The sequence below is a fragment of the Protopterus annectens genome, chromosome 4.part0 (assembly GCF_019279795.1).
Source record: "Protopterus annectens isolate FY-2018-M chromosome 4.part0, PAN1.0, whole genome shotgun sequence".
Classification (NCBI taxonomy): domain Eukaryota; kingdom Metazoa; phylum Chordata; order Ceratodontiformes; family Protopteridae; genus Protopterus; species Protopterus annectens.
Genome location: NC_056733.1, coordinates 25320380 through 25464558, shown reverse-complemented (window position 1 = coordinate 25464558; position 144179 = coordinate 25320380).

Below are 144179 nucleotides of genomic sequence, written 5' to 3'. Positions count from 1 at the left end.
CTATACTCTTCCAGGTTTCTTCAGAGGGAGAAGAGGACCCAGTGGTATATCTCAGCCATAAGCTCCAACCCAGGGAGAAATTCTATGCAGCTGTAAAAAAGGAATGTCTAGCCATAGTATGGGCACTGCAGAAATGTCAGCCTTATCTGTATGCATTAATGTCACTGTAGTTACAGACCACAATCCCTTAACTTGGTTACATTGAGTCAGCCAGCAAAATGCCAAGCTGTTAAGGTGGAGGCTATGGTTGCAGGCATATGATATGACAGTGCAGTACAACAGTAGGTTAAGCAATGTCAATGCAGATGGTCTCTCAAGGCAGGTTATAGGGTAATGTAGTCCCAGATAGGCTCATCCCTTTTAAGCAATGTTTCACAAGGGGAACTAGAAAAACTAGCTTGAGTGTTCAAAGAGGGGTGGGGAGTGCCATGAAAGGAGGTACTTCCAGCACAGGTAGCTGGAATTTTGTAAATAATTGTATGTCATCTGTGAATATCAAACTGATTCGTACAAGATGCTGGTGTTATTAGAACTGTATGTCATTGTGGTTGCCACCTTTTCAAATGCCCAAAGTGGGACATTTTTGGTACAAACGACAGCTTTTGCAGGCCGAAACATACCCACAGCCAGTACAAAGGACAGAACTTCACTTTTTTGGCTAAATAAAAGCTTATCCTTGTAGCATTTTAGTTGCTTATTCTGTTTCTTATAACATTTAGGTGTTTCAGATACAGAATAACTGTTTTATACAACATAACATACAGGAAAAGATTTTGTCATAAAATCACAGGACATTTGCCATTTTTACAATTTTTTTGCAGAACACAACTGCCCAAAGAGGGACTGTCCCCGCAAAGTGGGACAGGTGGAAACCCTATATTTCATGTGTATATCAAACTGATTTGTATAGAAGTTTGTGTTGAAAAGGTATTTGTAAAGTGCTTGTGTCTAAAATGTATGCATAGTGTGCATTACTGGAGAGAACAGAAATGTACATGCACTATTGTAACTGTTTAAATGTATATGTTTTAACAGAAGAAACTGGAGGGTTAAGCTCAGTCCAGCAAACTTTAGAAAAATATCTGAAAATAAATCACTTTATAGGCTAGGCCATAAAGATGGTATCTCACATGTTTCAGTGCAACCAGAGACACAAAGTCTGTACTAAAAAGCTTTCTGCATTGTCTTTGGGGTAAATCAATCACTATTCTAGTAGCATAGAGGTATGCAATTGTTTCATGACTTCCAACACCTACCAAAGATCTGAGCAAAAGTCCTTGTGTTTGTATTTTTACAGGTGGGTGCTAAGTCCTGCCAGCTTCCAGCAATAGGGTTTTGCATTGGAACTAGAAGTCAGAGGACCAGAAATGATGTTATTCTGCAAGCTATCCCTGCAGTAACATTTTAGATATTATTTTGAAAAGTCTCTTAAAGAGATTGAGCATTCTGTATTCTGTCTTGGACCTGACAACAACAAGGACAATTCACCACATCATCTGCATTACTCTATTAAGTAAATTATTAGAGTATAGTAACTCTTTTAGATACAGTCAGGAATATAGTGAAGCTTAGTTTAGATATTGTTTTTCTTTATTTGTCTGAGCCTGTCCTGCAATGTTATTTTAAATATTTCCTTTGGTTTTGACTTTGATGTCACTGTGAAAATATACTTAGTATTTTCTTGTTTTTTTATTATTTATTATTAAATATATTTAAACCTTTTATTGTGGATGATCTTTGTAGAGATATTTAAGTTCTCAGACTACTTGCACATTTATTTGGTGACAATGTGTGGGCCACTCCTAATAGCCTTGCTCTTGGTTAAACTGCCATTTGTATTAATATTAATTTCACTTAGTATGGTGGGTACCCTTTGAATAACCTTATGTTAGCTTGCAGAAGTGTCTGGTGGCAGTCTTAACTACTTTATAGTCTGGGCAGAAGGAGGCATAGCTAGTAAACCTGCACCAGCCTTTCCCAGGTATGTGTGTATGTGTGTGTGTGTGTGTGTGTGTGTGTGTGTGTGTGTGTGTGTGTGTGTGTGTGTGTGTGTGTGTGTGTCTGTGTGTGTGTGTGTGTGTGTGTGTGTGTGTGTGTGTGTGTGTGTGTGTGTGTGTGTGTGTGTGTGTATGCATGCATATAAATCAAATCTCAAAGAATTTGTGTGTCAGCTATTTGGATAGGAACACGAAGTACTGGTTGGCAGAGAGGGTGCTGGAGGCCTTCGACTGACACTCAGCTGAGATCTCAACTCTATAGCTGTGCCAGTGGGGAATCTTATTGGGAATCTGATAAAGAGGGAGAAACTAGCCCTGAACCGACTGTGGTCTCTGTATGTTCTTAAGGGAAATTGCAGTTGATGCACAGAAATGCATCAGGAAATACTGTGTGTATATCTGTTGTCCACCCAGTCAATGTCCCCTACAGGTACCGGTGGTGAGGATTGATTACTTGTCCAGTTGTGGGTCATCACAATGCAGATGGCTATCTTTTCAAGAATTATAAATGCTCATCTTTCTCTTTAGACTTGTGGAATTGGACAGTGTCATGATAATATAGAACTGATCTGAAATTGCTAGATTGGTAGGTTAAGGAAAGTAGATCTGGGTAAAAAGGGCACTGTGGAGGTAAAAACATCTCAGACAATCTGCAGAAGCCCTGTGGGGAGAGGCACAGTCCCTACCTATCAATGCTTGCTTTTAGGCTGATACACATTACATTCCCCTGGAATAATGCCATTAACTGAAGCAGGTTTTGAAATCATATATTTCTTTGTTTGTATTGTGGCATCATTATCAGTAATGGCAATACACTGCCGAAGAATTGTTTCCTACCAATGCCAGAAACATACACAGAGAGCTCAATGATGTCCCTTTTCATATATGGCAAACAGGTGTGATGGAGGTCATTCACACCAACTTGAGCAGTTACCAGATTGTATGCTTTTTTAGGGTGAAAGGAGTTGAGTGTCTTAGTGACATCACTGATTTTGAAACTTGCAAGACAGCTGTCAACCTATGTTTGAGTGGTGCATCACTATGCCTCCCTGTGGAGTGATATATGACTAATGTGGATTAGCAATGTCTGGTAGCCTTAAAGGCATGGTTATGATGTCTTTATTGTGCTAATAGAGGGATTCTGTCATGTGAGCAGCAGGTGAGGAATTTGGTGCACTGCAGAGGTTTGGCTGTATTACTAGAGTACCTAGGAGACTTTTTGAGGTTTTTTCATGGATTCTTTTAGTATCTCAGCATATGTTAGTTTACAGCCAGTGCTGTGGTGCAGGGGTGTATGTGACTTGCCTCCATTATATGTAAGTGTTTGCATCTCTCACATATAGACTCAGTGTATGGTAACAAGGGAAGACTATTGGTGAGCATAAGGCAGATGGTTCTCTGCCTCAAGATATGTAGTGCTGGTATCCTGGTAATAGATCAGGAAGGGGAAGACGGTAATCACACAGTGTGCAGAAATCTGTTAGATAGACACAATCAGTTTAGAAAATGTAATAGGACTGCTGGCATTTATTACAGCCAATGATGGGGGTTATGTAACTGTTCATTTCCTTGTTTGTTTTAGATGGAAAAAATAATGATACTAAAGTTTTAGGATTCTTCCACTTTTAACTGCTGTCAATCTGTATACAACAGTGGCAGACAGAGCAGCTTAGAAAATAATAATGACAGATGTATGAAACTAATTATTGAAGTTCTAAGGAAATATTTTATTTAATCACCCATTTGGCTACTATTTGGAATACAGTTCCACTCAAATAAGCACAAACTGGTGCAATGCAACAGAATTTAGATGCATAGTAAGGCACAGACAACCAAAAAGAACTATAACAGTTAGCTAGCTATCAGTAAATACACAATCAAAACAATGCAGATTTCCCTTCTTTTATAAAAAAAAAGTGCAGAAACTGTTCTAAATGTTAAGAATATCCTAACAAGCAACAGTATTTACAAAATTATCTTAGTATTCTAAAACTAGTTACACAGCCAATACCCAGGTGATAAACGAATCAAAAGTAGTCCAAATCCAGAAAATATTCACTTAAGATATAGGAAAATATATTAACAGAATAGAAACTAACCATATTAATATTTCCCATTTACACAGATTATACATTTCACACGTTTTCTTTCTTTGCTACTATCATTAGTCCAACATTACATAACTTGCTGATTTCCTGCCTTCCCTTAGACCTCACTCCTCCTCCTGAATATTATTCTGCATGCATTGTTCCCACAATTTCCATTTATTAATATGTAATTTGCTCCTTCCTTTTTCAAATGACACAATCCCAGTTCTTTTATTTATATTATAATGTTCAGTACTTTAAATGCTGTTGGTTTAGACTTTGATTTCCATTTTCTAGTAATTGTTTTTTGTTTTTTGGCAGCCAACAGAATTAAATTTAAGAAGGCCTTACTATGTCTAGGCAATTCAAATCCTGTGTCCCAGCTCCAAAGAAATATATCCTTAGTTATAGCCATTTCCTCCCCCAATATTTCTGACAGAGTACTCTGTAGGAATTTTTTAAAATCTGTCAACTCATTATACTCCCTAAAACATGTTCTCAGTTACCGCTTTATTCCCCATCATGCCTCCACCATTTGTTACATACATGAGGAAAATTTATGTTAAGTCTGCTTGGGGTATAAAAATAGTTATACAGATCCTTCCAAGCAAATATCCTAAACCTGGACTTTGTTGCATACTTGGAAGCCATACATATGCTCTCGCATTGTTCTTTTGCAAAACGCTTTTCCAGTCTCTCTTCCCAATTTTTCTACCCTACTCTGATAGATTCCCATGGTCATCATGCAATATTTTGTATACCCAACTGTTTACCTCTTTTTAACAGTAACTTATGTTCTAGATTTAACTAAAAACCCCACCAGAACAGTTCTTTCACTTAAAATTCCCTTGTCCATTTCACTTCACCATACTCTGATATTAGTTCCTGTTAGGGAAGGCAGTCTCTATCCTGCAGTCTAAATGTCTTCATGCTGTCATCCCACTCACTGACCTTTCCCTCTCTAGTTGCTTGCTCCCAATAATTTGGTATCTTTACCAATTTTCTCTAGTAAATTCTATCCCCTCCTTTCTTATGTTCTGTATCCCTACTTACAGCCATCCCTACTGATAAAATCTCCTTTTTCCATTCTTACGTTGGCTTAGTTCTTAGAATACTTTCTGCTACTTTATAAATATAATATTCTGTGTGGTTGTTGTTATTCTCCTTAAGGATCTGCATCCAAAATCAGACTCTCTGTTTCCTGAAACGCCCCATCATCATCTATTTCCATTTTGAATCAAAACTTTCTGAATGTGTGATGAACATGAGCCTTAACTGTGTAGCTTTAAAATATCCCTTCAAAACAGGTAATCCTAAATGACTTTCTTGTATTGGAAGGATCACCTTATCCCACTTAATTCTTGCCATATTCACCTCCCAAATAAATTCCTCCAACTTTTTATTAATTACTGTCCACAGCTTCTTCTCCAGTTGATAAAAATATGCCTGATCCACATATAAAATTAAGGAGACTAAAAACATTTTCCCTGCTTCTGTCTTACTATCATATCCATAAAGAAAAGCTTCCAGTTTCTCATTTATTGTATATGTTTTTTTTCTCTTCCCACATATCCTTAGCTGTCATAACCAAAGCCTTTTTGATCAGCACTCCTAAATACTTCATCTTATCGAGCCTCCATAATTGAGTATTGGTGAACCAATTCATGTGTGAGTACATAATTTACAGCTATACCGTTTGTTTTATTTTCATCAATTTTATATCCCAAAAATCCAAAAAAGACTAGAGACAGTCTCAAAATGCTCCACAGCACTGAGATGTCCTTGTTTTAGATTTATCAGGTATAAAATAATATCATCAGCAAATAAAGCCAACTTTTCTTGATTACCATACTAATTATATCATTACATTTCTGAGTCCTTTATTTTCTTTACTAATGGCTCTCTACATAAAGCAAATAACAAAGGGGAAAGAGGACACCGCTGCCTGGTTCTTCTGTTTAACCATAACTTATCAGAGAGGAGCCATTCTATTTTAACTCCTGCCTCCTGCCATTCATATATCTTCCTAATTAACCTTATTATTTTATCAGTAATGCAAATGTTTCTGTTGCCCTACTCATAAAATCCCATTTTACTCTGTCAAATGCTTTCTCTGCATCAAGACTCACCAACAACAGGAGTATTTTCTTACATTCTGTTTCAAATCTCTGGATCAACATTCTGTCAATTCTTTCTTTTAATAACTAGGTGGGAACAAACCAGTTTCATTTTACTTCTCTTTTAACCATTTTATCATTGTCAAATGTTTGCCTCCCTTCCACAAAAATACATTAATCCACATCTATCAATGTTGGTAACACCTTTGACATTGTTTAGCTAGTATAGACATAAATATTTTATAATCATGTTTTAAAATTGAAATGGGTCTGTATGAAGCTGCATCTGATGGGTATTTCCTTAGGTATTATACACACCACAGCTTTCTTCCAAGATGTTGGTATATCCTCTCCTTTGATAATACTGTTAAACAAAATCTTCCAGGTCTTTATCATTTCCTAACTTCAGAACTTCCACAGGAATACCATTTGTTCCTGTCCTGAAGATTAATTATACATCATCATTTTAACTCATCTCCCCCTATCTTAACTGTTTTATCTCATACCCTCTTATCTTAACTGTTAGCTGTTAAGCCTCCGTTTCCTCTAACCTTGACACAATTAAGTGTCTCATAAATATTTCCATTTGTGCATTTTCTTGAATTCCACATTTTTCTGCTTGATACAAATTTTTATAAAATATCCAAAATAATCTTAAAACAGCTATGGGATCTCTGGTTATATTACTTATTAAAGGCTCCTTAATTTTGGCAGCTCCCCCTTTTACTGTCTGCTGCCTAAGTCACTGTGCTAAATTTTTTTGTGATCTGAAGTTATTGTTACAAAAGTAGCTGCTTAACAGCAATCTTTCTAAACTCATAAACCTTATCCAGATGCTACCTTATTTTCTCTTTAGCACTCTGCATTTCCACTTCTTGTTCTGTGAGATTTCCCTTGTTCGGCAATACTTTAACCTTTGTCAGGCCCTCTGAGCAATTCCTATTACGCCTTAAGGATATCTCTTTCTCTTTTATTTCCACCCTGTTTTAAAGCTCCATTTTCGTTTTTTGCATTCACTAGCTATAACTTCTGAAGATATTTGTGCCTGTATAAATGACTCTCAAGAAATTTCCATTATCCATACATTCTTTAAATTCTTCTCTTTTTAACAACTAGGTGGGAAAGCACCAGTTTCTCATTTTACTTCCTTAGCCCACATTTTTATCATTGTTTTCATTAGTGCATGATTTAGAATAGTTATTAGATGCAGTTCAAAGCTTTCAATTAAATGCATATGCTTCTGTGAAATATAAATTCTATCTAGTCTAGCCCAGTTACTGTACATTGGGGAATAATATGTAAATTCTGTCTCGGTCCCTACTTTTAAATTCAAATCTTTCATAACAAATATTTTCATACATTTTTTCAAAAATCTACCCTCTTTTGTTATATTTTCCCTTCTAGGTCCACCTGATATAGCCTCATGTTTGCAAATGAATTTCTAGTTCCCACCTATAAGTGATATTACCTGCTGAAAGCTGATTATTTTTCCCTAATTTTTTAAGCTCAATAATAGCAGATGTTCTTCATCTCACATTGCTGCAGTCCTTACATATGGGTAGTCCGCTGTCCTCGGTCGGCCCGAATACCAAAGTATTAGGCTGACGTCGGTCATGGGCGCTCAGAACTGACATCAGAGCATCAGGGTATAAGAGCGCATGACCGACGTCATATCCTCAGTCTTTTTTGCCGCATGGTCCGATGCAGAAGCAGCGTTGCAAGTGCCGTCCGGCGTTCTGAAATTTTCGTATTCTGAGTTTCAGACCGAATCCAAGTTGGGCTAAGTACCCCGTTGGGGAATATTTTTGTTTTTTCTTGCCTCAGTTAATTCCGGATGTCAGAAAAAGTGAATAATTGTATTTCTTGTGGGAAACCGATACCGCATAGGGATTATCACTCTCTTTGTATTCCTTGTTTGGGACCTGAGCACGGCGTGAGTGAATTGTCGCTTTTGTGCTAAGTTTAATAAGCGCACCATCAAGCGTAGGTTAGATTGCGCTAGACTTGTCTTGATGGCGGTGTAATTATAATATGCCGTCGGATCCTCCGGCGCCCGCTACTGTGAAGAAGCGCAAAGACAAATCTTTAAAACCCAGACAGGATGAGTCGTCCGTTCTGGGCGCCCGGCTCTTTAGGTACTCTGGGGAATCTGTGGATCCAGCCGAGGTTTCAGTTGAGTCTCAGGAGGAGACTTTGATTTTACAAGATGTGGTCTCTCAGGAGGCAGGTCAGGCTGAGGGGCCTCTCAGGTTACTGTTCTCCCTTCCTTACCTAAGAGTTAGGCCTTCTCCTTCTGTTTCTAAGGCTTCTTCCAAAGGCAGGGCTAGTTTACCTTTCCCTGGTGTTAGTCCTAGTTCTGCAGGTTCTGTGCCTAAAAAGCACATGCTTAAAATGGCAGAAGATTTAATTACTTTGATAAGAGGTTCTATGCTCCCTCCTGATAAGAGGCCCAGAGTGGAGCCAGAGGTGGAGAGTTTGGAACAGGCCTCAGATGATTCAGAGTCTTCGGCTGAAGACATTCAGGATTTTCCTACTTATTCTGATTCTGATGCAGAGGATTCCACTTCTTCTGCTTCTCCTCCAGAAGATTTTTCCTTCTCAGAAACACTTCATTCTATGAGGGAGCATTTTAAATGGGAAGGTCAGGATTTCTCTGATTCACGGAAGAGGCTTAGGGAGTTCTTGTTTTACCACAACATAGGCCCTTGGCTATACCTCCTGTTTTGGATGTTGTGCAAGATGTTTTCTCTGAGGCTTCCCTTAATCCAGATTCTTTGCCTCCTCGCCAGTTAAACCCGGACAGGTATTACAGAGTACCTGAGGCTCATAAATATCTGTATAAGAGTCCTAGGGCAGACCCAGAAACTATTAGCCAGGGACCTAAGGGTGTCAGGGCTTCCGTTGTAAAGAATCCAGTTCCTATGGATAAAGAGGCTAGAGCTTTGGATAGATGGGGTAAAAGGTGTATACCTCTTCTACTTTAGCAATGAGGGCTTTGAATTGCCAGTTTCATATGTTAAAGTATCAGAATTTCCTCCTTACTCAACTAAAATCTAAAGTGGATGCTTTGGCAGAGGGCATTGAGTGTAAGGAATTACAGGATTTGGTACATGTCTCTGAACAGGTGGGTAAGCATTCTTTGCAGTGTGGTTTTGATGCTTTACAGGCTTCTTCCAGGGTGGCTGCCACTGGTTCAGCTCTTCGCAGGCACAGCTTTACTGTATTAAATGTGTAGTTTATATCATGAAAAGTTGTATACAAATACTAATGAAAACAAAAAATGTTTTACTTACAGCTACCTTTTCCTCTTTTATTGTCCTCCTAAACAATAATGACATAAAGTGGTATATATGTTTTACAGTCCACCTACAAGCTTAACAAAGCAAAAGTCCAATCTTTTCAGACTTTTTTGATTGCAAAACCATATTTCATAAATTTGATTGATGCTTTATAGTTTCCCATTCATTCACTAAGTTCAGAGTTGCTGGCATTCTTCATGTTAATCTTCCAATAACAAATGCAACACTTACTGTCTCATTCTTCAGTAAGTCTAACTGCCATAACAAGACACTGGTGAATTTTTGGGTTCCACGTTCTGAGCATTTATTAACCATCCAATAACAAGCAGTTCAGATCCTGACATCTTTGTAATGAAAAAAAAATCTTTTGTTACCAAAGGGTGGAATAAACAAGGTAACACATCACAAAATAAAACATGGTCATTCACACAAATTCAAAATACAAAGAAATGTCATTCAGCTGACATGGCAATGCCTACCTTACCTAAAAAAATGCTAATAAATAAAATATATAAAATAAGCACAGGAAAAAGCCCCAAAATTACATTGAGAAGTCACTAAGCATTTCTACTTCAATAAGAAATGGAGCTTACTGAAGAATGGTAAAGGTATTGATTTCTTGGTATCCATTCCTAAATGCAGAAAACCAGTTCTGCAATTTCAGAAGTAAATGCTAGTTCAGGAAACATGCGATGTTTAAATACCTGTGGGGATATTGTTAACACATTTTGTTATGCATCTAGTCCATCGACAGAAGTTTTGAAACTACACGTTGTTGTTGTTGTGTTCTCGGCTTTTCCCTGTTAAATGCGCCACAGCCGAACTCCGGGTCCGCCAATGATTGGTAGCGCGTTGATTTTACGTGTCGAGTTACCAGCCCTGATGCACAACACATTCAACGGTACCATTCATGCATGTCTCATCCAGACGCCCAGCTGAGAATCGAACCGACAACGCCTACTGTGAGGCGATAATGCTACCGCGAGCAGTATTGGTTGAAATATGGTTCACCATGCATGTTAAGATTTTTCTCAGGCTGCAAAACATTCTAACTTGCATATAAAACATAAAAGCTGATACACTAATGAGATTAAACACGGCCTAAAGACTACACAAAACATAAAAAGAGCAAAATGGTAAAGAAATATGTCAGCCACGCTATTAGTCCTTTTAGTCTGATTTCCTGTGCAGGCATTTAAAGGCCCCATTTCACATACTATTAAATATCATTGCTCACTCATTCAAGAGCATGGTGATTTTGCAATTGTTGCGCCCAGTCATCTTGGAAGGTTTTGAACATCACTGTCTATATGTGATAATTGAAAGCCATCACATCATGAGAATATTAAAATGATTTGATTAGATGATAGAGAGTTTAGCAAATATTGAAAATTGCTAATGCATGGGTGAACATTTACAGATTAAATCAAGGGTAATTTCATAGTGGCCCAGTAAGTTTATATGAAATGTTCTGAATATTTATGTTATCATTGATTAAAAGTGTCATTGATTAAAAGCGTGATTGATTTTTTTTTTCTTTTTTTCTTTCTTTGTTAATCTGAGGGATTCTGCAAAAATCTCCTTTGAAAAGGGAATTAATATGTTATTGTGCCATATGCCATGGTTCATGAGGCCTTACAGGTATCTCATTATGTACTGGTTAATGGCAGTGTATAAGTTCTTTCAATTTGCTTTCAGCTATCCCTAGTTGTACTGTAAGCTATGACTTAAAACATGCCCAGTGTACATGCAGTAGTTGCCACTTGTAAGAGGAAGACTTAGCAATGCAAATGATGCACTACCCTAAAGCAGTGTTGAATATTGTTAAAAAATAAGAAAATGCCATGAAAACCTGAAAACAAAAGTTGAAATGCTACATTTACAAGTATAAGTCAGAATATAGCACGTTCTCTGAATTAGACTCATACAAAACTGTTGACTGTTTGCAGAGCAGTCAAGTACGATAACATTCCTTGAATGCTCATACCAGAAAATGCTCAAGGAAAGACTCCAGAAATCTAGGGAGATGAAACACTGACAGTAATTATCAGGGGTGATCTTTTTTCATTAAGTTCAGACAAGGCAGAAAATAGACTACAAATGTTTCTAGGTTGACTTGTCTTCATACACAAACATCACCATCATTTGTTGCAGACATGTTAAGCATTGGTCTCCACTGCTCTGCCTCAGTCCTGCGTTGTGCCAATTGCAGCATGGTGACTCCATGGCGATGATTTTTGCATCCAAAGTCCATGGTACAATTATTATCTCTGGTTACTCTGTTTTTGAAATTCATTTGTTCTTCTCATGTCTGTATGGAATTTCTCTGGCTTGTCCAGTGGTCCCATACACTTCCATTTTACATGCAGGCTGACTGACTACTAGAAACTGTCCACATATACAGCATTTGTCCTTTCCCTTGTCACCAAGGTTGTGGTTAAATATGGAGGATCAGTTCATGCAGCCATTTGATAAGCAAAATAAGTAAATAAGCTTGGTGCTTATCTATGTATGTTACTTGCAGCATTTATATTCTCCACTAATTGGATAATCTGGTAACAAGGATCAGGATACAAGCTAGAGCTAAAGATGTAAGCAGTGATTTGTGATGATAATAGCATTTCTCTAACATCCTCAGAACCAGTACTATATTAGCTACTACAAGCTTATTTTGTCTTAATTTTAAAGCCCTCATTTGTCTGCCACTGTGTCCCACTATCACCATATCCAGACTTATTTGCGAGGGTATGGGCGGCCTATTGCCATAATACTAAGGTGATGCATAATCATGTTTTTTTCCTAACTAAAAAACCCTGTCCATTTGGACACCTTGCTTCATCCACCTAGATACCTAGATCTCATCAGAATAACACTACAGCTCCAATTCATCTAGTGCTGACTTACTTACACATATGAAATACAATCAAGTATCTTTTCTTTAGAAAAATGGTACCAGTCTGTCCAGTGAAATGACAGCCACCACTGCAAAAAAAAAAAAAACCACTGGCTATTGTTGGCGTATCTTATTTAATATATGTCTTTTTAGGGTTAGTGTTGGAGACTGGTAAATTACCTCTGCATTGTTAAACTGGAGGACTGGTCTCCATTTTTTAAAAAGGAAAAAAAAAACACTGACCCCAGCCTGAGGATTTAACCTATACCCCTCCCCCCACATTCCTTGTCCCTGATCACAGAATAACAAGGAGTCTCTAGAGGATTAGCTACCTTGTTTCCTCCAAGAGCAGTCATTTCTCCTTTCAGTGAGGAAACCATTTTGAAAAAAAAAGAAGGGGGTGCAAGAAAGTGTGTCACAATTAAGTGTCGATTACACTTCTCAGCCTTTCTTGGAAAGCATAAACCAGGTGGCTGGAAAGGAAACACTCTGAAATAATCAAGATTCCAGTACTATAGAAATAGTGTAGATTCCATCCTGGCCACGCCATAGTGGTGATCATCTCTTGGGTTGTCAGACAATGTGAGTCCACCTACAAGCTTAACAAAGCAAAAGTCCAATCTTTTCAGACTTTTTTGATTGCAAAACCATATTTCATAAATTTGATTGATGCTTTATAGTTTCCCATTCATTCACTAAGTTCAGAGTTGCTGGCATTCTTCATGTTAATCTTCCAATAACAAATGCAACACTTACTGTCTCATTCTTCAGTAAGTCTAACTGCCATAACAAGACACTGGTGAATTTTTGGGTTCCACGTTCTGAGCATTTATTAACCATCCAGTAACAAGCAGTTCAGATCCTGACATCTTTGTAATGAAAAAAAAATCTTTTGTTACCAAAGTAAGTGAATAAACAAGGCAATGACATCACAAAATAAAACATAGTCATTCACACAAATTCAAAATACAAAGAAATGTCATTCAGCTGACATGGCAATGCCTACCTTACCAAAATGCTAATAAATAACACATATAAAATAAGCACAGGAAAAAGCCCCAAAAATTACATTGAGAAGTCACTTAAGCATTTCTACTAATAAGAATGGAGCTATACTTGAAGAATGGCAAAGGTATTGATTTCTTGCATATATGGTTCCTAAATGCAGAAAACTGACAAAGTTAGAAGTCTGCAATTTTCAGAAGTAAATGCTAGTTCAGAAATATTATGATGTTTAAATAATTTGTGGGGATATTGTTAGCACATTTTTGTTATGCATCTAGTCCATCGACAGAAGTTTTGAAACTGTATATGCTGTTGTTGTTGTGTCTTTCGGCTGTTCCCGGTTAGGGGTCGCCACAGCGGAACTCCGGTCCGCTAATGATTGGTAGTTGATTTTTACGTGTCGAGTTACCAGCCCTGATGCACAACCTTCAACGAAGGTACACCCATTCACGCATATCTCCACGCAGAAGACGCTCTAGCTGAGAATCGAACTGGACAACGTCTTACTGTGAGGTGATAACGCTACCGCAGCAGTATTGGTTGAAATATGGTCTTCACCATGCATGTTAAGATTTTCTCAGGGCTGCAAAACATTCTAACTTGCATATAAAACATAAAAGCTGATACACTAATGAGATGAAAAATAACACTCTGTCACAAAACTACAAGACAAAATATTAAAAAAGTGCAAATGGTAAAGAAATATGTCAGCTTTCACGTTATTAGTCCTTTTGTCACAGATTTCCTGTGCAGGCATTTAAAGGCCCCATTTCACATACTATTAAATATCATTGCTCACTTCATTCGTACATGGTGATTTTTGTAATTGCTGTGCCCAGTCATCTTTGAAGGTTTTGAACATCACTGTCTATATGTGATAATTGAAAGCCATCACATTTATGAGAATATTAAATGATTTGATTAGATGATGAGCTTTAGGGCAAATATTGAAAATTGCTAATGTATGGGTGAACATTTGCTAGATTAAATCAAGGGTAATTTCATAGTGGCCCAGTAAGTTTATATGAAATGCTCTGAATATTTATGTTATCATTGATTAAAAGTGTCATTGATTAAAAGTGTGATTGATTTTTTTTTCTTTTTTTCTTTCTTTGTTAATGTGAGGGATTCTGCAAAAATCTCCTTTGAAAAGGGAATTAATATGTTATTGTGCCATATGCCATGGTTCATGAGGCCTTACAGGTATCTCATTATGTACTGGTTAATGGCAGTGTATAAGTTCTTTCAATTTGCTTTCAGCTATCCCTAGTTGTACTGTAAGCTATGACTTAAAACATGCCCAGTGTACATGCAGTAGTTGCCACTTGTAAGAGGAAGACAGTAATGCAAATGATGCACTACCCTAAAGCAGTGTTGAATATTGTTAAAAAATAAGAAAATGCCATGAAAACCTGAAAACAAAAGTTGAAATGCTACATTTACAAGTATAAGTCAGAATATAGCACATTCTCTGAATTAGACTCATACAAAACTGTTAACTGTTTGCAGAGCAGTCAAGTACGATAACATTCCTTGAATGCTCATACCAGAAAATGCTCAAGGAAAGACTCCAGAAATCTAGGGAGATGAAACACTGACAGTAATTATCAGGGGTGATCTTTTTTCATTAAGTTCAGACAAGGCAGAAAATAGACTACAAATGTTTCTAGGTTGACTTGTCTTCATACACAAACATCACCATCATTTGTTGCAGACATGTTAAGCATTGGTCTCCACTGCTCTGCCTCAGTCCTGCGTTGTGCCAATTGCAGCATGGTGACTCCATGGCGATGATTTTTGCATCCAAAGTCCATGGTACAATTATTATCTCTGGTTACTCTGTTTTTGAAATTCATTTGTTCTTCTCATGTCTGTATGGAATTTCTCTGGCTTGTCCAGTGGTCCCATACACTTCCATTTTACATGCAGGCTGACTGGCTACTAGAAACTGTCCACATATACAGCATTTGTCCTTTCCCTTGTCACCAAGGTTGTGGTTAAATATGGAGGATCAGTTCATGCAGCCATTTGATAAGCAAAAAAAGTAAATAAGCTTGGTGCTTATCTATGTATGTTACTTGCAGCATTTATATTATCCACTAATTGGATAATCTGGTAACAAGGATCAGGATACAAGCTAGAGCTAAAGATGTAAGCAGTGATTTGTGATGATAATAGCATTTCTCTAACATCCTCAGAACCAGTACTATATTAGCTACTACAAGCTTATTTTGTCTTAATTTTAAAGCCCTCATTTGTCTGCCACTGTGTCCCACTATCACCATATCCAGACTTATTTGCGAGGGTATGGGCGGCCTATTGCCATAATACTAAGGTGATGCATAATCATGTTTTTTTCTAACTAAAAAAACCCTGTCCATTTGGACACCTTGCTTCATCCACCTAGATACCTAGATCTCATCAGAATAACACTACAGCTCCAATTCATCTAGTGCTGACTTACTTACACATATGAAATACAATCAAGTATCTTTTCTTTAGAAAAATGGTACCTGTCTGTCCATTGAAATGACAGCCACCACTGCAAAAAAAAAAAACAAAAAACAATGGCTATTGTTGGCGTATCTTATTTAATATATGTCTTTTTAGGGTTAGTGTTGGAGACTGGTAAATTACCTCTGCATTGTTAAACTGGAGGACTGGTCTCCATTTTTAAAAAAGAAAAAAAAAAACACTGACCCCAGCCTGAGGATTTAACCTATACCCCTCCCCCCACATTCCTTGTCCCTGATCACAGAATAACAAGGAGTCTCTAGAGGATTAGCTACCTTGTTTCCTCCAAGAGCAGTCATTTCTCCTTTCAGTGAGGAAACCATTTTGAAAAAAAAAGAAGGGGGTGCAAGAAAGTGTGTCACAATTAAGTGTCGATTACACTTCTCAGCCTTTCTTGGAAAGCATAAACCAGGTGGCTGGAAAGGAAACACTCTGAAATAATCAAGATTCCAGTACTATAGAAATAGTGTAGATTCCATCCTGGCCATGCCATAGTGGTGGATCATCTCCTTGTACATGGCCAGTTATTGTCAGACAATGTGACTCAATACTGTGTACCTGTGTTTTGCAGACTTTAATATACACATGACTGTGTACTCTGGAATTTCTTATGTGAGGTGCCATAAGAGAATTGTGTGTTTGGTTTGTGGTTGTATGCATTCTGATTCATCTCAGGGGCTATGGGTGAGTTCACATTCTACACAGTGAACTGAATATTAAAAATATAAAAAAAAATCAGAAAAAAATAATAAACCCCTGACTATCTTGCAAGAGGAAATAATTTATTTAAAAAATAATTAGGCTCTGTGTAATTGCCACCATATGTCATCTGACTAAAACAATTAATTCAATAAATCCATATTTAAATAATGACAAACTGATGAATAAAACAAGGCAAATCAAGGGAAACAGTCACATTACTTACAAATGTTGAATGCAAACTATTTGGTGTAATAAATATTAAAATAGCTAATGTGGTAGAAGTCTTTTTTGCAGTGCAGTTTGTTTTTAAATGGTAATTCAAACCGGAAGTAATGGCTCTTCAGCTTTACTTTCTAATTTTTTTTTCATAATCCTACAGCTTTTTATAGAACAGTTTTAGCATTTTAGCCTGTTTAAGGACTTAATATTGTTTTAGCTGCAATGTGAAGTTCTGTATTTCTTTCTTTTATTAACCTGAATATGATTACAGTTGGGTGTAGCACTTCCTGAGCTGTGCTTTGTATCCATTCACAATACTGTGGTAAAGTTGAAGTTTTGAGTATCCAGTTTTGGGATAAGATGGTTGCGTACTTGTTAGATGATGAGGTTACTGTTAGCCTCACTGCAGCTATGGTTTACAGCTGTACTGAAGTAGTTCACCTTTGTCTGGGGAATGAAATTCTGCAGCTGCAAATCAGATGTCATGGTTCCTCTTTTCAGTACTACTTATTTGAGTGTTTATTTATTTGAGTGTTTTGACTAAGATTCAGTTTGTATGTGAAAATTATTGTATGTATTTGGTATTTTTGGGTGGGAGTTACTTGCAGAAACAAACTAAAGAAAAATAGGTTAACTGACAAAAAGCCTCTTCCATAGACTTAAAACTTGCCTCATATGGCTTCAAATGTTAGGCATGTGCACACTGTTGCAGTTAAGAATATGTGGGAAGAGGCAAAACAAAAATAATACAAAAACTGAGAAGCTGTAAGGTTTAGATTATGGATACGGATAGTAAGATCTCATAGGTTCATAGGTTCATAGGTTCATAGGTTCATACTAGGCTATCTGCCCTAGGGCATTTATAAGCCTAGCCAGAGTGTGTGTGGCTTTCACCACCCCTTAGGATGAGAATACCATACCCATTAGTTTGCTGTGCCTCTGTCCAGCAGTGATACAGAGATGATTCCCGGGGTAAACCTACGATCTCCCATCCACTCATCAAGATTTCTCTTGAACAGAGTCAGTGAAGGGCTCTGCCTCACATGGACTGGGATTCTGTTCCATAGTGTAGGGAGTCTCTGGGTGATGAATCTGTCCATCCAGCATGTCCTATTTATATCCGTGTTGAGGTTTAAGTCTCTTGCTCTCGTGGCTCTGGTGGATTTGGATTTTTTGAGGTGGAGCATGTCCATTAATTCCAGGTTGGACGTGGCCTTGTATGTCAGGCACAGATCACCTCTGAGCAGACGGTATGCGACTGAATAGAGCTGGAGTTTCTTCAGTCGGGCATCGTATGACATATGTTTGAGCCTTTATCCTTTTGGTGAGGAACTTTTGGGGTCTTTCCAACTGCTGCAGGTGTCAGGCAAGGTACATTCCGAATGGGGCATTGTAATCAATCGTTGGTCTGATAAGTGAAGAGTACAGGGGTACAATGACCTCTCCTGATCTGGATGTGAATCCCTTCATGATCAGGTGGGAAATGTAGAAGGTCTTCCTAACCACTTTGGCAATGTGAGTGTCAAAAGAGAGGTTACTGTCAACTTGGGTCCCCAGGTCCCTGATAACTTCTTCCGTGTTTAATGGATTACCACCTATGTGGTAATTAGGGGTTACCTTGTTTTTCCCAAAGGGTATGACTATACATTTTTGGCATTTAGCTTAAGGCCATGGCTCTGGCACCAGTTATCCATTTCTATGAGACCTCTCTGGAGGATGTCTGTGTCTGATGGAGTGTCAATTATTGTGCCCAGTTTGCAGTCATCTGCAAATTTTGTCAGCCACAATCCCCCTATGTTTGCCTGCACTTCAGAAAAATAAATGCCGAACAAGAGGGGGCCCAGGACTGAGCCCTGTGGGACACCACTCGTGACTGGCTTAGAGTCTGACATGGCACCAGCAACTCTAACCCTGTGTGTTCTGTCCTTGAGCCAGTTTGCAACCCATCTTGTGACATATGGGTTTACATCTAAGCTGGTGAGTTTTCTATGATGCCCGAGTGGGGTATTGTGTTGAACGCTTTTGCTAGGTCAAGGTAGGCTGTGTGAACTGCCTTACCCTCATCAATGGCCTTAGTGACTGTTTCGAAAAAGTCGACCAAGTTCAAGAGGCAGGATCTGCCCTTGACAAAGCCAAATTGGGTAGGATCCAGTGTCTGTAGTCCCCAGTGTCTTTATTTATGAGTTCCATTATGATCCTCTCCATAGCTTTGCAGACAAGGCTCGTCAAGCTTATGGGGCGGTAATTTCCAGGGTCCGTAGAAGCACTGCCTTTGTGGAGTGGGACCACAGTTGCCGTACGCCATTCTTTGGGTATGTATCCTGTAGTAAGGCTAAGATTAAACAGCAGCCTTATGTGTGGGTTTAGTTCCTCATTGAGTTCGTGTAGCACACAGCCGGGGACACCGTCCAGTCCCATTGATGCTGTGTTTTTGCTTTAGAGAGAGCAGCTCTCACCTGGGCATCTGAGATGTTTGGGAGGCTAGACTCTGGTGGGATAGATATTTCTCCTTTTGGGGAGGGGGGGAGAAATTTGCACTGAACCTTTCAGTCTGCCAGTATGTTGGCAATGTCTGTGGGTTCAGTGATTTTTTATCATTTTGGACTAATTCTGAGCATATCTGGGAGTTTCCACCCAGGTTTCTAACATAGCTAAAGAAGGCTTTATGATTGTCTTTTGTGTCATTAGCGATTTTTCTCTCAAAGTTGGCCTTGGATGATTTTATGAGTGATCTTAGTTTTTTGCTAGTATTGATCAGAGATGCCTTCCCTTTTAGGGATTTTGCTCTGTCATGTAGTAGCTTTCTCCTCTTGTTGTAGAGTTTGTTTATGGCTGGGGTCCACCAGACCGGGCACCTGCCTTTGGTGGAAAGGGTCTTGATTTTATTAGGGATTGCTTTATCCATACATTCCTGGAGGTGCTCGTAGAAGGCATTTGTAAGGGTTTCAGCAGCGTGGGTTGTGGTTTACACTGGCTCGGGGGCCTTGAAGGATACCACTCCAGTCTTAAGAAGTGTGAAGTTTGCTTTTGAGAAGTTCTTCACTGTGGTCTTTTGCTGGGGGTGGGGCGGGATGTGGATCTCCAGTGAGATTAATTTATGGTCTGATCTCACCAATGAGGGATATACTTCCGGTGTGGAGCATTTTGTCCCCATGTTTGTGATGATCAGGTCTAGTATATTTTCTCCTCTTGTGGGAATGGTGACTAGTTGTTCCATAGCATTTGAGTTTATGAACTCAAGGAACCTTTGGGCTAGGGTGTTGGGGCTTGAGTAATGTTCCCAGTCTATGTTTGGGTAGTTGAAGTCACCCAATATGATGGTGTTTGGAGAGACATTCATACTCTCCAGTGTCTTCAGGAAGGCTGTGTGGGTTTCCTGAGTTTGAGAAGGTGGTCTGTAGCATGTTACAAACTGTAGGGCAGTTTTACCTATGGTTAATTGCACCTGGATGGTCGGCGATGCTTCGCGCGATGCCACTAACCTGGAGGTGTGGGTAGCCTTTATGAATATGGATACTCCCCTCCTTTTGTGGTTCAGTCCGGATTTTGGGGCGAACGCATGATATGAGGTATAACCTGATAGTGCTGGGGTGCTCTCAGGAGCCTTGAACCAGGTTTCACTCACAGCACAGACATCGATGTTCTCCATACTGAGGAGGGCTTTGAGGCGTGCATCTTGAGGTTTAGACTTCTGGCATTGAGCAGTATTACCCTTAGTTTTTCTCCATTTTTGTTTTCTAGGGCGGTAGGTTTATCATTTGAGCCTTGCCTAAAAAGGCACTATGGGGTGGCAAGAGCCTTTGCCAATATCCGGAAGCCCAGGGGTGACAGGTGCAAGCCGTCCCTTGCGAAGCAGCGTGGCTTGTCAAGCATGTCATCCCAGGCAGACAGACATTGGATCCCCTTAGAATGACACCAGTAATTAAGCCAATTATTAAAGCTGATCATTTTGTCTCTGTATTGTGGCATCATTCTTGGTGAGGGTAGGATACTGCTCAGGGTCAGGGTCATACCGGCCTGGGCTACATAATCTGAGAGCTCCTCTATGTCTCTTTTCATGTAGTTTATGAATATTTTTATGAACCAGAGGAAAAGTTATGGATGATAATTAATAAAAAGTTGAAGGGATTTATTTGGGAGTAGAAGAGGACAAGAGTTTAGTGGGATACGTTGATCATTCCCAGAGAACAAGGTGGTTTAGGATTACATGATTTTAAGTGATATTTTAGAGCTACTCACTTAAGGTGCATATGCATAACAGAAACAAAAGGTAATAGATGCTTTCCTCCAAAAATGAAGCCAATCTGGTGGTTCCCTGCCATAAACAAACTTTACAACAAAAGGAAGAAGCTGTTGCAGAAAAGAGGAAAATCACAAGATGCAAAAAACTCCCTTACCAGCCTCACTAAGAAGCCGAGATCTTTCATAAAATCCTCCAAAGCTAGTTACAAAAATAAAATTGCCAAAGATTCCAAAGGCAACCACAAGACATTCTATAACTATGTAAAGAATCTAAATGGCAGTGCTCAGATCTGCTCTGAGCTACAACAGAATGGCATTAAATATACTGATCCTAAGGATATTGCCAATATCCTGGCAGAACAATTCAGTGCCAACTTCTCCCCCCTCTCACCCCATAAATGGCCCATCTCAATATCGGAAGATTGCAAATTCCGGTAATAACGGCCACATAGGTAAAAAAGCACACTCTCCAAAGCTAAGAATACAGCATCCATGGGACCAGATAACATCCTGTACATGAACTACAAAATGAACTGGCACCTCACCTAAGTGTCATGTTTAATCATAGCCTCACCTCAGGCTTCATGCCCACTGAGTGGCGCACAGCTACAGTTATCCCACTGCACAAGTGGGGATCCACCTTGAATCCCGGGAACTACTGCCCCATCAGTCTGACAAGCCTGATCTGCAAGGCCATGGAATGTATTATCATGGAACTTATAAACAAAGACATTGGCAACCTTCAAACACTGGACCCCACCCAATTTAGGTTCATGAAGGGCTGATCTTGTCTCCTGAACCTGATTGACTTCTTCTAATCAGTCTCTAGAGCTGTGGACAAGGGTAAGGTGGCCCACACAGCATATCTGGACCTTGCAAAGGCCTTTGACACCATTCCCCACTCTGGAATCATAAATAGACTTACTAAGCTGGGCATTAATCCCTATGTCACATGATGGGTTGCCAACTGGCTTACTGACAGAACCCACACTGTAAAAGTAGCTGACTCCAAACCCAGCTCCAGACAAGTGACAAGTGGAATACCTCAGGGTTCAGTCCTGGGACCGCTCTTGTTTGGCATCTACTTTTCTGAAGTACAGGCCAACACTAAGGGACTCTGGCTGACTGCAAACTGGGAGCCATTATTGAATCCCCAAATGATGTGGATAATCTACAAAAGGGCCTTACAGAAACAAATCCTTGGTGCCAGAGCCATGGGCTCAAGCTCAATGCCAAGAAATGTATAGTTATCCCCTTTGGGGAAAACATGTACCCTTGAATTACCACATAGGTGACAGTACATTAAACACCGAAAGTGTTATAAGAGACTTAGGGACACAGGTGGACAGTGGTCTCACCTTCGATAACCACATCACCACAGCAGTCAGGAAATCCTTTTATGTGGCACACCTCATCACTAAGGGCTTTTCATCTAGAAAAAAGGAGGTCATTGTCCCACTGTACTCATCCCTCATTTGACCCATTATAGAATAGAATGCCCCGTTTGGTGTGTACCTCTCAAGACATCTGAAACAACTGGAAAGGCCACAGAAATACCTCACTAAAAGAATCACAGGCCTAAAACAGATACCCTACGCTGACCACCTTAAAAAAACTCCAGCTATACTCTGTCGCATATCGTCTACTCAGAGGCAATCTCTGCTTAACATACAAGGCCATGTCAAACCCAGAGCTGTTGGACATGCTATACTTAAATAAATCCCAATCCCTCAGAGCCACATGCTCCAGGAATCTAAACCTTGTCATCACAATAAACAAAACATGCTGGAGGGATAGGTTTCTGACCCAGAGACTCCCCAGACTCTGGAATAGACTGCCCATACATGTCAAGCAGAGCACCTCTTTGGCCCTCTTCAAAAGGAACCTTGACGATTGGATGGGAGAAAGGAAATTCACCCTGGGGATCACATCAGTTGCCCTGCTAGACAGGGGGTCCAGGGAAGTAAATAGTGTGGGAAGAAATAACCAGGGGAATTGTTATGGCTAGGTTTGTATAGGCCCTAGGGCCGATGGCCTATTACCAACCTATGAACCTATAAATCAAAGGGAGAGGAATGATGATAAAACATTGTAGAAGTTTGGATGTAGGTCCTGAATTAGCACAGTAACAAGTGTACACAATACTGTATGCATAAAGTAGCAGAAAGAATTTTAAGAACTAAGCCAACGTGGGAATGGAGAAAGGAGAAAGGAGATTTTTCTATTAGGTATGACTAAAAATATGGGTATATAAATTAACCAAGGGGACTGGAATTTACTGGAGAAAATTGGCAAAGGAGCCAATGTATGGGAAGCAAATAATGAAAAAAGGAAAGGTAATAGACTGGAATGAGACAAACAGAAGTTTGGACTGCAGATGAGAGGTTGTCTTCCATACCAGGGATTAGAATCGGAGTATAGGCAAATAGAAAAAGCTAGGGAAGTGCTAAGTGAAAGACCAACTCTAGTAAAGTTTGTAGCTGAGTCTAGAACTCTATATCAGACTACTTAGAATCATCATGAACATTACATAAAACTGTTCAGTTCCTGACTGATTTTAAACTTGATAATTAGCTGGACATATAAAACATTATGCAACAAAAATGCTCAGTCAGAGGAATACAAAAAAGAATGGAAGAAAGACTGGAAAGGCAGTTTACAAGGGAACAATATGAGGATACCTGTAGGTCTCCAAACTATGCAACATAGTCTAGAAGGTTCAGGATTTTTGCTTAGAAGTGTTTTATACCTCAGGCAGCCTTGAAAGTTTTTTTTTTCTCACAGAGATAGCAAATGCTAGAATGAGAAGAGGTAACAAAGAACATGCTTTTGGAAGTGTAACACACTGGCAGATTTAAAAAATGTCTTGCAGAGTACTTTTACAGAAATGTTGGGGAAGCAGATTGCTGTAAATAAGGAAATGATTCTTTTGAGAAGGGACATAGGATCTGAATTAGCTATATGTAGTAAGGCCTTATTAAGGTTAATGATATTCACTGCCAAAAACAAATTCTAAAATGGAATCAAAATCTAAAGCAATTGTAATCGAAGTGCTAAATATTATAATGTAGATAAAAGAACTGGATGTGGGATCATTAAAAAAAATGAAAAGAGGAAGCTACGTAGAAGTAAATTTATTTATTTATTTATTTGTTGATATTTGTTGACTGGAAAAGTCCACTGGGCAAAAGAAACCCATTTTCAGTGGATGCCCCAGGAGAAAAGCTCCAATTACAAAAATCAAGAAGTATATAAGTCAATATTATATATACAGCAGACATCCAACAGTTGTCATACACATTTTTGCATATAGGATGCATCAAATATAAAAAATAATTATACATGTTGCCATGAAATGGCTCATCTTGACTTGATAATGAGATTATAAGAAAATTAAGAAATTAAAATGAGATCTTGAAGCATACTTAAGGTGGTTCATAAGTTCACAGGTAGGTATGTCTATGCTTTAGTGTGCAGGGTTGGTTTTGTTGAAGTCATAAATAAATAACATTAAGAATTTATCTTATATGCCTTCAGTCAGGAACAACACTTCAGGATGTGCAAACAGAAATTTTATTCTTACAGCACTGGGAGACAATCTTCATAGCAGTTCGTAAATCAGTCTCACTTTACACAGGGAAACTGTATTTTTATACATTTTCCTTATCAAACCTTTCATGCAACTTTCTTACATTACAGTGACTCTGATTAATAGAAAACTTTGCAATTGTCCTCATCCCTCATGATTTTCGCCTTGGAATTCACGTGAACACCTTCCTATACATGACCCTCCTTCTTTCAAGGGGTCTTGTTTCTGACCTGGGATGTTTCAAACCTTCCCTAGCAACAACGCAGTCCTAGCCTGGAAGAGTCAGGCTAACAAATTCGTTTTACAATAGCTAACTTGCCTCAACTTCATACACTTACCTTTTCCTTGTTACATATTAAAAAAATGCACTTAAGACACAGCAAGAACTTTAGCTTATGAGGCTGTATTTTTCCCAGCCCTGCATACAAATTATATTTGCATTTTAACAATCATATTATAGCATCATTAATGAAACTGAAATAAATATACATTTTAATAAGCTGATCTTGTCCCATAACAGTTTCCTCCCTTTGACACAATCAGTGTCATACCATACATGTAATTATATTTTTACTTTTCTTAACTTGGTAAAGTATGCCTCTGCATTATAGTATTCATCATAATTTTCTGTTAAAATAAAACTGTCATTGATTGGTGCATGCTGTGGCATTCCATGTGCAGGTGAGGTTAAACATCTAATTATAGCCTTTAGAATAGAAAATACTAAAATGGTCACAAATATAATAAAACGTACAATGACAATACCCTGGAATATGCTAGTACCCAGGTTACCAAAAATATTGCCCAACCATCAAAAAGTGTCCAATTTTTGGATGTGCTGTCCAGCTCTTTGGCCCTTTGCTTCATGAAATTTGCCAGGTTTTCCTGTTCATCATGATAGTTACTAATATATGAACAGCAATGACTCCCTATGAAGGCACATGACCCCCCCACTTTTGCAGCAAGCATATCAAGTGCCATTTGATTCTGTAATAAGGCAGTTCACATTTCAGTCATTTCTCGATTTGCCATCCTAATGTGATGTGAAGTTTCATTGGCCATCTCCTGTAGAATGTGAGCAAGCATGGTGATTTCAAGCATTGTCTTTTGCACTCCATACCCAGGATTAAAAATTGAAAATACTTGCTCTGCCCAGCGGATTGCTTGCTTATTTCTCTGTCTACCTGCTGGTGGGTTATCAAAATGTTGAATAGCAGGAGTAATATAGCCTACAAAGCAACATCCAGACAAGTTTGTAAGCAACCAGGGGTAGGCACGATTACCACAGATATTTTAACAGTCACTTATCATGCCCATGCCTTTCTAAGTGCAAAAAGTCTAACACACTTTCAGGCCTGGTGTCATTACATTTGCTTTTTCCTACTGGTACAGTCCCATTTCTGGCATAACATATGCCTCCATGATATGTGGTTGCAAGTTGAAGAGACACAACCTTTGAAAAATCAGTTACTGTACATTATGTCAGGTTAAGCTCATGTTATTATGGTTCTTTTCAAATGACACCTGTGATGGAGGGATGGGAATCATAGGAATCTCTGGCTTAGAATGATGAGGTATATGCAAACATATCAAGCAGTTTGTTTTGTTTAAATTTTTGGCATATTGCCAAAGGACCAGCAAGAAGCTGACTTCTCTTGACCAGATTATAGAAAGAAACAGCAGCAGATACAAAGCAAAAGCACCTCTTGTCACTGGATTCATTGGGTCTATATTAGCACACCGAACATTCAAAATTTCAAGTGTTCTAATATTGAATCCTATGAATCGAAAATTTAAAACATCAAACATTCAGAACAGCAAATATTTTCCTAGGGAAAAAATTTGCTGTTCCAAAACACATACACACAACACAAGCACACCAAACAAACAGTAATCTACACATATACACCTAAACTCTTACACCTAACCCTACACTAAACTACACATACACCACTAACTATCCACTTACTTTAACCCAAAACCTAACCCTAAGGTCTGTCACTATCGCACAGTCACCTCACCCACGCCCTAACCCTAACTCACCTACCCCACCCTAACCCTCACGTCCAAACAATTGCACACTTACCTGAACGGCGCCCTAACCCTAACTCACCTAACCTGCCCTAACCCTCACGTCCACACAATCACACACTTACCTGAACCTGACCCGTAGCTTTCCACCACAGCATTGAAAATACCAAAGCAACATAAACGGACAACCGAATTCTTTCCCTAGGAAAAAATTTGATTTTCTGTTTCTTCGATATTTTCAGCGTTCTCTGAAAACGGGTCGATATTAGAACACTCGAAATTTTGAACGTTCAATGTTCTAATATAGACCCGATTCATCATATACTGCTACTGAAATTGACCTTCTAACTGGGCAGATGATTTATCTGTTGCACCTCGATCTCCCTCTGTTGGCTGCAATGATTCCTCTTTTGTCCCCACACAGCAGGTCTTCTTACAATGAGATGAATGGATCCAAGTTGGTAGTCCTACACAGTGAACTGCAGTCAAAGTTGTTAGCAGGACCTGAAAAGGACCCTTCCACCTCTGACTGAGACCATTTTTCCTCTGGAAAATGTTTACATAAACCAAATCACCCAGTTGTAGTTGACGACAGGGCTGGTCAGGAGGTTTTGGTAATGCTGCTCTTACTGTTTGATGATATAGCTGCAAAACACTAAGGAGTTTCCTGCAATAAGAAAAAAAGTAGCAAAATTTGAAAAAGTTAAATTGGCATTTCCCACTGGAGGGGTAGCTGGAAGGGCCATGGGTCTCCCCATTAATATTAAATATTGACTCAACTTTCTGGTGGCATTCAGTGAGGCCCTCATACTCATTAATGCTAAGGGAAGGGCTTTGGGCCACTTTAAGTGGGTTTCAACACAAATCTTTGACATTTTATTTTTAAGGGTCCTGTTTACTCTTTTCACTAATCCAGATGACTGTAGATGGTTGGAGCATTGAAGACTCAACTTAGTATTAAAAGTTTTGCATAATCCCTTAAGCAGCACATTATTAAAATCTGTTCCCTGGTCACTATTAACAGTACATGGTATACCGAATCTTGGTATATAGTTATACAGAAACCTTTTGATAACTGCGATTGCATCAGCTTTACGACAAGGGTAAGCTTCCACCCATGCTGAGAACATACATAGCACCGCCAAAATACATTGTAAATTATTAGTCTTAGGCATCTGGATGAAATCCAGCTGTACGTTAACAAAAGGTCCCCAGGGTGGAGGTAAACATGCAGTTTTGCTGTTGGCATGTTTACTTGCATTATATTCTAAACATATACTACAATTTTGTACATACTGAAGGATCAAAGAGGAGACATGAGGGGCATACCAACTTTAGATAATTTGATTAAATAAAGGTGATTTACCTGTATGGGCCAGTAAATGATATGCCCTTACCAGGTAAGGTAGCAAAGAGGCAGGCGCCACCAGTCAGCCATCCGAATGTTGCCATATGCCGTCAGAGGATTATTTTACATCCATCCTTGAGCCACCTCAGAACGTCTCCCTGTGATGCTTTAGCTTGAAAGGGTGACAACTTTTCAAAATCAAACACGACTGTTGTAGTTTGTTATCATTAGAATACAGAGATTTTTGCAACAATCTACTACTGCTTGTTTAGCAGCTTGGTCTGCTAAATTGTTACCTTTTGTAACCATGGTTAGTCCCTTTTGATGTGTACAACATCTGATTACAGACAGCCTCTTAGGTAGAAACAATACATCTAACAATGATTTTATGTACCCTGAATTTTTTTAATTTGACTCCCTGAAAAGGTCAAAAACCCTCTCTCTTTCCAAAGTTGCCCAAAATCATGTACCACCCGAAAGCATAATGGCTGTCTATAAAAATATTGGCCACCTTTTCTTTGGCTAACTCACAAGCTTTTTGCAAAGCCACTAGCTCAGCTATTTGAGCAGAGTGAACACCCTCTACTCTTTGTTGCAACAATATTGTCTCTTTGGTGCAGATGGCTGTTCCCAATATCAGCTTCCCTGTTTGATTTCTTCCACAGGAGCCATCTACAAATGAGTTCAATTCATCACTGGGTATAGGAGTGTCCTTTAAGTCTTCCCTAGGAGAAACCAAATAGTTAGTTACACAAACACACACACACACACACACACACACCCACACACACACATGCACACACGCACACACGCACTCACACACACACGCACACACACACACACACACACACACACACACACACACACACACACACACACACACACACACACACACACACACACACACACACAATCATGCTCTTCACCATCCTCAGCAGTAGGCAACAGAGATGCTGGATTTAGAACAGGGCAGTGGATCAGAGAAATAGATGGATCAGAAAGAAGTGTAACTTCATATCTAGTTAGACATGCAGTCTAGAGTAGTTGAGTTTTTATTTTAAGTAAAAGAGATGATACAGAATGAGGGACAGCTACTGTGAGATCATTCCCAATCACTATTAATTGTGCCAGATTAACTGGAATGGCAGCAGTGGCAACTGTCTTTAAACAGGGTGGAAACCTTTTGCAACAGAATCAAGTGCTGTGCTAATCAAGGTAATGGACGATAGCTGTGCCCATGTTTTTGTGCAAGCACTCCATGAGTACTCAATTTCTTTCATAACAGAGTAACATAAAAGCTTCATTATAGTCTGGTAACCCTAAAGCTGGGGCAGTAGCTAAAGCTTGCTTCAAGTTCTGAAATGAGATTTCCTCTTCACTATTCCAAAGGACAGGCTCTGGTGTACCCTGCTTTAAAAAATTTGTCAAAGGTTTGGCAATTTCTATGTAGTTAGGGATCCACTGTCTACAGTATCCTGTCATACCTAGGAAAGACCTAAGCTGTCTCTGAGCTGTTAGATGTGGAGCCTTAGATGTTGCATCAACACGAGATGGTAACACTTGCCTGCTACCTCGAGATATTAAATTACCAATATAATGCACCTGAGATGACACAATTGTAGTTTTTCTCTAGACACTTTGTGTCCCTTCTCTGCAAGGATAGTCAGAAGATGCAAGGTATCCTGCTGACATTGCTGAAAGGAATTTTATGCTATCAGTAAATCATCCATGCATTGTACTAACACACACCCACCCGGAAATGTCACATTCTCCAAATCTTTTTTCAGAATTTTAGAAAATAATAAAGGAGATTCAGTATATCCTTGTGGCAACCATGTCCAGGTATATTGCTGTCCCTGATAAGTGAAATCAAACAGAGACTGACTGTCAGGGTGAATAGGTGTAGAAAAGAATTCTGAACATAAATCTATCATAGAAAAGTAACTAGCTGTAGGTGGTATGCAGCTCAGTATTGTTGCTTGATTTGAAACAACAGGAAAAGTAGGCAGTACTGCATTATTTACATCCCTTAAGTCTTGTACAAATGTATAAGTAGCCTTCCCTGGCATTTTCACTGGAAAAATAGGAGTATTACAAGGGCTTTTAGCTGGTATTATTATCCCTTACTATATCAGAGACTGAATTACAGGTTTGAGTCCGTACTCTGCTTCCGGCTTTAGTGGATATTGTGGAACTCTAGGAAGAGGTTTTGATGGATTTAGTTTGATTTTTACTGGTTCTGCTGATTTCAGTATACCTACTTCATTTGCATGCTTAGTCCACAAGTTGGCGGGCACCTGCTGTAGTAACTCTCCATCTGCTTGCATGCTTTCAACAGGCTGTTCCTCATCTTCTGCTAAAGCTGCCAATACTTCTCCCTCTGATTCTGTTGGAACATTTAGATACACCCTTTCTGGGGTATAGTAAATAGTATAACCCAGTTTACATAATAAATCTCTTCCTAGCAGATTTACTGATGCAGTAGTACTCAAAATAAAAGAATGCTTTTCTTCGGTCGGGCCTAAAGTAATGGAGATGGGTTCTGAAACAGGACACATGCCCATAGTATTTGTTACTCCATGTGCCTTTACTTTATACTGTAAACTGGTATTTGATTATCTGAAGTAATTTTTAACATTGACCTAGTGGCTCCAGTGTCCACCAGAAATGTTTTTTTTTTTTATTTTCATCTTAACGTAGGGTCCATTTTGATCTATTGTCAGTAGAGGGTTAAGATTCACTTCTGTATTATTTCCTTGACCTAGTCAGTATGGAGCCCCCTGACTCTTTCCAATCTGAGGAGGTGGTGGAGGAAAAACTGCATTATTATAATTTGGTTGCTATTCAGTCTAGGTATCGTGGGCTCTTTGCATTTGCCTGTGTGGGCATTCCCCTCTCCAATGTCCTGCTTCTACACAATTGAAGCAAGATGTGTTAGATGAAGCTGGAGGAGCAGTGCCAGCTCAATGTTACCAACCAGCTGCGCCTTGTTCCCCTTGGCCAGCACTTTTACTAAATCCTCTAGCAATTCCTCTACCCCTTCCTCTGCTTCTGCCTCGACCCCTTGGGTTTTCTAGCTGTCTGATTTGCTAAGTAAACAGCTTATCCTCAGTATCCTTTCTCTGTTTTCCCCTGATACAGTACAGTACAGTGATTTGCAGCACTTAATAAAGACTCTAAGTCCTTTCCTTGCCAGTCTATGAGCACTTGCTTTATTTGATTTTGTACAGGGTCTAACAGACCCTGTACAAAGGCTGCTGCAGCAGCTGGCTTATCTTGCTCTTCTGGGTCTGGTATTCCTGAATGTCTGGCAAATACTGTCTTAAGGCGACTCAAGTAGTCTGCAGGGGCTTCCATTTATTTTGTTTACATGCCTGTATTTTAGACCAGTCAGTCCTAACTTGACATATATCCATAATTTTGTTTACAATGCTGTTCATTTATCTGTTAATGCATTCCCTGTGAGAGTGAAATCTGTTATCTCAGCCTTTTCCAGTAGCTGCTTTTTTATTTCATCTGAAGTAAATACCCTCAGCAGTTGATTTAAATCTGTCAAAGTAGGATTGTAACATTCTATTATAGTTTTTAATTCTCCTTTGAATTCTAATATCTCTTCTGTAATATTTGGAACATTTTTAGACATAGTATGCAAATCTAAATGGGCCCAAGGACAATGAAGAAGATCCCCATTGTTATCCCCCCAAATTTCCCTGAGAGATGCCAAAAGATCCCCTCCAGAAATTGTAATCTCCTGTTGTACCCTGTCATGTGAGTGTGTATGGTGAGATACAGGAGTGTCAAATACTAATGCCCCTGTTGAGGAAGTAGAAGCTATCTGACAAGGATAGGAAGAAGAACCCCCTTCAATTTCAGATGCCTGTTCAAAAGATGAAGATTGAACAGGGGAACCAGTCTGAGATGTACCAGTATCATGCGAGCTGGGTGTCCAATGGACAGTAGACTGAAAGGTAGGGGTCTGAGAAACAACAGATTCTTGTACAGGAGGTACCTGTACTGGTGCATATGGGGGTGGGGGTGCAGTAGCTACTGGAGGATTATCATCCTCTTCAGAAGTTTCTGCTTTTTGGCCATTCTTAGTTTGTTCTAAACCTGCTAAGACAGGATAAAGGTATCCCTTTTTACTGGTCTGTACTGCCTTTTTAACCTCTTTTACTTGTTGCAACAATTTCTTATTAACATCCTGCATCCCTCTTAATGCTGACTCCTTTTTCCATTTAAGTGTTTCACTGTACCAAGAATAAAATGCTGTCATTTGTTCCCCACTTACTTTTTTTTCTTTTCTTCCAAAATACCTTTCAATGTCATCAATTTAGTCTTGACATAAGTTCCATTTAATGGAAATACCCCACCTGAACATTTCATAGTAAGCTGAAACCAGTCATACAAATATTTACAACTTTCCTTCCCATAGTTAAAATACATAAAATATGCAGGTGTTCCATTTTCAGGGATTTGATCTTGCTTATCATTGCTCCCATTTTTTTATTTTATAAATAAGTAATAATAAAAATGTTAGGCTTACCTTACAACTCATAGATCCTGGCAATTCTGAAGACAAAAATAACTGTGGTAATTCACACATCATACAGGAAGGGAAGGGTAGGATGTCTGTTAGCATGCAGCAACAGTGGAGAGGTTTTAATCAGCCTTTTCCCACAGCACCCCGTTGCTTTCATCCCGACATGAGCTAAAAAGTTACAACTCCAGCAATGCAGTCAGGATAATGGGGTGGATAGGTAATGTGTCCAGAACTGACCACTCTTTTCGACCCTCTGAGGGTGCTTCCATGCAGTCACACTTTTAAGTCCCAGCATGCTTTGGGCTCATGAATTTATTTTAGCAATGCATACCTCTATATTCTATCATGCGGTCGGCTTATGAATTTGTTTTAACAGTATGTAGTCTACATCCCAGTCATGCTATAGTCTCATGAACTTGTTGTATAGCCTGCGTCCCAATCATGCTGTGGGCTCATGAATTTGTTTTAACAGTATATAGTCTACGTCTCAATCATGTGGTGAGCTCATGAACTTGTTTTAACAGTTTACAGTCAACATCCGAATCATGTGGTGGGCTCATGAACTTGTAACTTTATCTTTAACTTTTAACTTTTTCTTTTCTTTCTCGCATGCATTCATGCACTGACAGAATAAAATATCTCTCATACTTCTTAACTTTCAATCCTGAGGGTACCACCCTTGACACAAGATGCCTCCTTGTGTAAATGTGTCCTTTACTGAATGTGCACATGCATTTACTATTCTCATTTGCTTTGGGGTCCTCCCACTATTACTTCTATACCTTACAAACAATGCAGGCAAACAAAAGCACAGTCATACACTTATTCTACAAACACAGCCATGCACTTATTCTATAAACACAGTTATGCATTAATTCTACATTTTGCTAAAATCGTCTAAAATAGAGAAAGCAAAAAAAAAAAAAACAAACCAACTCTTTTCACTTACAAAACAATTTCTCTGCCAAGGCTAGTATGTTTGCACACCCTGAAAAGCTGCACATCTGAGTCTCTGACTATTCCATACAAAGCTGTGTGGAATTCACAGAAAATTTGTGATGGGCCCTATTCCAAAACTGCCCTGCAGCAATACCAAAGTTCAGATCTGAGTCTTGGCACCAATTTGTTAAAGTCATACATAAATAACATTAAGAATGTACCTTATATGCCTTCAGTCAGGAACAACAATTCAAGATGTGCAAATAGAAATTTTATTCTTACAGCACTGGGAGACAATCTTCATAGCAGTTGGTAAATCAGTCTCACTTTACATAGCAAAACTGTATTTTTATACATTTTCCTTATCAAACTTTTCATGCAGCTTTCTTACATTACAATGACTCTTACTAATAGAAAACTTTGCAAATGTCCTCATCCCTCTTGGTTTTCTCTTCAGACTTCACATGAACACCTTACTATACATGACCCACCTGCTTTCAAGGGGTCTTGTTTCTGACCTTGGATGTTTCAAACCTTCCCTAGCAACAATGTACTCCTAGCCTGGAGGAGTCAGGCTAACAAATTCCTTTTACAATAGCTAACATGCCTTGACTTCATACATTTACTTTTTCCTTGCTACATATTTAAAAACACAGCAATAACTTTAGCTTATGAAGTTGTATTTTTCCCAGCCCTGCATACAAATTATGTTTGCTTTTTAACAATCATATTATAGCATCATTAATGAAACTGAAATTAATATACATTTTATTAAGCTGATCTTGTCCCATAACAGTTTGTTGAGGAAATTATTTTTTAGACTGAGTTTAAAGTTATTTAAGGAATCCAATTGAGTGATGGGGGGGAGTAGAATGTTCCATAGTGTAGATATGGTATATGAGTATAGGCTTTGTCCAGCTCTTTTATTGGGTTTTGAAGGAAGTAGGAGATGTTTGTTAGTGGACCTAAGGTTTCTGCCGGGGCTGTAGAATTGTAGGATAGACTGGAGAGAAGGACAGTTATCTGTGTTGTATATTAGTTTATGAACTAGTGTTAGTTGGGTGTAATGAAGAAAATTAGGGAATTCTAGCCAGTTGAGTTCCTTATGGCTTGACATTGGTGAATCTGGTATGGTAGTCCAGTGGTGAATTTTGCTATTTTATAGTAGCATGATTGCAATTTGTTGCTTAGGGATGCATGCAGGTTTGTAAAAATGGGGGAACTTTAGAGAAGGGATGGGAATTGAAGGGAGGTTGCCAGCTTTATATTAGTGGGTTTATCCATGTATGATTTCTGTCTCTGGAGTTTACCTAATTCAAAGTGTGTTTTCTTTATTGTGTTTAGAATATGTTGCTCAAATGATAGCTTATCATCGATAGTAATACGTAGTAATTTTACTGACATTGCTACTTCAATTCTGGTCTTGTGGGAGTAAATTGAAAAGTCATGAGGAGGTGGTTTAAATGAAAACAATAGTAGTTTCGATTTTTTGCAATTTAGGAGTTGTACCTCATTTAGACAAGTTTCTAATTTTTTTGTGTTATATTTTGGAGGTTGGTGAAGTTTCTGGAGGAGGATGTAATGGTAGAATCATCAGAGTATTGAATGCTTGAACTTTAAAGAGAGACAAAGTGAAGATCGTTTATGAACACATTAAATAGAAAATGTCCTAGAATAGACTCCTGTGGAACACCTTTATTTTGTATTCAGATTGCTTATTTTATCATTTAACTGATTGTTGTCTGTTACTCAGATAATTAGAAAACCAGGTAATGGTATGTTGTGAACATCCTAGGGTTGCAAGTTGTTGAATTAGTTTGGTGTGAGATACTGTGTCGAATGCCTTGGACAGGTCTAATAAAAGCGGTGATGTTAATAGACCAGTCCAAGGCCTTGCTCACAGCATCAGTAAAGGACAGTAGGGCTATTATAATACTATGTGCTGGTCGGAAGCCATGCTGGGGTAGGGGCAAGGAGACGTTTATTACAGAGGTGCTTTAGTAGCTGACCTTGTATGCATTTTTCTAATATTTTAGACAATGGAGGTAGAATGGAAATTGGACAATAGCTGGTTAAGTCAGTTGTAGTTCTGCCTTTGTATAATGGGGTTATAATGGACCTTTTCCAAATCTGAGGGATTATGACCTCTGAGATAGATCTATTAATCAGTATACTCACATGGTATGCTATTGCTTTGGCATTGAGTTTCAGATATTCAGAGGGAAGGTTGTCACTAGATAAGGAGGAAGGTTTTAGTTTACTTAGTAATTTGAGTGCAAGAGAAGTGGGCAGAGGGTTAAATGGTATTTGTGGTAGCAATCCATGCAGAATAATGTTCAGGTGGAGGGATCAAGTTTAAAATCAGTCAGGAACTGAACAATTTTATTTAATGTTCATGATGATTCTAAGCAGTCTGATATGCAGTCTGAAAAAAGTGATATTATTCCTCCTCAAAATTTAGTTTTTGTGAACATATTAGATTAATGTTTGAACTGAGAGCAGTGGAACTGGTCAGAAAGCAGGATCTGTTTTATAAATATTTGGAGCAAAGATGAAGCTGTTGTCATGTTGATTAAGACTAACCAGAAAAAGATTTAACAGTGCTTAGTGCTATAATGTTTGAAGAATTTTAAAGGGTTTAAGAATCTTTTGAGATATTATACTGTGTCTTATAAATGTGAGGAATGGTTGATTCTCCACTACGCAAAGCTAAGTATAACTGACAGTACAGCAGCTAAGTATCTGATAATATTGTTGCTGGATATTTCCGTTTCTGCTAAAAAAATACATTAATTTGTGATATGGCCATTAAAGTGATACATGTTATGTTTATTGTCAACTGTAAGGTAGATAGTAATAAACAATCACTTTACTTAATGTAAGCGTCTGACAGATGATACATATTGCAACACTTTCATCAAAAGGGAGTGGGCAGGTCTGTTGAGGGACAACATCAGTCATGGATGTGGGTTTGAATGACCTGCCCCTGCTTCATTACACTTTTACCCATTGATTTGTTTTAGGCAAGCAATCGGGAGCATCAGGGCTTAAGTAAAACCTCTCTTTTAGTTCACTGGTTGAAAATGGAAGAGTACATAATGCAAAAAAATACTAGGCTTTACAAACTACCTTTTTCTCCTTGGATTCTAATATAGAGAGATCAAATTTGTTTAAAAGCTGTTCTCATCCCAAAAATACTGTAACCTATATGATAACTCTTCCAATCTGTCATGATGTTCTGTTTGCTCTGGAAGCAGCTTGTCTGTTCCTTTTCTCTTCCATGATATGAAAGACAGTGGTAAAATATGGGATGATTTGTACAATTAATTGAGTGTTTCCAAGCATTTTTTGTTTTCCTTCTGTGGCAATTACTTCTTGTTGTGATACAGAATACAAGGAATTTCTATTCATAATGGAAGTTGAATACACTGTATTTCTGATCTTGTTCTTGTCAGTCTGAAAATATAGACAGTATTGTTCTTTTGGGAGGAATTTATAAGAAGGAATGCCGTTCAGTCTTCAGAAAAAAAAATCAGTTTCTTGCTTGGTCTCCATGTGACAAATATATTTAATGTAAATTAAACTTTTTTTTCCTCCCAGGAAGAAGCACAGACTCAACCACAATCAGTATTTAATTTCTGACTTATATCCATGGCGGACATCCTGTTCTTTCATATGGGGCAGGGTATCTCAGTTGTGATACCCTTGAGCAAAATTTTGGTATAAGCGATTGAAAGAAATTTTAAAAGAAGACTAGAATGTACAATTTCTTTTCAATCCCACTCTTCAGGCATTTTCAAAAAACTTCAAAGTCCTTACTAACATGAACCAAGCCTTTCATCTAAAATCTTTTATCCAGGCATGCATTTGGTAGGGTTCTCCTTTGTCTGTGTCCGAAGGGTTTTACAGAATGTTGTTTTTTAAAAATTAGGTAAAGACAGTAGAACTGGAAGTCCCATTATGCATCTGTCCTTATTAAAAAAAAAAAAAAAAAAAGATTTCAAGGTGTAAAAATTCATAGAGGTGGCAATTTAGTTAGTCACGCTGCCTTCTGTTTTACAAAGTCTGGATGGCAGCTCTTTATCCAGAGGATACATATGGATATATTTTCATCTTTCTCTTTTACTAGAGATTAATTGACTTTAAGAAGAAAACGCAGAGAAAGCATCTGTTACAGTTTATAATCCTGACATTCAGCCTCACATCTGCCTTGAGGCTGCTGAGCTTTAGCTGTATGTATCTTTGTAAAAGGAGTGTGCATATTTACTGCTAAAGTATTCCTCACAATAATTACTAGGTAGTGACAAATCTGCCAATTCATTTCTGCATTCACTATGCTGAAATACAAAATGAAAGAAAACCAGACTTACTTCAAGCATAACTGAAAACCTTCACTCCATCAGAAATCTTTAAATCAAAACAAAGAATATGTGAGATGTTATCCTTGTTTCAATGGACTGTACCCGAGACCAATTTGTTAGCAAGGACCATTCTTCTACAACTGGAAAATATGTTACAGAGCATCGCTATAATATGTAATGTAAGTATTCACATGTTGAACATTCCTGCAATCTGTAGACTTTTTTTTTTTTTTGTGGCTTTTCAACTTTGAGTTTCAGAAGTTCCAGTATGGGAAAATTGCACAGGATGCTAGATAATTGTGCTTAGGCATTCACTTTCAGAAGCTGTCAGTCCTGTGACATTGCTGTTTAGCATCAGACAATCCTTTTACAACAGTCAGAGCTGATTAGTTAAAACACTGTGTTTTGCTGCTCCATCTTTTAGAACCTGACCTTTTGGTCAGAAGTAGAAAGATCTAGTCACCTGTCCATGGAATGCTTGGCTACGTACACTTTGAAACAGATGTCACAATGATTAGTTAAGACCTTAGAAAAATAATATGCTTTATGCCTGCACACAGTTCTTTTAGTTTGGAAACATGATAAAAGCAACAATTAAAAATGCTAGGAGGAGGCTTCACTTCATGTTGCTGTTTCTAACACAGTCAAAGTTTCTACCAGCTTAACAATTGCACATTTCTTGCAGGTAGCAAATCCCTACTCTTAGTCCCTTAGTGTTTGCTCACCTGTGGGGAAAAAACAGAAAAGTGAAAAAAAACTTTTCAGTCACTGCCACTGTGTTCTCACAAACTGAGTCAGCAATTGTTTCCTATGAAGAACATCCATTAATGTGACTCATACGGAAATGATCACTGAAGCTGAATTTTGGTCCAGGCAGCCATGGTTCTTATGTTCAAAGAGATGGCCTCTACTTCCCTCATCAAGCAGACCTCTGCATCTCAAATTAAAATCAGTACTACTCAAAGCTTGGATGTTGCATTATTGGTTCCTAGGAGGGGATGTTTTTCATTATGTTTTGAGGCCTTTCATTAAGCAAAAGGCCTTCCATTGGAAAGTTATGTTTGTTAAAATGCAGAACTGTCTCAGTTGTGCAAAAATCAAAGAAGCACCATATCAGATTACTTAGATCATTCCTTACTTTTCTGAGATTGTCTCTAAGGATCAGTCTTTCATCTGTTAAGCATTATTCTGCCTCTTGAATATGTCTTCTATGGGTGGGTTTACCTTGAAAATGTTCAAAGGCATCCCTTCGAATGGCCACAACACTGAACCTACATGTTGAAATTAAAAATATCTTCTACACCAATTGTCAACACTGGAAATGTCGACACATTGCACTTCAAAGTTTTTGACATTGCCACGTTGACTTGAAAATCCAGTGATGTTCAACTAATCTTTTGCAGGGGGGGAAGCCTGTCTGCACCTCCCATGTGGAGGTCTGCATTCTCCCCAACAGCCTTTGCATATTATATATACAAACTCCAAGATCACACTACAGTGAGGAAAAGGGTATTTTCCCGAGCCGCACTATAGTGTGATCTAAGATGTGCAAATGCACACTAGCATTTACTAAAGTGAATTTAACCAATGCTCTGTTCAGTGTTCTGGGAACCTGGACAGCCCATTGGAGTATCTAAGTTTCAAAGGGATGCCTTTCAACATTTTCAAGGTAAACCCTATGACAGCCATCTTGACTTTTATGCCATTAGCAATTTTACATATCAGTACTTTAATTTATTGCAGAAACCTTGGAAAATAGATTTTATAAGCTTCCATAAGCCAACTTACATAGTTTTTTCAGAGATACAAAACTAGCTTTTTCTTGAATATGACTCTGGCAAGAGGCGGGTGGTGGGGGGGGGGGGGTCCAAGGTTTAAGGCTGCCCTGTGCTGTGAGCCACGTGTGTGTGTGTGTGTGTGTGTGTGTGTGTGTGTGTGTGTGTGTGTGTGTGTGTGTGTGTGTGTGTGTGTATGTGTATGTGTGGGTGGGTGTTTTCTCATAAAGACAGATTGATGTTTCCACCAGCCCTTCCATGTAGGCCAGAGTTATGTCAGACAGTATACCAAATTAAACAAAGAAATACACAACATGCATATATGCAACCATACATTGGTACATACATATATATATATATATATATATATATATATATATATATATATATATATAGAGAGAGAGAGAGAGAGATAAAACAAACTTGCATCATTCATTTATTCCTCCGTTACTGCCATTCAGGTTCACAGAGCAGTAGGAACATTTTCCTGGCACTTAGCAAGTGTAATGCAGAGAGACATACTAGGTACATTAAAGTAGCAGCTTATGCACTGGCCTGTCCACTATTCACACTGATAAACAGCTCTATTCAGTAATCTTATGTCCAGTCATATTTTGTCCAACCTTTATACAAATCTATGGGCCAATATCCATATATCCCCTGCTATCTAAGGTCTTTGAAAAGCATGCCCACTCATGATTATTGGAATATCTTTCAAAGGAATAATCTATTTTCCCACACAGCAGTACAAACAGTAACAGCTTTAATGACATTAATTAACACTATATATGATAACAGCACTTTTCCTGGAGCCCCTGTAAAGCATTCAGCACTGTCTCACATCCTGAATTATTGCACAAACTGACAAAACTGGCCATTTCTATATCCACTAACTCGTAGTTTATCAGCTGGCTTAGCTAATATGTTCAATGTGAAAATGGCAACTCTTCTTTCCTACTTGAAATAGGTGTCTAAGGATTCATGTTATGACCCATGCTGTTTAACGTATTTAAAAATTATCTGGTCTCAAGTTCCAAACATGCAAACCTAATTCAATATGCAGACAATTTAACCCATATTTGCTCTGCCTCATAGTACCAGAACTTCATACAATTGCTATGAAGTCTTTTTTCTCACTGGAGACATGGTTACAGCAGTCTTAACTGCCACTTAATGCAAAAAAGACTCATCTACTTCTGTTGACTTCAAAATATATCTCAGGTGATAAAACTGCTTTCAGTATCACATCATCAGATAATACTGTCATTGGTTCATAGGTAAGTACTAAGCTAGCTGCCCTTGTTGGGCATTTTAGCCCTAGCCAGTTTCATTTTTGCTGCTTGAATTAATCTATCCTATTTCCTGTTAGATTGAACTTACCTATTCCATATATTACCCCTAGTGAGAATAACTCACTCAGGAATCATAGAAAAACTCACTAAGCTAGGCATCATCCCCTATATCACTAGGTGGGTTGCAAACTGGCTCACAGATAGAGTCCACAGTGTGAAAGTATCTGACTCCAAGTCAGACTGCCGACTAGTCACGAGTGGAGGTTCAAGGTCCTCTCCTGTTTGGTATCTACTTCTCTGAAGTCCAGGCCAACATGAAGGGACTCTGGTTGACAAAGTTTGTAGACAATTGCAAGTTGGGAGCTATTATTAACTCCCCAAGTGATGTTGACATCCTATAGACTGGCCTCACTGAGACCGACTGGTGTCAGAACCATGGCCTTAAGCTCAATGCCAAAAAATGTGTCATCATCCCCTTTGGGAAAAACCCAGTTCCCATGAATTACCACATTGATGGTAGTCCACTGAAACACAGAAGGCATTATAAGAGATCTGGGAACACAGGTTGACAGCAACCTCTCTTCTGATCACCACATTGCTACTGTGGTCAGAAAGTCCTTCTATGTGGCACATCTCATTACTAAGGGTTTTGCATCCAGGAAGAAAGAGGTCATTGTCTCCCTCTACCCTTCCCTCATTAGGCCAGTCATCAAGTACAATGCCCCATTTGGCATGAACCTCACTAGACACCTGTAACAGCTGGAGAGGCTGCAAAAGTACCTCACAAAGAAGATCCTAGGCCTTAAACACTTGTCTTATCTAAACTGGATAAGAACACACCCAGAGGTAATGAATCCAATAAAAGTTTTAATAAACTCCAAACAGCACAATAGGTAATGTAAATGTTGTTTTAAAAAAAAACTGTTCAACTTTAAGTACAAGGTTTAGGGTATTGTATTGTTATGTAACTTTAATGTTTTAATTGATGTTAATTGAACAATGTGTTTGATAGGCTGATGTAGTTTTGGAGGGAAAAGTTTTTAATTTAAACTCGGTGCTTGTTTTGTATGAGTTTGTCTGAGGAAGTCTGGTGAATCGACCAGACGAAAAGTGCTTTACATTACCTTTTCTGCTGTTTGGAGTTTATTAAAACTTAAAACTTTTATTGGATTCATTACCTCTGGGTGCATTCTTATCCAGTTTGTGTTGTCACTGTGTCTGCCTTTGTTCATTTCACTTGTCCTATATAGACAGACTCAAAAAACTCCAACTATTCTGTGTCTCATATTGCCTATTTAGAGGTGATCTCTGCTTGACTTACAAAGCCATGTCTGACCCAACTCTGTTAGAAATGCTACATCTAAAGAAATCCCAATCCCTCTGTTCCACATGGTCCAGAGACCTCAACCTCATTACCACAATTACCACAACATGCTGGAGGAACATTAGCCTAATGCACACCTATGCACCTATAAAGCTATACCATTGATAATTTGAGGGGACCCAAGCATAGGGTGAAGCATTTAGGAGCTGCCTTTGTCTATTAGTAGTACAGTCCTGGTGTAAATGTTCTGTTTCCCATCCATATATCAAAGTTGCACTCGGGCAGCACAGTGGTGTAGTAAAGTTGTTGCCTCATAGCAAGAGGTTCTCTGGTTTGATTCTCTGCTGGGGTGCTTTCCGTGCAGAGTCTACATGTCCTACCTGTGTTTGTATGGATTTCCTCTGGGTACTCCAGGTTTCCTCCCACATTCCAAAGACATGCATCTTGAGCGTTTCTCCCTAGACCAAGTATTTCTGATGTCATTTGACTTGCAGATGTGTAGTAAATCCATCAGTACTGGGTCAGAGAATGCCTTGGGTGCCAGGCACAGGTCACCTATTAGCAGTCTGTAGAATATAGTGACAGGGCTTTGAGAAGGTCAGTGTAGGACATATGGTTTAGACCTTGTATCCTTTTGGTAAGGTATCGCTGTAGGTTTTCCAGTTGTTTCATATGTTTGAACAGATACATGCCAACACTTGGCCTAAAGAGGGCTGAGAAAAGGTGGACAATGACATCCTTAAATGTAGACACAGTTTATAAACTGTACACTATAGAGGGGCTTTCTTATGAAAATGGACATATGTTGGTCAAAAGTTAGGTCACTGTCCACATAGGTTCCCAAATCCCAAACAACTGGGACAACTCTTAAGGATGTATTGTCAATGTGGTAGCTCTCTGGGATAGGTGACTTCCCAAAGGATATGATAATTCATTTTTTGGGCTTTTAGTATGATTCCATAATTTTGGCACCATGTATTTATTTGGGACAAACCTTCCTGATGGATGGCTAAGTCATTTGGGGATTTAATGACTGCTCCTAGCATACAATCATCTACAATCTTAGTCCCCTGGAGCCCTTGGCTATTGACGTTTAGTTCAGAGAAGTAGCTGCCAAACAGGGAGGTCCTAGCACAGACCCTGGGGGGGTACTCCTCTGATGAATGCTTTATTTGTGGAGAGAACTTCCCCCATTTTGATGTCCTGCATCCTATCTGTGAGCCTGTTGATAATTCAGTGGTTGGTGTAAGAGTTTATTCTTGGCTTATTTAGCTTTTCTGCGATACCTAAGTAGGGAATTGTATTTTGCCAGATTGAGGTATGCAGTGTTTATCATTTTCCCCTCATCCATTGCTTTAATGACCTTTTCAAAAAACTCCACCCAAGGCTGAATAAGTATGACCTGCCCTTGATGAATCTAAACAGAGACAGGTCCAGTGTTCGGTGGCTCCTTATGCCCTTATTGATTACTTCCATTCATAAGTTGTGCCATGGCTTTGCTTAAGAATCAGATCAGACTTAAGGGGCCGGAAATACCTGGGTCTGTGGAAAGTCCTTCCTTACTCAGGAGAATGGCTGTAGTTATTCTCCATTCTCTTGATACAAAACCTATAGGGAGGCTGAGGGTGAACAATGTCATTAGGGGATGGTTAATTCATGCTTCAAGCTATTTAAATGTATCTCTGGATATCAAGGCACATGAGTGCAGTATTTTTAGCTTTTGACAGAGGTTTAAGACTTGGTCTTGTGCAATAGCTGGCAGTATGCCAGTTTCAAGTATATTTTGATTGACATATAGAGGGGACAGAGAGGTAGTGTTAGGTAACTTATTATTAATTCACAATCAGCTCAGGGCATGGCTGCATTGCTCTTTTGAGATTTCAAATATAACTGAAAAAGGCCTTGTGCTTGTCTTTATCTTTGGCTTTGGTATCTATTTTAGCTTCAGACTTGACTTTGGTGGATTTAATTAAGCTTCTGAGTTGTTTTTTTTTTTTGAGTTTTGTAACAAGGGCTCTATCATTGTGGGAATTACTCTTCTTAATTTTGGTCAAAATTATCTTCCTCTTCTTGTAAAACTTGTTGATGTTATAGTTTTACCATGTGGGTTTGTTTCTGGGCTTTTTCCCTGTTCCTACACCTATCTATGCAGCTGTTTACATGCTGGTATAGTGTAGTGCTGTACATCTCTGCATATTCATTAGAGTTAACTGAGTTTGGTGGGGATTTAAAGCTTGCCAATATATCACTTAGGAAGAAGGTTGTCTCAGAGAAATTTCTAAAGTAATCTTGAGTGGAACAGATCACTGGTTTCAAGTTTATTTTAAAGAAGATAGCTTTATTGTCAAACCTAGCAAGTGATATATATATATATATATATATATATATATATATATATATATATATATATATATATATAAAGCTAACCAACAGCACGTAAAATACAGCCAGACTGGATAAAAACTCCAAGGGCCAATGATCAAAGGATGCACTTCATCTCCAGCAAATGCAAAAAAATCCTTTTCAGCACTATAAAGTGCCTAGCATTTGTTTCACATAAAGTCAATCCACAGGAAACCAACAGATAATAAAACACTTTGTCTCATTTATTTAGGCAGAGGCTCACACTAAAAATGACTAAAAATGACTATACAACAAACATAATGGATAAGCGCTTTCAGGTTGGTATATCAACCCTTCATCAGATCCATATAATAACAAGGCGCCAAAAACTTTTTAAAAGACTCTGTGCCAATGGCAAATCAGTTAGTGTGATCACACCCATCTACATCATGTCAAACCCGCCTTCTCAGCCTCCTTTTCCTTAATGCAGGCTGTATGGGAAAAGTAGTATTTAGCCCAGGTTTCAGATGTGCTTGTAGTTTGCCAATCCAATGCATTTCTTCCTGTTCAAGTCTGCTTTTAATGCCACCCCCTTTTGGACATATAAACAACTTTCAAGACCCTAAAAGCAAAACTGTGGTTGGGATTAGCTCCAATGTGTTTTGCTAATGGATTTTTAAGATCTTTAAGTCTAATGTCACTAATGTGCTTAGAGAGTCTCTCCTTCATTTGTCTGATTGTTTTCCCTATATAAAACTGTTCACATCTGGAGCATATTGCTAGGTAGACCACGTTACTCATCGTACAGTCTGCATAAAAATTAGACACATATTTCTTCCTAGTAGTAGGGTGCACAGAACAATTGTCCGTGCAGATGAGTTTGCACATAGTACATCTCCTACACAGAAAAGTACCTTTCCTTGTTGATTCAATACTTGGCATGAGATAGTTCTCTTTACATAAAATATTTTTCAAATTACTGGCATTTCTGTAGCTAAAACTTGGTTCTTCACCCACTATTTCTCTACATTCATCGTTGGATAACAGAATCTTCCAGTTCCTCTTTATTATTTTACTCACTTCATCTGTATCCATGGTATGTGTGAGAATGATTCTCGGTCTCTTTGAACCATTGCTGACTTGCCCATGTATTGCATTCTCCTGTTTACCTCGTAGGAATGGTCTAGCTTTACTCTCCCTTTCACTCATTACTTGTATTTTATTCATTGTTACTTCCTTTTCTTTATATCCTATCCTTTTTAGATGTTCAGACATCTCATCCATCCTGTTCTTAATCATAGCATCATTCGAGTGTATACGCGACATCCTTAAGAGCTGACTTCTCATAATACTCTTATAGGTGCGTCTTGGATGCATACTATTCGTTGGGAGTATATTATTTTTCCAGCATTTTTTCCTGAATAAACTGGTTTCTATGTCACCATCATCATTTTGCTGCATCCTTACATCCAAAAAATCCATTTGTCTCTCACTATAAGTCATTGTGAACTTAAGAAAGTTTGTACTACATTCCAAAAATGAGTGAAATGTTTTCAATTCCATAATGCTACCTTACCATAAGATGCATATATCATTGAAAAATCTCTGATACAGTCTAAGATGTTTTTTCCATGGATTATCTTGGTAGATCACTTGTTCCTCCCATCGTGCCAACGCTAAGTTTGCATAACTGTTGGCGCATGGGGTACCCATGGCCACTCCACAAACTTGAATATATAGGCCATCATTAAATAGAAAAACATTATTGCTGAGAATCATCTCCATTAATTCACATATTACAGTGACTTGTCTCTCGGTACAAGTACCTTTGTTTAGTAGAAATTCTTTCATATGTCTTATTCCAAGCTCATTGGGAATACTTGTAAATAGATTCTTGATATCCACGCAAACCATCCTTAAACTTTTCTTTTCTTCCAGTCTGCCTATAAAATCACACAGTTTCTCTAGAAAGGCCTGTGTGTCTTTAAGGACCGCTGGCGCATGCTCCAATTCTTTTTTGATATAGTTCTCTACATATATGGAGGCCGGTTCCGTTATCCACCCCACTCCTGCCACAATAGGTCTCATAGGTGGTTTTAAAGGGTCTTTATGTACCATGGGGAGGCATTTGAATACGGGAATAACCAGATGTTCAACTATTAAATAGTCAAGCACATCTCCAGTTATTAAATTTCTTTCTTTAAGATCTTCCAGGCACCTGTTCACTCTCCTTATTATCACATCAACTTCTTTGCTTTCCATCTTCCTGTAAGATTGGTCATCTCTTAATGTATTCATTACCTCTTCAACATATCTCTTTGTGTCCATCAACACAACCAATGAGTCATTTTCTTTGTTGTCTATCCGTCCTCCGTATACAACCTTCTTCTTTTTCTCCCTGTGCTCAAAGACCTTGCTTCTTTTCTGCTTCTTATTTCTCTTATTTTCAGTGGAAGTAATGTAAAACCCATACTTCTCGCGCCATCCTTTGGTATTATTAGCAGTAGATGTAGAACTCGGTCTATTTTCTGTATTCACTATGTCCCTTGTTGGTTCCATTCGTGAATGTGTACTATCCATTCTCTCCCCTTCATTATGTGTAGATACTTGCTTATTATGTATTCTATCATCATTCACAGGTTCATAGACCGTTCTGGTCCTGGTTCGTTGCATATATTTACTGCCCTGTTCTTCCTTGGCAGATGATTGCTGTTCCTTGTTAAATTCCCTAGACCAAGTGAAGACATCACCTTTTTTGAAATCCAAAACAATCTCGCTTAATTTTTCTAGCTTTCGTTTGTTCCAACTTACTGTCATACAATGTTATTTTATAATACAGTTCTTCAACTTTGGATGAGCAGTCTTCATTTTCAGAGTATTGTTCCAAGGATAATTGTAGTTCCTCAACTTGCTTAATTAAGTCAGTTTCTCTTGGTGAAAAATGTTCTATCAAAAGCTTCATGTAGTTACTGCTGTGCTCTAAATTCATACTTTGACACTTTTTCAAAAGTTTGGGTTGCGAATTACCATATGTTGGCATTAAAAGGACTCTTAGGCCCCTCGGTACTATATGAAAATGCAAACAGGCCTCCAAGTGCTGCCGCTGCCACTGCAGCCTTTTCAATTCATATAGATTGTCTTCTAACTTTGTCAGTTCCTTGTAAAACATTTTCATATCTATTGGTTGCACAATATCAGAATCTATTAATTCTTCTTGCAACTCATCATTAGTTAAGTCTAGTTTCAACAAAGGATTGTTGTTCACATTGAGGCACAGTCTATTCAACTTATTGTGTACTGTAGCTTGTCCCCAATTAACATGACCAATTGTCAAAACATCATTTATACTTCTCTGTTCTTCTGTAGCTTTTTCTTTTCTCCCTTCCGCCATGGCTCCTACTTCCTGGTAACAAATCTGTATAAAGCCAAACACAAAAATCCAGAATCCAAGTAGGAGCGTGCTGTAATATAATATCCAAAAGCTAACCAACAGCACGTAAAATACAGCCAGACTGGATAAAAACTCCAAGGACAAACGGCCTTCTCAGCCACCATTTCCTTAATGCAGGCTGTATGGGAAAAGTAGTATTTAGCCCAGGTTTCAGATGTGCTTGTAGTTTGCCAATCCAAAGCAGAGACAGGTCACTGTAATATGTGAATTAATGGAGATGATTCTCAGCAATAATATTTTTTTATTTAATGATGGCCTATATATTCAAGTTTGTGGAGTGGCCATGGGTACCCCATGCGCCAACAGTTATGCAAACTTAGCGTTGGCACGATGGGAGGAACAAGTGATCTACCAAGATAATCCATGGAAAAAACATCTTAGACTGTATCAGAGATTTTTCAATGATATATGCATCTTATGGTAAGGTAGCATTATGGAATTGAAAACATTTCACTCATTTTTGGAATGTAGTACAAACTTTCTTAAGTTCACAATGACTTATAGTGAGAGACAAATGGATTTTTTGGATGTAAGGATGGAGAAAAATGATGATGGTGACATAGAAACCAGTTTATTCAGGAAAGAATGCTGGAAAAATATACTGCCAAGGAATAGTATGCATCCAAGACGCACCTATAAGAGTATTATGAGAAGTCAGCTCTTAAGGATGTCGCGTATACACTCGAATGATGCTATGATTAAGAACAGGATGGATGAGATGTCTGAACATGTAAAAAGGAAAGGATATAAAGAAAAGGAAGTAACAATGAATAAAATACAAGTAATGAGTGAAAGGGAGAGTAAAGCTAGACCATTCCTACAAGGTAAACAGGAGAATGCAATACATGGGCAAGTCAGCAATGGTTCAAAGAGACCGAGAATCATTCTCACACATACCACAGATACAGATGAAGTGAGTAAAATAATAAAGAGGAACTGCAAGATTCTGTTATCCAACGATGAATGTAGAGAAATAGTGGGTGAAGAACCAAGTTTTAGCTACAGAAATGCCAGTAATTTGAAAAATATTTTATGTAAAGAGAACTATTTGGTGCCAAGTATTGAATCAACAAGGAAAGGTACTTTTCCATGTAGGAGATGTACTATGTGCAAATTCATCTGCACGGACAATTGTTTTGTGCACCCTACTACTAGGAAGAAATATGTGTCTAATTTTTATGCAGACTGTACGATGAGGAACGTGGTCTACCTAGCAATATTCTCCAGATGTGAACAGTTTTATGTAGGGAAAACAATCAGACAGATGAAGGAGAGACTCTCTAAGCACATTAGTGACATTAGACTTAAATATCTTAAAAATCCATTAGCAAAACACATTGGAGCTAATCCCAACCACAGTTTTGCTTTTAGAGTCTTGAAAGTTGTTTATATGTCGAAAAGGGGGGGGGGGGTGACATTAATAGCAGACTTGAAAAGGAAGAAATACATTGGATTGGCAAACTACAAGCACATCTGAAACCTGGGCTAAATACTGCTTTTCCCATATAGCCTGCATTAAGGAAAAGGAGGCTGAGAAGGCGGGTTCAACATGATGTAGATGGGCGTGATCACACTAACTGATGTGCCATTGACACAGAGTCTTTTGAAAAGTTTTTGGCGCCTTTTTATTATATGGATCTGATGAAGGGTTGATGTAATAACCTGAAAGCGCTTATCCGTTATGTTTGTTTGTTGTATAGTTGTTTTTAGTCGTTTTTAGTTTGAGCCTCTGCCTAAATAAATGAGACAAAGTGTTTTATTATCTGTTGGTTTCCTGTGGATTGACTTTATGTGAAACAAATGCTAGGCACTTTATAGTGCTGAAAAGAATTTTTTGCATTTGCTGGAGATGAAGTGCATCCTTTGATCGTTGGCCCTTGGAGTTTTTATCCAGTCTGGCTGTATTTTACGTGCTGTTGGTTAGCTTTTGGATATTATATTACAGCACGCTCCTACTTGGATTATGGATTTTTGTGTTTGGCTATACACACACACACACATATATATATATATATATATATATATATATATATATATATAAATCTGTATAGACAGAGATATAAAGATATAGATATATTTGCTACACTTGTAGCCACAGTTAAACACAGGTGTGATGTTGTATTTGCTGCTGATATTCTCTTGGAACCACACATATTATAACTTATAAAAATAAAAAAGTCTGTTGCACAAACAGTGTCTTCCCTTTAGTGAATTATCCTAAACAAGAGCGTTTTCATGCCACCTGCACACTCCTGGTTTGACCCAAACTAGTGCTATAATGTCAAATTACCCTATTTCTGCCCTTTTGAATTACATGTTATACAGAATTCTGGTGGACCTTTTGTGGTATGCTGAAAACATATGTATGCAAAATATGTACATTTGTGTCTGTATGTAACATGACTTTTTTAATTAATGAGCCATACATGGATAAAAAAATGATAAAATAAAAACACAAATATTTTCTTTTTTTTGGTAAATGTGAATAATTTAACATTAAATATAATAGTAGGATAGTGACAGTGCATCTGTTCAAAAAATAGCTATGATAAAGGACTGTTAAAGCAGAGAAGGCTGGTATCCTGAATCAGCTGCAGCAGGAGATGGCTAATGATGTTTCAATCATCATTTAAAATTATCATGACATTTTGTTGTTGTTGTTGTTGTGTCTTTCGGCTTTTCCCGGTTAGGGGTCGCCACAGCGGAACTCCGGTCCTCTAATGATTGGCAGTAGATTTTTACGTGCCGAGTTGCCAGCCCTGATGCACAACCTTCAATGAAGGTATGCCCATTCACACATGTCTCCACACAGAAGACGCAACACCACCACCGCAGTACTATCATGACATTTTGTAAAAAAAAAATAAAAAATACAAGAGCAAAAGATGCACCTGCAAACAAAATAAATGAGGTAGAAATTCTGAGTACGTGAGAATAAATTTATAGACTTTGAACTGAAGTTATCTAACGCTCAAGAAAGGACTCATCTTCATCTCAAAAAAAAGGGAAAAGATGAATTAAGCAAAAACATGAAATAAAAAGAAGCTGAAGAGGGTGACAAAGTTAAGTATATTTCTGATCTGAAGGGAAATTGTGAGATGGTCACAAAGGAAAGGTGCACTAGTATAATGCATTCAGAAGAAGTGAAATGAGGGGGAGAGTGAGTTATGTTCACCCAGTAAACACATTAGCTGATAACAGGTGAGAAAGGTGCTGATAGTTCTGCTTCTGTGCCAGTCATACCTCTCAACGTCTTAGCAGAAGAAATCTGGAAAAAGTCTACAATACTGGGAGGAGGGATAGAAGGCCCAAAATAGGGACAGCTTTTAAATATTGGTCATATAAACTTAAAAAAAAGTTGCTAAAATAAATGGTTTTGTCTTACCATGCATTTTCTGAAGGATATGAAGTCTGAAACTTAAATGTATGCTTATTAGTGAATTCAGTCTTAACTGACTTGCCAGAAAAACAGTTTTCATGAGGACTAGACCAAAAATGTGAGGCGAAAATGTGGGCATTCTGCGAAAATCTAGACATTTGAGAGGTATGGTATCAATTCAGAATGAAAAGGATATCATCACCATGGTGAGGACATGCCTGCGCATCTTTACTTTGATGGAGTCTTTGTAGACATCCAGAGATTTGCACTGTCACACACCCTAGTTACAAAACTGCCAATGCACAATTCATTACATTTTAAAACAAACGTAGCTTGGATGAAGAATTTGTTATGGCAGCAGAGATGTAATTTAATGTATGAAAAAGGACAACCAATTGAATATTCTGAGGAATAATTGTAACTCTTTGTTTTGGGGCAAAACTGGGGAGAGTTGCAGGAAATATTCCTGCCAAAGAACGAGACTGCTTCATAACTGAATGGACTAAAATGACGATTGGTGGTCAACTTGGACAGTTAGCTAAAATTGTCACACTATGTTATTTTATGCAAAGGAATATACATAATACTATTCACAAAGAATTTTAGTTACTGGCTGCTGAAATGCAATGTAATCTAACACTGTTAACAAATATTCCTGTCTTTGCTGCTGTTGTAAATTTAACCTGTGATGCCTCTAATTGCAAAAAAAGAAGCTGAATGGTACTATGCAGGCAGAAACGAAAAAAGCCAGCAAGCCTAAAATTGTCGAGATTTGCGGATTCAAAGAGATGCCTTTAGAATAACAGAAATTTTGTTCAGACAAGGCATTAAAATAAATTTTGGGACAACTTTGAGATTCCTGATTATTTCAAGGATTTGACAGACAAATCAATAAAAATAAATCACAGAAAGCCACTTTCAGAGAATGTTTTAAAGCATTACTTTTTATAGAGCTGCCCACCTACCCAGTTTGTATATATACCAATGCCACATCTGTACAACAGTTCAGAAAATGCAGCACTGCATGTTGACTGTGTTGAGGAAAATGTGTCGACTTGAAAAAGCTTAATGATGCAGTTGTGAGAGAAAGGTTCATTTTACTTACATTAGAAGATATACTACCCAGGCTTGATAAGTGTTTTACACACCAGGTAATTAAAGTGGATCCTGTGAAGTGCCATTATACAAAGAAGGTTAAAACCTGCCAACTTTAAATACCCATGAGATGGTTTTGTTTCAAAAGGTCACTAATTGGCATAACCTCAACGCTTGAAATCTTCGTGTAAAAGTGATTGATTTACTCAGGGGTGTGGTTGGTGGGGTTTTGATATGGATAAAATGCATAGCTCTCAACTTGGCAGAAAAAAATTTGGAAAACCCCAAAACAATGGGGGATAAAGCCCCAAAAATAGGGACACATTTTAAGTATTGCTTTTATAAACGTAGAAAGCTGTTAGAATAAAAGGTATTGTGTTACCATGCATTTTCTGAAGGATGTGAGGTCTAAAATTCAAATGCCTGTCATTAAATAATGAATTCAGTCCTCACTGTTTTGCCACAAAAATGCAGAAAACCACAAAATTTGTGAGGAACAGACCAAATGTAAGAGGCAAAAATCTGGACATTCTGTGAAAATATGGACAATTGAGAGGTATGATGACATGCTGGTCCAGACAAAGAAACAAAGAAATGTTATAAGGTTAGAGGCAGAGCTGCAGACTATCACAAGAATTCATATCTTAAGCTATACTGAGGCAAATGGTGCTTCAGTAAAACAGAGCTTCAGTGCTCTTGGTGAATGGTATTAAACAAAATGTAAACAGGGTCCAAGCAACAACCAAGTTGCAAGGTCCATCTGTGTGACCAAGATGAGACAAGTCCTAGGCAAGATCATATATTTGGGTAACTTTGTACTAGGCCTTTCCATAATACAACCTTCTTTAACAGACTTTGTTAAAAGGAAAATGCACCCTGGTTTTGTGGACTTTTTCAAGACCAAGTTTCAAAAATGTTAAAGAAATGCTTGCAGATGCTATAGTACTAGCATATTATGATTCTCACTAACCAGAAAATACTAAGTGCAGATGCTAGTAGCTTTGTCCTAGAGAAAATAGTAATTAAAATGCTAGTAGCTATGACTTTGTTTTACTTTGTAAATGTAAACGTGTTTGCTCACATTAGGAATGCTGTAACAATATGTCTCAGAGTTTTCATTTTGCTCAGGTTTCCAGGCATGGAAGAGTGATTCATATCCCTCAGAAATATCATTCATGTGACTATCACAATAACTAAATATTAACTGTGACAATCATGTGATAATAGAAAGTTGCCAGTCTGCCATCATCTGGGAATTAAGTACTGACCATAAATGATTATACAGAAGCATTATTAAAATATAATTTTGAAAACTAAATTTATAAACTTCATCTAAACAATGCAGCACTACATGTTAATGGTCATTTTGAGATGCAATGTCTTTTGTAATTGCACATAGAGTATTGAGCAATGCATGTTTATTAACAACCGTATTGCAACAGTATTAGAATTATTCCAATACACTCAACTCTCTACTGCCCATAAAATGATCCACACACCAAGAAGACCTCAGCACTTCAATTTCTTCTTCAACCTCAAATCAACACATGTGAACTTTGATCCTCAAATAAATCCCTGTTACCGGCCTTTAAATTCAACAATAATGCCGGTGACTTCTTGTACTCTAACTTCATCTCCAAAATATGGAATATCATACCACAACACGTTATAAATACTGCTGACCCAATACAGTTAAAACAACTAATTGGAATCTACCTGAATATCAACTAGCTCTATCCTTGTACTGGCCCAGGTTAAACCCTACTCCCCCATCCTCCACCATGACGACCTAGTCATCTGCTAATATACTTCCCTACCTATATTATTAGACTGTGTTACTCACTATCCTACCTAAATTATTGCACTGTGTTACTCACTACCCTACCTAGATTGTTATACTATGTTACTCACTATCCTACCTAGATTATTAGGGTCTGTGTTATGTGATCGAATGGTCAAATATTCAAACATGTAATAGTCAACCCGTAATAATCGAACTGCCACAATGTCGAACAGAAAATAAAAAAAGAAAAACCCGCCCAAACAAACCATTTAAATGCTCTACTCGGGGGGGAGCAAGCCCCCCTGCACACCCACGTGGGGGGGCTGCACCCCCCCACACCCCCGCTACTTAAATATACCAACTCTTACAGTGCAGACAATGGAAACCTTCCATTTCCGCACTTTACGGAGATCTCCATTGAAGCGTTCGACATTGTTTAGGGTTGACTATTATGTGTTCGAATATTTGACTATTTGAAAACATAATATAGACCTGATTATTATACTGTGTTAATCACTATCCTACCTAGATTATTGGACTGTGTTACTCACTACCCTACTTCTCTAATCACAATACTGACATTTTTCGTCTCTACTAGCTAATGTTCTATGCTGCACTCAGTGCATTGTTTCTAAATATTTATTTAACTGACTTTCTACTAACTTGTATATATTTATTTCAGTTTTAATGATGTAATCCAAGTTAATTTTGTGGTATGTGTAAATAGTTTGTCTTTTGTATTCATCTGTCTCTGGAGCTTTTCTCCCAAGGACTCTGCTGAAAAAGGACTCTTACCCAGTCGGACTATCCCAGTAAGCAAATGCTAAATAAATCAATAAATATTAACAACCATAAGAAAAGTGAATATTTTGAATGCATGGTGATTACTTACAGAAAAAAATGTGATTAAAAAGAAAAGCATCACTGTCAGTGATGTGAGTTAAGAAATGTTTTTTGACAATTTCTTACAGATTCTATGATCATTGAAAGTTAACTATATTGCTGCTATAAGTTAATTAGTGCATATATGATTTCTGTGCAGCAAATGCATGTTGTAAAAGTTTCCAGATTAGTATTAGCATTTTACTGATCAGATGGCTGCCAAAACCAATCTTGCTCTCATGGTGATATATTCATCTAGGCAAAATGCTATAAAAAGTGGACAGTAGAATCACAAAAAAGGTGTAGGTTCAAAGCCAGAGTAGTCCTAGTAAGCTTATTGGGAAAATGTGATGGAGGTGAAAACTGCATTGTGAGCATACTTCTCAACTATCCAGATTTTTGCCGAATGTCTACATTTTTGCCTTATGTATTTGCTCATTAAAAACATGTGTGGTTTTCTGTCAAAACATTCAGGACAAAAATCACTAAACAATGACATACATTTGAGATTTAGACATCAAATCCATCAGAAAATACATACGAACACATATCCTGCTATTGTATCAACTTTCTAAGTGTATAAGAGCAATATTTAAGATCTGTCACTATTTTGGGCCTTTATCCCCATTATGTTTTGCTTTATCCAGGTTTTGTGCAGCAAGAGGTTGAAAGGTATGATTAAGCAACACAACTGGTATAAATGAGAAACACATCACAGAAAAAAAATATGCTATATAAAAATTAGAAAAAGATGGTTATGCCTATTTACCTTATGCCCGTAGTACTGCATGTCAAGGAACAGCTGTCCTTTTCTTTATGCTTAGCAAAGCTGACTGTACTTTATTATGTTGCTGACCATACACCCACAAGATTACAGTGGCTATTTATAACGGAATTGCCAGTTTCTCATATAAAAATGTAATTTCATGCCTTTTAGAGACTTTCTGCCTTCCATTATTTGTGCAGCTCACCCGTGAAAGTTAAAAGTGTGAAACCCTAGAAAAGGGATGGACCAGAACAGCCTTGTCTTCTCTCAGTGTCTGCACATATGTAGATTAATATTACTGAAAGTCCTGCAAGGTTTTCAGACAGTTAAACTAGCCGTGCTATAGTCCTCTTTTTTTTTAACCTTATTTAGCTTTTGCCCTTCAGATAAGATATAGTATGCTGCTCCAAAATGACAAATCATATTATTCATCTGAATGACTATAATTGTATATGCTGTGGTTATCCACCCCTGTAAAATGAATTCTTTTTTATCAAGGAAATACCCTTTCAGCTTGTAAAATACATATAATATTTTAAGACAAGGTAATTTCTGATACTGCCTTCTAGGTTTCACAGCATAACTTAGTGATGCCCACAGACTTGTTCTATTAGGAATCCAGATAAAACACAGTAAAGTACTTTGCTACATCACAAAACTGGCAGTTGATGGCATTCACACACATACAGGTCTGCAAATCCTAAATAAAGGCTCAATATTTTAAAGACTGGATTTTCAGGCATATTTGTTCCTTTTCAGGGTGTCATTGATGAAAGTGAACATAATTAGCCAGTGGCGAATAACACCTTGGGTGTCCTCTGAAAATAGGCTGTTCACAATGAGACTAACCCATTGAACAAAAATAAATAAACAAACAATTAGGTTTCAATGTCTTGTCAACAACGTTCTGTACAGGGAATATTCAACAGATCAGTGCAGTTCATAAACTTGCTAAACAGCCTGGCTATTTTGATGCAACAACAATGTATTAAAGTTAGTCTGACAATTAATACAAAACCAATTCTCTAAGTTGAGTTTTGTCTGTTTTTTGAATGAAGGCTTTATTAAAAAAGAGGAAGAGAGAAAATATTACTCCTTGCAAAGTACAAGTGGAAAACAAAGTCTCCAGCGCTTATTACTACTTGAACAACGACAGCTGCTCCATAGGTTAATGTGGAATTGTGTAAATGTGCAGCTTTATAGGATTTGCTGTATCTAAATCTGGAGGGAGGTTAGTGAAAGTAGACATACCACTCAAAAAAGTGGTTGGTGTATGTGTGTGTGTGTGTGTCGGTGTGTGTGTGTGTGTGTGTGTGTGTGTGTGTGTGTGTGTGTGTGTGTGTGTGTGTGTGTGTGTGAGTGCGTGTGTGCATGTGTGCTTGTGTGCGTGTGTGTCTGTGTGTGTGTGTGTGAGTGTGTGTGTGTATCTGTGTGTGTGTGTGTGTGTGTGTGTGTGTGTGTGTGTGTGTGTGTGTGTGTGTGTGTGTGCATGTGTGTGTGTTATTTGTCTGCATATGTGCCCGGGGTGGAGGTCCGACTGAATTTGAGAGATGTTCATTTTGTCATCATTAGCAGCAACATTAAACATATATTAAACATTAAACATACATTAAACATTAAACATACATTAAACATTAAACATAAATACATATTCTGACGTGTTGATTTGTCACCATTATCAAGCTGTGAACACATTTTTTTTGTCTGTCTAATTACAGTTTCTGATACTCGTCTGAGTTATGCTGATTCTAACCACAGTTAATATTATTACCAGGTAATTATAAGTATGCATTAATCTGTGTCAGCAGCTGAATATTAATCTTTTCCTGGCTGGTTTAGAAATTTTAACAGTATTTTATTACGTTTCTGTGTTTCTTAAATTTGCACTCCTCATTATGTATGTTTTTATTCGTGTATAGAATTTTGGTTTTCTAGTAAATTTTCTATATGTAGCACATCAGTGTTGTTTATGTTTATTTACAGAATATCAACAAAGCTTCCCTTGCTTCTTTATCAATTCACATAGACCAAAATCCATTTGTAATATAGAAAACAAAACAGATGGAGGAGATTAGTTTAAGGTGGGTTAAAGCTAAACAAACAGAGATCTTTATTAAAGTTGTTACGGTTTTAATCTACCATTGTGGACTTTTTTAGACTATATTTTTTACACACACACATATTTATATAATACACATATGCACATACACACATATTCCTATAATTTGTGCTACAAGCAATCAGATATCACTGTCTCGAAGCTTGGGGATCCAGTGTCTTGTAGCTCATACATGCTACCACTCACATTCAATCTCTTCTGTGTTTGCGTGCATGTGTATACATGCACACACACACACACACACACACACACACACACACACACACATATATATATATATATATATATATATATATATATATATATATATATGTATATATATATATAAATAATATGAATCTACTACAGGTCCTCAAATAGAAAATCCTTTGAGTAAAACACTTGAAGACGTGTTCAAAATTACACTAAATGAACTCAAGATAAAAAAAATAATCAAACATCACACTGCAGTGGGGAAAGGGCAGACTCCAAGTTTCCACTGTACTGTGATCGTTCACACTTTTGCTGATTTTTTTCAGTGCTCAAGCAGCTGACATTTTAATCACTTTAATAGAACCCACATGGTTATACATTTAAAGCATTAGATTATTATTGAGGCCAGCATAGAATACAGCGGTGACTGCTTTGCCCAGATCCAGCTAAGCTGTGTGAATAGAATGACTGCTGTCTATAGCTCGTGTGATCTTCTTAAGGAAATTAACTAAACTAAGTAAGCAGGATCTCAATTTGACAAAGGCAAAGGTGCATCTAGCTAAATAACATTTTTGATATCATAGTTTATGAGGTCAGCTGTGATACATTCCATGGCTTTACAAATCAGGTTAGTCAAGCCTATGGGACTGTAGTTTCCTGGGTCCAGGGTAAAGCTTCCTTGTGTAGGGGCACCACTACTGCACCTCACCACACTTTAGGGGCAGATCTTGCATTTCAGGCTAAACAGTTTAAGGAGGAGTTCTATAAGACCATGCTTGGTGTCATATAACTATCATTCAGGTAAATTATCAGGCCTCATGGAAGTAGTCTTTTTGGTCATAAAGATGACCTTCAGAATGTCTTCCTTTGTGATATTATATGATATGCTGTAAGATATTTGGGAATGTGTAGAATTATGATTTGATTCAGTGATAAAGTTATCGCTCTGTTTTTCTACTAGTATATTTGCTACTGGGTCCAAATGAGACACTGTTGTGTGTTATTTCCTAGTTTTCTAATGCAACTTAAGAAATACATTATAGATTTGTACTAGGCTAACTGCTCTTGTGGGCCATTTTAAGCTTTGCCAATTACCCCATTTGAGAATCAAACCCTGCACCTTGAATCTGTAAGGTAAACACCTTAACTATTATGCCAATCTCCCTCCCTTAAATATACTTATGGCTTCAATAGCTGACTTAAGTTCAAGACTTGCCTGACTAGTCCTTATGCTAGCTTTTATTTCCTTACTGATATTCTTGATATAATCTTTAATATAAAGAATTGTCTGTCTGCTGTATGATTTAAGATGTTTTCTTCAATTTGCTACAGAGATTATTTGAGTTGGTGAACCACAAGTGCGATTTGCTCTTAAACATACCATTATATTTGATTCTAGTAGGGATGGCCAGGTCTGTGCAGTTATCTGTGTGGGAATAGATCTCCTTTGTATACTTAACAGTTATGTTGGTGGCAGGTTTGTGGATGCTGCAAGTGAATGTGGATAGCTTGTTACAGAGTATGAGCAGATTTATCCATTTAAAATCCTTAAATTCAGAATTATTTTCATGGGGTTTAAGTGATTTTGAAAAAAAAGGTTACACAGTAAACATGTGTTAGGGCCAAGTTAAGAATAGTATGTCATTTAGTTGGTGTGCTATTTCAGGAATTTTTTTTTAATCTAAGAATCTCTAGGCATAGCCTACTATGTATGAGGTATAAGTGGTCCATTTTATTAAGGGATTTGTTTAAATGTTCCAATTTGGTAATAGCTCCTCAAGTACATTAAGGAATCTTACATGATCATAAGGGAATATGGAGGAAGCAGCAAGCAGTATATAAGCTGATAGGTTGTCTTATTCAGGGTAAGACCGAGTTCAATGGCTTCAATACGTGGATCTCTGGGAACCTGACTCATGGTGACATGGTCCTTGACAAACATGGAAACATGATCTCCTTTTCATCAGGCCTAAATGCATGGTAGCTATAACACCCAGGTGTGGAGGGAGTTCTGTCTTAACATTGAAACCATCTCTCAGCAGCTGTACAGACACATATTTGTTCAAGATGCCTGATAGACTGATGGTCAGGCAATTTGTTGTTATGACTTTTGTCATTGAGAAAAGCCACCTTGGTATTTTCCATTTTAGGGCTAGAAATGGCTACTTTGATATCTGCTACATTGGGATGTCCATTAGCTAGACTTTACCTAACAGAAGCAACATGGAGGCAACAAGGGCTTTAGCCAGTATGTGGAAGACACAAGATGGGGGGGTACAAAACTTCTTGGGTCAACAAGTTGGACTGTCATTCATGTTATCCTCTGCTGACACATATTGATGTCAACAACTAAGCCATTTGATGAAGTCAGACATATTTTTCTTTGTTTATAGGTATCACACTAGCAGAAGGAGGGATTCCTTCAGTACCAGAATCTTGACTGCACTGGACACATACATGGTGAGTTTCAGCATGTCTCTCTGCCTATCTGTCAGGGTTGTGCATCTCAAGACATTCACACTCACATAGACTACCATGAGATTGTAATCCTAATTATCCTGTGAGAGAGACTTTGGAGTCCTCGTGAGATCACGGACCCTCGCAGCAGAAAGATAATTAACTGCAGGACTGTCTTTGTCTAGCCTCGTCACATGTATTCTATGCCTGACAAAAGAGTCACCAATTGATAAGACATTATTGTTTTCACTCATGTAATTTGAGATATCAGATGATTTGTGATATACCTCCTGCTGACCTTTTACTATGTGTGAGCATGTTGCTGATGTGTTGGTGAGTATCTGCTGAGACCTTGTTTTATTAATCCTAGGAGGCAACAGTAGTAAGTTTTTTAGAACCTTCGTTTAGGTCAGTTTCATGTGGTTATGATGAGATGCGGGCGGCAGTAAGAATTAAACTGACAGGACATCTTACTGACAGTGATGCCTTCAGACAGCATAGATATATGCACTCCAGACATTAGTGTCAAGCAGAATTTCAGTGTCTGTGGGAATACGTCAGTTCCTATACTGTCTGAGAGTGCCACGTTCCAGAAGGCAATTGGCAGAAGGGATACAAGCAGGTTTACTTTCAGGTTCATTCAGGTGGATCTTAGATTTATTAGATATTTTAGCAATATGTTTTACAGCTAATCATCCTTTATATTCTAACAAGTTATTCCTATAATAGTAAAATTTAAATTTGCAGTCATCACCCTCCCTTGTACCACTTCATATTATACATTTAATGTACAGACCACTTAGATCATAGGAACAGACAGTAAGTGGGCAGAAAGCACATTTATAGGTATTAGACTTTAACATGTGCATCTTTTATAGACCTTAATTCACGAAAAGCTTGTAAAAGATATTGAAAGTGACACACCAGTGTCCTACAACGTAATATATATCATCTTGACTTTTCTAATATTACATTTTACAAAGAATAAAAACACAGGATTACAGAATAAAACCTTTTAAAATCATCCTGAATCAATATTACAATGTGCAGCTGTAGCAGTAGGAATTTCGTTACTGTTACTCACAAACACGCATCAGTTTTGCTTTTTTAAAATTTTAAACACCCGTATAGTACAGAATTCAATGCAATTATGGCAAATGGTATAGAATATATTTTGGGGTTTGCCTACGATGGATGATGTTTGAACTCTCAAGCTTCTACTGCCCGAGCTTCAACACACCAATTATTGGAGTTCCTCCACAGGAAATCATTATCAGAGAATTGTACCAAAAATGTTTCCCTTTTCAGGTTAATTTTCCCCTTCTTCTACTTGGTGGTACTGTGGAGTTGGTATATAAATTTGAAGATTTGGAGAACTTGTCTCCCTCCAAAAAAAATGTTTTTTAGCAAGGTATTTTCAGTGAATGCAGTTCAAGGATTCCAATACTCAGTGGACAGCACAGTGGTACAGCAGTAGTGTTGTCATTTCACAGCAAGAGGTTCTCTGGCTTGATTTTTGGCTAGAGTATCTTCTGTGCGGAGTCTGCATATCTTCCCTCTGTTTGTTTGGGTTCCCTCTGGGTGCTCTGGTTTCCTCTCGTGTTACAAAGACATGCATCTGGAGTGTTTCTCCCTGGGCCTCTACTGAAAATTGGCTTTGTTCTGAGTTGGACTTTCCCAGTTAACAAATGTTAAATAATAAATAAATTTGCTTTTGTCCGCTCATAGTGGAAGCTATATTTTGCAGTGTTGTAGCTCAAAAAGGTTTTTATTTGATTATTCATATTCTGTATCACCTCAGGACTTGAAAACATCATTTGGTATTTACCTTTATTAATTATGCAGTGTCTAGTAAAGTTGTTTAATGTGAAGTGACCAGGATGTGATGACTGATTTATGTAATACTGTTTGTTTATTTATCAGATAAACAAAACCATCTCTAATGCTTCAGCTAAAATCTTCAGAGGAATAGTACAAAAATCACAAAGCTCAACCAAAACATTTAAATAGCCCATGATTAACTTTGGGTTAAGTAAGAGGATAGACTTAGTGTAGTGTGCAACTGTGTGTGTGTTTTGTGTAGTGGTAGTGTAAAGGAGAGGGTTTCCGTAAGATAAAGGGCAGGGTTAGGGTTACCACACTACTGCATCTTAATCCTCACCCTGCACCTTTCCTTAGAAAAACCCTTTCCGTAACACTACCAATATTTAGACTCATTTTGTCTGAAAGTGTTGGGGTTTGAGAGATCAGATTATGAAAAGAAACTGCTTGTTTCCTTTTGTAATATTTTTTTTCCAATTTTGTGATTTTATTAAGTCTATATTTTTTGAAATGCTAGCACTGATTACTTTAGTGCTGATGCTTGTGCATCTTGCTACATCACTACATATATGTGTGTGTGTGTGTGTGTGTGTGTGTGTGTGTGTGTGTGTGTGTGTGTGTGTGTGTGTGTGTGTGTGTGTGTGTGTGTGTCTGTCTTAGGAACTATAGCAAGGAACTAGTACAGTTTTTTGCTACATTTTCTGGAATAAATAGGACATGTTGGAGATATAGACATGTTTCTCAGATAATTCTCATTCTTTGGAATGGGCAATCCATCTGTGTGAAGCTGATTTACTCCCCTTCCCTTTTTAAGCACAAATTGGACCAATGGATGGGTAATCAGAAATTCACCCCTGGTCTGGCTCCTATGTCTGTGATGGACAGAGGCAGTCAATAAACCATCCCCTATATACATCAAATTTGTGGGTAACATTTGCTTTCCATGGCTAGGGTTAAAAGGGCCCTAGTAGTTGTAAGCCAAGTATACACCTATGCATGTATGGACCTAAATGTGTTTTAGGCAGTGAAAGAAGAACTGTAATGTACGAATGTAGTAGACCTTTTCCTGGAGGACTTGTTTTGGGTCCTCAACTCAGGGGCACTTTTTGGGGGTAGGTCACCATTTAAAAGTTTGCCTAAGGCATTAAATGGTCCAACTATAGCACTATTTTATGTCTTAAAATTTGATGAGGAGTCAGCACTTATTCCTAATGTCCCTAACAGGTTTCTGCAGTTAGATTCTAAATGTATTTATTGATGTATATAATGAGGACCGCAAGAGCATAAAATGGCATAGACCACACCAAGAGTACTGCAATTAATCTTTCCCCATTAACAAATATGATACTACTAATCATATCAACATTTTCAATAGTATATCTACAAGTCAAACACAAGCCACAGGCATAGTACCACTCTGGGTACCTATAGAAAGCATAAAACATTGCTTTGGCATTACAAAGTAATTATGAAAATATATATCCTTAATCCTGCTGATTTAACCAACCAGATAAACAAGATTTAAGAAAACCAGATATATAGTCAGGATTTTAAGATTTGAGGGACTCTGTACCAGTTTCTGGATTGTAGACCCTTGCCATCCAAATATAACTTCTTACCCCCACAGTGCAAATGTCTTAACAGCATATATTTTCAGTACTGAAATGATTCCTGAAATAGACAGACTATTTAATCAACTGTTATTTAACAAACTAAACATATAAATGAATAAAATATAACCATGCTAAACATGGGAAGGCTTTAAGTGATTTTTTTGTAAGTGTATGCCATGGCATACATGCTCTCCTGGGGGAAATCCCAATATATTCTAAAGCTCCCATGCACCTCAACTAGCTGTAAAACACATTGGTTCATCTGCCATAACTTACGCATCTTGTCCAGTTTTATCATGTGGCTGTTTACTATATCACAGGAAATTTCTCTCCATTTCATGAGTAAGCTGTTCATTAATCCACTTTTTACAGGTACATAGATCATTGGGTGATGTTTCCTACTGCATTTTCATCTTCCATATTTATCACTTTCAGTGGTAGTAAACCTCATTCTGCTTTGTAGCTTTCTTTTTGGTGCTGAGAGATATAGAGGAAAGCTGAACAGGCATATTTCACACTTTTAATTATTCAGGTTAATGTAGTGAGCGTTATATGAACTTGTGTATTTCTTGACACTCTGTATTTGTCTACTGTATCTGTGGTCTGATTTGCTATCAAAGATTATATTTCATCCCATATTGTTTTGTTATTGCTCTGTTTGCATTTTCCACTTTCATGGCAGTTAAACTGAAGTAATAAAGATATTCTTCTTTTTTATATTTCTTACTACAGATTGATGTCTGCTTATGGATCTAATTTCAGTCCCTTTTCTCTTTGTCCTTCTATAATATTGCTCATAAATTAAAACAAGACTCGTATTGCTATTTTGAATATTAACATCATTTTTTCTATTACCATTTAACTTTTCTGAATAGCTATCCTACAGCATAATGAATTGATTACTTCGTTCTAATGAATTGATTACTTCGTTCTAATGAATTGATTACTTCGTTCTAATGAATTAGCTGAAGAAGTTGTATTCTTTTTCACTGCTGATATTTTCTAGTGGACACATGATATTACCTTGGTACGCTCATCTGCTGAGATGCAGCTGATATGATTATGCAATAAATATAGCATAAAACATTAAACACCTTAGTAAGTGAGAGACAGCCCTATCAAGACAGGGATTTAGGAAGCAACCTTGATAATGTACAGTGGCGGTACAAAAAAAAAAAAAAAAAAACCCTTTGCTGAAGTTATCTTGCCCAAGAGGATAATTCTGAACACATGCACGCAATCTGCTAAAGTTCTTTGTTCTTCCTATAACCCATTTGAAAAGCTCACTAGAGAAAGTAGAGTTCTTGTGGATTAGTTAATAGCACTAAGTCTCTCTTCCTCAGCGGAAGGTTAAGAAGACAATTTACATTGTTGATCTCTGCACTTAAAAATGACCCCTGCTAGGTGCCAGCTTATTCTTAATTGGGATAACTTAATATGATTATGCAAAAAAGGTGGAGTGATAAGAGACAGTAACAAAATACTTCAAGGAATTTTATGAAGTGCTGAATAACAAATGCATGAAATGAAGGAAGTGCATTTTGCAGCTGCAAGTCATGACTTCTGATGAAAAGTTATTTTAGCAGTATTATTAATGGGAGCAGAACATTCTGTTAGAATGCACACGAGAAGAATTTCATAACCACAGTTAACACAAAGAGACAACTTGTTTATCTTATTTGCCTGTACATGGCACTGTTCTTTCTTTTCAGTCTGGCTTCACACCTGCGTTTCATGCAGCTTATAGAACTGCCGTCTCTCCTTTCCCTCTTCCCTCACCTTGCGCTTTCATTCCTTACTTACCTCACGTCCTTTTATCATGGATAGGCACGGTGATGAATGCAGATTTTAGCACTACTTATGTGTTGACATGGTGACCAGAAGATATAATTCTGATAACACAAACACATCCATGCAACAGTAAAGCATGTTCAGTAAACAGGGGATCCTGTTGGATCCCAAACCTTACATGCAGGTAAAGCTTTACAGCCAGGAGTAGTGCAGCATCTATCTACTTATAGATGAAATCTCTCCATAAGCTAAGAATCACAAGTACCTAGTGGCTTTGTGCTGGTCAAATGCTGGACTGGTTACTGGAGTCTTCATTCACAAACCTATTATTTAACTTATAATGGAGTTACATATTCTAGCAATGTAATAATAGATCAGACAGTTTGTTATAACTGTGTTCATTGTGCACTACTTGACTTTCAGGTCATCTCTGGTGACCTGTCAGATAAATAGAGTTTTCTATCCTGGACACCCATAGATGTGGAAATGTTTTGATTTGAATTATAATCTTTGTTTTATTTATATATTGATATTTATTTTATTTCAGATATACTTAATCTGTTTTCCTAATGTTTCTTTAATATTTGCTTACCCAAATTTAATATATTTTATGAAATTACTTATTACGTGTGCTAGTAGAATCTTAACATAAAAGCATTCTTGTGTGTGGCTCATAAGTTCATAGGTAAGTAGTACACAGTCATTCTACAGATCATTAAAAACCTTGTCAAAACTCCTATTTAAAAGTTATCTCCAGCCTCAAGCAGGAAAAAACAAGATAGACCAGGGGAGAGGTTGAGGTTCATCATCCAAATATCTAGGTTTAACTCAAAGGTGTAAAGGGTACTATTCTATTTGACGTGTAATTGAAGTTTGCTTTGGAGATGAGGAATACATAAGGACATGAATATATCATGCCAGTGTGCCTTATTTTCCTTTTAAAGAAGGTTTAGTTCCTTTAACTAGGTGTTTGAGGTACCACTTGTTCTGCAAAGGAGTAGGATCTCAAAGAGATGGATCTTTCATATGTCAAAAGGTTAGATACAGAACTCTATGGAGGAGTCTGTAAGATATTTTGCACAGAGACGTGGCTGCCAGTCTCTGCAGATAACTAAGATTTTTGAGGTCATTGATCTTTTTAGTAATGAATCTCTGAGCTGTCTCATGTTGGGTGATATGTTTAGATAAATACATGCCAAGTGGTGCATTATATTCAGTAATGGATCTGATGAGATGTGATTAAAGGAGAACTAAGACTTATTTTGATGTAGTGGAGATGCTTTTGATAATTAGATGAGCCATGCAGAAAGTTTCCATACTGCTACAATGACATCTGTCTGGCACTTGCAAAGCATTGCTTCTCAGCCTTTTGTCTAAGATTAAGTGTAGTATCTTGTGCAAGATTAAGGCTCCGAGCTGTTAATGACCTACTTCCTATGGTATATGGTTTGTTTCACTCAGGCTTCATTTGTCTATTATGTGACCTTGAGAAAGTCACCTAATCCGAAGATAATTTTGGGCAGTTGGGAATATGGGCTAAGCTCATTAATGGTCTCACAGGCTGCGGCCTTCTAACTACTTACATACACAATGTTCAGATGGTAAAGAATTATCAATAAGATTGTCTAGATCCATTATGACAGCATCTCATTGAAGAAGGTGTGTCACCTATATGTTTACCAAAATGAATTATGCTACATTTTTCAAGTTTTAATTTGAGACCACTGTCCTTGCACCTACTGTTAATATGGTCTAAGCAGTGTTGAAGCATTTGTTAGTCAGTGGAAAATTGAATAACAACACCTGATTTACAGTCATTTGCAATCCTAGATAACCATCAGGCATGGGTGTTGGATGAAGGTATAAGAACTAGAAGCTAAGTAGGGGAGAGCCCAAAACTGAACCCAGTGTCATGGTGCACCACTGATAACTTTGTTTGCTTTTAGAAGTAGCAACTGCCACTATAACCACATGGGTTCTGTCAGAAAACCAGTTAGCAACCCTCCTAACAACATAAGGATTTACATTCAGATTTACAAATTTGCCAATAACACCACCACATGGAATAATGCCAATTGCCTTGGCCAGGTGCAGATATTATATATATATATATATATATATATATATATATATATATATATATATAAAAGTTTCTGTTACTTTTTCAAATAAATTAATGTAGTTAAATAGTCTGAACATTCTTTTGACAAAGCCACATTGATAATGGACTAGGATTAAGTGATTTTTGATGTCCAGGTCAATGAGATCAAAGATAATTCACTCCATAATTTTACACATAAGGCTAGTAAAACTAATAGATCTAAAGTTAGGAGGGTCATCCTTGTGTAATGGCATTATAATGGCTGTTTTCCAGGCTACAGAAATGCAGTCAGTGAAGACGGTTAAATTAAAGAGATTAAGTTGGGATTTACATAGGCCATATTTGACACTGATAATTAGGCAATGTGGTACATTACTAGTGCCAATGGATAAGGTGTCCTTAGCTTTTCGGAGGGTTTAAGTGGCTATTTTAACTTCATACTCAGCTTTAAGCTTCTAATTGTTCCCTTAAATTCTTTATTCACTTGCATAAGAGTGCTGTTAAAGTTGGCAGAATGAGACCTCTTATAATCATTAAGTATTTTTTTCTCTTGTTAAATAATTCATTTATATGGCTATTCAGCTATGGCAAGTTTGTATCCCTCATATTTGGTACAGACTGGGACTCCCTTGCTAACAGTTATTTAAGACGCTATAGCAGTAATAAGCAAAGGCAGCAGATTTAGCAAGGGGATCCAATGGGGGAGGATTACAGCACAATGCAATTAGGCCAATGGAGGAGGATTACAACACAATGTAATTAGGCCAATGGGGGAGGATTACAGCATAATGTAATTACCCCAATGGAGGAGGATTACAGCACAATGTAATTAGGCCAATAGAGGAGGATTACAGCACAATGTAATTAGGCCAATGGAAGAGGATTACAGCACAATGTAATTAGGCCAATGGAGGAGGATTACAGTACAATGTAATTAGGCCAATGGAGGAGGATTACAGTACAATGTAATTAGGCCAATGGAGGAGGATTACAGCACAATGTAATTAGGCCAATGGGGGAGGATTACAGCACAATGTAATTAGGCCAATGGGGGAGGATTACAGCACAATGTAATTAGGCCAATGGAGGAGGATTACAGCACAATGTAATTAGGCCAATGGAGGAAGATTACAGCACAATGTAATTAGGTCAATGGAGGAGGATTACAGCACAATGTAATTAGGCCAATGGAGGAGGATTACAGCACAATGTAATTAGGCCAATGGAGGAGGATTACTGCACAATGTAATTAGGCCAATGGAGGAGGATTACAGCACAATGTAATTAGGCCAATGGAGGAGGATTACAGCACAATGTAATTAGGCCAAAGGAGGAGGATTACAGCACAATGTAATTAGGTCAATGGAGGAGGATTACAGCACAATGTAATTAGGTTATCAAGTTTACAGAGAAACTATCCAAGTTTCTAAAGACAAGATGTAGCTTAAATGTAAACCGATATGTCACAAGATGGGTTGCAAACTGGCTTAAGGACAGAACCCACAGGGATAGAGTTGCTGGCGCTATGTCAGACTCCAAGCCGGTCACAAGTGGTGTCCCACAGGGCTCGGTGCTTGGCCCCCTATTGTTCGGCATCTACTTCTCAGAAGTACAGGCCAACATGGGAGGACTTTGGCTGACAAAGTTTGCAGACGACTGCAAACTGGGCGCCATAGTGGAAAGTGCATCGGACACGGATATCCTTCAGAAGGGACTCACGGAAACAGATAGCTGGTGCCAGAGCCATGGCCTGAAGTTAAACGCCTAAAAATGTATAGTCATACCCTTGGGAAAAACAAGGTAACCCCAAGCTACCATATAGGTGGCAATCCACTAAGCACAGAAGAGGTTATCAGGGACCTGGGGACCCAGGTTGACAGTGGCCTTTCTTTTGACACTCACATTGCTAAAGTGGTTAGAAAGACCTTCTACATTGCCCACCTGATCATGAAGGGATTCACATCCAGATCTAGTGAGGTCATTGTTCCCCTGTACTCTTCACTTATCAGACCAATGATCAAGTACAATGCCCCATTCGGGATGTATCTCACCCGACATCTGCAGCAATTGGAGAGACCCCAAAAGTTCCTCAATAAAAGGATAAAGGGACTCCAAAATCTGTCATATGCTGCCAGATTGAAGAAACTCCAGCTCTACTCAGTCGCATACCGTCTACTCAGAGGTGACATGTGCCTGACATACAAGGCCATGTCCAACCCGGAATTAATGGACATGCTCCACCTTAAAAAATCCAAATCCAACAAAACCACTAGAGCAAGCGACTTAAACCTTAGCACGGATATAAATAGGACGTGCTGGAGGGATAGATTTATCACTCAGAGACTCCCTATGCTGTGGAATAAAATCCTGGTCCATGTGAGGCAGAGCACCTCGCTGGCTCTGTTCAAGAGAAATCTTGACCTGTGGATGGGAGATCGTAGGTTTACCCCGGAAATCATCTCTGTGTCACTGCTGGACAGAGGCACAACAAACTAATGGGTACAGTATTTTTTCATATAAGGGGTGGCGTAAGCCACAAAACTTTGGGCTAGGCTTATAAATGCCTTAGGGCAGATAGCCTAGTATAAACCTATGAACCTATGAACCTATAAGATCACTAATTTATTATCTGATTTAACAAGGTGTAATGTAAGAAGTGGCCATTTTTGTGAGGACTAGATCAAGGATTTGTGGGACCCTTTAATAGGATGATTAACTATTTGTAAAAGAGAGTTAGCATTAATAATGACAAGAAAGTGTTAGGCATACCAACAATTGACAGTGTAGGTCAGACAGATTATTATGGACAGTTGAATTCCTGCAGTGAAAAGGTATAGGTGTGTTATTAGCTGTTGTGCTCAGAAGGGGACATAGAGGGTGTTCTACAGCTACCTATGATGTAGTAATTAATATTTCTTATGGTGATTGTGTCATCTATGAGTTCAAGTGTGGAATCCTGAGGAATCTGTCATGAGGTGATGACACCCTTGACAAATACTGGTACTTTCCAATGGCCAGTAGGTCTATTGACATAATACCCAGGAGCAGAGGTAGTGATTTCATTCCTCTGAAATCATGTCTTAGTAAGAGTAATTACACATATATGAATGTGTCCAAACTGCAAGAAAGCTTTGAGTTTGGGCATTTTTTTTATGTTTAGACTCCTGGTATTGATTATAGCCATATTAATGTGTTCCAAATTAGAATTTACTAAGTAGGAATGTCCAGTAGAGGGACTCTACCTAAAAAAAAACACTATGTGACAACACATTATGACGTCCTTGTTAAGAGTGGTATAGACTATCCCTGAAAAAGTAGGAAGATGTATCAGCCAGATCAAATCAAGATTACATATACTGGATCCCCTAGAATGACATCAGCTACATAATCATCAAAGCCTGTTATCATTCCCTTGAATTTCACCAACATTCTGGGTGATGACCAAATGCTACTCATGGCCATTGTCTTTCCTGCCTCAGCCACATGCATAACAAGTTCAGTCATGTTTTTCTGCATGTCCTTCTACGTAGAGTGTCTAAGGTAATTTACCCCCACATGGACCACTAGCAGGTCAAAATTATTTGTCTGGATGGGAAGAATTGAAGAGTCCTTGTTGCATCCTGGCTCCAGAAAGACAGCTAACTGTCACCGTATGCTGATACAGCCTGGTGAGGGTGGTGTCTAAATGCCTGATGACAGAGTCACCTATTACTCAAACAGTATATGTTGCTTGTTTTATTATGTTAGCAGTTAACATTTCTCTGCAATAATCCTCACTAATACTTCATATGCAATCAGAGGGGCCATGTAGATGAGTAAATGTTCATTTAGACATTTCAAATCACTGAGGTTAAAACTTCCAAGAGGAGAGCTGCATTTCCTGTTCCCACAGATATTACATCTGATGACACTACTGACTGTGTAACAGAAATGTTGTATGGCAAACACAGACTAATACAGATAGCAACACTGGCTTTATAAGCCTGGAAACAGAGCTAGAGTTTAAACTTGCTCTGAATTAAAGCATCAGCTGTACTGTGACGGGAAGCATCCCAGATTGCCTAACAGAAACAAGCAACATTGCATCGATTCAGGTATTCTGGACTGATTTTTGCCTCTCATCCCTTAGGAAATGTAGGGAAGCCTGCCATCATATACAAAGGAGTCCTCTGGAATCCTTGTCATATTTCAGACTTCTAATGCATCCCCAGTGACTTTTGCAGCACAGAGAGAGAGTGAGTATAAGGTCATGTAGAAAAGACCATTGTGAATTCAAATTCTTAACAGTCTCTAATGGGCATAGTCAATGAAGTAGGACATTTTAACATATCATATAAAGTATGCAAAGGCAAGTCTAATCAAGGTGGAAGAGTTCTATGCTATTTATATCTTACAGATATGTATTGCCAGGAAAAAGGCCCAGTTTTTTGGGGTCATTGGAAAATACATCATGGCTGTCTTTCACAATGTGGACGTCCTACACCTAGGTAGGCTGGCAAGATTGGTTTCCCACCTATTTCTGTTTCACACATGGCACATGTAGTAACATTGATAAGCTACTCATGGCTAGAGAAATAACAGTCAGCAAGTTCCAAGAGGCTCCACCACCCCATTTGTTATCATTATTCCCTGCCCTGCTAGAGCCTACCACTACTATCCTACCACCACAGACACCAAAGACTGTTGCATGTGTAGCACTTAAATCAGCTTTCAAGTGTGAGACAATAGCAATGCAACATCATATACTATTTCATTATTTATTGGTGGAGGCATATTTTTACCCATACGTGCTGTTCTCAAACAACTTTTTTCGACAAATTGGTATAGGTGGGGGAATAGGTGCAAATCTGATTAATGGAATAGCTCTCAACCTCTTGGCACAAAAATCTGGACAAAGCCAAAAATATTGGGGGATAAAGCCCCCGAAACAGGGACAGATTTTAAATATTGCTCTTATGAACTTAGAAAGTTGCTAGAGTGTAAGGTGTTGTTTTACCATGCATTTTCTAAAGGATATTAAGTGTGACACTCAAATGCATGTCATTATATAGTGAAGTCATTCCTCACTGATTTGCCACAAATATCCAGAAAACCTCAAAATTTATGAGGAGCAGGCCAAAAGTATGTAGCAAAAATCTGGACATTCTGTGAAAATCTGGACAGTTGAGAGGTATGTAAGGGGAACACAGGGAAGATAAATCAAACTTAGGTATTTTAAACAAATTTGCTTTTATTTTAAGAAATGATGATCATTACATGTTGTTCTTATGTATTTTTTTATTTCAGGCACAATACATCTGCAGTAAGTGGTGCTTTATTTGCCATAAATTAAGTTTAATAACCCATGCGATATGTACAATAAGGCCATTTCCTCCTGTCACACTGCTTGTACCCTTTCTGAGGAGATTTTATGGCTAGAACGTCCTTTGCCATTATGCAATTATACAGTTTATGTGTTAGGCAACATTATTGTCTGTCCCTACTCCTTCCATATTGAAATAGTCTTCTTTCTTCAGAATGTAGCTGTGTAATCACCTTGTACAATTACAAATGCTCCAAAGATTCATATCTAAAAAAGATATCCAGTTTAAGCGTATTGTTTCGTCTGAAACATTAAAATCCTTATTCATTTACTCTGTCTTATTTATTATTGTTGAGAAGCAATTTATGCTGGTGGTAATGTACAAAGAAAGATCTTGCACTTTTTGACCTGCCTGAATTTCACAGAACTGTTTGACAAACACCCAGTCCAAAGACTAAAATCCCCACTGTATAATTAACAACACCTGCTTGTATGATAGATTTCTTACCAATTACATTCTCCACCTTTAGAATACTCTCCCCTCTGCACATCAGACAAATTGCACCCCCCCGACTACCTTCAGAGTCAACCTCAATGATCGGATGGATAACTGTAAATTTATGCCTGTTATCAATGTGAATGATTTTCTGTCCAAATAAAACTAGTATGCTATTATTACCACATGGGTGATGTGGCTAAGCTTCTGAGTGGTTTCCCAGCCATGAGCTTAGCATAAATCTATGACCGGGATTTACAAGATGCCTTTAGCCCAATACCAAGGGGATAATATGCTCCTACCTTTGGCCTTGTGACTAATAGTGCTATTTGCTCTGCACTGAAAGTGTCTATTGTGCATCTTGGCATCTATCATTGCTTAATTAAACCTTGCAGCTGAAGCTGATTGTTAGCATACAATGCTATCACAGTTCAAATATTCACAAACAAGGAGATTTAAAGATTTGGCACTGGGGCTGATTGTGCATATTAAAATGTTAAGCAGAGCATGCTTTCTTAACCAAAGAAAATAACTCATGGGTATACAAAAGTGTGGCTAAATGAAGACATAATAATGAAGATAACACATACCTCATAAAATGGCAGTACATACTAATGAAAGAGGGAGAGAGAGAGAGAGACATAATAGGTTAGATGGTTTGAAACCATGCCAGCATAAGAAATGGTTTACAGGAAATAGACATGTATCCTATTAATTTATATTTCTATAGGAAAGGGTGAAAAGGTTACACTACAAAGAATATAATACCTGTATGGGCAGATGTGAAGGCTTTTCATTTTTCCTTTACTTAATTAATTTATTTAAGTAAGGCCTAAAGCAATCAAATAACTTTTTACAAGGATGACCTAAGATCTATCATATGGTTAAACCACTTGATCACTGTTTCACAGAAAATAGGCGAAAGCTCTGAGAATCAAACCTGAGTTTCCAGTTTTTTATACCCATCTCATTAACTGAACCACAAAGCAGCACATTAGGCTTTTATAGTCCAAGACTTTTTCAAAGTTTTAAATTTAAATCACTGGTGTCATGGAGAATGAGGAGTTGTGGTATTGTATGAGGAAGTCGGGAGTGGCAGAGAAGTATGTAAGAGAGGTACAGATATGTACAAGGGTAGTGTGACAGCGGTGAGATCTGCAGAGGGAGTGATAGATGCGTTTAAGGTGGAGGTGGGATTACATCAAGGATCAGCTCTGAGCCCTTTCTTATTTGCAGTGGTGATGGACAGTTTGACAGACGAGATCAGACAGGAGTCCCCATGGGCTATGATGTTTGCAGATGACGTGATATGTAGTGAGAGTAGGGAACAGGTTGAGGAGACCCTGGAGAGATGGAGACATGCTCTAGAGAGGAGAGGAATGAAGGTCAGCAGAACTAAGACAGAATATATATGTGTGAATGAGAGGGTGGATAGAGGAATGGTGAGGATGCAGAGAGTAGAGTTGGCGAAGGTGGATGAGTTTAAATACTTGGGATCAACAATTCAGAGTAATGGTGAGTGTGGAAAAGAGGTTTAAAAAAGAGTACAGGCAGGGTGGAGTGGTTGGTGAAGAGTGTCAGGAGAGATTTGTGATAGACGAGTACCAGTAAGAGTGAAAGGGAAGTTCTACAAGAGGGTAGTGAGACCAGCTATGTTATATGGGTTGGAGACAGTGGCATTACAAAAAAGGCAGGAGTCAGAGCTGGAAGTGGCAGAGTTAAAGATGTTAAGATTTGCACTGGGTGTGACGAGGGTAGGCAGGATTAGGAATAAGTATATTAGGGGGTCAGCCCAGGTTGGACAGTTTGGAGACAAAGCCAAAGAGGTGAGATTGCATTGGTTTGGACATGTGCTGAGGAGGGATACTGGGTATATTGGGAAAAGGATGCTAAGGATGAAGCTGCTAGGTAAGAGGTAAAGAGGAAGGCCTAAGATAAGGTTTATGGATGTGGTGGGAGAGGGCATGCAGGTGGTTGGTGTGACAGAGCAAGATGTAGAGGACAGGAAGAAATGGAAACAGATGATCCATTGTGGCGACCCCTAATGGGAACAGCCGAAAGAAAAAAAAAAAAGAAGGTGTCATGGAGAAAGTGATTGCATAGAAGGACAAGAGTTTTATCTAATGTGCAGTAGCTTACCAATAGGCACTGAATGCCAAGATTGCATTAATCAGTATTTGCAAAATTAAATATGCTGGTAGAGAAATTAGAAAAAAAATGAACTTGTTTAAGAAAAGTCAGGAGTATTTAGAAAAGAAGGTTTTATTAATGTCTGAATTAGCATCAGACACCTAAACAATGATGCCACATCATCAGTCTAAAGTTGTGAGTATAACATGTTTTGGATTGTGACTGACAAACACTGAGGGCACCTGACCTGAATTGCAATAGATATTTATATTGACACTGTTTTAATCTACTCTTTTTTTACTATCTTTGAAATTCTGCATTATGTTCCATGGAAATGCCAATCAAAGTTATCACATCCAATGACTTAAAGAGAATGTAGTTTGCTTTAAAGCTTACATTTCTGTGGGACGTACTGAGTATCTGTGGTCTTGTTTAAAGCCACACTGAGTATCAGAGGTCAGATTGTGCATACAACAGATTGTCAGGTATCTGAACTCATGGTCCTGATTATCAGACTGCTTGCTTCACCAAATGGATGATATTTTCCAACAACTTGGGGACCACCTTCCTTAAAAGAGATACTTTTTTTTTTTTTTTGTTTTTAACTTTACTCACCATGTTGCAGGAAGAGTCCCAGAGTAAAATGCAAATTATAAAATGTTGCTGGTATCTGTTTCTACCAATGATTCTCACATTACAGTTGAGCCACAGGCCCTGAAATGCCTTACATACAGAGTCCACCTTAGGTAAACTGGCATCTAGGCAAAAAGGCTGTATGCCCCCCCCACACACACACACACACACTTTCCAACTCATCCTTTTATCCTTTTCTACTCTTACTATCCAGATTATTTTTCTCTGTTTTTTCTTACTCCTGCCATTATTCATTCATTCTTTCAACATATTTTATCTCAACACAATTGCAGTCTGATAACTGTGTAGATAACAACTTGTTTTGGTTTCTTTCTAGCTGGGGTAATTGGCTAGGCATAAAATGGCCCACAAGGGCAGTTACCTTAGTACTAATCTATGAACCTAATCTGTAAACCTAGATTCTCAGGATGTGTTTAAGCTTTTTAAGCAATCTTTTTTCATCCAGTGAATGCCTGAACAAAAACTATACTCAAAGTTAGTTTTTTTTTAGAAAGAAATTTAGTTTTATTCTTCAACTTTATTTTTTCTGCTTCCTTTCAAGATATTCAAATTAGCCAAGTCTGCACTGTAATAACTGCAGTGGAAATAACTGTATTAAGCAGTGAATGGAGGCCAGTAGGCCTCCAGATAAGCCATGAAGTTTCTAGATGCTCTGACAATAATTTTAGAGTTTTTTAAACAACCCTTTCATCCACTGGTGCCCTGAATGAAAACCACGTTTACACAAAGAAATTTTATCTCATTCTTCAACTTTGCTTTTCCCTGTATCCTTTTAACTAACCCTATATGGCCAAGACTACTTTGTACTAACCATGTAAAGCTGGGGGTCCTGGGGCTACTAGACACTCAGAAGACATGGGGGGTTACAGATTTTCTGAAGTACATTTTAGAGCTTTTTCCCAACCTTTCGATCCAGTGATTACATGAGCAAAAATCATGTGTACGTAAAAGAAATTTTAAGATTGTTTACATTAGGACACATTTTTCTAGTCTGCATCAATGAGGGTGACTTGACTGACATTCCAAAAGGCTATCAGTTTTGTGTGTTTGCTGGTGGGAAGATTTGTCAACCTATTTCTTTTTATACTATGGTGTCTTGATGTAAACAGTCACTGAGATGACTACCTACAGCAACAAAGTACATAATTTAAAGTGACTTGTGGTCCTGCTGTGGGCAGTACGGGGGCAGAAGCCCCCACAATGTATGTTACTCTTTCTGTATTTTTAATGTATCTACTAAAGCATAATAATAATGACAATTTTCTGAATAAACTGCCATTTAAGGCAATCATTTTGAATTTTTGCAGCCTTGTCTCAGCCCACATCACACGGGTGGTGGCGTTTAACACTGTGCATCCTGATGTGTCCTAAAATCAACAGTAATTCAATGCTTTTTTATTTCAAGGAAAAAATAAATTGTATCCAATGTTTAATGCTCAAAGCTGACCAAACACCAATTCACAATAAACTGAGAAGATAAATTCTTGTGAAGATACATAAATCATATTTGGAAATAGTACCTGCATCTAACCCCCTACCTTAAAATAGGTAATCACTTTCTATGCATACCCCAGTGATGTTAAATTGGGATTAAAATTAAGGCACAAATGCCCACAGTCATATTGTCATATTTAATTCTGCCAATGTTTTATATATATATATATATATATATATATATATATATATATATATATATATATATATATATATATATATATATATATTATGGAATGGAGAAACACGAGATGTAGTAAATAAAGTAGTTTATTGCACAATTCATGAACTGAACACACTACACAAGGACTATACACATAAACGCAATTGTAAAATCAGCGTTTTCATCTCTCCCATAAAGACTTCATCAGATGACCACATTAATCATATTTACCATTTATATACCATCACTAATAAAAAAAGACCACTCAAATCAAATTAAAACATGATTGAATATAGCAATAACCCACGCCTGGGTGTGGGTAATGCTAAATTTACCCACGGTTGGCGTGGTTTGGTCCCGAGGGCGAAGCATTACCCAGAAGTGGGTTATTGCTATTATACCATGACATTATTTAAGAAAAGAAACTATTACTTTTCTTAAATAATGGCATAGTATAATGCCTCAAAGCAGAGAAAAAAACAAAAACAAACGCCACATAGTATAATGCCTGTTTACTGCCCTTCCGCAGATGTCTGGCATCCGCGGCAGTTCTGATGTACTGCGCGCCTGCGCAGTACATCAGAGTTGTGAGCAAAAACGGAGAAAGCAAGATCTCCATTGCTTTTTTTTAGTGTTTCGCTATGTTAAATGAGTTTAACATAGCGAGACAGTTTTAAAATAAGCAACGGAGATGTCCGTTGCTTATTTTAAAACTGTCTCGCTATGTTAAACTCATTTAACATAGCGAAACACTAAAAAAAAGCAACGGAGATCTTACTTTCTCCGTTGCTTTTTTTTAAAACACTGTCTCGCTATGTTAAATGGGTTTAACATAGCGAGACAGCTTTAAAATAAGCAACGGAGATCTCCTTGGCTTATTTTAAAGCTGTCTTGCTATGTTAAACCCATTTAACATAGTGAGACAGTGTTTTAAAAAACGAGTTATACTAATGGAAAAAAGTCCGGGCGACCGGACCTTTTTCCATTAGTATAACTCGATTTACAACGGGCACGCTGGCCAATCAGCGTGCACGTTTTGGGGTGGTCATGGTATAATACTTGTTATATCCAATCCCTCCCATTCATTTTCCCATTGAGCAGCATGTTAATAATTTAAAACTACATGAATCATATATTGCACTCTGTTCTGTTACAATAAATAATCTATTAAAACATCATTCTAAAACATAAATAAATATATTAAATTACATTCTCAAAACCACATCCAAGATAAAAATCCAATCATGAATATTTATTAAAACTCTAAAAATTATGTTTTTTATTTAGTCAATGCCTTAGTTAAGGCCACTAGAGGGTGTAACATTATGTTTAAGGCATTAACTAAGTAAAAAACAATTTTTTAGAGTTTTAGTAAATATTCATGATTGGATTTTTATCTTGGATGTGGTTTTGAGAATGTAATTTAATATATTTATTTATGTTTTAATAGATTATTTATTGTAACAGAACAGAGTGCAATATGTGATTCATGTAGTTTTAAATTATTAACATGCTGCTCAATGGGAAAATGAATGGGAGGGATTGGATATAACAAGTATTCAATCATGTTTTAATTTGATTTGAGTGGTCTTTTTTTATTAGTGATGGTATATAAATGGTAAACATGATTAATGCGGTCATCTGATGGAATCTTTATGGGAGAGATGAAAACGTTGATGTTACAAGTGCGTTTATGTGTATAGTCCTTGTGTAGTGTGTTCAGTTCATGAATTGTTCAATAAACTGCTTAATTTACTACATCTCATGGTTCTCCATTCCTAAGGTACTTTACTAGTGGATTTTTGGTAAACATTGGTGCCTTTCTTCATTTTTTTGGCTATATACAGCATGCCTTCTCACCCATTTCCTCCCAAAAGACAGCTATAGGTTCATAGGTTCATAGGTTCATACTAGGCTATCTGCCCGAGGGCATTTACAAGCCTAGCCCATAGTTTTGTGGCTTACGCCACCCCTTTAGTATGGGGAACTATACCCATTATTTTGCTGTGCCTCTGTCGAGCAGTGACACTGAGGTAATCCCTGGGGTATATCTGCGATCTCCCATCCATTGGTCAAGATTTCTCTTGAACAAGGCCAGCGAGGTGCTCTGCCTCACATATACTGGGATTTTGTTCCACAGCATAGGGAGTCTTTGGGTGATGAATCTATCCCTCCAGCACGTCCTATTAATAGCCGTGTCGAGGTTTAAGTCTCCGCCCTTGTGGCGCTGCCAGATCTAGATTCTTTGAGGTGAAGCATATTCATCAAATCTGGGTTTGACATGGCCTTGTATGTTAGGCAAAGGTCACCTCTGAGCAAGCGGTAAGCGACTGAATAGAGCTGGAGTTCTTTCAGTCGGGCAGCATAGGACAGATGTTTGAGACCCTTTATCCTTTTGGTGAGGAACTTTTGTGGCCTCTCCAGCTGCTGCAAGTGTCGGGTCAGATACATTCCGAATGGGGCATTGTACTCAATCATTGGTCTGATGAGTGATGAGTATAGGGAGACTATGACCTCCCTTGATCTAGATGAGAATCCCTTCATGATAAGGTGGGCAATGTAGAAGGTCTTCCTAACTACTTTAGCTACATGGGTGTCGAATGACAGACTACTATCAACCTGGGTCCCCAGGTCCCTGATAACTTCTTCTGTGCTCAGTGGATTGCCACCTATTTGGTAGCTAGGGGTAACCTTGTTTTTCCCGAAGGGTATGACTATGCATTTTTTGGCATTTAACTTCAGGCCATGGCTCTGGCACCAGTTATCCATTTCTGTGAGACCCTTCTGAAGGATATCTGTGTCAGATGTGTTTTCTACTATGGCCCAGTTTGCTGTCATCTGCAAACTTTGTCAGCCATAACCCTCCTGTGTTTGCTTGTACTTGGAAAAGTAGATGCCAAACAAGAGTGGGCCCAGGACTGAGCCCTGTGGTACACCACTTGTGACAGGCTTTGAGTCTGACATGGCGCCAGCAACTCTGACCCTGTGGGTTCTGTCACTCAGCCAGTTTGCAACCCATCTTGTGATGTATGGGTTAACATTTAAGCTGATGAGTTTTTCAATGATACCCGAGTGGGGTATTGTATCAAAGGCCTTCGCCAGATCGAGGTAGGCTGTATGGACTGCCTTTCCCTCATCAATGGCTTTGGTGACTGTTTCGAAAAAGTCAACCAAGTTTAGAAGGCATGATCTGCCTTTGACAAAGCCAAACTGGGATGGATCCAAAGTCTGCAAATTCCCTATGTCTTTATTTATGAGGTCCATTATGATCCTCTCCATGGCTTTGCAGATAAGGCTTGTCAAGCTAATGGGCCGGTAATTTCCAGGGTCGGTGGAGGCACTGCCTTTGTGAAGTGGGACCACAGTTGCAGGTGCGCCACTCCCTGGGTATGTATCCAGAGGTAAGACTATGATTAAACAGCTGTCCTAGCTGTGCGTTTAATTCCTCGTTGAGTTCGTGGAGCACACAGCCTGGGACACCATCAGGTCCCATGGATGCTGTGTTTTTTGCTTTGGAGAGAGCAGTTCTCACTTGGGCGTTGGAGATGTTTGGGGGGCTGCAATCGCTCGGTATAGATATCTCTCCTTTTCGGGGGGGGGGGAGTTCGCACTGAACCTGTCAGCCAGTATGTTGGCAATGTCTGTAGGATCAGTAATCTTCACATCATTTTGAACTAGTTCTGAACATATCTGGGAGTTTCCTCCCAGGTTTCTAACATAGCTAAAGAAGGCCTTATGATTGTCTTTTGAGTCTTTAGCTATTTTTCTCTCAAAATTTGCTTTGGATGATTTTATGAGAGCTCTTAGTTTTTTACTTATAGTGATCAAGGGTGTCTTACCTTTTAAGGATTTTGCTCTATCTTGTAGTAGCTTCCTCCTTTTGTTGTAGAGTTTGTTTATGGCTTTCTTCTGTGTACCCTTCTGATGCCAGAATGAGACAAACCTGAAAAAACAAATAGAGCATAACATATTTGCTGTCAGACATATATACACTGCAGCTTATTAACATTCCTTCAAAAGAAAGCCACATGTATATGTGTCAGATGCTTGATTGTGAGGAAAGCAAGAAAAATATTACAGAAATGTTTTGAGCTTGTTACTTATAGAGACAGTACATTGCACCTATACAAGCTATAGTGACGTCTGTGTACCTCTTTGAAATTTGTGAGGAAAATTAAATAAATAATGACACCAACACAAAACCAGATATAGTGAACTCTGAGCTTTGGGAGGAATGTTAAATAAATAATAACATTGTCATGTGCCCCCCACCAAGTACAGTGACTTTATGTGAGCACCTATGAGTAGGGTTGGTTTTGGACTAGGTAGGGTTCAAGGCAGAGATGACTACTAAGCCCATGTCAAAATGCATTTATACAGCCTTTGTCTGTGTGTGTGTGGGGAGGGTGGGGGGGTCACTAGCTCCCAGGAGTTGTGAAGGTCTGGACAATCTGTGATGCAGGTATCCTATCTGTGAGAGAGAAGGAGAGAGAGATAGAGAGAGAGGGATGACTTAAGCTGAGAAACAGGGCCAGTTACTCTCATCCAGGCAATCCCCACGAAACTTTTATAACCACTTCTGTGTACAGTTCACATGTCTGTGATCAAGGAGTAGTGTAATGTTTTTCACCTTTGTTCCAAACAAACACTTGCAAAACATTAAAATATTGCATGTTGCTTTACATAGTCATGTTATCCCTGAGAAAGCAAAATAATGAAAAACAGCAGCAGGCATCTAGTCATTTTCCTCCACAGAAGACAGATACAGTAGTTATACCACCTCTGTCTGTGCATCTCAGGTGTCCAGTTACATAGCCCAACTTATTTCTCATAAATGCACACTAGTCTCAAAAGTCAATATCACTTGTTAAACTGACTAAATGACAACAGGGCCATTTAGTTTAATTCAGCTAACCCCATCCCCCACCAAGCAGTTAAAGTCACAGTGTCTGTTGTAATATTATTTCAGTTTCACAGTCCAGACAAACGAGTTACCATGCATTAAAGTATTCCGTTCTAAGTCATTCTACATAAATCCTTACCTCTCAACCACTAAGTATAAGAAGTTTGGACAAAGCTAAAAATAATGGTAGGGACAAATGACAAAAATAGGGACAGATTTTAAATATTGCACTTAAGAAAGACGCTAGAATAACAGGTTTGTGTTAGCATGCTTTTTCTTAAGGAAAATAAGGAAAATAATTGCTGCGGGGATTCCCTGTATTCATATAAACTAGCCAAAGGTTGAAATGACATACCTCAAAATATACTCCACACTAGCAATGCTACCAAATTCAAACAACTGCTGAGGGAACTTCTTAGTAACACTTGGCCTTGCTCATGCATTACTCCTGGTTAGCTGTGCTAAATACTCAGATTACTCTTTCCCCTGACTTATCTCACCCCCTCATTCAAAACGTAACTTACTCCTTCTTCTCTTCCTTCCATTGCCTACTTCTATTTTCTTCTCCTTAGGAAACAGCTTCTATATTCCTAGAACATTCTATCTTTTTGTCTTAAATGTTTATTATTGCACTACGCTATTTAAACTATTTTTATTTTTTTATCCTTGCTTTTTTTGCACATTATGTATCTCATATGTATCTCATATTAATTTCTTAATATGAATCCTATATGCATATTGTACTGTTACACATTATGTATCTTAAATGACTATTTTACTCTTACAACATTGAACTCTGTGGAACTTTTCTCCCTGGGCCTCTGCTGAAAATGGACAATTTTTAGGCCCAGTTGAGCTTTCCCGGTAAACAAATGGAAATAAATAAACAAAATAAATAAATATGAATACTGAAACTGAAATGTCTGCCATTATTTGCTAGCTTCAATCCTTTAGATTGTCAGAAAGCTAAAAACTTTATGAGGATCAGAACAAAAACATAAAAACAAAAATCTAAATGTTCTGCAAGTATTTGGACAGTTGAAAGTATACTGCCCAAAATATCTAGTTGATCACTGCCAGCATCCCTAAAAAATAACACTTGTCTTACTTCAGCAGTTTACACAAATCACAAAGCCAGACATATTTCCAAAATTACCTAGCTGATCATTGCTAGCCATAAAAATAGCAACGACTCTTATCACCACACCACTCCTATGGTCTCAGCTATTAACACAAAGCCAGAAATTTAGTACAAAAAGTATCTGGTTAATCACTGCTTAACATTATTTTAAAATAGTAGCACTAACTGACCATGTGCATTCCTTGAATTCTTGTCTGTATATTAGAGTGTCAATGATTTTGTTTTCAAATATACAAAAAACTTCCTTCAGATGCACCTTCATGCCTACATTTAAACATTGCGAGGTCTCAAATCCTGTGCTCTCACTGTGTTGGTTACATGAGTAAAGCCAGTTGTAGCACTGCCCCTGGATGACCAGATGTTCCGCGGGTGCATTTTCTTTTTCCTTTTCTTTTGCAGTGGCATTTTATTTATTTATTTTTAGAGCAAATAAATATTACATTAAAAAATAAGTAAGCAGGGAACGAGCACCTCTGCAAGAATAGCAAGCAGGGTGCCCTAGTCAGTCCCCTAGTTAGCCTAACAGGAAAAAATAAAAAATATAATAAAAATAAAAGAATGGGATCATTTGTACTGTTTGGATTAATGGGAGTCTTGTAGAGCTCAAAGTAGATACTGGCTCAAAGTGCAATGTTATGTCAGCAGAAACATTTGCTAGAGTAAAAGCTGCAGAACATCTTGATTTGACAAAGTGCGCAAAGCTTGTTACTTATGGTGGGGAAGAAATTCGAACTGAGGGCTCAGTAGTGCTTTCATGTTACTCTGCTGGAAACAGCTATGACTTGTAATTTTTCATAGTCAAGAGACATGTGCAGTCATTATTAACAGTAAACAGTAAAACAGTAAACTGTAAAATGCAAGCACAACAACAGCAGAGTCTGACATCGACAACCCAAGGCACAAGTACCCTCTTCCATGCACAATTACCTGATCCCTCCACACCGCTTCCAACTCCATTCCAACATTGCCAAAATCCAAAACTTCCAGTTGGATTCCCTCTGATCAACAGAACCTCAGACTGCAGACCCAGTCAGACCAATACATAAAAAGTCAGGTGTCCACTAACTGTATCCAGCACTGCCTCCTCCACCTGAAGGCCAAATGGCCATACCAGCTCAACATTCTCACCCCAGTCCTCACCATCCAGTACAACTGCTGCTACCTGAAGGCCATACCAGTCTACAGTCTCACCATACACGCTCTTCACCAGCATCATCTCCATCACCACTTACGACATCAAAAACCCAGTCTGGTCTCTCCGACCAACAAATATTTAATTTCCAATCCAAGAACACAGCATATAAAAATCAGGTCTCCACCAGCTGCATCCAGCACAGCTCACTACCCAAAGGCCTGAACAGCTGCAGACAGCACAATATCTCCCCCCAAAAAATGTAACAGATCCAACAATTGAACAAGAACCACAGCCGCACATCTGACTAAGTCAAAAAGAACTCCACAGACAGACGACAGCTCGACAACTCACATGAATTTAGCACAAAAACACACACAACACGTAGGGATCCAGAGAGGCCACTGCCATACAAGGTGTTGCCATCTTCTTCCTTTTTATTAGGCCTCAGAGGCAGTTTAAACATGGGACTGCTTTCATTTAATAAAGAGGTTCACCATATAAGCCCGCATGACAGTTCAGATTTCGCCCAAACTATTTTTTCTGAGTATGCTGATATTTTTGCAGACAAACTGGGCAAATTACCAGTTGTGTGCTCCATGAAGTTAGACCCAGAGGTCAGCCCAGTTATTAGACCAGCACGGAAAGTTCCAGTAGCTATGCAGAACAAAGTCAAAGCTGAGCTAGATAAAATGGTGCAGCTAGGAATAATTTATCCAGTAGAAGGACCTACTGAATGGGTATCCTCTATGGTGGTAGCTCATAAGAAAAGCTCAGATGATATTAGTGTGTCTATTTATCCAAGAGATCTGAACAAAGCATTAAAAAAACCTTATCATCCAATACGCACAGTCAAAGAAGTTGCTGTCCTCATGCCAAATGCCACTGTTTTTTCTGTCTTAGATGCAAAGAGTTAATTTTGGCAAATTTTTCTTGACCAAAAGTCTTCATTGTTAACCACATCCGCTGCACAGTTTGGAAGACACCGATTTCTAAGAATGCCATTTGGAATAAATTCTGCCAATGAAGTCTTTCAGCATGCAATGGAGCAAATTTTCTGGGCTATCCATGTGCTATTATAGTAGATAACATTCTAGTACGAGGCAATGGTGAAGTTGAACATGACAGAAACCTCAGGAAAGTTCTAGAAAGAGCACTTGAAGTGAATGTTAAGCCGAATGATCAGAAGTGAAAAATCTGGCTACGAGAAGTTCCTTATGTTGCTTACTTGTTTACCAGTTGAGGCTTATGACCAGATCCTTCCAAGCAAACAGCAGTTCCCGAGATGCCAGCTCCTGACAAAGTTCAGGCCTCAACATCTTCTTAATGTATATAAGAACAACAACATGTTTTTTTTTAAGGCCAGTTTTGTTTAGATAAGTTGTCATATTAACTAACTGCCAGCACACCAATGTATGTTAATTTATTTACGATTCCTTAAACAGCTATGCACGGTTCATGTGTATGCCAGCACCAACCTTAAATAACTAGACTTCTTGTTATCCTACTGATAGCAAAATACCCTTGATATATTTCTTGCCTGTTGTTGTGTCTTTCGGCTTATCCCGGTTAGGGTTCGCCACAGTGGAACTCCGCTCCGCTAATGTTTGGTAGTGGATTTTTACATGCCGAGTTACCAGCCCTGATGCACAACCTTCACCGAAGGTACACCCATTCAGGCATGCCTCCACACAGAAGACGCTCTAGCTGAGAATCGAATGGGACAACGTCTTGCTGTGAGGCGACAATGCTACCGCAGCACCACTGCCTGTAAATGAACCAAATCTTCAGACCTGTAGACAAATAGTGTTAATCTCTTCTTTTTCTAACATTTGATGACTGAATTTCTTTTTATTAAGTTTTCCTATATTTGATTTAGAAAAAAGTTTCAAAATATGCACATTTATCTCAAAATGGTTTGGTTGATTGTGTCAAAATGTGGATCTTCGCCTGTTTTTTCAGTTTCCATTTCATCAATCTATATTATTGTATGGTTCTATAACTTAATGTGAGAAGATGTCAGATATAAATGGTGGTAAGTTTGTGTATGTATGATTGCTCAGGTTTTAGCATGTCCAAAGGTATATGTGTTTGTATGTGTGTGTGTGTGTGTGTGTGTGTGTGTGTGTGTGTGTGTGTGTGTGTGTGTGTGTGTGCGTGTGTGTGTAAATGAGGGTACTTTGTGTATGTATGTATGTGACAGATGGAAAAATGTGTGTGTGCTGTAGTAAGCAAGTGTACTAGCAGGTAAGTGCTGCAGATAAAAGCTTTCATTTTGAGACTAGTGGGCAGTTTGGTTAATGAAGATTTTTTTTCTCAACTGTTGTGCATCCTCAAGGATAGTAGATATATATATATATATATATATATATATATATATATATTTAATCTATATATATATATATATATATATATATATATATATATATGTAATATTTATATATATATATATATATATATATATATATATATATATATATATATATATATATATATATATATAGGTAATATATATATCTATCTATATATATATATATATATATATATATATATATATATATATATATATATTATATATATATATATATATATATATATATATATATATATATATATATATAGAGAGAGAGAGAGAGATTGAGAGAAATAGAGAAAGAGCTAGTATATATATATATATATATATATATATATATATATATATATATATATATATATATATATATATATACATAGCATGGGAGTGAGGAGCATAGCCTCATACAGTGGGGGTGCAAGGGCCAAGAATATTTCATTTTTGATGTAATTGCATTAAAATGTGTAGTTGAAATTTGATAATTAAGTGTGGTACAATTAAGGAAGCAACAAATGATTGTTTATATAATCCTCGAGATATAGTTTATTACAATACTGCTTTTATGCAGATAGACAAAATAATGCATACTGATTTGGAAGTCGGGATCTAAAGATATAGGTGTGAAAACAGAAATGCTATGCATGTCTTTGAAGTTTGCCTTCCCACTATGTTACATGTATATTTCATTAAAGTGTTCCAGCTCTGTTGGGGACTACAGCTAATATTCCAGAATATTTAGTAATATTTATACAACGGATAGTCCATACCTGCAGTAAACTATCCAAACTGACATACACACAAAGAGTCAGAGAATAAATATGTTTATTGCAATCATCTATTACTAAACAGTTCTTCTGAATCAGTAACAATTGGCCCAACAGTTGGTTATGTAACATCAAAGCTCATTACATGAACACTTAACATCAATCAAATAAAAAGAACACACTTAAAAAAACTGAAATACATTTAAAATATCAATATCAGTGCAATAAAGAAGAAATAAAACACAAAAACAAAAATGTAATTAAAGCATAGGTGCTCTGTTTTTCAAAACACACTTATTTATGTTATTGATACATAGAAAACTTGTGACATCATTTCTAAGTTGCCAGCATAATTTAGTAATAATCTGGGGGTAGGAAATGCAAGATTTAACCACGGTTGGCATGAAGTGATGTTGAGGGCAAAGTTGAGTGATTATATAATGCCAACCATGGTTAAATCTTGAATCCACTCATAAATGAACTTTAGTGTTATTTTGCCAATTTCTGGTAGTCCAGGGCATCCAAGATATACACTGTGCATGCTGCAAGCCTGTATATGGTGCACAACGCATTGCTGTCTCTAGCATTTCTTGTTTTTGTTTTGTTTTGCTTTGTTTGAATTTTTTCCCCTCTGCAACATCAGTCAGTCATATCATCTGCCAGCTTCTGAAGGGACTTGTTTCTGCTGGGAATGATCAATTTACAATGGGCATGCTGAGTAGTCTAATCCAGTCAGAGAGCATGTTTGTAAATACTAAATAATACTCAATGTATAATTCTTTTATGTCAAACAGTCTATCAGTATCACCAATTGACTTCCACAGTATTGCGTGCTAAAAAATAAACTTTTTTTTAAATTTTTAACATATGGTATATTCATTGTAAGAGGTCATTAGTCTTATGTCAGGTTTTAATAGCATAAATATGTTCATAATCTCTTCACGCTAGATTCCATGATGTTTTTCCTGTATAAAAATATCACAACTGGTGCCAATTCTGATGTGTTTCTTAGATCCTCATAACTTCACTGGAAAATCTGATGTCAAAATGTGCCTTTTACTGTGGAAAATGGGTATTCCCAGTCTCATAGGTACCAACTATTTGTAATATATTGTGAGGCAGAGCCATAGCTGGCTTATTTGCACCTGGAGCTGAACGAGTCTCTCATCTGGCACTCTTCAACACTAGGTTGAGAAGCAAAAAAAAAAAAAAAGGTCCATTTTCTGATCTGGCATTCCTTGCTAGGCAGAACAGTACCAGCTCCTAATTCTCTCACTCACATTTACTTGAGAAGCCAGAAATTAAAAACAAAAACTGTCCCTGCTAATCATGTCCCTTGACACCTTGCACCTGGGGCAGCTACACCCCTTCATCCACCTGTACCTCTGCTTCTGCCTTCCTAGTTAGAGGTACCCCTAGGAAACTGTTGCATAACATCAAGCCTAACATTTACTGTGATGAGTACCGCATGGAGAACTGATGGTATCAGAGGGCCATACTTTTGCTCAAATTTGGGATCTGTGTTAATGCATCAAATAGCTAAAGTGTCAAAACCCATATGGCTTGAGATCATATAGTTGAAAATTCAGTCTATTGACAAATAACATCAACCCAAACAACACCTGCAAGCAACACAAATAATGCTTTTGCAGGGGACAAGCCCCTACTTACCTCCACTTGGGGGGGTTGTGCCCTCACCACCTGCTAATTATATATACCAACTCCGAGCCTGCACTACTGTGAGAAAAATGGTAAATTCCCTGACCTCTAGTGTTCTGCTATCTCCGTCAGAATAGTTCGATGGACTGACCTGTCTACCATATGGTCTCGACCATATGGGTTTCAACAATTTGGTCATTTGATACTTTGACATTGACCCCACATGTAATACTATTGTCTGTTACAGTGGCTACTTTCATCCTATAGGCTTATGCACAGTCTGTGATTGTCCATGTGTGTGCCTTAAGTGATACATACCATCTGGTACACAATTCATATTACAGTTAATGCTTTCTGTATTCTGTGTATATGTGTGAACTCTATCACCACTACCATGCAATTTATGTTGCAATTTAGGCCTTTATTCTATGTTTTTTAAGTACTCTGTCTCCCCATTCCCACCCCATTGCCAAATGTGTTGCCTCTTGTAGCTGTTCCACTAGCACATCTTCTTTGCCTGCTCTTCCACACTGGATCTGTACACTGAAGTCTTTGTTTTATGCTTGTAGTAGTTTTGCTAAGTATAGACACTGCCTTATCTTAAGCTTTCATCCTAAAAGAACAAGCTACAGCCTCTGTATTACTTATTTGCAGAGTTTCATCCTCCTTTTGAGAATTCCCATGATTCCTCAACTGCCTGTGATCAAACTCATTCTTTTTCCTTCTGTCCATTACAGCACATTGTCTTGATCAAATTACCCACAGAGCGATATTGGGTTAGTTGTGAAGCTCCAATATCCTGGGTGAAACACCTGTTTCAGGCCTTGTCATATCACTTCCAAGATGTAACCTGTTTCAATGATACAGTTGTACTAGTATATTATGGATAATTTCTCACCTGTATTTTCTATTCTATTCTATTCTATTCTTTTCTATTCATTAGCATTATAAAGATGTAGGCAGCGGTATGATAGTTTGGCTGGAAATCTGAGGCCAACAGTGTCAGAAAAAATTTCCACAATAAAGAACATGCGTTTTAAAATGGTATCATATGTTACTGTTTACGCAGTCATGTATTAGGATGTCCAAGGTTTTCAGGCAGCTTTGGGAGGGTGTTTGTAGATCTGCCTCTTGACCGAGACATAAATAGGGAGGATCCCCTTCAAAATTGCAAAGATGACAAATCTTTCCCCGTACAATTTCAAAATCTGACATTTTCAAGTTTATGTCCCTTACTCCATGATGTAGCAACCCCAGAATTGGTGCATCTAGAAGTAGGGTAAGGAGTCAGACTCCTAAAGTGAAACTTGAAAGATGTTGATTTTTGAAATGGCAAGAACTCAAAATTGAGAACCTCACAAATGACACACTGAAGAAGAAAACACAAACCAAAGTGGCAGCAATGGACCAATGGAACACCAATCTACAAGGAACACCAAATTGCTTCAGATGCGATTTATTCATAAACACACGTTAACACTGAGTTTAGCACTTTCTTTCCAAAAGGAACTTCCTCAGAACTCAAACAGTTACACTAATTAAAATACTTAAATACAATTAAAAAAAATCACGTTTTTGCCCTCCAATAAAATTAATTTATACTCTAAACGTCTCAATTTCAAGATGGGGAGGATGGATAAACTGCCATTGAGCCCTGGATGTTGAGTTGCATTCAATACAATCTGCCACTTGAGTTCAGCAACATTCAGGTGCTCATCCACCACTCTCCCTTGTAAATCCTTAGCCAATTTTTCAACAATCATAAACTTAAAAGAATGTGCCGGATTAACTTTTAAATGTCTATACAAAGTATTGCTCATTTTACCATTCCTAATGTCTAAACCATGCTCATATATGCATTCACGTAACCTTCTCATGGTTTTCCCTATATAATAACTTGAACATAAAGAACATTGTGCAATGTAAACATTATTAGTCTCACAACTGAACCTTCCTTTTACCCAGTACGTAACATTAGCAATTGTAAAGTGGTCACTAACCATAATAAATGGGCATTGTGTGCAACACCCACGTTTTCTTGTTCCATTTAATGGTGTCCTTATACAATTAGAAACACCCTCATTTTCCAAAAAATGTTTAAGAGACTTTCCTTTTCTGTACATAAAAGTGGGCTAGCCACCGGTCTTTGCTATTAACTTACTATACAGCTCATGGTCAGTTGCAAAAAGGAACCAATTTTTTTCAATAATATGCTTGATGGCTCCACTATCCAAATTATAGGTAGAAATATAACAAACTTTACCAACATCATTTTCTGTTTTGTTAATCACATAGTTGGCACTACCACAATTCAAAATAGGCAAATATTTACATGTTGTCTCTTCCTCATGACTTCCCCTTTTATTTCATTTAAAAATCCATCTGGATAGCCGCTATTTTTGAACATGGCTAGGATCTTCTCACATTCACCCATGAAATTCTCCAAATCAGATACCATACGTGCCACTCTCACAAGCTGGCCTTTAACCACTGCTTTCTTTTGGTGCAATGGATGCCAGCTGTTGAAGTGCAAGTAAGTGTTGGAGAAAGTGGGCTTTCTATAGATGTTGGATACAAAATGACTCCTAATTCTGTCCTTAGACAGCCCACTTTTGTGCACCCGCCACCCCCCCCTACTTTATTACTCTCACTCCGAGCTCGCACTACAGTGGGGAAAAGGGAATTTTCCCTTACCCACACTGTAGTCCGATCTACGAAACAGGCACACATACATGGAAGCGCTTGTTGATGTTAAGCGTTTTCGTGTATGTGTGTTTGATATTTTGTGATTCGGACATATGCTAGTCGAGCAAGTGTCTGGATCCTGTATATATATATATATATATATATATATTTTATATATATATATATATATATATATATATATATTATATATATATATATATATATCTATCTATCTATCTATATATATATATATATATATATATATATATATATGTGTGTATGTGTGCATGTATGTATGTATATATATATATATATATATATATATATATATATACACACACATACACACATGCGCATGTCTTTCTCTCTCTTCCTCTGTGTCTCTCTACAGATATATATGTATGTGTGTATATATAAATATATACATACATGGACATATATATATATATATATATATATATATATATATATATATATATATACATACATACAAATAAATATATATATATATATTATATAAACATATATGTATATATATATATATATATATATATATATATATATAGAGAGAGAGAGAGAGCTGCATATATATATATATATATGTGTGTGTATATATGTAGCGTTGTCACCTCACAGCAAGATGTTGTCCCATTCGATTCTCAGCTAGAGCGTCTTCTGTGCGGAGACATGCGTGAATGGGCGTACCTTCATTGAAGGTTGTGCGTCAGGGCTGGTAACTCGGCACGTAAAAATCCACTACCAGACATTAGCGGACACAACAACATATATACATACATATATGTATATATATATATATATATATATATATATATATATATATATATATATATATGTACACACACATGAACAAAAATATATACACATATGTCTATATATATCTGTCTAAATATGTTGAAATTATAACATAATTGTTTCAACAAGCTCCTTTGACCCTTGGTACCAGACGTCCTGGTCAATGATATTTTCAGAGCCTTGGATTCTATTATTGGACTTGTGATATAGATTATTTGCTCATCCCCTTCTGAAGAAAGGATTGCTGTGAATGAGTGAATATCATCTCATCGTTACCACTTCTAAAATAGTGATGATACCTTAACTTTGTTTACCACTGTGTGACTGATTACAGGGGTCTGGACCCAAGACACCTACATTTGTTTCCACTGTCCTTTCAGAAATGTTATTTTGTCATTTATACTCTTGAGAATAAGTATCATTTGCGACTGTAATGCATCTGTTATAAATCTTTCTGGTGATGGTTACAACATAAGCTAATAACATGCTTTAACAACTACATTGACTCATTAGATTTGAAATATTTTTGCTGTTTCATTTCTACGATACTTAGCTGGAAACATTCTCCTACTGTAAGTTTTTTCTTTCAAATACATCCGTGTACGTGTGATCTTTGATCTTCAGATACTATCCGTTTTACAATGATTCAGTCTTGGTATTCTACAAAATGTTGTAACAGATCTTTCTCAGTGTTGGTACTCATTATTTAGTATGTATTTCCTGCTATTTTTGAAGTTGCCACACTTATAATCAATTTATATCAACACTGAAATTCCACTGTTTTGCTGATGTATTCTGTGGCTGGTCAGGCATTATGTAATAAACATTTAAAAGCTTCCTTCCATGTTTTCACTTGAAAAAAGGACTGTGGGTTATGTCATTTTTTTATTAATCGAATGAAAGTTTTGTTAAAACAATCTCTTCTTTATTAAATATAATAACTCCTTGGTGACAACACAGGAGAAATATGAAATGGTGGCAAAGTACAGTGGTATAACACAAGCAGAGTGCTAAAAAGAGCACATTTCAATTACTTTTCATTGAAGCTCATCAGAGGAAAGGCAATCAAATGGCCAATGAAAAGACTGGTGGAACCCAAATATATGCAAGCTTTGTAATAAAAGAAACAAATCACTGCACGTAAAAATAAATCTAACTGCTAGTCTGTCAAAAAACATTCTTGCTATACTAAACAAGCAGCTCCATACCCTGATCAAGTCAGTAAACCAGATATGATGTAAAGTCACCACCTAGATGAACGATAACCACAATGCCTTCTTTAACTATGTTAAAAATGGCAGAAACAATGCCCAGCACAATACAGAGCTAATAAAAATATGTTATCAAATATCCTCTCCCAAAGGATATAGCCAGTCTACTAGCAGAAACATTTATTTAAAACTTCACCTTCCCTCCGATATTCTCAGATCACATAGTCAAACATACAGCCACCCTCATATCTCCCAAGAAAAAGTTCTCAAGATGCTATCTTGGGCCAGGTACACAGTACCTATAGGGCCAGATAACATACCAAGTTGCCTTCTGGTCAGCCTAAAATATGATTCTTTAGCTCTCCCTAGGGAGACTATTCAGTACCAGCCTCAAAACAGTCATTCTGTTGACAAAGTTGGGGCTTCAGTGGACCTGGGCAATTGTAGACTCATAAGCCTCACCAGTCTTTTCTGTAAGGCTATGGAAAGGCTCATTATGGAATTAGTATAACCTATAGACTTTAAGTGAAGTCCAGTTTAGTTCATCAAGGGCACATCATGCCAACTTAACTTGGTCAAGTTATTAAAAAAAAAATACTGAAGTGGTGGATGAGGGCAAAGCAATGCAGACCACATATCTAGACCTTGCAAAGATGTTTGAAATCATTCCCACACTCATATATCATAGATAAATTCTTCCAGTTTAATGTCAATCCATATATAACTCATTGGATAGCAAATTGGCTCTCAAGTAGAATATAGGAAGTTATGGTGGGTGGCTCTTCATTATATAAAAGACATGCCACTAGTGGTATACTCCATGTTTCAGTCCTTGGGCCACTACTGTTTAGCATTTACTTTTCAGAGGTCAAAATTAATGTTTAAGGTTTATGACTTACCAAGTTTGCAGATGCAAACATGGTGCCATCATAAACTTTCCAGAGGCCACCAAGATCATCTAAGGTATCCTCTCCTAAACAAATAGCCAAAACTGAATGCCTAGAAGTGTATAACTTTATCCTTCACCAAGCAATACTGCCCTTGCACCTATCACATTGATAACATGTCCCTGAAAGTGACCCCATAGTTAGGGATTTGGGAGCTTACATCAACAATGGACTGTGCTTTGATCATCATGTTTCTACTGTTGTAAGTCCTCCTTCATCACACAGCTTATATTTGAAGGTATTGCATCTAGTTCCAGGGATGTAAATGTTCCATTGTACTCAGCACTCTTTAGGCCATGGATTGAGTATAATGCCCATATCAGTAAGTATTTGTCCAAACACTTGTCACAGCTGGAATGACCACAGTGCTTTCTCACTAAAAACTCAAGGGCTTAAATCATAAAAGGTATTACAGACCATATCAAAGTGTCCTCTATCTTGTCAGTATCATACAGACTACTGAGAGGAAACCTCTGACTTGCTTATAGTACTTCAACAGATCCTGTTCTGTCAGACATATTACACATTCACAAAGCCAGTGATGTCATAAACAATCTCTTTACATAATAAACATATCATGTTGTATCACAGGGGATACTGCCGCTACAGAAATATCTTCCACTCCACATAAAACATGGATGGGTAACCGCAAATTCTACCCAGATTTAGCACCCTTGTCCCTCACACATATGGGAAACATGTAGATGTCCCAACATATCCTTGTTTGGCCCATTTCTGTGTTATTTATATGCAAAATATAAGGGCTAAAAACTACCATGGAAATGTAAGGATAAGCTTCTTAAGACCCTTACAGGACAACAGCCTAGTAAGTACCTTTGACCCTATGAACTGAACCACAGTTTAAGTAAATGTAATGCAACTCAATTACCACCTGTTCCCCTCTATATTATTTCTAGTTCAATACTGCATCTGTGAACATTTTAACCTGCAAATGCAGGTCTTGAAATTCCAGAAATGCATGGTAATTCAAGCAGAAATGAAAATCCCAAATAAATAAATAAAATAGATAGATAGATAGATAGATAGATAGATAGATAGATAGATAGACAGATAGATAGATAGATAGATAGATAGATAGATAGATAGATAGATAGTGATTCAAATGCAAAAACTGTGAATGTTGAAACTTATTGTTGAAGCATTATGACACCCAGGTATGGGAATGCTACACCTCCCACGTCTCTCCATTTTATGTAAACAAACCCTAAGTCTGTTATATTTTGGGGAATGTGAATCTTCTAAGTAGAACCAAGAGTCAGATATTTGGATGCATATGTAGATAGTAACCGTGCTTTAGACCAACATGTATCTAAGGTAGTAAGGAAATTATTCTGTTACTCAACATATAAGCAAGGGCATAGCATCTAGGTCCAAGGAAGTCACCGTTCCACTGCATTTAGCCCATACCATGCCCATCACTGAGTACAATGCTCCATTCAGTACATACCTGACCATGCATATGCAACAACGGAACATCCACAGAGCTTTCTTACAGAAAAATTACTGGGTATGAACAGCATCTCCTTTGCAAGCCACCTAAAATCCCTATTTCTGTACTTTGTTTTCTACAGACCTTTGAGAGATGATATATGCCTAGCATATCAAGCTTCCTTGGATCCCCCTCTGAAGGAGCTTTTGGGTATTCACAAACATGAGAATTGCTCAATCTAGGCATTTAAACTTTGCTTATGGCATAAATAAGACATGTTGGGAGGATAGGTATTTGTCTCCAAGAAGCCCCCTTCTCAGGAACAGGCTTACCATCCATGTGAAACACAGCTCTTCCTTAACCTTATTCAACAGAAACCTGGACCAGTGGATGGGAAATTGGAGGTGCACCCTGGGTCTAGCACCTATGTCTCTAATGGACAGAGGCAGTCTGGATGTCTTGCCCTAGCTTACACACATTCCTTAAAATAACCTTTAAGGGAAATAAACTTGTAGGATGTAATTGTGATACTTTATTAGACTTTTAAAGGCTCCTTTGGTCATTAGCTTAGGATACACTTATGACCCCGAGGAAGATTCATTAATAGTACCTGAGGAAGGTTTGCTGGTACACACATTTATGTGCAGTATCTTAGCTTTTAAAGGAATAACCTAAGCGAAACAATGGTTTTACTACTTCTTTTGTTTCCGCTGAAGTTTGGATTTCTAAGTAAAGTTGTTAAATCTTTTTAAGCTGTCTGGACTTTGTGTTCGGCATACCACAGCTTCAGTTCTGTAAGTGATGAGACAAGACAGTCTAAATGATCTAGCACTTGTCATCGTCTTGATGAAGAGGAAAGAAGAAAATGTGAAGTCAGGGTATTTAGTCCACATTTGATCATAAATTCCAGTTCTGAGGGAGTACTGTAAAAACGTGGAACAGTATTTTATTATTACAGACATTCAAAAGGAAGACCTAAACAGAAATGCACTTCTTTGTACTTGTGAGACTACAATTTAAAATTTAATGAAAATCCTTATGATGCCTACTAAATCTAGGGAAAATGAAGCTTAATGTTTTCAATGCATGTGCTGCAACTAAACACATTTAAAGGAAAAGTAATGAGTTCAAAAGAGCATTTATTTTATGTGCCATGCAACTAATTCCTGGTTCAAATGTAATGTAAGACAAGCCTGTGAATTTTATATTAGGCAAGGGTAATGTTAGAACCTTTATGATTGAAAAGAACTTCAAAAGTATAAGAAACACAGTTTCCATCCTGTTGGTCTTCTATTGAAAAAATTTACATAATCTTGATCTCAGACCTATAGTATATATTGTAAATAGTTAGGTTTTTTCTTCTAATTATATGAATTATCTAACGTGTACATTATATTAAAGTCAAATTTTATTAAATCTTGTTATTATGTATTTTTTCCTCTCAAAACAAAAATTCTTCAATAAAATATTTTCAGATAAAAAATATGCATGCCAACATATAAAATAATGGGAGATTCTATTGTGAAAGTGCTTATAAGGCACTAAAGGTGTCATGATCTTTGATAATGGTGAAAGGTTGTGCCCAGATTACTTATGAAACCGTGGATTAGCAGAAGAACTGATTTAGAATGCACAACAGTAAAGCACGTGCATTCTTACATGAAGCTTTAAAGATAGTGCTAATGAAACATGAATCTTTATTTAAAGGGTAAAAAATGTGTATGTTAACAGCAATTAAAGCTGATATTCATGGCCCAGTAGATGTCAAACCTAAGTTTCAGAGGGGAAAACCTTTATGGGAAAGATCACTTATTTCTGTAAATTTTAGAGAAGTGGACATAAATGCTCAAGTTAAGGCATTAGCTGTTATGGGTAACATCATTGTTTGCTGAGAAAATTTAACACTGGACTACCTAAGATGTAAACATGTCTCACAGCTGTATGAATATATTTGGAGACGATGGTCTAAAGTAAGTGAACCTAAGTTTATGCCACAGTGTTCCAGAAGATTAGCTTTAAAGTTTCAGAGAAGGTCATAGATTATAAGTGTCTAGAGTTTAATCCTGTTTGATAGTGAAAATGTTAAATCACACTCTTCTTGGAATATTATGATGGAAAGGCTAAAACAAATCACATGTAAGGTGGTTCCATCCATCTATCTATCCATCCATGATCCCTTTTTTCCCCACTTTTACACATAGGGTTGGGGTGTCACTTCAACAGTGATAGCTATATAGAGTCAGCGTCAATGCAGAAAAATTAAAAACTAAAAAAATACATAACAGTTTTCATATTCATCTTTATACCTCTGGCAATTAACTGAAAATCTGTTGTCTTGACTGAATGTGTATTGCACATATCTTTTTCATGGAAAAATATTTCTTACTTTGTTAGATGTTCCTACAGATTTAATGAATGTGTTTGCACTGAGCTCTGCTATTTTTCATACAGCTACTAAAATATGGGGCAATGTTTTAGTTTGCATCTTATTCCAGGAATACAAAGTTTAAAAGTTCTGCTTCTGAAAATGAAATCCATATGGAAAATTACTTATCTTCATCAGGGAGGGTGACTGTAAATATAAATGAGAGTATTTGCATTTACTGGCCTTATGTGCTCTTTCCTCCTGGCGAGAGTTTCCATCAGCATTGCTCATACCTTGTGAAGTCCAGCAATGATCTTATGTGAACATCTCATGGAACCTCTGTTGGTATGCAAGGCATATCTAGGTGAGGTGTATCTTATTTGATTGAATGCTTATTTGACTGAATCACAAATGGGCAAACGCATTTGACTGAATCACAACTGAAAGAAAACTATAGATGACTATAGATGGTATGTGACGTTGTTTCTGACCATAGGAGTTTCTAGGGTAGTGAGTGTAGAATAGTATGTGTGGAATGGCAATGGTCCCCAGCATGTCATACTCCCCAAACGGTAGGTTTGTGCTCTAGCACTAATTCACTGTGTGTGGTGTCTTTTTTTTCTTTTTTCCATCATTGTGTGACCATGGAGTTAGAATATATGAGGGTCTGGGGGGACAAATGCTCCCACTTGGAGGTTTTTTTTTTTTTTTATAGTATATTTGCTGGGTAGACTTTTCTGCCAATAAAATGAGTTTTCAATCAGTTGTGTTCAGTGATTTGTGATTTAGTCAAATGAATATTTGATGAAATGGCACAGATCCAACTAGTGTGGCTGAGAGTTTCTTCAGATGTCCTTCTATACCACTGTTGCAATATTCTTTACAGGAGGAATGTACTGCTCTTGGCAGCCCAATGCTCGGGCAGTATAAAAAAGCCTAAAAAAGATCTTGTTTGCACTGTATCTCATATTTATGCTCCCTCCACAGAACATAGGACATAAAAGGGACATGCACATGCAATGACCTAGAACTTATTTTGCCGCCAGATTGAATGCCATTTTTGCTAATTGGTTTGAACACCTTATTGCTGCACTGAATATTTAGCAACACAACATAAGTCCCTTGTTGGGGTTCTTTTTACTTTCCTTGTTCTTGTATTTTATTTTACTACCTGGAGTTCATGTCATCCAAGAAGGGAAAATATGAGTGTGGGAGGCATATTCCTCATAAGGATAGTCACAAATAGTGTCTTTTTTGTTTGGGCGTGTCCCACGACTATACCTATTGCAAAATCTGTAAGGCATTTTTGCCAAAGACACTCAGACGCTGTTTGTTTTCCTTGGCCATTTATTTTGAAAACCAGTGGCTTAAACAGTTAGCCCAGGGTACTATGGCAGAACTCTTTAAACCTGAGATACTTCCTCTAGGCAAAAGAAGGCCTAAAAGTCTTGTCCAAATTCCTTAGCTGTCCAGCCTCCACCAGACATCCCTCTAGAAGCAGGTAATAGCTCTGTAGGTCATTCGACATTTATGTTGGATTCCTCTGCTGTGACCCCACCAGAGGCCAGCACTGATCCTTCATTTCCCACGTCCCCTGAGGGTTTGCATGCATCTTCTCAGGACATTGAGGGAGAACCACCATTGATTATTTCAGTGGGTCCTATAGGGATTCCGTAGATATTGGTCAGGGAAGATGTTTTGGGTTCCCTTGTTAAATCTCGCCAAGGGTTAGAACCTCAGGCATTTCTTAGGGCTGATGTCCCTTCTAAGAAAACAAAAAAACTGAAGCATGATTCAGTCCATCCTTTGGATCCTCAAAGGAAATGGTAAGAGTTTAGTCAGGGCTTGTTTTCTGCCTAAATGGCTTAGGGAGCCAGGTTCCTTGGATGAAGATTCAGTGTTTGGTCAGTGGTCTTTGTCCTATTCTTCACAGATGCCTTCACTTTTAGCTTATTGTTCTGCTGAAGAGGGGTTTGTTAGCCCTGAGTCTCTTTTTGAGGAATTGTCCTTTGGGGCAGAATTGCTAGGATGATGGAATTCTTTAAGTGGTATTGTTCTCAAGTGTCGGATATTCAGAGAATACATTATGGGTTGCTTTAGGTGAATACTACTAAACCACTGGCAGTTCGTCCTGTGTTGGGTGCCTTGTTAGATACTTTCACTGCTGCTTCCAAGTCTCCTGATTCTCAGCCTCCTGCTCCCAAAAAACTGAAAGGTTCTATAAGGTTTCTGAGGGTTGTCTATTTTTATTTAAATGCCCTTCTGCTGATCTGCTGTGGTGTCAGTCTCTTCTGACAAAACTTCTAAACTTTTGCCCTCTTCCAAACTTCTGCCTTCTGATAAGGATAGTAGAGCAATAGAGAGGATTAGCAAGAAAGTTTCCACTGCTATTGTTTCTACTTTGGCCTTTAGGGATATTGATTACCAAACCCACGTGACAAGGTATGCTGTGGCCTTCATTGCTCAGGCTTGTCAGGTTATCTCTACCCTCCCTGATTTTGATGGCAAATCCTCTTCCTTATCTTTTTTAGGTTCTGCTTCTCAAGTGGCTTTCCACACTACTAAGTGCAGCTATGATGCTGCTGACACCACTTCCAGGGCTGTGGCCTCTAAGTGTAGAAAGGGTGGGAGATGGGCCCCCTCTGCTAAGGATCTCAGATGTCTGTGGCCCAGAAGCCACCTTTATCTGATAAGCCTGTTTCTGTTTGACAATTGCCCCACCCCCCTTCTTTCTGACTAGGCCCCTTTTGTTTTCCAGATTGGCATCTCATCATTTCACACTCTTGGGTTCTTTCTATCATCCTTCAGGGTTACTTCACTGTATGAAAATCTGCCCCCCCCCTCAAGGATTCGTCAACCTCCTCTAGAGCAAATTCCTCATTTCCTGGAGGGTCTAGAGTCCCTGCTGAAGCAAGTAACCATTCAATGTGTACCCCCTTCCCAAGTGGGAAGTGTTTTTTTATTCTAGGATGTTCCTGGTTCCTCAAAAGGAGGGTGCCTTGAGTTCTGTTTTGGATCTGTCCCAACTCAACACATTTCTCGAGATCCAGTCTTTTTGGGGGCTTACTCTTCAAACTCTGTTTCTATTTTTATTATACCGGGCTTTTCTAGTGTTCTTGGATCTGAAAGATGCTTACCTTCATATTCATATTCACCCTCTCTACAGGAAACTTTTACATTTCTCTATGCCTTCTTCTCATTTTCAGTCATCTGCTTTTCCCTTTGGCCTCTCTACTGCCCCAAGGATATTCACAAAATTCTTAGCTCCTGTGATTGCTTTCTGCAAGCTCCAGGGCATTCAGATTTTTCCTTATCTAGAAGACCAGTTGCTTCAGGCACCTTCTACCAGTTGATTGCTACATGATCTTCAGTTTACTGTCAACTTCCAAAAATCTGTCCTGACTCCCTTTCTGGTTGTATCTTACCAGGGAGGATAATACTATAGGAATGCTGCAGTGGTTACTCTTGTTGGTTAATACCAAGTCCAAGATATTATCACCCCTTGTGGGGGTATCGACTAGCTGTTCAAAGACATTTGCATTGACAGAATCAAGGAATCTCTTGGCATTTATGTTCTGGCATGAGTAGTTCTTCCAGTCAGTGTTTGGGAAGTTAAAGTCACCCAGAATCAGGGTAAAGAGTTGAATCTTGATAGATTCAAACAGGTCCAAATAGGCATATTTGGCAACTTGAGTCAGATTTGGGGGCTGGTAACTAGCTATGATTTGAATAGGAGTCTCATCAACTGTTAATTGCACCTGGAGTGTCTCTTGTGGGTCATACTCTTTGATCAGCCTGGAGGTGTGTATGTCTTTAATGTATATTGAAACTCCACCTCCTTTGGCTTTACTGCCCACAGTTTGGGGTCTGGATGTATGATAGGATAAGTAACCAAGTAACGCTGGGGTGCTCTCCGCAGCTTTGAAGCAGGTTTCTGTGACTGCACAAATGTCAGCATATTCTAGGCTTAGGAAGGCTTGTAAGGAGTGCAGTTTCATGTTTAGACTCCCAATGTATAGCAGTTGTTTGTCTTTTCAGCTTTTCCTGGTTAGGGGTCACCACAGTGGAACTCCGGTCTGCTAATGATTGGCAGTAGATTTTTATGGTGCTGAGTTGCCAGCCCGAAGCCCAACCTTCAGCGAAGGCACGCCCATTCACGCATATCTTTTGGAGGCCACTCGACCGCCGGAAGGACATGCAGACTCCACACAGAAGGCACTCCTGCCGAGAATCGAACAGGAGAACCTCTTGCTGTGAGGCAACAATGCTACCGCTGTACCACAGTGGCTTTTACTCCTAATGTTTAGCAGTATGACCTTTAATTTGTGTTTTGTTGACATTTTTATGCTGGTAGTTTTAACCTCATCACTTTTCCTAAAAAAGGCACTATAGGGGAGGCAAGAGCCTTTGCCAGAAGCTGGAAGCCCAAGTGAGACAGATGCAGGCCATCTCTGGAAAGGCATCGTGGACTACCGATCATATCTTCCAAGGCTGTCATGTACAGGATTCCCTGGAATGACACCAGAAACTAAGCCAATTGTTAAAGTCAATCATTTTCTGTTTTTACTGTAGCATCATTCTGGGTGATGCCAGAATGCTGTTTAAGGCTTGGGACATACTTGCTTGGGACACATAATCAGCGAGCTCAATCATGTCTGTCTTCATATAGTCCAGAGAGGTGTGTCCCAAGTCATTCACGCCAACATGGACTATGACAGAGTCATAACAGTACCTGTTGTTGAGAGATGTGAGTGCGCACATGACAGACAACTAACCGTGACTTTCTCTTTATCCAGCCTAGTGAGAGGCACATCTGTGTGTCTCACAATGGAGTCTCCTATGACTTATATGTTGGGTTTATGGTGAAGTTTTTCTCTCTGGAAACTCTGCTATAGTTGAAGAGTTAGTTATTTTATTTCACTTTGTCTTGAGGTCAAACAGTTTCTTAAAGGTGCCCTGCATATTAGACCTCCAAGAAAACCTATTCCTCCTTCTTGGGACCTCAACTTTGTTTTGAAAAAATTGACTCAGGCTGCTTTTGAGCCTGCAGATTCTGCTTCTTTGCAACATTGTACCTGGAAGACTGTTTTGTTGCTGGTTCTTGCTTCTGCTAAGAGGGTTTCTGAGCTCCAGGCCCTTGTGGATGTTCCTCCTTTTTTTTTTTTTTCACAGGGACAGGGTGTCCCTTCATACTAGTCCTGCTTTTATGCCCATGGTAGTAAATGTGTTCTCCTTGGATCAGTTGGTACAGCTCCCTTCCTTTTTCCCTTCTCCTCACTCTGCTAGTAAGACCGTCCTGCATACCTTGGATTTGCATAGACAGCTCAGGTACTATTTGGATAAAACTAGGACTATTAATAAGTCTGATCAGCTTTTTGTTTCCTTTCAGTCCAGGTTGGCTGTTGTTTCTAAAGAAACCGTCTCCTCCTGGATATCTAAGGCCATTCCTTTTGTTATTCTTTTCATGGCAAATGTCGGCCTACTTTTGTTAGAGCTCATTCTACTAGGGCTGTTGCCTCTTCTGGTGACTTCTTCAAGGTGTTGCACACCAATTCCATCCTTAAGGATGCTACTTGGTCTTCAGTGCATTATAAGTGGGATATAATTTCTAGGGCAAGAGCAGATTTTTCTGAAACCTTTTTATGTAGGGTTGTTGAGGGCTCTTCTCAACCTTCCACCTCCCATTCTGTTTATTGAGCTATTTTACTCTCCTTTCTATGAAGAATACTGTAACAGTGATATAGACGGATATAGTACAGTTGTGTAAACTCTTACCATAACAGTAGATGTTCTTCTCTTCACTGTTGCAGTATTCCCTCCCCCCCTCCAACCCCCTCTTGTTTATTCTACATTTTTTCCTTATGGATGTGTATGGACTCCTTTGTGCTAAAGTGATTGTTCTTTTCTGAAACAATTCAGTTTTAGGTAATTGCATCCATATGTCCTTTTTATGCCCTACGTTCTGTGCAGGGAGCGTAAGTGTGACATATGATGTATAAGATCCTTTTTAGGCTTTTTCATACTGGCCGAGCGTCAGGCTACCCAGGGTGGGACATCGCTTCTATGAAGAATACTGCAACAGTGAAGAGAGGGACATCTACCAAATACTAGCATTAATCTCCATAGTTTTACACAACTTATTACAGAGCCTACATGTGCATTAAACACATGATCTGAAGCTACTTTAGATTGGATCCTAGTATCTCATCCCTCTACTACACCAGTACTGGTACCACCTGCCTGCATATACCCACAGAACCCAACTTCATATCCCCAAATCTCACATATATAAATCTATCAGGAACCTCAACCACTTTAACTAATCCATATTAATCACTGCCCTTCAAGCTCAAAACTGGTCCCCTTTAAAATTAATGCACCTTGATGATGCTGTTCAATATTTTAATAACATCTTTCTTAGCACATTAAATAGTCTAGCACTTCTTTGTATAAAAGAAAACTAAACAATGATCCCTGCTTAACACAGCATACCAAACAAGCCCTCCTGTCTAGAGACAAAGCCTGGAAAATTTGGAAAAAATGTAGGACTATAGAAAATGAACAAAACTTTAAAAAACTTAGAAATGCTGTAAAAAAAAATCATAACTGATAAGAAAACCTACTTCTTCTCAAAACGTTCTTCCCAAAGTCTTCTTCTTCTTCTTTTGGCTTTTCCTGGTTAGGGGTTGCCACAGCAGATCACCATCCGCTCATGATTGGCAGTGGAGTTTTACTGTGTCGAGTTGCCAGCCCGGCGCCCAACCTTCCACAGAAGGCACACACGCACGCACTCACACCTAGGGCCAATTTAGTGTGTCCAGTCCACCTACAGCATGTCTTTGGAATGTGGGAGGAAACCGGAGCACCCGGAGGAAACCCACTTGACCACAGTGAGGACATGCAGACTCTGCACAGAAGGCACCCCAGCCAAAGATCAAACCGGAGAACCTCTTGCTGTGAGGCGGCAATGCTAAACTTTCCTTCCAATGTAATAATCCAAAAATGTTTTGGAAATGTGTTACCTCCCTTCTTAATTCAGTTAACATTCAAAACCCATCACCCTCTCCCGACAAAACCCCTCTCCTGATAGCAAAACATGTAAAACCATTTCATTGATACCATCCAAAAACTAATCAAGGACTCTTCCTCAAAATCCAACCCAATTTTCAGAAATTCCACACAAATTGACCCCATATCCACCTCTATAGACACCATAGTTCCTTTGAACAACATTCCTCCCATTCCACCATTTTCACTTCAGCCTGTACCTACATCCCTTGGTCACTGTCCGCTGATAACTTACCACTAGAATACTTACAACTTGCACCCAGAGCCATAGCTTTCCCTGTTAGCATTCTTATCAATCATTCTGTCACTAAATTATATGTGCCCCAATTTTGGAAAAAAATCCATTATAACCCAATTACACAAAGGTGGTAATACTCATGATCTCTTGAACTACAGGCCTGTCTCCATTCTATCCCCTCTATCAAAAATCCTCGAAAAATGCATTCAAATCCACCCATTAAAGCACCTCATTAACAATAACCTCATAGCTCCCACTCAACATGGTTTTCGCCCTGATCATAGTACTACCACAGCTTTACTATCTTTCACTGATACCGTTAATAAAGCTCTTGATGCTGGTCTATCTACTTCTGTACTCCTATTGGACCTATCAAAAGCATTCAACATTGTATCACACCCTAAGCTTTTACAACACTTAGAAAAACGTGGATGCACTCTAAGTGTAATAACCTGGTTTTCCTCTTACCTACATAATAGAGAACAATCAGTTATATGGCAAACCCAACAATCAGAATACCTGGCAAACAACAATGATGTTCCCCAAGGGTCCATTTTAGGACCACTACTCTTCAGTATTTTCATTAATGATCCAAATAAAGCCTCACAGCTAAGCATACTGATTCAATACGCAGATGATTCAACTATCATCTCCTCCTCCAAAAATTTCACTAACCTCCAGAGGATCACCCAACATGCCTTCTCTCCATTGAAACCTGGCTAAATGACACCTAATTAACGCTGAACCTCAAAAAAACTAAACTGCTAATATTCTCATCAAAACCTCTAACTGTAGAATTCAAAACTTTCTTCCATAATAAAACAGAAATTGAACACATACAATATGCAAAACTTTTAGGAATTACTATCAATGATAAACTCTCCTTTGAACAACACATTCTGAATAGAGTAAAAAAAACTCATTTCAAGCTGGGCATATTATACCGACATAAACTCTACCTAGATAAACAAGCTAAGATAAAAGTAGCTAAAACTTTGCTTATCCCATCCCTCTTATATGGAAGCCCCATTTTCACCAACCTTCATACATCCCTCAGTAGTAAGCTGCAATCGTGCTACTACAAAATAGCAAAATTTGCCTCTAACTTGCCCAACCGCTCACACCACTGCAATGCTATCTCAAACCTGTCCCAGCTAGAATTTCACCAATATCTCTACTTTACTTAATTAACACTTGCTCACAAGCTAATTTTCTAACCTGATAGCTGTCCTGCTCTTCAGTCCATATTACAAACATACACCCCAAATCAAGCCCTCCGCTCCTCAGAAAGAACTCTCGTATATGTATCTAAACCTAATAAGAGAACAGTTCAATCCCTATACTCATACAAAATTGCCAAACTATGGAATAGCCTCCCCTCATCTATTACTCAACTTGACACCCTAGTGGCCTTTAAAGTTGCTCTAAAAATCCACTTTTTAAAAACCCTACCTGTACCTGTGAAATTAATTCTTGCCTTCAGCCCTCTCTTATATCTTTACTGCTTCTCTGAATCTTTATTCTCCTACCTATGATATACATCACTGTTACTAATTGTTCTTTGATTACTCTCAGGTGTATTGCAGCATGTTTACTGTCCTAGTGTCTATTATGCTTTTGTGATTGAAAATATATTTTAGGTATTTTATATGCATCTCTTCAAATTTGTATTTGCTTTTTGTATTTGTTCCTGCATAATTTGTACAATATATTGTTTGTTAGTTTAATTGTGGAGCTTTTCTCTCCAGACCTCCACTGAAAATGGGTTTCTAACCCAGTGGACTTTCCCGGTCAACAAATGTCAATAAATAAATAAACAAATAATAGGTCCATATATTCAGGCTTGATTTACCCCTTCATTCAAATATGTTCACTCTCCTGCTTATGTGTTTTTTTTTTCAGTCTTCCAAGTAGAAAGGCTGCATTAGCTGACCAATATACTAGGTGCATCAATAACTTAAAGGAGGACACACATCTTACATCTCCCCTTTTCAGAGGCAAAAACAAATGGCATTCTGTAGTCAAATTTCCAGTACAATTCATTATAGTCTACAGATCTTTTTGTGATGTGCTCAAATGTTTCCATACTCTTTGCTATTGTCTGTTTTTGAATATATGTTTCTGAGAAGTATGCCACATTTCTACTTGAAGTGGGAAGAGTTATGTGTGCTTTGGTATTCAAATGATATGCTAATTATATGTCCAGATTTTTGGCTGGATGTGATTACTTTTCATGGGCTTTTGTACCTATTTTCGTTGTCTGGAGGTATGGTGCAAGGGGCTTGCATTCTGAAAGAAAAACTGCTTTATTTTTTGTGTTTTATCCAGTGATAGTTATGAATACTTATTTCATCAGGTTATAACTTTGTTGATCTGTTACTTGGCAAGTCTTAGTGGAAACTAGCAACACCTTTTATTAACATCCCCTGAGATCATGTCAGATCCAGGGGTCACAACATTTGGAGAATCTTGCACTTTAGCAGTATTTGACCATGTAGGCCTAACATGAGTTCATCTATTTCAATGTATTGCCTTAATGCAGCTGTCCTTTTTCTGTCAATCCTTTGCTGGTAAATATTTCAGTAAAGTACAACAAGTTACAAGGACACAACAATGATCTTCATTATTCACTTTGTTGTATTGATTTCACTCTCTAGATAGAACACAGAAATGTTAACTTTTGCTGTTACATATGAAGATTCAAGAAGGCAAAAAGGACTACTTTCTTTGTCATATTGAGTGATTATGAGGAAACTGATATGATGCAAACTCATTCTCCTTTACTCAAAATTCTTGGAAGAATTATACTTCCTCGTAGTATTAATATTCTCCTTAGTAAGACATTTCTTTTCTGGAGAGTTTAAACTGTATAGAAGTCTTTTCAACTGGCCTGTAGTTAGTCAGTCTATTTCAGGTAATATATATATATATATATATATATATATATATATATATATATATATATATATATATATATATATAAACTAGAAGACACCGTCAGATTAAGAGTGAAATATATTATCATCTTATTAGATTTTCCAATTTTCCAGGATGTTTTGAAAGTAAATAATTAGCTTCCATGTTGACAAAACTCTGGCACAAAAATCATTTAGACATATGATAATATTATTTAAGCAAATATAATTTATACACTGCATATAAGTCGGATTCTGATACTAATTGTCAAAATCTATTCAGAATGAAAACGGTGTCCCTCTTGCATCTTTACTGTCTGGAAAATGCCATCATCACTATTATTAACATCTGGTAAACAGCATCAAAAATTCCCATTATGAGGCCTTAAACTTTGTCTGTGGCCTAAACAGGACATGTTTTAGGGACAGATGTGTGCCTCAAAGATTATACTTTCACAGGAACTGGTTTGCCATCCATATAAAGCAAAGCTCAACCCTAACCATATTCAAATGGAACTTGGACCATTGGATGGGAAATCACAAATTTACCTCTGGTTTGACACCTATGTCCCTAATAGACAGAGGCTGTCTGTGAATGCTTCATATGTAAAAGCATATCATAACAGTAAACTTCCTTGGGGTATTGACATAGTTCAGCAATATTTTGGTAAATCTGGTGTAAGCTTGCTGAGGCTTAAAATGACAACTGGGCTGATAGCCATTTAACCACCTATAAACCTATGAAGAGTCTAGGTTACTAGAATAATATGGAAAAATATACCCAGCTGTTAGGGTAATTAATGTTTTAATCCATGCATAGCTCTCAACTCTCCAAATTTTTACAGAATGCCCAGATTTTTGCCTCATATTTTTGGTCTGTTCCTCATAAAATTTGTGGTTTTCTGGTAAATCACCAAGGACTGAATTTGTTAAATAATGGCATATATTTGAGTTTCAGACTTCATATTCTTCATAAAAATGCATGCTAACAAAAATCCTGTTATTCAAGCAAATTTCAAAGTTTATAGGAGCAATATTTATAGAATGTGTTCCTATTTGTGGACCTTTATCCTCCATTATTTTAGGCTTTGTCCAGTTCTTGAGCTAAGAGGTTGAGAGGTAACGAGTCCATGTGTTTTCAAGCTAAAATTTAGTTTTAGAATAAATACAGGGAAATGTGAAGGCTGTTTCAATCAATAGCATTGCCAGTAGAATAAAACAAAGTTAATTGCTACATTGGTAGAATCGGCATCCATATATTGAAATGTATGTAACTGTAGGCAGATTTAAAGTGACTTGCATTACTTAGAAACAAGCAGCATGTCAGATTTAGATTAACTGCTTTGGTGAACACAGGACTTTATTCAATCAGTCATGATATTCTCTTTCCACCATGGCAGAACAGGAAAATTGCTTAATAACCTATTATTTTAAGCCAGTAGAATCTCAAGTCATGTCTACCAGAACAGCAATAGGGAAAAATATTCTTCTATCCCAAATGTTGTATGAGTTTCCTCTTGTTGCATCTTTATCAAAAAGAAATTCCACACAAATCCAAACAGGCACCAGTAAAATATGTAGATTCTTTACACCATTGTGATAACCTAAATGCCACTGCAAAAGATTGGTAAGTCACCTTGGCTCCCAATGAAAACAGTGAGTTGACTTTTCTTTTTGGATCACAACTACTGGTAAATAATCACAATGTTTCTGCTGTTATAGCCATTCTAATTAGACAAACACCCTCCCACAGCTTCAGGAGCTAGAACCACACTGTCCCTGCATTACAATCCCTCAAAACAAAACTCTACTGCCCAGAACATTGATTCTCCTTACTCGGTCCTACATTATGGAATCTATCCATTTCCACTTCAAAGGCGTATCATCCTACTCAATATTCACAACCCAGTTATACGTTCATCTCCAAAAACTCAGTTAATGCCATTGCCTTTTGTTTAACCATGACACCCTTGTATCTTCTCTTTCCATTTTCCCACTGTCTTCACTAAACTCAAATTCCCACAGTTTACCTTATCTACCATTCATACTTTTAAACCTGTTAATGAATCTTAACATTTGTAATCCTCATACACTTTGAATGTCATATTACTCACACTGTTTTTGCCTTAATTTGAATATTGTATAGTGCCACGGTGTATTCTATTTCAGTTTTGTTGTGTTGTTATTAATTGTATGTAATTGCCATGAAATCTTTTTACAGTCTTGTTATTTTATATTTATTAATTGCTGAAATGTACATCCCTGTCCTCCTACCTTGGCTGAAACTGAAATTCGTAATTTGTAATCAATGCTCTACCTCGATTATTATATTTACAATAAAAAAAATAAATACTGCTGCTTTACTTAGAAAAGAAAGGAAAGGCAATGTCTTTGTTTAAAGAAATGCAGGTTCTTCCTGCTGTGAACTCCTTTCCAACCCTTCTTCATTTCCAGAACCATGAGATAATAGTTTTAAACTAACTTTTTTGTTGCCCCGACAGGAGTTAAATATAGACAAATTGATTTTACAGACATTACAAAATGAAAAGCCTTTTCATTTAGTGGATTAACTATTAATGTTCTTAATATAAAAGGCAATACAAAGGGAATCTGCTGGTCTGCTTGTCAAAGAGGTCAAGGTTTCTTACTCCAGACTGTTCCTAGATCCAAAAAACAGTCAGCACTAGCAGTTCTAGATTCATCAGACATCACTAGAAATTTTTTTGGACGGCAACTCTGAAAAAAAATTCTCCTATTCGCACAGTGTAATTTTTACTTGGCAAAATTGCTGTGGATATAAAAGATGCCTTCCTTCGAAATTACTTGTGTTATCATGTTATTTGTTTTTTGTAATTTTGTTTTTACTTTTTGTTTACACACACTATATATTATTGTTTCAGAAAATTTTGCAAACTCTTAGGAACATTACTTCCTGGGCCTGCACTAAAAATGGGTACGTGAGTCATTCCAGTTGGACTTTCACAATAAACGAATGCTTAGTAAATTAAAATAAATAAATAATTTTATTCTGCCCATCTCTCAGAAAGCACTTCTGATTACATGATAATGTAGCATCACTTTCTGTTTTCAGTGACCTGTGTTGGAGGCATACATGGTTAAAGCTCTGCCTTTGGCCCAGATTACTCAAGATTGAAAAGCATCTTGGGCTTTTGATAGTACAGGTAGGGAGAATAGGGGTGCCTGTACTAGAGCGGGTTGATAGGTGTGTGCTTACTTGGACTACCCTAATGGGTGATCCAAGGAGGAGGTCTGGCATATGTGTAGTGTGTTATCCACAGTGGGATAAGGTTGTGACTAAGTAGGTGGAACTATTGACAATATGCCAGCGTATTCCATTGCATGCCTTTCCCTGGGATGGGATGAGAACAGACAGTGGGCGGGTCTTTATGAGGAAATACTACTTCCTGCCAACATTATGTTGCTATTCCAGGAAGTCTTCTCCTCCTCACTATCCCTGAAAATAGGTTGGATTTAGTCTTGTGGAGGCTAAATCAGGTTTAGTAGTCCTGAGAGCAGGAGGTGGTCAGAAAGCCACAATAAATAAGTAAATAGTCAGTTTTCAAGTTTTCCATTTTGGCTCTTGACAGCCTGAAGAGGATTTTCTAAATATTTAGCTCCAGTGTTTGGTCAGCTCAGAAAGCAAACCATGACTATTTTCCCTTATTTGAATGATTGTCTACTTGCAGGGACAAGGGAATTGTGAAATATCACCTATATTATACAGTCTTTTTTGCTGATGTACTGCTTAAATCTCTCTCTGCAACTATCTTTAAATAAGAAGTCTTTCATGACTTTCAAGGTCGGTAACATTTTTAGGGTCAGCCATAATTTCACTACTCATAGACGGTTCAAGAAATTTAAACAGAGAAATGTGCAGTTCTGGCAAATTTCTCTCAGCAGAAAGTCATCACAGCAAGATACCTTCTGAAATCTCAGGGGCATGGATCTAATTGCATTCACCTAGGGCTTATGTTAGATTATATGTAAGAAAGAGAAAATGGTATCTCAAAAATCTCTGTAAACAGTCAGCAGATCCAATGCACATGATGATTTCTTTTTCATAATATCCAAGCAATACTTTTCTATGATACGCAGGTATGGGAATATTGACCACTAAAATAGCATTACCTCTTTCAACTAAAGCCGGCCGTCTAACCACAGATTTTTCAGATTATGTTTGAGTAGCCCATTACATCAGCCTGTCATTGCAGAACAACTAGTCTCCAGAGGAAAAGTCATTTCACATCACCCTGAAGGAGATGAAAGTTATTTATTAGGCTTGGACAGCTTTTGAAGACAAATTTTCAGTCAAGGCATTTTCATGTCAGTACAGGCTCATGTTACCATTGCTGTTATTAACATTTGTTGTTCATACCAAAGTTCTTAAAGCATTTTAAGATGTTTGGATGTATATTCAGTATACAACACATCTGGCTCTGGACACACAGCATCACAAACTGGACACTAGATGCAGTACTTTTGGCACTAGGAGGAAGGGGCAGGACCAAGCTTAGGACATCCAACATAGCAGACAATGCACCTGTACTGCCTGTTGTTTTGGTAGTAAGGAGAGGAATGGCACATGACATGATATCAAGTCACATGATAACAACTATAAAACATTAATCTAGTCTGCTTAACCTCAAGATACAAAACATTTATATATTTATTTAGTGATATTATTCATTTTGGATAGAGCAGCGCCCCTACATATTTTGATATGCAGGGCTGTGTCTCACATACATCCAAAAATATATGTCTACCAACCTCAGGGTAACTTAAAGTAAAGGGAAAACTTGCTTTTACTGCAAAACTAAATATGCTGCCTGTCTCCAAAGTGGTATAGCCCTGCAGTCTCTATATACATGATTAAGAAAAGTGTTGGGTTGTAGAACATTGCTTAAGTTGTGGTTAGTGTTTGAATTTAAATGTCTTTGTATTTCATACAGTAATGTTATCACATTGGTGGAAGGCTTATTGTACGTTTCTCTGATTAGCCTGATGGTTTAATTGTGTAAAAGACTTTCATCCTGCTGTTATTTCTCTGTTTGAGAACATTTCTCAGGGTTGTGAACTTACTTCAAAGGATTCCTGATACTGCAGGAATTCTGCATTTTGTTGTAAATCATTTGTTACTGCACTTGAGCAAAAAAAAAAAAAAGTTAGTTTTACAGTAAGAGAGCTTTTTTCTGTACCTTGGTAGAAGAAGAGAGCTGATTCAACCCATCCGAGTTGTGTACTGCTGGTGGAAGGATTATTGTGTGATTATCTGATTGGCCTGAGGGCTTAACTGTGTAAAAGTCTTTCATCCTGCTGGTATAAAAGCCTTGCATTTGTGTCATGCGTAAACACAGTTACCCATGCATTGTATAGTAAGCAACCCTTTCCAGTTTAAAATCACCGATAGGAAACACTCTCCAAAGTCTCCCACTGTTCATAGCTGCTTGTAGAACTGTCAGTTTGTACAGAAGGCAGCACCACTGCAGGTCATGTAATTGTATACTGCTAAATACTCTTACTTAGACCTTTAAGTGACTCTCCCTACTCCTTCCCATGTACTAAAGATTTGGTATAATAGATAGGCACTTCCCTGTCATCTCTTTTTCTGGCCTGGTGGATATGGGCATCCTGAGACAGTGTAGCAACTGCCTAAAGTTCACGAACAACCATTTAATTTTAGAGCCAACAAACATAGTGTGTGAGAGATGTAGCTACACAATGTCATTGGAGGCAAAGCTCTCACATAAATACATGAAAAATGCAAACCAGGTTGTCAATGTTACACCCAAAACATTCACTACAATAACATACTAAGGAACAAACTCATAGACCCACATATGCAGAGGTACTCACTTGTAATCCACACAAACCTCCAAGAGCTCCGAAAAGCATCTCTCAGTGGCCCCGAGCACACTCAAAAAAGGCAATACCTCACACAACACATAACTCTGAAAATCATAGTAGCCACATTTCCAAGCCTATAAGGCAACACACCACACAGCCAAACATTCTAGTTATTGGGGATTCCATTGTAAAACATAATTATGTCCCCCATACCAGGATACATAAGTCTGTCTAGAGCCAGGATCCTGGCAGATAATGCATGCACTTAAGACTTTAAACCACAAGAATCAGTATGACACAGTAAAAATTCAAAGATTCAAAAAGATTCAGAAAAGCTTTATTGTCATTTAGGAAGCACAAGTGTTACCTAAATGAAATTTTGAGTGCCAGCTCTTTTACAGTGGAAAACAATCAAAAAAAGACAGACATGATAGGTATTAAAGAATAAACAATAACTATTATACAAAACCATCTAAGTAGTTGACGCACATGCTTGTACACCATTTATTACACTGGACAGCATTGACTACTAGATAACACATGAAAGCAAAAGTACACTATACACAGAGGTGAGATTGGGTGATATTGTACATACTGTAAGGAAGTGACTGGAATTTCACTTGAATGAGAATATATTAGTTTTATTATTCAATAATAAAATAGAATTACTTTATAGAAAAAAAAAAGAAAAATAATGAGTGTGTAACAATCTATTATAGTTTTGGTACATCAAGATTTATGTCTGCATTAATGAGTCTTATTGCAGTTGGATAAAAACTGTTGATGAATCCGGAGGTCCTGCAGGGGATACTCCGTAACCTTCTACCAGAAAGAAGTTTAGTGAACCAACCATACACTGGATGAAAAGTGTCACTCAGTATTTTGTGGGATCTCTTTTTACATCTCAGTTCAAAGAGCTCCTGTAAGGTAGGAAGACTAGTGCCCACGATCTTTTCTGCTGCTCTTATTATTCTTTGCAGCTTCTTCCTTTTGGCCATTGTGCTGTTGCCAACCATACAGTGCAGTTGCTGGTGATAATGCTCTTGATGGCTCCTCTATAGAAGGTAATTAGAGGATTCATAGAGAGCTTTGCTTTTCTCAGCCTTCTTAGGAAATGTAGCCATTGGTGGGCTTTTTTAATTAGCTGGCCTGTGTTTGTACTCCTGGAGAGATCCTCCGATATATGCACCCCTAGGAACTTTGTAGTCTGGACTCTCTCCACTTCTTCACCATTGATCTTGAGGGGCAGCTGCATGGCAGAGCTATTTCTGAAGTCAATAACAATTTCTTTTGTTTTACTGATGTTCAGGTCCAAATTGTTGTTATTGCACCATTCAATCAGGGACCTGACCTCCTTCCTGTACCCACTTCGTCATCACCACTTATGAGTCCTACCACTGTGGTGTCATCTGCAAATTTGATGATGTGGTTGTTGCAAGCTTTCACAGAGCAGTCATGGATAAGGACTGTGAACAGTAGAGGACTCAGCACAAAGCCCTGGAGTACTCTGGTGTTGACTGTAATAGTTCCTGAAGTGTTGTTACTAGCACAGGTCCTTCATTGTCTTCAAGTCAGGAGATCGAGGATCCAGTTGCACAGCCCTTTATTTATGCCGAGGTTGATTAGCTTTTCTGTAAGTTGCATTGAAATCACCATACTGAATGCAGAGTTGAACTCTATGAACAACAGCCAGGCATAGTTGTTCTTCTCTTCAAGATGCTCCATTGTAAGGTGAAGTGCCACTGAAATGACATCAGCGGTTAATCTGTTTGCCCAGTAGGCAAACTGCAACAGGTCAAAGGACTGGGGTAGTACTGTATTCAAATGTCTGTTAACTAGTTTTTTGAAGCATTCCATTATTTGGTGCAAGGGCCACTGGCCTGTAATCATTTAGATAGGTGGGGTTGTCTTTTTTGGGCTGAGGGATTACGCTGGTAACTTTGAAGCATGCTGATACTTTTTCCTGGACAAGTGAGGTATTGAAGATGTCCATCAGGACTATGCTGAGTTGATCTGCACAACCCTTCAATACTTTCCCCAGAATGTTATCAGGGCCAGCAGCCTTCCTGGGGTTCACTTTTCTCAGCTGGTTCCTTACATCCACAGCACTGAAATTAAGTACTGCCTTCTTTTGGTCATTGAAAAGCTTTACAGCCTCCAGGTTGTTTTTCTCTTCCTACCTGCCATAAAATGTGTTTAGATTGTCAAGAAATTCAGTGCAATCATCGCACTGAGCTGACTTGGGCTTGTAGTCAGTTAGCTGTTGAATACCATGCCACAGGCTTCTTTATTCTTGAAGCATCCTTGTATCCTCTTTCCATACTCCATCTTTGGCCACCTTGAAACCCTGTTTTAGATTAGCCCTTGCCACACTTAGACCGTTCTTATCCTTTGCCCTGAAAGCAGTGTTTCTTGCCCTCAGCAACACGTACACCTTGCTGTTTAGCCATGGTTTTTGGTTGGCTCTTACTTTAATATTTTTGATGTTTGTTACATCTCCCATGCATTTGGATGTATAAGCCATAGTTGTCTCATTATATTCAACTATGTTCACCAGATTGTTCACCATGGCTGCCTCCCTGAAGACATCCCAGTTTGTGGTTCCAAAGCAATCCCTGAGACTTTCCATGGCTCCTTCATGTCAGACCCTAATTTGTTTCATAGTGGGCTTATCTCTGATCAAGAGAGGTTTGTAAGCTGGTATTAGTTTTATGGAGATGTGATCAGAGCCACCCAGGTTTGGTTGCTGAACAGCTCTGTATGCCCCTTTTATGTTAGTGTAAGCCTTGTCCAGACTAATTGCTCCCCCTTGTGGGAAGATCCACAATTTGGTAGTAAGTGGGTAGCACCTCCCTGAGATCTGCTTTGTTGAAGTCACCAGCTATCACAAATGCACAGTCAGATTTCTTGCATTGCAGCTCATATATAGTATTATGCAGTATATTCAGTGCTTCAGTGATGTTAACACACGGTGGTATATATACAGCTGCTACATTGACACCATTTGGTTATCTGGGCACATAAAAGGGTCTGCATTTCAGTATCAGAAATTCCACATTTACAGAGCAATGTTCATTCACAATGTTACAGTTTTTGCACCAGCTATCATTCACATAAATGCACACTCTGCCTCCCTTAGCTTTTCCACACAGAGCTAGGTTCCTGTCGGCTCTGAACAAAGTGAAACCATCAAGGTTCAAAGTGCTGTCACTAATCCTGTTATTTAGCCAAGTCTCTGTAAAGATTAACAGAGAGGAATTTCTCACCTTGTTTGTGGTGTAGAGCTCAAGCCTAAGAAAGTCCATCTTGTTGTCTAAAGAACATACATTTGCAAACATAACTGAGGGAAGTGCAGGCCTGTTAGGGTTTGTTTTCAATCTGGCAGCAATCCCAGCTCTGCAGCCTCTTTCCCTGGTTCTGTTACATCTCTTCCTTTTGGGTCTCATCCTGATTGTTCCAGAACCATCCATTCCCTGATTTAGGTACCTTGAAGCTTGTTTGGTTAGGATGTGGAGTTCCAGTAGTTCTGTGAGTGTTATAGATCAAAGATAAAACAAAGGGAGGAAGAGATGTCTCAGTGTTCATAATGGACTAATATACTGCTAGTTCGGTCCAACAAAATTACTCGCTTGAGGCTGTCCATGCCCAACTAACCATAGGTGAAACCTTCCATCATTTCCTTGCTAGCTACTGAACCCTTAAATGAGTCTGTAAAATCACGCCTCTTACCTAAACCTACTTGAATCTCTTAACATTCCACCTAGCACCTTACTTATGGGTGACTTCAACTACCCTTCCATAAACTGGGAGACTTATATAACCCATAATTCACTTGCTCAGAGGATTTTGGACTTTGCCAATGCAAACACTTTTGAGCAACTAGTTAGCTCCCCAACTAGAGTTATAAATATCCTAGAACTAGTACTCACCACATGGGGGGGATGCTGCTATCTCCCTTGGATTAACTCCTCCCTGGTAAATTCTGACCACAAAACAATCTCCTTTAGTATTAAAACTAACCTAGAACCCCCATCAAACTCTAAATCTGTTAAGAACTTTGCTAAGACCAATTAACTTCAAACTAAGTGACAGCTTATAAATCTTCCAAGCCCCTCTTATCTTGGACACTGAGACCTACTCTGAGCTGTAACAAAAGCACTGTACAACCACATTCATAACTGCATCGAGGAGGCAGTACCTATCTGAGTCAAACCTATGATTACTAGCAAAAATAAACCACTCTGATGGACCCCTAGCATAAACAGGCTACTCAACAAAAGGAAAAATATCCTCTTCAAAGCCAAGAAGGAACAGACAAAGCAGTGCAAAATGACACTAACCTGTCTAAACAAACAAATTAGAGAACTAGTCAAATCTACCAAGGCAAACTATGAGGCAAAGATAGCCTCTGAGGTGAAAGATAAACATAAGGCTTTTTTTTAATTATGTTTGCAACCTCAGGAGAAAGACTCAGCAATCTGACGGGTTTATCAAGATTTGCAACACTTACACTGAGCCTGAAACTATAGCAAACCTGCTGGCTGACAAGTTCAGTTCAAACTTCTTCCCCCATTACCTGTTACCACACCCAATGAAATACCCACAACCATCCCCCTACCAGTCATTACAAGGGAACAGGTCCTTACTGCACCTGCTAAAGCCAAAAGCACAGCCTCCATGGTTCCTGACAACATCCAGGATGCTTCTTAGATAGCTTAAAACAGAATCTATCAGGGCCACTAGAAACTCTCTATAACCACAGCTTCTGGACTGGCTTTGCTCCAGAGGAATGAAGGACTGCAACAGTCATCCCTCTGCCCAAGGAGGACAATCAACTGACCCAGGAACTACAGACCTATAAGCTTGACCAGTCTTATCTGCAAGGCCATGGAAAAAATGATCATGGACCTGATCAGCAATGACATAGGAACTCTTCAAAGACTGGACCAGGCCCAATTTGGCTTAGTCAGAGGGAGGTCATGCCTGCTTAATCTGGGGGACTTCTTCAAGAAAGTCACCAGAGCCATGGATTAGGGTAAAATGATACACTCCACTTATCCAAATCTAATCAAAGCTTTTGACAGAATCCCAACATGCAGGGTCATAGATAAACTTATTGAGTTAGGCATAAACCCCATATTGTCAGATGGACTGGCTTACTGACAGGACATATGTTAGGTAAATCCCTCTCCGATAAGAAACCTGTTACTAGTGATGTCCCACAAGACTCAGTGTTGGGACACCTCCTGTTTGGCTTATACTTCTCTGAAGTGAAGGCCAATGTTGGGGGCCTCTGGCTCACTAAGTTTGCTGATGACTGTAACGTGGGAGCAATCACTGAATCCCCAAACAATGCTGACATCTTAGAAACAGGCCTAAAAATTACAAATGACTGGTATTGAGACCATGGACTGAGACTACATGCTTCTTCTTCTGGCTTTTCCCAGTTAGGGTTCACCACAACAGATCACCTGTCTGCTCATGATTGGCAATGGAGTTTTACAGTGGTGAGTTGCCAGCCCAGCAGTCAACCTTCCACGGAAGGCACGCACGCACTCATGCCTTGGGCCAATTTAGAGTATCCAGTCCACCTACAGCATGTTTTTGGGATGTGGGAGGAAACCGGAGCACCCGGAGGAAACCCATGTGACCACAGGGAGGACATGCAGACTCCCCACAGAAGGCACCTCAGCTGAGAATTGAACCGGAGAACCTCTTACTGAGAGGCAACATTGCTAACTGCTGCACCACCGTGGCCACACAGACTGAGACTACATGCTAAAAATCCTTAATTATAACCTTCAGTAAATCAGATATTCCTGCAAATTATAATAGAAAAGTAGACCCACTGGTGAAGGATCTAGAACACTGATAGATAGTAATCTAAATTTTGACCACCAAGTAGATACGATATTGAGGAAATCCTTCTGTGTGGCTCAACTTATAAGTAAAGGCATGGCATCAAGATCAAAGGAAGGTATAGTGCAATTGTACTCAACTGTATCAGGCCCATAGTTGAGTACAGTACTCCTTTCTACATGTACCTGGTGAGGTACTTATACCAGTTGGAGTGGCCCAGACATTTCTCACTAAAAAACTTAAGGTGTAAGACATATGTCTCATGCAGACTGACTAAAGACCCTCTCCCTTTTCTCCATCTCGTATCATTTATTGAGAGGTGATTTATGCCTTACCTATAAGACATTCTCTGATCCAGCCCTGATGAAAATGTTACATATTTGCAAGAAAAATTATACAAGCGTTACACATTCCATGGATCTGAACCTTATTTGTGACTCTAACAGAATGTGCCTTAGAGACAGACTCATATCCCAAAAGCTACCTCGTCTGTGGAATAAACTTCCCATCTTTGTAAAACAAAGCCCATCCCTCACTCTCTTCAAAAATTTAAAAATAATTTGGATAAATGGATGGGGAACTGTAAATTTACTCCCAGTGTACTGCCCATGACCCTTATGGACAGAGGTAGACTGTAAAATGGTTCAGTGCTCCAAAACCCAAAGTCCCACTACCCAGGCACTACCCCTTCACATATCTGTGGAATATAATACTGTCATATTCTGGATATTATTGGCTAGGCTTCTAAAGGCTCTTGTGCTATTAGCCTAGTAATCACCTATGAAACAATGGACCTATGAATTTACAGCTGATCACAGTAGGAGCTGCACATCTCACCAAATACTTTCCAATAAATATTTCTGTAAAGAGTAGCAATAAATTACAAGCAATCTTTCATGACCCCCTTTCAATGTTTGTAATATTTTTAGGGGCAATCATAACTGACTGCTCACAAAAGGTTTCCCTCTTCAGCAGAGTTTGTAATTGTTCAGTGTGATGACAAAAAGAGAAGGTATATAACCTTATGAAACTTGTCATCCTTGTGTTAAAGACTGCCTTAAAAACATATTTATCCAAGGCTGTATTAACTTCCTAACTACAATGAGACAAGGGATAGAATACACGTGACATAACAACAGTACTGAGATCTTAAAAGATGCCAGTCTGCCTTTAAAAGAATGCCATAAAGGTCGGAATTTCAGAATTAGTATGAAAAATTATGTAGTCATAGAGAAAATCAGAAAGTGTGACATATCCGATAGACTTTATATGTCACTGACCTCAATAAACAGTCATTCATTGTTGCCACAGAATGAAATGGTGTACTGAGTACATTTCACTGAAGGGAAAGCAGAATGCTTGGTACATATATAACATAATTATAACATTCCCAATCATGTGTCGGTTCATATTACATTATGGTAGAGCAACCATGTGCGAAACTGTACAGGTAGGATATTTAGGCACAGTTATACCATAACATCAGAGAGGTTTTATTATGCAGTATGTCTGCTGCCATAAACCTTCCTTATACTGGTTGAGGTCGTCATACTTACGACGTTAATCTCTCTCTCTTTTCCCACATTTGAAATTGGCATTCATCACATGGCTGTTCCTTTTAAATGCTTATGCATCATTTCACAGTTTATACTGCCTTCTCTGTAGACAAAATAGGAGCTGTGTTCAGCTGCTCCTGGCACAGTTCTTCTGAGTCAGCATTCCTTTAAGGAACAGAAAGTGTCTGTTCTAGAATGCTGTTTAAATAGCCTGAGTGTTCCTTCAAAGCAGCTGTGCATCAGAAGGTGCAAACTCATTACCATGAATTAAATCAACATGGCGTTTAACTCTGTCAGATGTTGCAAAGACATTTTAAATTAAACAGCATATTTTTCACAAGGAGTAGTACAACTGCACTTCTTTATAACAGATACAAGCACAGTATCAACAGAAATCTGAAAGATAAATGGAGAACTTCAGCTGTACAAGTCTTAAATGATGACGAAAATAACATATTGAAATTAACAGTGGAATCAGACCAAGAGTGTTAAACATTCATATACATCTGATAGGAAGGAAGCGATGAAGCTCCATTAATCGCAAATGCATGTATAACTCAGTGCTGCATAAGCTGTCTTTAATATCCGATTATCCTTCTGGCATCTTTCCCCTCACTTGATTCCTTGTAGTGCATGTGTCCATATATTCAACACTCTTTCAGTGAAATAGTGCATCTCATTTTTTTCTGATTATTTCCTTCTCCCGCTTGCAATTCTTGTCTCCCATTTCCGTTCTCTAACTTTCACTTCCTTTTTCCTCAGCCTTAGCCCTTTATCTAGTTTCTAGCGTCTGCAGTTTGAAAATATATGTTCTGTATCTATAATTTCCTTTGTTATCCATCATTTCCTGAGCCCTTGCCATGTTTGTCACCCTGCTCTTTCCATGTTTAACAAGGTGAGGTACAGCCTGAGATTGGTAACATATGCTTCAGGTCAGTATGTTTACTATGAGGGATGTCTCTTCCCTTTTAACTTTCCCAGGTGTGTTGCCCCTTGTTAAGCAGCCACATAATATCATATCATAGCTATAGCAGCTAGTAGTGCACAGTGACTACAATAGGTTATTCCACCATTGCTGGTTATTCTAAAGTCATGTTCTCCTCTGTACAGTATTTGTCAGTCAAACAACTGTTTCTCTTAGAGCTTGAATTTCTTCATTTTGCATTCCAGCTGCTGATTGCATGAGTATTTATGAAGCTTGTAATGTTTGTGTGCCCCATATACCTGCTACTTAATGCTTACAACATTGCTTTTGTTGTAGCATCTGCCGCTGGGAGACTTCCTGCACCACATGGTTGCTGTACTGTCTGTTATGGACACATCAGGCAGGGCCCATCCAAGCACAGATGCTTGTATCACTTCACCCATGGCCAGATTTGTAATCTACAGCTTCCTGTTAAAAACTGCCATTGCCATCTTTGTCGCACATGGTTTTCAATCTACTTTAGTATCTTGACTCCCCCACCCAACCAGCTCATGTTCATGTCACCTGTTAATATGTCACCAAATTAAACATCTTAGTAAACTCAATATGAACTACACTTATGGAACACTCCAGTATTCCTGATATGTTTCAGCCATGGTACATATCACAGTATTCTGGCAAAATCTGCCGTCAGTGAAGGCATGTCAACTAAAACTTTGTACACCAGTCTATTCCACGATGACTGCCAATGACCTCTCCATCATGCTGTCTGTATTAGGCTGACAGCTAAGCAGTTCCTTTATTTAGCTGGCTGAAATTTAGTTTCACTGTTTGAGACCTGTTTATCACCCAAGGGCCTGTCTGACTAGCATTTAAAATAGATACTAGGATGCGGTTTATCTAATTGAACATAAACAGATCCAATCACATTTTATAGTGTATATGAGCCATATATTAGATAGTGTCTCAGTTTCCAAGGGGAGTAGATGTGAGATCTCTAGAAAAGTCAACACGGTAGACATAGAGGCTACAGAAACAAATACAGGAAAACAGAAGTCATGGTTTCTTTATATGTGGAGCTGTAGAGGTTATATTAAGAAGAAGGGAATTCATTGCTTTTGGATGAGAAAAATGTCATTTAAGAATAGCAGACTATACATCCTCTGGGCCAGTCATCATGTTATGCGTCTGTTTTTTCAACCATTCCATAACATTTTTAGTCCTATTTATCATGCATTTCTCTTCCAACACTGGAAATATCCCATGTCCCACTTGCACATTCTGTACAAAAATGGACATGTTGTACCTATCTCTCCTTCCTTACAGACATATCAGCAATCCCAGGCACCTCCAGATGCATTCATAATGGTGGGATTTGTATTATTTTTCCTTGTTTCACTTACAGCTGAAAACAGCAAAGATACCTTGCCATTGAGCACTCTATAACATTGTCATCTATTTAATCATCATAATGGATTCTATGCATTTTACATTTTTATTTGGTAGCAGTATTCACTGGCTTTTGAAAATATAAACATGTTTTGTTTTGTTTTACCAAGATTTCTCTAAAAATGATGACTGCAACATTTGACTTAGAACAGCTTTGTGAGACTGTAAAATGTTAACCTGAGAAAACATAGATAACTAATAAAAAGTAATGATGTTTAACGATGAATTTACCTAGTAGAGTAGACATGCTAAGTATGCTAAGCTAACCTAACCCTGTAGCACCTTACAGAGGGGCAGTACTATTATGTGCCTCCCTAAGCATAATAAGGAGTGAGAAGCATGACATGAGAGCTTGTAACTTATCACCCTGTCAGTACCGCACTGATTTCTATTCAGGTCACTGATTTAGCACTTTGAAATGGATTTTAATATTTTTAAATATTAATGAATGTCAGTTATAATGAGGAACAGAGTGATGTCCTTGTAGTATAACTTTAGCACTACACAAATACATTTTATCTCACTTGGCCTTACACATTCATAAACATTTAAGGAGTCTGAACCACTAGCACAGAAGTTAGACTTCTGACTACAAAGTAAGTAACCCAACTTTGTGAGTGAATCACGCTCATCAGAGAGGTAGACAAACTGGATGAGACTGAATAACAAATGAAAATAGCTTCTTTGGTGCTTTTCAGTAGATTTGGTGCATCAGCTTTCTGTTCTGTTTATAGAAGCATAGGGCTGATGCATTTTGTTATGTCTGATAGATTTGGGAAGGAAGGGGTAACTGCCTATTTATTTTTCGATTGGTAGCAAAGAGTTGTCTGCTGTCATGGCGGTATTCTACGTTTTGACTCCTGTAATAAGAATAGCCAGAAAAGAAGTTTCAGTTCTAAAGTGATACTTCCCACATTAAAGGAAGTGAAATGAGGAAAGCCACATATAGTGTAATTTAAAGATGGATATGATAACAGAGCTCATAACTGAGGTGAATAGTCAAGACAAAAATTATATTCCAAGGCTAAGTAGGTCAGGGTCTCCTGGGCAGCATAATCAATAGCAAAATAAAAACAAAAAAGGATGTGTGAGTACAAGGAGGTAGTGTAGATCGCTGTTTCTATCAAGGCATATGTTATGATACCGAGCAGTTTCATTACAGTTCAAATGCATTTCTTAAAGACGACTTATACGTTCTTATCCTACCACAATCTTAGACTGAGAATCTTTAAAACAGTTTTCTTTGACTGATTTTTAGACTGCAAAGAAAATAGATCCATTAGGAACAGGTGACCTGTGGTCTTTGGTACAGGGAGACTACTTTTAGTAATTTTAAGTTCTTGTTTACAAACCAGTCACATTTTTATTTATTTTTCAATCAGACATGTTCATTAGACACTCACACTTCAGCCCAGGAGTGATACAACCCTGTCTAGTAAAGTAAGTTGCTCAGATCTACACTGTAGGCCAAATGAGGCCAAGGGAATGAAATGCTGATTTATCTAGTCTCACAGCTCTAAATGCTTCACGTTTGTATATGTACACTAACACTAGAATCCCAAATGTGGAGAATAAATGGCCAAAAGATCGGATTTACATATACTAGGTCTGAATTACCGTTTCTCAGAATATTCCCTTTTCTCTGATGTATGGAATTCTTGGAGTTTGTATATATAACTTTGGGTAGTGGAGGGATTTGCTTCCCATATGGGAGGTGCAGGGGCTCCCCTCACAAAAAGAAGTTTTAAGGAGAAGAACGATTTTTGAGATTCACCCTTCTTCGCTGTTTTTGGTGTCTCTCTCTCTCTCTCTTTTTTTTTTTTTTTGGCTTTTTGGCACTTGGCATTTTGAGTGCCTTTCAGTCTTCTTCTTCTTTTGGCTTTTTTCCGGTTAGGGGTCGCCACAGCGGATCACTTTCTGCTCATGATTGCCAGTGGAGTTTTACGGTGTCGAGTTGCCAGCCCAGCACCCAACCTTCCACAGAAGGCACACACATGCACACACTCACACCTAGGGCCAATTTAGAATGTCCAATCCACCTACAGCATGTCTTTGGGATGCGGGAGGAAACCGGAGAACCCGGAGGAAACCCACGTGACCACAGGGAGGACATGCAGACTCCACACAGAAGGCACCTTAGCCGAGGATCGAACCGGAGAACCTCTTGCTGTGAGACGGCAACGCTAACCACTGCACCACCGCGGCCGCCCTCTCTCTTTATTTTTTTTGGCTTTTTGGCATTTGGCATTTTGAGTGCCTTTCAATAGGGAGCCTTTATAATTCATGGACGATGTGCTTTCCTTGATCCTAGAATAACTATTATCAGATTAACAGTTTTGTCCCTGAGTAATGTTACTAACTTTTTGATTTGCTGATTTTGGACACAATGGCTTCATCTGGAATGGACACGCTCAGCCCTGGTTACTGTATTATTGTTCTCATGTCCATAATATAATTAAGGTTTGTTTAGCATCCACTTTTCTAGTCTTTGGTGTTGCTTCTGAGGCCATGCTGCAAGGCTGGCATCACCACATTTGGGATTGTTGGAGGGAATACTGGCAGCTCTAAACCCACTGCATGAGTCTTGCGGTCAGGGTCTCTAAGAACACTGTCGACAGCTGTGAAGCTTGTTGTGGTGTAGGCCTTGTTTCTTAGGGCAGCACTGCTTTCAGTGTGACAAAGGCCAGACAGACGTCACTGAGGAGCCCATCACAGATACAGCACACATCCAGTTTCTGATACCTCCCGATTTAGGGCTAAAAAGTTTTAGTTCATTAATGATTTCTTACTCATTTCTTCACAAAAACTGCTATAAGGCTCAGGATTTTATAATAACTGTCTAGCTAAAGCTAGGAGTTCAAACAGAATATTTAGATTTGCCTCTTACTCCTTGCGCTTTCCGCTGATCCCAGGAGGATGAGCTTCATGAAAGTAGCCCATAGTATTCAGCTACTGAACTGTATGTGATAACCGTCACTAGGTATGCAGGTTAAAGTCTTACCATATTCTATGTTCTGTTTATTTAAACATGTTTATACAAGTCAAAGGTAGCTTTCAAGGATAATATGTACAATCTGAAATACATTTTTTTGTTGAATTAAGGCTTTATGTATATTGTACTGGTGGTTATGCAAGACCAATGTGCACTGGCATGGAGATCTACTAATCTAGTTCAGGTTTGTTCTGCATGGAGTGTATTTTCTTAAGTACTATATTGTTGCTAATTGTTTGACACCATTACACTTTAATGTGGAGAATCTTCATTTCCTACAGTTGTGTAACCATGGAGTTAGTATATCATGTGTTTGATTATTTACTATTAAAACTCTGATTGATTTAACTTTCATTAGATGCACTCATGTTTTCCTTGTTAATTCACTGCTCTGTTAAAATGGTAAAAGTTTTTTTTTTCTGGAGTGCTGGAACTGGTGTTTTTGTTTGTATGTATACATATATAAATATATATATACATATATAAATACATATATATATATATATATATATATATATATATATATATATAAATATATATATATATATTGATTCCAATCATTGCCTTGACAGCTCAGAATGTGGAACACATGCACTACCAGCATATTTAGTTGAAATATCAGAATTTTGGCAAATGCTAGTAGCTTATTGTCTGAGATCACGGTACATTGGAGTATGGGTTTTAGCCCTTTCCCCATTATGGTGTAGACTCAGAACTGGTATATATAATTAGCAGGGTGTATGAGAGGTGTAGAGATGTTTGCCCCCCTGCTTAAATATTGAGAAAAAAATTTGTGGGGATTATTCTTTTCTTTCTTTCTTTATTTCTATATTTCATGTGTGTGTGTGTGTGTGTGTGTGTGTGTGTGTGTGTGTGTGTGTGTGTGTGTGTATGTATATGTATATGTGTATATATATATATATATATATATGGGTCTGCATTGATTTAACTCACTTCTACGAAAGTGCATTCTATCGAAAATGCACTTTTGCAGAACAAAAAAATCAAAAGTAAATTAAAAAAAATAAATAACAGATTTATGAAGGGGTGCAATCCCCCCTGCAACTCCCATGTGGGGGGCTGTGCCCCCCACCCCCCTACTTTAATATTTTCACTCTGAGATTGCACTACAGTGGGGAAAAGGGACTATTCCCTTATCCCCACTGTACCACAATCTCAACAACAGTTTCCTTAGTTGTACATCAGCAGTATACATCGATGTACAACTAACGTTACATGCAAACTGCATGTTTTAGTTTTTTTTTTTCTTTAGCGAAAGCAAAATTTTCGACAAAATGCACTTTCACTAAAGTAGGTTCGATAAAGTGCGGCTCGATAAACTGTACTTTCCACTATACATCCAGGACCCATATATATATATATATATATATATATATATATATATATATATATATATATATATATATATATATATATATTTATATGTGTGTGTGTGGTGTACATGCATATGGCCGACTGGTGAATGGTCAAGCGGGTATGGGTGAAAGGAGTACAGCAACATCTCAAAAATGCGATTGCAAGTGTTGCGAATCGCAAAATCCTGTCCCCTTTTTGACCCACTGGTTGATAATAATAATATGCCTCAACTGTGTATAAAACTAAAGGGACTAAAAATGCTTTTAGTCCCTTTAGTTTTATACACAGTTGAGGCATATTATTATCAACCAGAGAAGTTGTGGATAGTAATTGATAGAGTTGTAAGATTTTAATTGGGAGGGGAAGAAGACAAGAGTCAACTGGGATAAGTTGATCCTCCCAGTAGAACAAGGAATTTTAATATTACCTGACTTTAAATATTTGAGATACTCAGTTCATGCTCTTTAAATTGTATTTTTCTGTGTTATTTATAATGTGGAAAGAGATGATGATGATGAGGGGTGGGATTCAAGAAATAAGGACAATGTGTTTTTAGATGCAGATCCTTTAAGGAGAATAATATTCATACAGAATATTGTATTCATTAAGTAGCAGAACGTATACTAAGAGGTAAGCCAAGACGCTATTGGTGAAAGGAGATTCTTCATAGAGGGAAGACTGCGATTTGGGGTACAGAGAATATGCAAGAGGGGGCTATTGTGTACTATAGGAAACTGTCAAAGGAATCAAGGTATTGGGAACAAATCATTAAAGAGGGATAGGTAATAAAGTGGGAAGAAGCTATGAAGACATTCGGATTGCAGGCTAGTGATTTGCTTTTCCTATCAGCGATTGATATCAATGTATAGACAAAGATAAGGGGATAGGGGAATCCTAAGTGAAGGACCTGCACTGGCTAAGTTTCTAATTGAATCTAGAACAGAAGCTGCTTTTAAAAAAGAGATACTTAGTGGGCCATATAAAATATTGTACAATAACTACAGGAATCAATCAGAAAAGGTAAAAAAAGATTGGGAAGAGTAATTTAGATAAGCAATTCACAAAGAAGCGATGGGAGGGTGTATGTATGGCTCTTAAAAATATGCAACAAAATCTAGAAGGTTTAGGATTTTTGCCTGGAAATGTTTGCATAGATTATTTTATACACCAAGCAGACCCAAAAGTATTTTTCCTCAGTTGGCAAATGTTGGAGCTGTAATGGGCAAGAAAGAGGCACCTGGGAGCATATGTTATCTGTGTGTAGTGAGTTGGCAGACTTTAAAAATTCGCTACAGAGTACTCTGTCAGTAATATTGTGTCTGTCAGGAATATTGGGTGAGCAAATGAGTGTAACTAAGGAAATTATTTTTTTGAGTTGGGACACAGGATCTGCATTGCCTAGACATAGTAAGACCTTGTTAAGTTTAATTCTGGCGAATGAAAAAAAAACAAAAAAAAAAAGCAAATACTGGAAAATCAAAATAGTAAACAACTGTACTTGTAGTGGTGAATATTGTATCAGAGATACAAGAACATGAAGAAGTATCTTCAGAGAAGGGTAGGAGTAAATTGCATAGAAAAAATGGGAATTGTGATAACAATACATGCAGAAAAATGTTTTGGAGGAGGAATGAGGTTTTGAGAAGGCAGTAATTGAACAATGTATGTAATGTTGCTTAGACTATGTGATGTATAACAATATATGTGATGTTTAACATTTCTAAATGGAAAGTTTGTGGTTTGATTACTTTTACTTTTACAGAAATGTGAGTTTGCCTGTGCCACAAGGGATAATTTGGTAAAGGTGGTTAAAAATGCTGCTGAAGCCATAGCCTTTTTTGTCTTTTTTCTCATAAGAAGATATATCCAAAAATCTTTATGACACCTGCATGTATAAGAAGTGTTGTATCCAGCCTATCTGCAAAGGGCATCATCATTGAACTCTCTACCTATAGGATCACTGCAATATTTTCCCCTTTTGTAGAATCTTGGAGAAATATATCTGCGTTCAGCTACTTAAACATATCCAGGGCATAAATCTGATTTCTCCTGTCCATCATGGTTTCAGAAAAAAACCTTAGCAGTAATGCTGCTTTTCTCAACTTCATAAATGCCATCAATCAGAAATGCAGTACAAGCAACATTGTATCCACATTATTCTTAGAGTTATCAAAAGCCCTTGATACAGTTTTCCATGACAAGTTACGGTTTCATCTATAATGCTTGGGCATATCCCATCCCACCCTCTTTTGGTTACGAAGCTACCTGTCAGAAAGATTCCAAGCTGTTAAATGGCTGTCCACCTTCATATCTCTATCTGTACTTGGGGCTCCTCTTGTTCAACATACTAGCAGTTCTCACACTGCTGCTAAACATGCCATCCTAATCCGGTATGCTGAAGATTCTATGCTTTATTCAACTCTGAATGCTACTCTGCTTCAACTAGCTCAAAACTCCTTTATCTCCAAAACTTGAGTGGCTAAATCCAACCTTATTCTGAATCCAAAGAAGACGACAAATTTGCTTCTGTTCACCCCTAAGTCCAGTGCTGTTTGCAAAATGAACTTAAATCGACAACCCCAATAATAAAATAATTGAAGTAGTCTCCAACACTAAACTTCTAGGTGTCACTTGGATAGCAACTTGAAATTTGAATGATGTGTATTCAACAAACTATCCAAAAAAAAAACACCAAAATTGGATCCTTTTATTCAGAATTAAACACCATCTCAGAGAAGTAGCAGGACATGCCTTCCCTGCTATACTATTCTTCCCACACTTTCATATGCCTCACAAGTTTTCAGCATCCTCTAAGCCATATAGAAGAGCAAACCTGAGCAGTACCACAATTAATACAGCCAAATTTGCAGCTAATAAAGTTTACAGTTGTTATCGCGGCATTGCCCTGAAGCACCTCAAATGGCTAGAGCTAACCCCAGTACCTCATTGATTTTCTCAACAAGTGGCACACAGCATAGTGTATTACCCTGAAAAGTGCCTTGCCCTAGACTCTTTCCTGCAAAACTACACCCCCAATTTTCAGTTCCATTCTGAAGTCCAGCAATAGAGCAATAACGTCCAAATGGAGAGATAAGTCAGCAAGCAATGGAGAGTAGTATTGCTGGAGTTGAATTCATCCTCCGCTCTAGGTGAGTACTTTCACAAGGTGGACCCTGCTTTTCACAAAATCTCACAAAGACAGCACTGATATATATATATATACAGTATTTTATATAGCATATATCCTGGACAGAAGTAGGTTAAAACGTAAAAAAGATAGCTGGGTGCACAAGACCCAAGATAAAAAAAAGTGCCGAGCCCTGGTAGGCTCACCGGTGACAGGACTGGAAAAAATGACAGTGTAGAATCCTCAAGTCACTGAAACATTCCTACAATGGGGCTAGGCCAGACCCAGGAGGAGGATGGCCCCCCTGTTGTAGAAGGAAGTAGTAGTAAAAAAAAAATCACAAAAACTGATAGGTCAAAAAAGAGCAATAAAGAAGAGAGAGTAGACTTGAAGATAAAAAAATTATGCATTGTTACTATTATGCAAGAAGCCCAGAATTTCCAGACAATCTACAAAAAGATTGAAATTAGAGGAAAGAAAAAGACTTCCACAAGAAAAACTGTCAGAAGATTCAAATAAAAAAGTTGTGTTCATTAATGGAACAGATTTGTGAAAAAACATTATGTAGACCAAGAAAGTTTGGGCCAGTTTGAAAAAGAAATGACAGAGGAAGTGTGAAAATAAATATAAAGAACAAAATCTAGAGACTTTTGAAAGGTATAAAAAGGAAATATGGACATGGGGGGGGGTCTGATATGGTGCAATATCTATGCAAAGGAGAAAGCAAAACTAATTTAAGACAAAAAGAGCAGCACCAAAGATATTTGAAGAGAAATATGGGCAAAGGCATCTGGAGATGAACAATTTTACAATACAAAAAAAAAAAAAAGAAAACACAGAGGAAAAATCGAGACTTTTTAGTAATGAAGAAGTTAGCTATCCTACTGGGTGGCCTAATGGTTAAGGTGTTTGCCTTACAAACACAAGGTGCAGGGTTTGAGTCTCACAAGGGATAATTGGCTAGGCTTAAAATGGCTCGCAAGGGCAGTTAGCCTAGTACTAACCAATGAACCTATGTTAGCAATTGTTTTAGGGTGTAGAGCAGACAGAAATGTTGAATTCATTGTTTTTATGACATTCCAACTGTTTGGCATTATGGGATTCGCGGAGAAAAGTTGGTAAAATTTATGGTCGAGCAATGTGCGCTCAACCATATGCATGTAAACCATATATATGTGTGTGTGTGTGTGTATATATATATATATATATATATATATATATATACATACATATATATATATATATATATATATATATATATACATATATATATATATATATATATATATATATATATATATATATATATATATATATATATATATATATATATATATATATATATATATATATATATATATATATATATATATATATATATATATATATATATATATATATATATATATATATATATATATATATATATATATATATATATATATATATATATATACACACAGGTCTATGTCATAACATTAAGTGTCAAAACTTTGAATGTTATAACATTTAACCGGAAACCTAGAAGACTGACAATATCGAAAGCCGCGGAACATCGAATTCTTTCCCAGGGAAAGAATTTAGTGGGCCATTTCTGTGGCTTCGCTATTTCCTTCACTGAGGTGTGATCTTGGAGTTGGTATATTTAAGTAGGGGGGATGTGGGGGTGAAGCCCCCCACATTAGAAATAGTTTGTAGTGTTTGTGTGTTTCGTGTTTTGTACTGGAACAGCGATTTTTTTCCCCAGGGAAAAAGAATCGCTGTTCTCAGTCTTCTGGGTTTTCAGCTTTCATGGTTTCGGGTTCGAAGTTATAACATTCGAAGTTTGACACTTCAGTGTTATAATATAGACCATATATATATATATATATATATATATATATATATATATATATATATATATATATATATAGGATCCATACAGATGCTCGACTGCATCTTTCACCAAATCCCAAATTGGTGAGCATACTTGCGCGAAATTGCTTTTCACCGAAGCAGCACTTTTGCGAAGTGTGCTTGTTGTTCCGGTCGTACTACGGTGCGGCAAGGTAAAATTCCCTTTTCCCCACTGTAATGTGACCTCAGAGTGAAAATATTAAAATGGGGGTGTGTGCAGGGGGGCTTGCCACCTGCATTCAAGTAGATTTTATGTTTTTTTTTTTTTTACATACTTTAACAAAAGCACTTTTTCGATGAAATCACATTCGTTAAAGTGTGTATGGTGGTTTTGGATTCGGACTTTTGATCTTTCGATCAAAAGTCCTAGATCCATATATATATATATATATATATATATATATATATATATATATATATATATAAATATACATGCACACACACACACACACACACACACACACACACACACACACACACACACACACGTACACAGAGACATAGGGATTTGTGGGCAAAACTCCCACTTGGGGCACACACAAGGGTGCTTACCACTGCAGTTGTAATTCTTGATTGTGGGTTTTCTGTTAGAACTTTAGAACTAATAGACAAACAGTTCCTCAAAGTATTTTGTGTCACTGAACTGTAGAGGGAAACAGTTAAAGCTATTAATGTTTAACACGGTGATTAATACTTTTCCTAAAGTAGAATCCAGTGTAATTGTTGCTAGAAAATATATTACTCTTGAATTTCATTATGTACAATTTTTTGACTATTCTTATAAAACCCAGCTTAGTTGCATGACTGTTTAAATTTGATATTTATCTGATTGCCCCCACTGTCAGTAATTGTACCTCAAAACATTGTACTGTGAACTGCAGCAATGTACATCCTAGAGCACAGAGCATAACCTGGATTTTGATCAATGACCCAGTAACTGGTTTATTTCCTAGAGCTGAATACCAGGTGAACCTGAATGAACATTTCGTCTTTATATCAGATACCTGTAGAAAAATAACTTGAGCAATGCAGTAGAAAACAACAATAATATACAGTAGACAAACGAACAGTGCACATAAAACAATGGCTAGATTGTTAGAGTTATGTTAAATGTAGGCACATGCCAAATATTTGATCGTCTTAATATTATAACATTACATTTAAACTTGGAATGCTTATATGTAACTATGATGTTACTCACACAGTCGGAGAATGCATACGCAGAAAGGGGGTCATAGAAACAAGTTTTAAAGATCTTTGCGATACCACTGACAGTCTGACTTGAAGATTGCTTTAAAAAGAGAGTAGAGGTGATTTTTAAAAGCTGTGTATTAGAATGTCCCTTGACCACTACTTTCAACATACTCCTAAAATATTAAAGATACCTTTGAACTAAAAGCAATGTTGCAATAACACCAGAAATTCCAGGGACTATCACCTTAAAAGATTCCATGTAGTAATTCTGTGACCAATAACTGTGAGTCCCAAAATAGTTAAATAAAATCCAAGAAAACAGGAAATTGCCACAATTGCTGCTGTCCTTTAAATTTCTGTTTTACAGGCATGCAAGGCCCCTACCACCTCCACCCCCAGTGTGGGATATTGCATCCCTACACCCTGTTTCTCATATATACTCTCAAACTCTCAAATTAATCACTCTATTCTCTTTCTAAAGCCCTGCACTTGCTCAGCTCTTATAAGGAAACGCTAACTAACTAAAGCACTACACCCTCCTTGACTTCTCATAAGTATTAGGCTCCCGATTGGTCCTTCCTGATCTAGTGAAAAATCAGTTCCCTTCCCTAATCTGATCAGTAAAAAAACAGTTCCCTATACTAATCTGGTATGTCCAAGGGTCAGTTTCAGGGTTACTCTCCAGTCCAGCTGGTGAATCTGGGAATTTTGAGGCAATGTTACAATTGCCTTATGTACACAGACAACCCTCTCCTCCTTCCAACAAACTCTAATACATGTGAGAGATGCAGTTACACAGCCAAACTGGAGGCAGAGCTCTCTCAACCCAAGACTGGCACAGTCAGTCAGGAGGAAAAGGTAACCACCCGCACCACAAATCCAGTCTCACACAGACCTATTGCATCTGCATACCCAACACATAACCACACAAAAACATACTCAGAGGCCCTAAATAAAAATCTGCCTAAACAGCAATGACCTCCTAAGCAGATATCCAAGCAACAGCCACCCCTCAACAATACCCATGAATCACACATCTCACAAAATCAGTGTGCCTCACAGTCACAGCCCTTAAGGCCAAACAACACACCAGATACACTTGTTATAGGGGACTCTATTGTCCGGCACACTGATGTCCTGCTCACCAGACTGAACAAGGAGAAGGTCACTGTAAGCTGCCTGTCGGGTGCCCGGATCCACCACATAACGCAAGCACTCAGGTCACTCCAAAGCAAGTACAAGTATGACTCCGTCATTGTCCATGCTGGTGTGAATGACCTGAGACATACTTCCCTAGACTACATGAAAAGAGACATAGAGGAGCTCTCTGATCATGTAGCCCAGGCTGCTATGACCCTGACCTTGAGTAGCATCTTGCCCTCACCTAGAATGATGCCACAGTATAAAGACACAATGATCAGTTTCAACAATTGGCTAAAGTATTGGTGTCATTCAAAGGGGATCCAGTGTCTGTCAGCCTGGGATGACATGCTCGACAAGCCACGTTGTTTTGCTAGGGACGGCTTGCACCTGTCACACTTAGGCTTTCGTATACTGGCCAAGGCTCTTGCCACCCCCATAGTGCCTTTTTTAGGCAAGGCTCAAAGGACAAACCCACCTCCATAGACAGCCCAAGGATAAAAAAACTAAAGGTAATGCTACTCAATGCCAGAAGTCTAAACCTCAAGATGTATGCACTCGAGGCTCTCCTCAGTATGGAGAAAATCGATGTCTGTGCAGTAACAGAAACCTGGTTCAAGGCTCCTGAGAGCACCCCAGCACTACCAGGTTATAACTCATACCAAGCGTTTTGGCCCCAAAACTCGGACCGAAGCACAAAGGATACCTACACCTCCATGTTAGTGGCACTGCACGAAGCATCGGAAACCATCCATGTGCAACTAACAGCGGGCAAAACTGCCTTTCAGTTTGTTGCCTGCTATAGAACACCCTCCATATTACAGGAACCCCACTTGGCATTCCTGAGAACACTGGAGAATATGAAGGTCTTTTCCAAACACTATGTTATTGGGTGACTTCAACTACCCAAACATTGACTGGGAAAACTACTCAAGCCCAAACATCCTCGCCCAATGGTTCCTTGAATTTATAAACTCTAACGCGATGGAACAACTGGACACTACTCCCACAAGAGGAAACAACATATTGGACCTGGTAATCACCAACATGGAGACTCTATGTTCCACACCAGAGGTAAACCCCTCATTGGTAAGATCAGACCATAAACAAATTTCCCTGGACATCCATATCCCGTCCCCACCCCCAGCCAAGGAAATCACAGTAAAGAATTTCTCAAAAGCCAACTTTGAACTTCTCAAGACTGAGGTGGAATCCTTCAAAGCCCCTGGGCCAGAGGATAATACAGCCCAATCTGCAGAATCCTTTACAAATGCATTCTATGAGCACCTGCAGAAATGCATGGATCGTGCTGTCCCAAATAAAACCAAGACTCACTCCTCCAAAAACAGGAGACCTGTCTGGTGGACCTGGCCATAAATAAGCTATACAACAGAAGGAGGAAGCTACTACATGACAGAGCAAAATCCCAAAAAGGGAAGGCATCTCTGATCAGTATTAGCAAGAAACTTTGATCACTCATAAAATCATCAAAGGCCAGTTTCGAAATAAAAATTGCCCTATACACTAAAGATAGTCACAAGGCCTTCTTTAGTTATGTCAGGAATATGGGCGGAAACTCCCAGATATGCTCTGAATTGTTGCATAACGGTACAAAATATACCGAACCTACAGACATAGCCAACATCCTGGCTGACAGATTCAGCGCAAACATCTGCCCCCCTTCCCCCAAAAGGAGCAAATGCCTATCCCAACTGAATGTAACCTCCCTGACATCACAGATGCACAGGTGAAAGCTGCCCACTCCAAAGCAAAAAACACAGCATCTATGGGACCAGACAGTGTCCCAGGCTGTGTCTTACATGAGCTCCAAGAAGAACTGAACCCTCACATTAAGTCAATGTTCAAACTTAGCCTTACTACAGGATATGTACCCAAAGAATGGTGTACAGCTACAGTGGTCCCACTCCACAAAGGTGGTGCCACAACGGACCCCGGGAACTATCGCCCCATAAGCCTGACCAGTCTGGTCTGTAAAGCTATGGAGCATATTATCATGGAACTCATAAACAAAGACATTGGGAACCTCAAGACACTGGACCCTACCCAATTCAGCTTTGTTAAGGGCAGATCTTGCCTCTTAAACCTAGTTGATTTCTTTGAAACAGTTACCAAAGCCATAGATGAGGGCAAGGTAGTCCACACAGCCTACCTGGACCTCACAAAAGCCTTCAGCACAATACCCCACTCGGGCATCATAAATAAGCTTACCAGCTTAAATATCAACCCCTATATCACAAGATGGGTTGCAAACTGACTCAGGCATAGAACCCACATGGTCAGAATCGCAGGTGCCATGTCCGAATCCAAACCAGTTACAAGAGGCGTCCCACAGGGCTCAGTTCTGGGACCTCTCTTGTTCGGTATGTACTTCTCTGAGGTTCAGGCTAACATGGGGGGATTATGGCTGACAAAGTTCGCAGATGACTGCAAACTGGGGGCCATAATCGAATCTCCAGCTGACACAAGCATCCTTCAAAAGGGTCTCATAGAGACAGATGCTTGGTGCCAGAGCCACGGCCTCAAGCTAAATGCTAAAAAGTGCATAATCATCCCCTTTGGGAAAAACAAGGTGCCCACAAATTACAACATAGGTGGTAATCCATTAAGTACGGAAGAAGTAATTAGAGATTTGGGGACCAACGTAGATAGTAATCTCTCCTTTGATAATCACGTTGCCAAAGTGGTTAGAAAGATTTTCTATATAGCCCACCTTATCCCAAAAGGGTTTGCATCTAGATCAAGAGAGGTCATTGTGCCCCTCTACTCATCACTCATCAGGCCCATAATTGAATACAATGCCCCTTTTGGGATGTACCTTACCCGACACCTACAGCAACTGGAGAGACCCCAAAAGTACCTCACCAAGAGGATCATGGGCTACAAGCAGATGTCCTATGCAGCTCAACTAAAGAAACTCCAGCTCTACTCAGTTGCTTACCGCCTATTCAGACGCGATCTATGCCTGACGTACAGGGCCATCAAACCCAGAATTAATGGACATGCTCCACCTCAAAAAATCCAAGTCCCTTAGAGCTACACGCTCCAGGGACTTAAACCTCTGCACAAAAATAAATAGGACATGCTGGAGGGACAGATTCATTTCCCAGAGGCTCCCCTCACTCTGGAATAGAATCCCAATTCATGTTAGATATAGCCTCTCGCTGACTCTCTTCAAGCGAAATCTGGATGCGTGGATGGGAAATCGCAAATTTACCACTGGGATCTCTTCTGTGTCCCTGCTAGACAGAGGCACAGTAAACTAATCTTAAAGGGTACCTTCTGTGACCTTCTTTACAGAGGCACAGTAGGCTAATCTAATAGGGAGGCGGAAGCCAAATACACTCTGGCTAGGCTTATAAATGCCCTAGGGCAGATAGCCTAGTATCTACCTATGAACCTATGAACCTATACTAACTCTGATATTTCATACTTTGGAGAAAAGGGAGCACTGTGAGATACAGTGTTCACAAGTTTAGTATGTTCAACTTCGTATTTTCACACAATCTGTCTCACTATTCCAGGATTTGTAGTAATGAATCTCAGAACTGCAAGTAGTGATCTTCTAAAATAATTTTGACACTATCTAATACTGGCTGATATATAGCACTGATGAGGATTTTTGACTAGTACTGCAGTCTGTAAGTTGTACATGGGATGTAAGCCACATTTAAGCAGAGGCATCATATCTGACATCTCAGGTGAAATAAAGTGGAGAGGCTAAGAGGGCGCAGTCACAACAATCCTTCCAATTTTATTATAGGCTGCAGATGGATAGTATGAAAGTACTAGCTTGCATGTTGTATTTTGAATAAGACATTAAATTGAGCTCTGACCTCAGTCAGTGAGTTGATTGTATCTCAGGTTGTTGTAAAAGATCCTATGGTTCTTATCAAAGAGAGTAGGGTTAGTTTATTATTATTATCAAAAACAAAATAAAAATTTTTACATGGAGACTTCCAGTAACCACTTGCACTTTCAATATTTTCAACTCTCACTGATTTTTTTAGTACAAAATCTTATTTTTCTAATCCTTTATTTAAATTCCACAATTTGTAAATTAATACCTCGTAGCAGTGCTTCTTCTGTGGAAACTATAACATATCATATCAACTGTATGCATCTTGTTTATTCCATCTTCTGATTTATCCTGATGTACCTCATACAAAATAATATGTAAAACTAAATCCTGCAACAGATCATATTATGTTCTAATACTTTTACAAATCATTGTAAAAAAGATATGAAATAATATTTTTCTGCACTGTAACCGTATATTTTGTTTAATGCCTCCTCCAGCTAGTTGCCAGATTTTGTAATAAAAGTTTGAAAAGAAAACTGCTTGATTCAAAAATGTGTTTTGAAAATATCTATTTTTTATTTTGCTCTATTCCCTCACAAGAATCCACCCTTCCAAAATGTAGTAATTACAGTGCTAAACTACATTTTCCTTTTTCATCAATTTTTCTGATATTAATTCACTGTATCCTTTTTTTTTTACACAAAACTAACTCCACTACCCCCAGTTGTTTAATTCCTTCAATATCACTGTTGCCCACACCTTATTCCCTTCTCATCATCATCATCTTCTTTTGGCTGTTCCCGTTAGGGGTCGCCAAAGCGAGTCACCTGTTTCCATTTCTTCCTGTCCTCTGCATCTTGCTCTGTCACACCAATCACCTGCATGTCCTCTCTTACCACATCCATAAACCTTATCTTAGGCCTTCCTCTTTTCCTGTTACCTGGTAGCTTCATCCTTAGCATTGTTTTCCCAATATACTCAGCATCCCTCCTCAGCACATGTCCAAACCAACTTAATCTTGCCTCTCTGGCTTTGTCTCCAAACCTTCCAACCTGGGCTGACCCTCTAATATACTTATTCCTAATCCTGTCTAACCTCGTCACACCCAGTGCAAATCTTAACATCTTTAACTCTGCCACATCCAGCTCAAACTCCTGCCTTTTTGTCAATGCCACTGTCTCCAACCCATATAACATAACTACCCTCTTGCAGACCTTCCCTTTCACTCTTACAGGTACTCATCTGTCACAAATCACTCCTGACACTCTTCTCCACCGACTCCATCCTGCCTGTACTCTCTTCTTCACTCTCTTCCACACTCACCATTACTCTGAACTATTGACCCCAAGTATTTAAACTCATCCACCTTCGCCACCTCTACTCCTTGCATCCTCACCATTCCTCTATCCTCACTCTCATTCACACACATATATTCTGTCTTAGCCCTGCTGACCTTCATTCTTCTTCTCTCTAGAGCATATCTCCACCTCTCCAGGGTCTCCTCCACCTGTTTCTTACTCTCACTACAGATCACAATGTCATCTGCAAACATCATAATCCACAGTGACTCCTGTCTGATCTCGTCTGTCAACCTGTCCATCACCATTGCAAATAAGAAAGGGCTCAGAGCTGATCCTTGATGTAACCCCACCTCCACCTTAAACACATCCGTCACTCCCACCGCAGACCTCATCGCTGTCACACTACCCTTGTGCATATCCTGTACCACTCTTACATACTTCTCTAACACTCCTCATACAATACCACAACTCCTCTCTAGGCACCCTGTCATATGCTTTCTCCAAGTCTACAAAAACACACTGCAACTCCTTCTGACATTTTCTGTACTTCTCCATCAACACTCTCAGAGCAAACATTGCATCTGTAGTGCTCTTTCCCGGCAAGAAACCATACTGCTGATCATTAATCATCACATCCCTTCTTAACCTAGCTTCCACTACTCTTTCCCATAACTTCATGCTGTGACTGATCAATTTAATCCCTCTGTAGTTACTACAGCTCTGCACATCACCCTTATTCTTAAAAATGGGTACCAAAACACTTTTTCTCCATTCCTCAGACATCCTCTCACTTTCTAAGATTTTCCTTCTATGGGCACTAAATTATCTGCCTAGAACAGAAGTACTGATAAACATACCTCACAACATTGCTGTATTCTTCCTTCCTTTCCATATTTCATTTTCCTTGCTTAGGTTATAATAACTAGAGAAATACTGCTTTCATCAATGAGGACTGCTTGAAGCCTTCCCAACTTTCACTTTTAATCTCTATCCATCTACCCGTTAATTGATACTTTTACCGAAAAAAAACTATGACTTTAGTTGGGATTCCATACTGTTCTAATATGTCTCATAACTAGCAGTGCCTAACCTTCTTAGCCTCACATGCTACTGTTCTCCTTTATTCAGTTCCAAATCTAATGCCAGCCACTACCACTTTAATCAATTTTAACATTTCCTATTTTCACTCTGTATTCTCCATCTTAAACTAATTCTTTAATACGTGCCCCAAATCTCTTTTGTTATGGTGCCATTATTATTATTTCATAATCACTGTTACATAGCGTAATATGTCTCCAAATATTTATTTCTTCCTATGCATTTCACTCAACACATTATTACTCTGTATACCTTAAACAAGAAATCCCCAAAGCAATGAGAATGCAAGTTCCAAGTAGGTAACAACAAAATCCAGCAATATCCCCAAAAGAAGGCAAATGCAGGTTTAAAATAGACAAATCACACTGAAATTACTCAAAAAAGTAACAAAAATGTAATAAACTGACATGAGCGCTTTCACAGTAGTAAACACTGCTTCATCAGACCTTTGGATTTTATTCTTTATACCTTGTTTATTATATAGTCTTCTTGTATATTATAGTACATCTTGCCTCTTGCCTTAAAAGGCCTTACTTTTCCTTTCTTTTCAATGAGTTTTATTTTGCCTCTGTAACATGCCTTTCACTCAACATATTCATCTCATCTGTTTCTCCTGCACTTTTATGAAGC